At 44.0% G+C, this 125,038-nt stretch overlaps 3 protein-coding genes and 1 pseudogene across 6 annotated transcripts; 3 read left to right on the forward strand and 1 right to left on the reverse strand.

Moving 5' to 3' along the window:
- The first annotated feature begins 7,204 nt into the window (after window positions 1–7,204).
- C1H11orf95 (chromosome 1 C11orf95 homolog) lies at window positions 7,205–16,264 on the forward strand. The gene is made up of 5 exons (XM_036203952.1): window positions 7,205–8,159; window positions 10,274–10,768; window positions 11,459–11,848; window positions 12,116–12,679; window positions 12,825–16,264. The coding sequence occupies exons 1-5, from the start codon at window positions 8,015–8,017 to the stop codon at window positions 13,286–13,288; spliced, it is 2,058 nt and encodes a 685-aa protein (XP_036059845.1). The 5' UTR covers window positions 7,205–8,014; the 3' UTR covers window positions 13,289–16,264.
- Window positions 16,258–74,561, reverse strand: Rtn3 (reticulon 3). 4 transcript variants are annotated; one of them, XM_036203922.1, is made up of 9 exons: window positions 74,273–74,561; window positions 56,636–56,692; window positions 42,678–44,627; window positions 25,715–25,922; window positions 21,859–21,997; window positions 21,497–21,566; window positions 20,498–20,544; window positions 18,868–18,926; window positions 16,258–18,241 (listed from the first exon to the last, which is right to left on the reverse strand). In XM_036203922.1, the coding sequence occupies exons 1-9, from the start codon at window positions 74,412–74,414 to the stop codon at window positions 18,196–18,198; spliced, it is 2,718 nt and encodes a 905-aa protein (XP_036059815.1). In that variant the 5' UTR covers window positions 74,415–74,561; the 3' UTR covers window positions 16,258–18,195. The 4 variants fall into 4 exon arrangements, with proteins under 4 accessions (XP_036059815.1, XP_036059807.1, XP_036059826.1 ...); XM_036203914.1 differs by lacking the exon at window positions 56,636–56,692 and having other exon boundaries at window positions 74,273–74,484; XM_036203933.1 differs by lacking the exon at window positions 42,678–44,627 and having other exon boundaries at window positions 74,273–74,484.
- A 15,959-nt stretch (window positions 74,562–90,520) lies between these two features.
- Window positions 90,521–90,583, forward strand: LOC118576849 (annotated as a pseudogene).
- A 4,247-nt stretch (window positions 90,584–94,830) lies between these two features.
- Atl3 (atlastin GTPase 3) lies at window positions 94,831–110,722 on the forward strand. Its single transcript, XM_036175701.1, has 8 exons — window positions 94,831–94,913; window positions 95,172–95,264; window positions 96,297–96,435; window positions 102,185–102,312; window positions 102,855–102,911; window positions 103,771–103,842; window positions 107,567–107,998; window positions 109,747–110,722. Exons 1-8 carry the CDS (start codon window positions 94,884–94,886, stop codon window positions 109,831–109,833), a joined length of 1,038 nt encoding a protein of 345 aa, XP_036031594.1. The 5' UTR covers window positions 94,831–94,883; the 3' UTR covers window positions 109,834–110,722.
- The last annotated feature ends 14,316 nt before the right edge of the window (window positions 110,723–125,038 follow it).

Here is a 125,038-nt window from a genome sequence, read left to right on the forward strand (position 1 = left end):
CCTGGGCCACAGAGTATGTTCCAGGAAAAGCACCAAAAGCTACACAGAGAAATCCTGTCTCAAGAAAAAAAAAAAATCAAAGAATAAGGAGAAGAAGAAGAAGGAGGAGGAGGAGGAGGAGGAGGAGGAGGAGGAGAAGACAAGAAGAAGAAAATTCAGTAGTTAGTTACTTATTACAATCAAACTTGTAGTAATATTAGGTATATTTTCAAGGTCAAACATATTTTAGATAGGCAGGTAATCTTCAAACCCTTCAGAGATCTACAGAATATGGCATTTAAGGTATTTTAATAACATAGATTCTCTTTTTTAAAATAGCAATGAGACATGACTGTTCCTGGCAGCACCAATCTACTTCAGAGAAGATGATTGGCATTGAAGAAACTCTGCATGGAGTTTACTTTCTTTGTAGCAAATTAGCCACTGGGCAAGAAAATGCCCTTGCAACAGCTGCTGACAATATGCTGTCCAAATGGACAAGCAGGACACAAAGGAAAAGACTGCCGAACCTTGCCAACACAAGGTAGGAAGGCCCTTCAGAAAATCCTGCTTCACAGATGAGTCTGTCAGATATGCTAGGCCTGTAGACCAAAGATGGATGCCCCAACATTGCAGAAGAACCTTGGGTGACTGTCCAGGCAGCCAGATGTTTCTGTCATTTCTCATATTTTTTGGAAGTTGTTTGCTTGCACTTCCTATTTTCTCAGTTAATATTATTTCTTTCTCGGGTCTCTGAGGGAGTTGATGATTAGATAGTTATAGTTTCCTTGTTAACAAATTCAGAAAAGAAATTCACTAAAGAGCTGTAAAGTATATAAGTTTGAAAGACATCAAAAAATAGATTCAGTTGGGATACAAGTTAGGATAGAAAGTGAATTAGGTACAACATTTTGGATTCACCAAAATAGGATTGATAACTAAGTGTTTTTTCTGAATTTGTCAAATGTTTATGAACTGGACATTGTTAATGTAATTCTTGACTGTATATATTGCACATATTTATTGTACTTATTGTATATAGTTTTTCTTATCGTAGTTATAACCTTCTTTTATTATTTTAGACAAAAAGGGGGAAATGTGGTGATATAATATATACCCTAATAAATTTTGCCTGAGGATCAGAGAACAGAATAAGCCACTAGATTAAACATAGAGGCCAGGCAGTAGTGACACACACCTTTCATTCTAGCACTCTTGAAGCAGAGCTCGATCTGGATCTCTGTGAGTTCAAAGCCACCCTGGACTACATGAGATTGACTCAGTCTAGGAGAGAAACAGAGCCAGGCAGTAGTGGCATACACCTTTAATCCCAGGGCTGGGAAGCACACAAACCTTAAATGGCTGGGCGGAGAAAGGTGTATATGGCGTGAGGAGACAGGAACTAAGGGCTTCTTGACAGAAGCATCCCTTTCAGCTAGAGTTGTTTGTTTGGTTTTTTGTTTTTGTTTTTTTTTTTTTTTTGGCTGAAGCTTTTCAGGTGGGGACTCAAAGGATTTCAGTCAGAGGATTCATGGAGTTGGTGACGTGAGATGTGGCAGTGGCTTGTTCCTTTGTCTCTCTGATCTTTCAGCATTTACCCCAATATCTGGGTCCGGGTTTTTATTAAAAGACCATTTTAGCATTTGAACAAGGGGAGACCTCTGGTTCCTGCTCCTAAGTGTCTCTAGCTCAGGCTCCACTATGTAGCACTGACTGGTCACTATGTAGCACTGACTGGTCACTATGTAGCACTGACTGGTCACTATGCAGCACTGACTGGTCACTATGTAGCACTGACTGGTCACTATGTAGCACTGACTGGTCACTATGCAGCACTGACTGGTCACTATGTAGCACTGACTGGTCACTATGCAGACCAAGCTAGCCTCAAATTCATAGAGATCTGCCCACTTTATGCTGAGATTAAAGTTTGTGCTGTGATGCCTAGCTTCCCACCTTGTTTTGAGATAGGTTCTTTTTATTTATTGATGGATGCTTCATACAACAGGCTGTCCCAAGAGCCCTCTGACTTCTTCACCTTCCGCCCTGACACAGGAAAAGCAAGTTTACTTGTTTCTGGGTTTACACGGGCTCTGGGGAATCAAACTTGGGTCCTAGTATTTGTGTAGCAAGCCACACTGAGCCACCTCACCAGCTTCTGACATTGAGCTCCTGAATCTCTTGCCTCTACCTTTGAAGTGCTGGGATTACAAAGATGTACTGCTATACCCAGCTCTACTTTCTTTCTTTCTTTTCTCTCTGAGACAGGGTTTCTCTGTGTAACAGCTCTGGCTGTCCTGGAACTCTCTTTGTAGGCCAGGCTGGCCTTGAACTCACAGAGATCTGCCTCTGCCTCTCAAGTGCACCACCACCGCCGGGCTCCAGCTCTACCTTCTTAATATGGCTCAAGCCAAAGCCACTGCAAACCTCTGGGTGAACTTTGATAGAAACTGGGCAGAAGGATGAACTCTGGGTGTGAGTAGCTTACGTCATGCGGATAACGAATAGTTACCTTCTTCCAGCATCCATTGCAGGAATGAGGGGTGGACACGGGCAGCATCTCACCTTCCAGCCCACGCCCTCCTGTGTGCAGTGCTGATTGTGCTGCCGTGTGCTGTGGTCCACTCAAGCCCCGTCCGCCTGCCTTCCCTGGCACTGCTGCACTGCCGGCTGAGGCCTCTTGCTGTTGCTGCTCTAGGCGCGCCCGCTGTGTTACTCTATAACTTCCCTCTCTGGTACTCTCTCAGGGCTGCCTCCTGGAAGTCCAGTCTTCCCAGTCCTCCAGGAAGGACTGGGCTTTCAAGGTTGCCCCCTAGGCTTAGTCCTTGTTAAGCTTCCTTTCCTTTCCTGTTTCTTCCTTTTGCCTATCCTTCACCCCAACAAGCCTGGCCTTGGCCAGAGGGCTTGCTGTCTCTTTCTCCTCCTGGCCCAGCCTCCTGGTCTGTTCAGGCTTTGTTCAAGCCAGGCTGTCCCCGGATGCCTTCCAAAACTGATGGCTTTTCTTGGACATATGACCTGTATTGCAACCAACTCTGGCATCCCATTGGCGCCAGAGGCTAAGAAGCCACAGTGCTTTCAGGGACTTATGAAATGTTTATTTATTTTTTATGATCAGAAGGAAACAAAAAATAAAATTTAAAGGGTTAAAGAGGGCCAGGTGGTGGTGGTGCACTCCTTTAATCCCAGCATGCGGGAGGCAGAGGCAAGTAGATCTCTGTGAGTTCAAGGCTAGCCTGGTCTATAGAGTGAGTTCCAGGACAGTCAGGACTATACAAAGAAACCCTGTCTGAAAAAACTAAAAACAAAAACAACCACAAACAAACAAACAAAAACAAACTGTTAAAGAAGGGCTGGAGAGACAGCTCAGTGGTTAAAAGCGCTGGCTGCTTTTGCAGAGGACCCAGATCCTATTCCTAATACTCACATGGCGGCTTCCAGGCAAATACCACTTCAGCAGATCCAATGCTATCTTCTGGCCTCTTCAGGCACCAGGCACACACACAGTACTCACACATATATATAGGCAAAACACCCATACACATAAAAATTTTACGGTTTTTAATTTTAAAAAAAGGAGACAGGTAGGGGTGGTCCACGCTTATATTCCATATCTCTGTGAGTTCGAGGCCAGTCTGGTCTATAAAGAGAGTTCCAAGATAGCCAGAACTGTTACACAGAGAAACCCTGTCTTGGGGGGGGGGGCGCTCCAAAAAATGTTTTTCCTCCCTTTATAAAACTGTATTCTTTTAAATTTTCTGCTTCCTTCCTCTCTCCCTCCCTTTCTTTTTCTCTTTCCTCCTCCTACTTTTTCATGCTGGCCTCAAACTTGGGATCCTATGCCTTTGCCTCTAACCTGTTGACATTACCTATGCATCACCACACATGGCTTGGAAGTTATTTCTTCCTTTTGCTTTATTTTATTTTGAAACAGGGTATATATGTAGCTCTGGGTGGCCTGGAACTCACTGTGTAGACCATGCTGCTCACAAACAATTCTGCTCCCACCTCTGTTTGTCTGCCACTGTGTCCACTGGACATTTCTCTTCTTTTTCCTTTTTTTCAATTGTTTTGAGACAGGGTTTCTCTGTGTAGCCCTGTCTGTCCTGGAACTCACTGTATAGACCAGGCTGGCCTTGAACCCCGAGATCCACCTGCCTCTGCCTCCTGATTGCTGGGATTAAAGGCGTGCGTCACTACCTCTGACTGACATTCTTTTTCATTGGAGGAAGAAGTAACTTAGGTCCCCTGAAAGTCATGTCATGGCCCTGACCATCATTCTTGGCTCCTCCTTCCCACAGTTACCTGAGAGTGCCTAGGAAAGAAGTGGACACCTCTATGCTGTCACCTGTTTTTGTAGTACTGAGGACCACACCTGGGCCTCAGTGTCCTAGGCATAAGGTCTGTCTTTGAGCTGCACTGTTGGCACTATATTATGTTTTGAACTTTTCACACACACACACACATATATGTGTGTGTGTGTGTATTTACCTATTTCTGTTCATATGTGTGCATATGCAAGACATCTTTTTTTTTTTTTTTTTTTTTTTTTTTGATACAGGGTCTCTTACTGTCTTGAAACTTACTAAACCATGACGGCTGGCCAGGGAGTCCTAAGAAGCTGCCTATTTCTATTTTACCAGCACTGGGATTACAAGCAGTATATCATGCCCAGAGTTTGTTTGTGTTGGTCTGGAAGGCATCAAATGCAGGTCCTCATCCTTGGAAGGAAAACACTTTACCCGGTGAGCTTTTTTTTTTTTTTTTTTTTTTTTGAGCTGATGATCGAACCCAGGGCCTTGCGCTTGCTAGGTAAGTAAGTGCTCTACCACTGAGCTAAATACCCAACCCTCCCCGCTGCTATTTTTAATCCTTTGCTGCCAGCCCCAGGCTTGGTGCTCAGGAATCTCTCTCCTTATTGGATTTGTGTGTCTGAGGAAGCATCTCATATAGGCCAAGCTGGCTTTGAACTTACTATGTAGCTAAAGCTGGCCTTGAACTCCTGATCTTCCTGTGTACATTTCCTGAATGTTGGGATTATAGGTTTATATTACCATGCCTTGGTCTCTCTGTCTCTCTTCTCTCTCTCCCTCTTTCTTTTCTGAGGCAGGATTTTGTCAGTTTGAGTTCCCCTGCCTCAGCCTCTTGAGTCCACCATCATGCCTGATTTCAGGTAATGCTTTCTGACTAGTTAGTTGAGCAAAAGAATTAACAGATGATCTTGTGTTAGTGTCATTTTTTGTCCCCATTTAAGCTAAAGTCTCGAGTTGGGGATTTAGCTCAGTGGTAGAGCGCTTGCCTAGCAAGCACAAGGCCCTGGGTTTGGTCCTCAACTCTGGAAAAAAAAAAAAAAAAGACAAAAATAAGCTAAAGTCTCATTATGTATATATCCATGGCTGTCCTGAAGCATGGCTGGCCTCAAACTCACAAAATCCATCTGCCTCTGCCTCCTGAGTGCAAGGATTGAAAAGGTATGTGTGATCATGCCTGGCTTGGACCAATGTCTTGCTAAGAGTCTCTGCTTTTGCATCTTAACAGCTAGCTCCAGGTTCATGGTTGGATGCAAGGACTAAGCTATGGATGGAAAATTCACAAATCATGGAACCGAGGTGGCTTTCCTGAGACTGAGCAGTGTATGGATGAGGACAGGTAAGTTTAAACATGGTTCCAGGCAGCTGTGATATCTTTCTTTTGGTAACAAATTGCCTTTTATAAATAACACTGGAAGGACAGATTCCAAAGTATTCTGCAGTGGCTGGCCCTGCCTTAGGGGATCCCTGCACCTAGAAACTAAAGTGTAAAGCCTTAGAAAAACAGACTTCTTTCACTTAGCTCACTAGGTTGCTTTGCAGTATTTTATTCCCCTAGAAAGAGTTCTGGGGATAGAACATAGAGCTAACATCTAATCATCTTGCTGCCTCAGTTTCCAAGAGTGCTATAATCACAGGTGTGTGCTATCATACTCAGCCCTTTCTTTCTTCTTTTATGTATTATTATTATGTATTATTATTATGTATTATTATTATTATTATATTATTATTATTTTAAGACACAGTCTCACTATGTAGCTCTGGCTGGCCTGGAACTTGCTATGTAGACCAGGTTGGCCACAAATTCAGAAATCTGTCTGCTTCCAAGTGCTAGGATTAAAGGCATGCACGTGACCTCTGGCCTCTTTCTTTTGTAAGTTTTACACATGAGCATGTGAAGGCCAATTCCCTGGCATTTTCTTTGTGTTCCTGGGCCTGGCAACCTTTCACCTCATGGTGCATCCTGCATCCCATGAGCATGCGGCCATGCTCAGCCCAAGGGGTGAAATGAAGGGCAGCCAGCCTTGGGAGAGCAGAATTGTAGGACAGGTACTTAAATTTCCCCAAGGTGAAGTCTCTCCCAAGTCATCCTGGAGGCTGAAAATACGGGGACGGGGGCGGGGGTGGGGTGTTCCACCAGTAAAAGCGCCCTTATGGCACTTCAGAAATTTCAGTTCCTGTCTTCTCTGCATACACACTTCGGGAAATGGTTTCCTGTGTGCCTGGTAATTTAATATTTTCCTTTACTCCCCAGGGGCTGTAATTGTTTCTTTTTTATTGGCTGAGGATGTCTAAGTCACCGGCAGTAGCAGCAATCTTGTTCACTGCTGCATGTCCAGAGAGTCAGTGCTTGTAGCACATAGTAGGTGCTGAGTGTGAGAACGACCCCGTGAACTTGACTTCTTTGACCGACTGTTGTGTGCTTCCCAGGCAGGGAGAGAATAAAAGCCACCTCTAGATAACAAGACCCTCATGGTGTCCCGCACCCGGTAATTAGGATCCCCAGGCCTTTGCTTTGTTGTGGGAGACCAACCAAAGTCACCTGCTTCTTCAGCTGTCCTGGCAGGACCCCAGGCTGCCTCAACATCACAACCCCTCGAGGTTCCTTCTCAAGGCTTTCCGGTAGCGGGGGACCTGGAGGTGTCCCGGGGCTGAAACCAGAATTCGCCCCAAGGGTTCCCAGCCTAGGGACGCGCACCTCCAAGTGCCCAACACCACGATCGGAGCCAGCATTTTTCGCCCCTTCGTCCTGTGTAGGAGCCCCGGGGTTCAGAAGACTGTCTTCCCCGGCACCTATAGGCCTGCGGGGGCAGGGGCCTGAATCACCGCCGCACTCGCCCTCTCTTTCCGGCTTCCAGCCCGGGGCCACCTCCGCTTCTCCGCTTCGCAACGCCGGCGGAGCAGCGCAGCGCGCTCGCTCTCCTCCAGTCCTCCGCGCGCCCCTCTCCTAGGCTTGCACTTTCGCGGCCGCCGCCCTCACCCGGGCCGGCTCGCTGGAAGCCTCGCCCCGCTGCCCCTCCCCGGTAGAAGCCAGAGCTGCCTGCGCTAGCCCCAGGCTCCCGCGGGAGGGGGCGCGGCGGCCCCCACGGCTCCACCCTCTCCGCGGGGCCGCGGCCATCTGGGGCCCCTGCCAGGCGCGTCCGCTCGGGGCCCGCGCCCAGCTCGCGCGGGAGGACCAGGAGGCACCCGGGGAGGGGGTCGGGGCCGCCGCACCGGGCGGTCCCCTGCTAGCCGGCTGCGGAGAGCTGCTCGCGGAGATGCCCCGAGGGGGCGGTGGCTGAAGCGCCTCGTAGCGGACTGGACGCGGGCGCCCCTGGTCACCCCGGCGACTCTTTACAAGCCAGAGCTGCAGTTGCGGACGCGGCGGGGCGGGCCCGTGAGGGCGCTGAGGGCCGTGCTCCCCGCGTCCGTAACAGGCGCCCACTGCGGACTCGCCACCTCCCGCCTTCCCCGCGCCAGCCCCCCGCGAGCTGGCAGGAGGAAATTGCACGCGGCCCCTTTAAATTTACCCAGGAGCCCTTAAAGGAGCCCCAGGGGCCCCAGACAGGAATCCCCACCCCGGTCCAGCCCGCGCCGCCGAGCGAGCAGCCAGCCGTCCGTGCGGCCGGCCGCCTGTGAATGCGCCCCGCGCCCGGGGGCCCCGCGCACCGAGCGCCCTGCGCGCGCCGCCGCCGGCTCCGCGGCCCCGCGCCCCGCCGCCCCGGGGCCCCCGCTCCGCAGCACAGCGCATGGAGCCCGGCGGGGACCACCGGAGCCGGAGCGGCGGCGGCGGCGGCAGGGGCGGCCCCGGGCCCGCAGTGTCCTCGGCACGGGGCCGACGGCTGCCGCCCGCTGCAGCGAGCGGCGGCGCGGAGCCAGAGGAGGACGACGGCGGTAAGAGCTGGGCCCGACGGCCCGGGGCGGGGGCCCCGGCGTGGGGGAGGGGAGGGCTGCGGCTCCGGGCCCCTCTCGGCCGCCGAACAAAGCGGGGGACGAGCTCAGGGCGGCCGGGGGCGCCACCTGGCGGGCACAGAGCGCAGCTGCAAGGCCCGCGGGGCGCCCCCCGCCGGTGCTGGGGTCTGCCCGCCGGGCTGGGGCGGATCCCTGCTCCTTAAAGGGCCCCGCGGCGCCCGCTTTTAGGGGACGGGGGACACGGGCGACCAGGCGCTGGGACCTACGGCCCCCGCCCCTTCTCTTTCAGACTCTCAAGTGGTCTTTCTTTTCAAAGGCCGCCCAGCCCCCCTGTCCCCTCCTGGAGCTTCTCCCCAGAGTAGCGTAGCTCCGGATCCCGCTGTTCTCGGGTGCGCCGTCCCTCTCCTGCGTGGCCTTGCAGGAGACGGGAACTCTTCCCTTCACGGTTGCGTTAAGGAAAAAAAAAAAAAAAAAAACACAGCCTACGCCCTGGGGGGCCCCTCTACTATCCCCCCACATCGGGAAGGTCTTAAGTAAGGGGTGGGTTCGCCGGTGCGCTGTCGCGTTTCAGAATTTATTTTGGCCCCAGTTTGTTAGCTGTACCAGGACGGGCCGGTCCTCGTTGGCCCTCAAAGCCGACTGGGTTTTTTTTTTGTTGTTTTGTTTTTTTTTTGGTCTCCCTACTGCGGGGTTTATTGCCTTTATCAGCGAAGGTTCCGGCCTGACTAGGGAGACTGCTCCCTACTTTCTGAGCTCTCCTCCCTAAAAGCCCCCCATCCTCTTTTGTTTTTAAAGAATCTCAGCTCCTCCTTTTTATTCTCCCCCTTCTCTCTCTCTCTCTCTTTCTCTCTCTCTCTCTCTCTCTCTCTCTCCTCCTTTTTGCTCTTAAAGGGCCAGTCTGCCTTAGACTTAGGCTCCCGCACTGGAAGGATGCTTAGTAGTAGGATGCTAGTTATCAGCCCCTGTGTTTGCAGACAAAGGCGCTTAGGCCCAGAGAGCGGACATGACCTACCAAAGGTCACTGAGCAAGTCATCAGTGAAGCCAGACCTTGGACCTAGTGTTTTTTTCTATAGCTGTACTTAAAAAAAAAAAGAAAGAAAGAAAGAAAGAAAACTCCACACGGGGACAGGAGTTCTCTCTGATGCTGTCTTTTGTTTGTCTGACTCTGGGATTCTGTACTGAGAGAATGACCAGAACATGCCTGTATAGTTTTTGTGGCCAGGAGACCATTTTCTAATATAATAAAAATGGTCGGCCAGCTCTGCAGGGAGGGTAAGGTAGGGCTCTGGGTGTCTTTTTGACAAAATGTAAGAACACCAATGGGTTGGTGGGGCCCAGAAGTGCCCATCTTTCCATGGCTGGGCAGTAACCAAGCCCCTGCCAGCCCAGACAAGATAAATCCCTAGAAAGACTTAATGGGTTTGATGGGTGGTGAGGGTTCCCAATCTGCAGAATGTTCAGTAGTCACTCTGGTGGCCTTCCTGCCTTCCCTTTTCGGGGCCATTGGACTCCCAACTCTGGAGAAGTCTGGGTCTGAGACTCCTTTGCCTGGAGCTGTTGACAGCTCTGTCTTAGGTGCCCTCCAGTGGGAACTGACATTTCACACCCCAGCCCTAAACTGGTACTTACAGGAGGGCATAATTGGGGTATTTTTGGAAAAAGGGACCTTTGGGTGGGGCCTTCCTTGTGGGGCCTCAGGTGGGTGGGTCTTGTGCACAGATCTGGGTGCAGACAGCCACCCCTTTGTTCCCGCTCCTTAGTCTCCATTCTGGCTGTAACTGCCCCGCCTGCTAAGCGATCTCCTAGCTTTACCCCTCCCCGTACCTCTGTAGAGTGCCACCATCCCTGGCCTTCTGCATGGAGCTTGCACAGTACCCACATCCTTTTGTTTCTGATTCTCTCACTGGGTCCCTGCTCTTTGTAAGGGGTGTCTCAGCTCCCACATCACCCACTTCCCTTTCCCTGCTCTTGCCAACCCTTCCTTGCCCCAAACTCCCCTCCCCCCCACCCCTTTCTCATGCCTCCAAATCAAAGCCTTGGGTCCTTGCCCTGGAAATTGGAGATTGAGAATGTGTCTCCCTTTTCCCTTCTTCAGGACAAGCTCTTCAGCTGGAAGGGGGTGCCTTGGGGTCCTGGGGAAGTACCCCCCTACCCTCCTCCAGGGCCAGGGGACCAGCATCTTCAGGCAGGAAATACTCAGATCATTGTGAGGCTCGGGCCTCGAGGCCTGGGAAGAGCCGCATCCCTGGCAGGGACCATCGGCGCTACTACCATGACCACTGGCGGCTGGAGTACCTGATGGACTTCATCCCCTCCCGGCACGGCATGGTGTGTATGGTGTGCGGCAGCTCCCTGGCCACCCTCAAGCTCAGCACCATCAAGAGGCACATCCGCCAGAAGCATCCCTACTCCCTCCATTGGAGTGCCCGAGAGAAGGAAGTCATCAGCAGCAGCTGGGATGCCCATCTGGGGCTGGGGGCCTGTGGTGAGGCTGAGAGCCTGGGGGCCCAGGGGGCTGAGGAGGAGGAGGAGGAAGATGAAGAGGAGGAGGAGGGGGCCAACCTTCAGGCTTGCCCACCCAAGGGCCCAGGTAATACAGAATATGGAGAGGCAGGGGACTGTGCAATGGGGCTGGGTAGGTGGGCAGCTTTTCTGCCCTCTAGCTATTTATTTTCACTATTTACTTATTCACTTATTTATTTTAAGCAAGTCTCTACTCCATCTTTGGGTAGATTCTGTTTACTCTCCTTACTGCTGAGTGTGGGGAGGGATAGTGATGTGGGGGTAGTTCCAGCATCCCTGGCTGCCTTGACAGTGTGCAGTAGAAGGAGCGAGGAGTAGTAGGCTTTGGGGTTGGGGTAAGTTGAGGAAAGGGCAGTGGAGTGTGGTGTCAGAACAGTGGAGCCCAGGGAAGGGGTCAAAAGCTAGGCTTAGGGATGCTGGGTGGACTTAGAGTGAGTGACCCTGAGGATTAGGGAGAGTGTTGATAAAGGGAGTGGGTGTGGTGGTTCATGCCTGTCATTTTGTACCAGGAAAGTGGAGGCGGGAGCATCGGTAGTTGGATGAGGCTGGACATAGAGAGTTTGACCCCAGACTATGCTGTATGAAGTTCTCTCTAAAAAACAAAAGAAAAAAAGATAGGAGAGGAAAAGACAGGCAGAGGTCAGCCATGGGACCTGAGTCAGAGATGGAGTGAGAAGAGGCTGTGTGGATCACCTGGCTGCGGTGGGGGATCCCCCAGAGGACCAGAGTCTCAGTTGCTTCCCTCCAACCCTTTCAGGCAAAGCCCCAGCTGGTGGGGGCTGCCGGCGCCAGCGGCGAGGGGTTCGAGGGAGCCCAGTGGCACCTCGGCGCCGGCGGCTCTCGGCCTCCCGAAGGGCTGGGGGCAGCAGGGGGCTGGGGGCCCGGCGCCTGGAGCGGAGGCTGAAGGAGTCACTGCAGAACTGGTTCCGGGCCGAGTGTCTCATGGACTACGACCCACGGGGGAATCGGCTGGTGTGCATGGCCTGTGGCCGGGCACTGCCCAGCCTGCACTTGGACGACATCCGTGCTCACGTGCTGGAGGTGCACCCCAGCTCCCTAGGGCTCAGTGGCCCCCAGCGCAGTGCCCTGCTGCAGGCCTGGGGTGACCAGCCTGAGGCTCTGTCCGAGCTCACCCAGTCCTCACCAGGTGCGAGGCTGTCCCAGGGCTGAGATCCCTTTAATATTAGGGCGGCAGCGTGGGAGCTGAAAACAAAATTGGGAGGCGGGGACATTTGGTTGAGGGCTGCAGGCTGATTTTCCTCGACCCAGACTCGCAACTCCCCACCCCTCTCTCTCTGGCTAGGGCCGGCTAGCTTGGGGCTGGGGTGAGGAGCAAGGATTGGAACCCTCTTGTGTGGGTACGGGCAACCCGGCCAGCAGGCTGAGCCCTTCTCCTTCACCCCTTCCCCAACAGACGATGACCTCGTCCCCCAGGACCTGACCAGAAAGAGCCGGGACTCCGCCCCCGCTGCTGGAGCCCCCTCCTCTCAGGATCTCAGCCCCCCAGACGTAAAGGAAGAGGCTGGCTGGGTGCCTGAGAGGCCCGGGCCGGCAGAGCAGGAGCAGGAGGAGGCCGAGGAGGGCGAGGGCGAGGGCGAGAGGGCGGGCATCCCAGTCCGGCCTCGGAGGGGCCGAGACCATCGCCGCCACTACCAGGAGCGCTGGCGGCTGGAGTACCTCATGGAGCTGGACGGCTGCCGGCGCGGCCTGGTGTGCATGGTGTGCGGGGGCGCGCTGGCCTCGCTCAAGATGAGCACCATCAAGCGACACATCCGCCAGCGCCACCCGGGCTCCACCAGCCTCAGCGGGCCAGTCAAGGCCCTCATCGCCCAGGAATGGAGCGAGAAGGCTGCACACCTGCTGGCTTTGGGGCTGCCCAGCCCGGAGTCCCCCAGCGACCCTGTCGCCCCCAGTGCAGCCTCAGCCTCGGAGGAGGGGGGAGGGGCAGAGGAGGCGGAGCCAGAGGAGGAGTGGTGGGGTGAGCCTGAGAAGGGCCGGAGCCCCTGGCAAGGGAGAGCGGGCAGGGTGGTGAGAGTGGAATGCTGCAGGGAGAGACGGGAGGATGGGACCGGAGGGCCTGATTCCTGCCACCCGCGCTAAGGCCGCCCTTTGTTCCTCCCCAGGCGACGCGCCGCTGTCCCCCGGGGCTCCATCGGAGCGGCCGGCCGAAGAAGAGGAGGACGAAGAGGACGGTCAGGAGCCTGGGGGGCTGGCCTTCCCGCCGCTGCCCTTGCCCCCGCCGCCCCCGCCCCCGCCGCCGCCGCCGCGCAGCCGGGAGCAGCGGCGCAACTACCAGCCGCGCTGGCGGGGCGAGTACCTGATGGACTACGACGGCAGCCGGCGCGGCCTGGTGTGCATGGTGTGCGGGGGCGCGCTGGCCACGCTCAAGGTGAGCACCATCAAGCGACACATCCTGCAGGTGCATCCCTTCTCCATGGACTTCACCCCAGAGGAGCGCCAGACCATTCTGGAGGCCTACGAGGAGGCTGCACTGCGCTGCTACGGCCACGAGGGCTTCGGGCCACCGGCCCCGGCGCCGCGGGACGGCAGTGCGGACCTAAAGCCGGGCGCGGTCTGTCGCGCGTAGCACTCGCCCTGCGCTGGCCTGGCCTTTGGGCTGAGAGACCCTGATGTCAGGCGCTGGGATCCCCCTCCCCGCTGGCCGGGCTGGACCGGGGTTGGGGATGGGGAGGCGCCGCCACTGTCCCCCGGTGGCACCCTGATGTGCCGCTTAGTCCCTGGGCTGCCGGTGCACACTGGCCCGGGCATCCCGCGCTTCTCGAAAAGCCAAAGCGCCTCTCCAGTGTTCACAGCGAATGCTCCCGGCCGCGCCCAAGGGCGCAGTGCTGCCAGGCCGGGGTGGGGGTGCCCGCAGTCAGTATTAGGGTTGAAGGCAGGGCGCAGGGAAGTCAGGATAGACGCGCTGGCCGCTCGCCCTGGCCGAGGGCCCAGATCTGTGCGGCCTCGCACGCCCTCGGTCTTGGCTCTCGGCACCCAGGCTGCTGGCTGTAGGGTCCAAATTGGTATTCTCGGTCTCTCAGGCCCAGGCGGCGGACTGGGGCAGAGCAGGGGGCGGGACGCGGGCGGGCGGAGCGCTGAGACCCAGTCATCTGCGCCACCTTCCCGGCCTGGCCCAGGGGACAGTGCATCATCCATCCTGGGCCGCTGCCATGCCTTCAGGACCGGGGTCATAAAGGGATTAGCACTTTTTTCCTTAACCTCTTGCTCACAGAGCTTGTTACCCACCCAGTGAAAGCGGCAGGCGCGCTCTTGGTCCAGCGCCAGCACCGTGCGAGCCCGGGGCACTGGGGGGTTGGTCTCTTATTACTGCCCGCACTGATTTGTCCTCGGTGGATGCGACACCAGTTCTCAGCTCCCAGGGCTTGGGGCCGGGCTTTGGCCTCTCTTGCTCTTACCCGTGGTGCCAGAAGGGCCCCTCAATCTCCCAGGCAGGTCCGAGAGGGATGTGTAGATTTCATTCTCCCGTGGAGAACAGGTGGTCCCGAGATCAGGCCCTTTTGTGCTCTTTGTATTTTATTTTGAAACTGTATTTAATGCTTTTTATATGAAAGGGAGAGGGGAACTGGCCCAATCACCCTTATGTGCAAATGTCTTATTTATTATTCGTGTATCAGAGATAAGCTGTGAGGTGGTGGAGGAAGGACAGAGATGGGCGTGTGGCAAGGGGATTAGGAGGATACTAAATATCCCATGTTCCCCTGGCCTTGTTTCTAGGTCCAGTGTCTGCTCTTCACAAAGGGAAGCCACTGCAGGCACTGTGCCCTCCTTTTAAAGTCAGGGTGTGGTGGTCAGGAGATGGAACTTGGGAGGGGCCCTAGGTTCTGGGGTCAGTGTAGCCCCTGTGGTGAGAAAACAAAAAGAAATCCCTTCTCTCACCAGCCAGAGCCAGAGCTCAAGGTTCAAGTGCCTCAGGCCCAGTTCCCTAGACTTCCTGGTCGACAGTTGGATTTTATACCACGGATTTTATAGCATTTTTATATAATTTCAAGATTGTCAGTGGGAAAGGACCCTGGAGATCACAAATTGATCCCTTTCAGAGAGAGGAGCAAAATTCCAAAACCCAGAAATTATTACTTAGCCAGCTAGGAACAAGTCAAGAACTAGAATGAAAAACTCCCAGTTTAGTGAGCTTTGCACTGTATTGCACTGCTTTCAAGATTTCTTTATCTGTTAGGCCTGCCAAGATGTAGTGTGTTGGGCACTGCAGGCCCTCAGCACTTGTGACTCCTGAGGGCAACAAAGCATTGCACTTCCGGGAATAAAGATGAAGGCCTTTCAGCACTGCAGGCCTGGGGGATGAGGAGAGGGCCGAACTCCAGGTGGGGCCTACCTCCCCTGGGGTGAGGTTTCTCCAGCAGAAGGTGGCTCAGTATCAGTGCTTGTTTTAAAGTCATCAGGTATTCTGGAACGGCTGCTGGCTCAGTTAAATTCCAGTTTTGACCAGAGTTTTGGAGACAGTATTAAAATCTTTAGAACAGAGATTATGGGTGGTGCCAGGCTGGGCACTGACCTTTTCTTTCTTTTTTTTTTTTTTAAACTTTTCATCATGCATGTTTTTAAACAGTATTCTCTCCTGCCTCTACACCACCTTCTATAAACAGTATACAAAACTGGATCTGCTGATTGTCATCACCAGGGCTCACTGCTGACGTCAAAGTTAGCTGGGGCAGAAGTTAGAAATGGTTCTCCCCTTGAGAGGCAGCCCCAGGCTAGCCTCATTTTAGGCACTTGCTAGAGACAGAAATCTTTGGGCCCACCTGATCAAAAGGTGGGACCCACAGTGTATTCTGATAGGCCCTTCCCATACAGCTGCAGCTCCCAAGGAGGTTGTCTGGCAAGTACCTCTTCAGTGATTCTTTCTACCATGACTGGACCTATGGCCTCAAGGGTCAAGGGGTTGGTGGGTCTCCTCCCTCGGGATTCTGGTTGAACAGGTGAAATTTCTTCATTGTTTTGTTAATGGTATGCTTGCTATTATGGCCCATATGTAAATGTTACTCTGGAGACATATTTATATGCCATGTTACTTAGTGACACTATTCAAACATTTGTATGTGTATTTGTGAAGTTGTTTGCATCAGTCATTTAAAAAGTATTTCAGTCTAAGTTTTCCCAGGAGGTGTTGGATAAAATCTTCTAAGTCCAGCATGAGTCACAGCCAGCCTAGTTTTAGGGCAGTGAATGAGATGAGTTCTGATGTCACATCAGGTGTGCCATGACCAGCGCAGTTTCAGCTTTTGGCTGCATGTGGTTTATGGGTTGCTTCCTGTGGTAAGTGGGGGGGACCCTTCCCATTCCCAGGCTGGTGAGAGGCTGAACCAGGCCCTTTAACCCAAGTCACTTCTAAGGTCACCTTTTACACAGTCTCTTCACTTCATTTTAGAAACCAAATCAGTGCAGCTCTGCTCAGTGCCCGGAGTCCCTGCAATCTTGGGAGTTCTTTTTGAAGGTTCCCGGAATGAGGGTGGGAGCGAGTGAAAGCCTTTCGTTCTCACTTCACCCAAACTGTGTAAAAAGAATAAAGTTACAGACTGATGAGACAGTCACTGTGTTCTTTATTTATAATTAATACATCAATTTGCAGTTTTACAGGGACCACGAGAGCTCCTTGAGGCTACTGTATTTTTATGTTGCACGCACAGACACGTACACAGTTTCATTAGTAACTTTTTTATCTATAGATTTTTCTTGAAAAGAAAAAAATTCCTGTGTGGCACAAAAATCTTTCCAATTATTTTAACACAGCAGCAACAAAGAAAAGCCAGGTGTGGAGGCTTCCAGTGCAGAATGGGGCCCCTTGTGAGGTCCCAAAGACCATCAATGCATTTACTTCCTGGGAGGGCAGTGGATGTCGATGGAGTGTTTTCTACAATGGAAACCAAAAACTCAAAATGAACATGGGCAAAGAAACTAAGAAAATGGAGTAAGGCATTCTACCTACCAAAATCCCTAAATCATTTCCCAAAAGGAGGGGAAGAGGTTCCATTCCTACTTTTATAGTCACAGACCACTGTGACCATTGCAGACCACAGCCCTTGAAGCCCCAGCTCTTCCTCATAAAAGGTCGGACTGAGAACTGAAGGAATTCTTGGAGGCCGCTTTACAAGCTGACTAGATTTCTATGCTGCAGGGTAGATGCAAGGTCTCATAGAAATCAAGATCCCCAGTCAATCATAATGATAGACATTGTCTATCAACATCTCCTAGCCCTGCCTGGCCACCCACAACCTAAAACTTGAAAATACTCTCCAAATGAGCATCGTGGGCCAAGGTAGGAACTATGTCATAAATGTGTCTAAAGATGGAGATTCCCCCTTAGAACAACACTCACTCACAAGCTGCTCTCAAAGCTGCATGTCAGGAGTCTGGAAATGTACCTCCCCCTCTCACCAACGAGGCCTCTGGACTGCAGGCATTCGACTTGTATGCAGCCAGCGGGGTTCAGTCCTCAGGCTAAACTTGCAAAGCACAGGTGGAAGCAGCAGAGGAGAAGAAGCAGGGAAGACACAGAAGGAAGGTTTGTGTTCTACACCTTGTTCCTCACAGACTAAGATAGGGTTACAATAACTCAATGGCTGGAGCCCACATGCAGATTATTTTTCTTAAGTTTATAGCAGTGTACAGCAGTTACAGACATTTATTTCATAATAAGAAAAGTACAACCATATTTATTAAACTTGAGGTAAGGTGGGCAGGGAAAAGAGGGAGAAGCACACTCTGGAATGATTTCTCAAACCAACGCTCACATTGGTATCCCAGACCAAAGGCTCGGACACTGCCCTCCCAGCTGGCAGAGCCCTCTCTTCCCTAGGAAGAGCAACAGCAGCAGCAGGATGACTGCTGCCCTCCAGCTGACTGCTCCACCCCACTGTTCCCTCTGCATTTCTCAGATGGCATTCTGGGAAAAGGGAATGACCTCTATCACCTGTAAGTTATTCAGAGCTGACAGTTGTTTCATTTAAGGAAGAGGAAGCGCAGTAGGAGTAGCTGCTCAGGTGCAAGGCAGGAAGGAGGGACTAGAGGGCCGCACAAACCCAATGGAAGGAATCCCACTCCTGCCCCAGACCATTTATTCATAAGTTAATCATTATTTCCTAACTTAAAAATAAGGGCACAATTATAAACGGGAACTGTGGATGAGTCCTTGAAACAGGAGAGAGGACCCTAAGGCATTTCTCTCTTCTTGTTCTCCTTTTGTGGTACAGGTAAAAGCTCCACCACTGTTATGGTCTGATCAATTCTATTAATTTGATTCATTCTTTAGGGTTCTAAGAGATCAGTTCTTTTTTCAGTCTAACACATCTTGTGCTTGGTACTGAAGGTAAAGGGGGAGGAGGGGAACACCAAATTAAGAGCAAACAACTTGGAAGGAAGCTCAAGCTGACGCTGAGCAAGTTCCTTCACGGTGCGATGACGGTGTTATAACTACTAAGTGGCGTTTTAGTAACTGCTGCACTTCTGGCTTCCACGTGCTTATTCTGCCTTTTTTTTGGCGATTCCGGGAAGCTTTGCTTGGATCCTATTGAAGAAAGAAGAAGACACCTGAAATATTTGTTTTAAATGTGCATTTGTCCTAGGTTTGTATTTCCTCCAGGATATCAGGTAGGGCTCAGCTGTTCTCTGCCTGGAACAAGCCTGAGGGATTCCCCCTTGCTGCCCTTGAACTCACTTTGATCCACCTGCTTCTGCCTCCCAAGTACTGGCATTTACCGGTTGTTGACCACAGTGCCAGGTTACTAAGCTTTATATCTATTAGAAAAGACAGGGAAGAGTTGCCTTAACTTGGATACATAGGAGAATAAAATAGGGTTCAATAACCAAAAAATATTTGACAGCCAAAGTATTTCTGTTGATTACTTCTTTCTTGAGAGCTGGAGGGTAGGATATTAAATTCAAGGTCAGCCTGGGCTATATAGCAAGACTCTGTCTCTAAAGCAAATAACCCAACAAACCAAACTACCACAACAACAAAACCCAAAGATGCTAATTAACAAGAGGCTCAAATAAATAAAACTATCTAAGGTTTTATTCAGGGTGAAAATTAGTTACCTTTGACAGTAACATTTTATATAAGAGACTAGAAATTATAGGGGAGGGGCATGGTATACATGGGAAATGATGGACATGATCCCTAAGTGTACTTACTTTTCAACAATTGACTTGGTCTGGTCCCGGGCAATCCCCACATAGTGATCAATCTGTGTCTTTATAAAGGAAGGAAGGAAGGAAGATTCAGCTGGGTGACACATGAGCCGAGAGTTTTCTTGAAACCCCCCCACCCCCCTTCTTGAGATAGGGTTTGGCTGTCCTGGAACTCATTCTGCAGACCAGGCTGGCCTCTAACTCAGAGATTCATCTGCCTCTCCCTCCCCAGTGCTTGGATTAAAGGTGCGTGCCACCACAGCCTGGCTGCCTTTTTTTTTTTTTTTTTTTTTTCTGAGACAGGGTTTCTCTGTGTAGCTTTGCACCTTTCCTGGAACTCACTCTGTAGCCGAGGCTGGCCTCAAATTCACAGAGATCCACCTGGCTCTGCCTCCCGAAGGCTGGGATTAAAGGTGTGTGAGGCCACCACCCGGCCAATTTTTTTTTTTTTTTTCATACAAAAAGCACTGTTCTTTTTAGTGCAACCATCAAAAACCCCACTAGTCACTATTTTGGAAAATAAAAATGTCTAGTTTTTCAAAGAATTATAAACTTCTGTTTTCAGAATAAAAGTCATCATTTGTAGATGTAGGATGCATGTGGTGTTTCCTTTAGCAACACTGAGGTACATTTTCTGAGTACTAGGAACTGCAGATTTAATCTATATTCTGTAGTTGTTAGGTGTGATGGCTCCTGGGCACAATTAACTTATTTAATATTTAAAAGCCAAAAATCTTTTGTGTGTGAGTGTGCTTGTATCTGTGGAGGAAAAAAACTGACATAAGGTTTCTTTTCAACTGCTCTCTAACTAGTTAATTAATAATAAGATAATTAAAGATAAGGTCTCACGTAGTTTAAGCTGGCCTACAACTTATCATGTAGCTAAGAATGACCTTGAACTTCTGATCATCCTGACTCCACCTTCTTTCTACATGCTAGGCTACATGAGTGTGCCTCTACACACAATTTTATGTAATGTTAGGGCTTAAAACCCAGGGCTTCGTTTATACTAGGCAAGTACTTCACCAACTAAGCTACACTCCCAGCCCTCTACTTTATTTTTTGAGACAGTTCTGTCTCTTACTGAACCTAGAGCTCACTGATTTGGTTAGATGGCTGGCCAGCAATCCTCCCCAGGGCTGGGATTACAGGTGTACATTCTAACAACAGGCAATTAATTTTATGTGGGTGACTGAGATTGGAACTCAGGTCCTCCTGCTTGGGTGACAAGCATTTTACCAACCGAGTCATCTTCTCCCTTCTCTCCCAAAAAGTCTTCTGATGGACAAGCTAATCCACATGGCCCACAATGCAAACATCTGGACATACTAACATTTCCTTGAAAGTGCAGTTTAGTTTTGAGAAGCTCAACTTTTTTTTTTCCCAGAGCTGAGGACCAAACCCAGGGCCTTGCGCTTGCCTAAATCCCCAACCCCAAGAAGCTCAACTTTTACTATATAGTACCTCTTCACCTTCCTTTTTTGGGAAGGATAATTCACCCCTGTAACACAGAACATCTATCCTAGGCCTCCAGTCTTGCTGGAAGACATGACTCTCAGTCTATTCCTTTCCTTAAAATGAACTGAAGCCAGTCACACATTATTAGCATATCTGCTGCCAGACAAATGCCTACCTTATACTTCTCGTAGACGATTGGAACGCTGAAAACAAGCAGCTCGGCTGTAAGATAGAATTAAAACACGGCAAGTGTAAAAGGGAGACTCAAGCAACACAGACATTTCTTCATGATGTTCAAAGAAACAACCAAAGAGAGAAAAACAAGTGCCCCAACTGAGGACAGCAGGAGAGAGAAGATCAGGGTCGCATTAAAAACCCAAACAGGCTGCTTTCTTTGTATGACAGGCATCAGCTTCTAAGCTACAAAAGTGGTTTCTAAAAGGAAGGTCCCCACATTTAAACCAAATCTAAACAACCCTTTACTTACAGTTGCTTTGAAATTTCTTTTTCTTTCTTTCCTTTTCTTTTTTCTTTTCTTTTTTTCTTTCTTTCTTTTTTTTTTTTGAGACAGGGTTTCTCTGTGTGTCCCTGGCTGTCCTGGAACTCATTCTGTAGACCAGGCTGGCCTCAAACTCAGAGATCCCCCAGCCTCTGCTTCCCCAGTGCTGGAATTAAAAGCATGTGCCACCACTGCCCGGCTCACTTTGAAATTTCTTTGTCAGGCCATTTGATCGACATAGGGCCAAAAGCCCAGGTTACTCCAATATCATATCTAAATACACACACTCTAGACACTATAGGCTGGCCATGCAGAATAAGTGGTTATGTTGTGTGCATGCTCTTTAGCCAAGCACTCTGCTCCGGGCTACATTTTTTTTTTTTAAATTGAGGGTCTCATATGTCCTAAGTGGGCCTAGAACTCATTATGAAGCTTATAACATGATAATCCACTTTGATCCTCTTGTTTCCATCTACCAAGTGCTGGGATTATAGATGTGTACCATTATGCCCAGCTTCTCTAGCCCTTTTTGTAATTTTTATTTTGAGACAAGGTCTTATTAAGTTGTTCTTGCAGGTTTGATCCTCCTGCCTCCAGCCATGATTACAGGTCTGTACCATCTTGTAGACTACTTCAGGAAACAGACCCATGGACACTCTTTCCCTGCTGCCTTACCGAGAATCAGAAGGGTGATCCCATTAAAGACAGCACCAACATAGGTCATCAGCCACATGAAGACAGCCAGCTGTGAAGGCCAACGTCAGAGGGTTAGACAAGAATAACGACAGCTCAGAGTTCAGGCTAATGAGGTCTGCACCGACGCAGTGACAGGACGCAGATCCCCTACTTGCACTTCACAGTCAGAAAACTGCCACTGTCTTGGGTGCTAAGGGGTGACTACTGTTGTAATGCTGCTCGTTACAGGGAGGAAACTGCTTTTTCTGTTGACACCTACCTCCCTTTTCACAGGCTTTCTCTTGTCTGATAAAAACCCTATATTCTCTGTCTTATCTCTGAATCACAGACCAGCAACTAACCTTCAAGGAGTCAACCAGGTCTTCTACCAGAAAGAGACGAATGATGAGTTTGAGGGCTCTGTTGACATGCACCATTGCAGCATTCATGTAGTTATGGAAAGCTTCTGAGGACAGGGTAATGTCCACATCCAGGTAGGCCCTTCCAAGGAAGAAGTAACAGTCACTCATACAACACATTAAGGGAAAATTCTTCAACAACATGGTGGTTTTTCAGTGGGAAACTGGCATTCTAGAAATCTATGGGGGACACAGCTGCTATTTAATGGATAAAAGCAAATATGTCAATTATTTATATGAATTGTAGGGCTTTCATGTATAATCTGTCTAGAGTGGATATATCAAAATACACTCTATGGGAATGTAGACCAATAGCAGAAGACTTGCCGAGCATGCATAAGATCCTGGGTTTTATTCCCAGCATGCTGTGGGATGTTCTGTATGTCAAATGTGTTGCTCTGATTAGTTAATAAATAAAACACTGATAGGCCAGTAGCCAGGCTGGAAGTATAGGCGGGACAAGCAGAGAGGAAAATTCTGGGAAGTGGAAGGTTGAGGCAGGAAAACGCTGCCAGCCGCCATGACAAGCGAGATGTAAGGTATCAGTAAGCCACAAGCTACGTGGCAAAGTAGAGATTAATAGAAATGGGTTAATTTAAGATAGAAGTAGATAGCAAGAAGCCTGCCATGGCCATAGTTTGTAAGCAATATAAGTCTCTGTGTGTTTACTTGGTTGGGTCTGAGCGGCTGTGGGACTGACTGGCAGGTAAGAGAGATTTGTCCTGACTGTGGGCCAGGCAGGAAAACTCTTAACTACAAAGAGTTAACTCTAGCTACACCAGCATTATAAAATAAACAAGCAAAAACCTAAAATTCATTTGTATGTGTATGCATATACATGTGGAGATCAGAGAACAACCTTGGGTATCATTTCTTTGGCACTGTCCACCATTTTTTAAACTTTTTTTGAGATAGTTTCCCACTGACCTGGAGTTTACTAAGCAGACTAAGCTAATTGGCTAGTAAGCTCCAGAGACCTGCCTGTCTCCTCCCAGATTGATATAAGTGAGCACCATTCCAGCTTTCCAAAATACATTTATTTTTAACGTGGGGGGGGGGGGGGTTGAATGAAAATGGCCCCCATCATAGGCTCATAGGGAGGGGCACTATTAGGAGTGTGGCTTTGTTGGAAGAAGTGTGTTACTGGGGGTGTGCTGTGAGGTTTTAGAAGCTCAAGTCAGGCCCAGAGGCTCACACTCCCTCTTCCTATTGCCTGCTGATCTAGATGCATAACTCCCAGCTCTTTCTTCAGCACTATGTCTGCCTGCATGCCACCAGGCTTCCTGCCATGATGATAATGGACTAAATCTCAGAACTGTAAGCCAGCTCCAATTGAATGTTTTCCTTTATAAGAGATGCCATGATCATGGTGTCTCTTTACGGCAATAGGACATTGACTAGGACATGTATACTATGGTGCACGTACAGAGGTCAGAGGACAGCCTGTGGCCATTGATTGTTTCTTTTTACCATGTGGGTCCTGGGGACTGAACTCAAGTTGTCAAGTTTGGAGGCAAACACCTTTACCCGATGAACATCTCGCTGGCTAAGACTCTGTCTTAACAAGTTCCAGAACAAGCACCACCAAAACAAAAACTAAAAGAAAAAAGAGGGCAGGGACTATAGCTTAGTAGGAAAGCACTTACCTAGCATGTGTAAGGTCCTGGACTCAATCCCCAATTTATAAAGAAAAAGAGGAGTGGGTAGAAAAGGAAAGTCTTAAAAGGGTAGTGACTGGAGGGCGGGAGGTGGTGGCACACACCTTTAATCCCAGCACTCAGGAGGCAGAGCCAGGCAGAACTCTGAGTTCGAGGCCACCCTGGTCTACAGAGTGAGATCCAGGATAGGCACCAAAACTACACAGAGAAACTCTTGTCTCGAAAAACAAAAACAACAAAACAACAACAAAAAACACCCCCCCCCCAAAAAAAAACAAAACCAACCAAACAAAAAGAAACAACCTGCCCTCCCCAAAAGGTTAGTGATCATGAATATGCTAGGGCTGGAAATTACACAATATATTCTGTTTTGTTCTTAAAGGGTAATGGGGGTGGAGTGTGAGCAGGGAAAGGGACTCACTATATAGCCTTTACTATATAGATAAGGCTTAAAGTGGTCTGTCTGCCTTGGCTGCAATTAAAGGTGTGTGCCACCACAACCAGCCACCTTGTTCTGAGGGTGGCCCTGTACTCATAGCTTGTTCACTCACGCAGAGGCTCTGAGTGCCTAGTGCTTGTCAACTTTGAAGACACCTGAGGAGCTCAGACTGAAGAGTGACAGACACTCTTCTCCTTTCTGTTTAGTAAGAAAGCATCAAAAAGTTGGTCTGTGCTGGGCAATGGTGACTCACGCCTTTAGTTCAGGACTTGGGATGCAGAGCCAGGCAGATCTCTGTGAGTTCAAGGCCAGCCTGGTCTACAGAGCGAGATCCAGGACATGCACTAAAACTACACAGAAAAACCCTGTCTTGAAAAACCAAAAAAGTTGGTCTGTAGTGGCCCATGCCTTTAGTCCCAGGAATTGGGATGCAGAGGCAGGTGGATCGCTGAGTTCGAAGCCAGCCTGGTCTACAGAACAAGTTCCAGGATGGCCCAGGCTACATAGAGAAATCCTGTCTCGAAAAACTACATACATACATACATACACATACACACACATACATACACACACACACACACACACACACACATACACACACACAATTTTACAATAAAAATGTAAGGGCACATATGACATTAAGTTATCCCTTCTATTTCTATTTCTACCAACAGAAAGTACAAGCCCCAGCAAGGAACCAGTGGGCTATTCCAGAGAGGTCACAGCAGGGGCTCTTTCTCTGAGACAAAGGGTTTTCATTTTATTTTTACTTATTTGTTTGTTTATTTTTGTTTTTGTTTTTTTGTTTTTTTTTGAGACAGAGTGTTTCTGTATAGCCCTGGCTGTCCTAGAACTCATTTTGTAGACCAAGCTGGCCTGGAACTTGGAGATCTGCCCCTTGAGTACTGGGATTAAAGGCATGCAGCACCACCACCAGGAGATAAAGGGTTTTAAAAGCTGCTGTTTGTTAAAGCTCAAATACAAATGTTTATGGGCAAAGAATTTCAACAGTACAACCATGAGGAAGCATTTGTTAAAGCTACAACACAGCCAGAAAGGCATTAAAGTTTGTCACCAGATTGGGGCTGGAGAGATTGCTCAGTGGTTAAGAGCACTGGTTACTCTTCCAGAAGACTTAAGTTCAATTCCCAGGTATCACAGGTCAGCTCACAACCTGTAACTCCAGTTCTAGGGGACTGGATGCCCTCTTCTGGCCTGCAAGGGCACAACACACATTATGTTGCCCAGATATACATGCAGGCAAAACACCCACATACATAGACAATAAAATAAAGGTTAAAAAAATTGTCCCCCAACCCAGGGAAACTACGTAAGAGTTAAAGTAAATCAGAAATAAAATTCAAAATAAGCACAGCATAAACTGGTTCCAGAACTAGGAGTCAAAGCTGTTTCTGGGCTTTACCATTAGGGCTGAAACACGGACACAGCGGCTCACTGAGGGCTGTCCTAGGCAAGCTATTTTGTGCCCTGCTCAGGAGCTGCAGCTCTCTTTAGCCTTAAGTATGAGCCTCTAGCTAGTTAAAAGTTCTTAAATACCAACCTGATCACTTCTTAGGGTGACAGCAAGGTATTTAGGGGATGTTTCTGCCATTAGTTGGCTGCAAGAGGCAGGTCAGAACTTCAGATCTGTGCAATCTCAGTAAATCCCTCCATTGAAATGTGGGCTGTAACTTCTACTTACTTGAATGGATGGCCTTCTTCTGACTTCTGCACAGCTTGAATGACAGACTTGTAGACTCTGAAGCTAATGGTGACGGAGAGAAGAGCCAGGATGAGGTAAGAGACCACACTGATAACACTGAATGCTGCCAGGGAGAGCAGCATGATCAGTGTGGTACCAAAGACAAACCCAGTCTTCTTCACATCTCGCCAGAAAATCAGATCACGTACTGCCAAGAGAGAGGAGAAGAAGTCAGAAAAACCAGGACCACCTGCCTGTGATGTACATGCAGCAGAGCAGAGCGCTCACCAGCACATATATGCACCGTGCCTACTTCAGAGATGGGAGAGTAGGCATTTATGATGGCTACTGGGTCCAGTGGGGTAAAGAGTCACCAATCTTCAACTTGTTTTGTCAGGAAAGCTAATAGAGGTGGTCAACATAGTGACTCCAGGGCAGACTGCTTGTTTACCAAGTGAGGTCCTGAGTTCTACAGGGGGCAGGGGTGGTAAGGACAAAGCAGACAGAAACATCATGACAGGTGTTGACTACATGAAGCAAATAAGTCAGACAGTGTGTCAGGATGTTGAGACAGGAGGGTCACTTGAGCCCAGAGTTCACCAGGACAGACAATATAGCAAGACCCCATCTTAATCAGTCCATTAAATGAAGTAGATAATGCTTCTAAAATGGTTAGATCCCAGACCCAAAGCCACATACTAAGTGAAATGTACAAGTTGGGGTAAGAGAGAAAATGGTGATAAAAACAGACCATCTTTACTTGAAATGAAACACCAGTCCTTGTCTTAATCTAAAAACAAAAGGGTTGTAAGTAGGAGACTATGTACTTACCCAAACCACAATGTGTGTACATGCATAGGATTGGGGAATCCAGGGCCTTATGCATGCTGAGTGAAAAGTACTACTTTCCTACCGAGTTACATAACTGTGTCCCTTTAAGGCATTGTTTTTAAAGTAACTTTTAATTGATACATTTGGGTGTGGTGCAGATGTGTGGAGGCCAGAGGAGAGGCTCCAGTGTCATTTTCGACAGGGTTTCTCTGTGTAGACCTAGCTGTCCTGGAACTCAAAGAAACCCACCTGCCTTTACCTCCGGAGTGCTGGGATTAAAGGCAAACAAGCTAGGCAGTGGTGGCACACGCCTTTAATCCCAGCACTCAGGAGTCAGAGACAGGCGACCCTCTCTGAGTTAGAGGCCAGCCTGGTCTACAAAATAAGTTCCGGACAGCCAGGACTGTTACAAAGAGAAACCTTGTCTCAAAAAAACAAAACAAACAAACAAACAACAAAAAGCAAAATGACAACAAAAAACAGGGTCTCTCACTGTTCTGAAGCTTGCTAATCAGGTTATTCTGAGACCCAGGAATCCACTTGTCTCTACTCTTCTCCAGCACTGGGATTATAAAGCTGCGCTACTATACCCTAGCGCCCTCTTCCTCTCCTTCTTACCCTAATGTGGATTCCAGGGATTAAACTCAGGACTGGCACTTTACTGACTGAGCCATCTAGCTCTTTAGTATTCTGGCACCTCTTTATTTTTCGTTTTGCTATTTTGGGTTATTTTTTGTACCCCAATCTTGAGCCCCTGAACTCCTAAGAGCTGGGATTGAAGGCCTGAGACACACACCTGGCCATACCTTTTTTTTCCCCTTGAGACAGGGTCTTGCTAAATTGCCTAGCCTGTCCTTACAAAGATGGATGAGGCCTCCAGAGTTGGACAGATCCGAGTCTTGGTAATTTCTACCTGTGTTATTTTAACCTTTTTTATTTTATTTTATTTTATTTTATTTTATTTTATTTTATTTCTGAGACAGGGTTTCTCTGTGTAGCTTTAGAGCTTGTTCTGGAACTCACTCTGTAGACTAGGCTGGCCTTGAACTCAAAGAGATCTGCCTGCCTCTTCCTCTCAAGTGCTGGGATTAAAGGTGTGTGCCACCACCGCCTGACTTGTCTGCCTTCTAAGCCATCCTTCACTGTAAAGTGAAGAAAATGGAATCTTCTCCCCAAAGCTGTTTCCAGGAGAACGCAAGGCCAGTGCAGGTAGAGTGCATTATGACCTACATGGAATAAATTCACTCGCTTTCCTGGGAAGGGGAGGTTCTGAGATTCCTGATGGGAACAGTTCAGTGGTTTCAAAAATCAGGGAGAAAACAGGGTGCTGCTCAGGTGCACATGACTGAACTAAAACTATACAAGAAAAATGAACAGAACCAGACCTACTTAAGAAACTAGTACCAGCCGGGTGGTGGTGGTGCATGCCTTTAATCCCAGCACTCAAGAGGCAGGTGGGTCTCTGTGAGTTTGAGGCCAGCCTGGTCTACAGAGCTAGTCCAGGACAGGCTCCAAAGCTACAGAGAAACCCTGTCTCAAAAAAAAAAGCAAGCAAGCAAGCTAGTGCTAAGCAGGATAATTCCTACAGTTGGAGTTCAGGCACATACAAATGTTAAACTTCATATGTCTGTTAAGTGTAGCTTCAATACAAAATGCAGAGAGGCTCCATGTCACCACCAGCAGAACACCCAGGTGACACATGCCCCTGGATACGACACATCCAGAGAAGGGCACAATACTGCTTCTATAGAATTCCAGCCTCAGATACACACCTTGTATTTAAAGAGAAAATAACTAGACAAATACAACTGGAGAAATATTCTATAAAATAACTCACCGATGTTCTTAAAAACTAGTGTAAAATATAAACAACAGGGGGCTGGAGGAGAGATAGATGGCTTACAGGTTAAAAGCACTGGCTGCTTGATCTTCCAGAAGACCCAAATTCAGTTTCCAGAATTCACAGGGTAGCTCACAATTGCCTGGAACTGAAGTTCCAGGGGATCTGATGCCCTCTTCTGGCCTCAATGGGCACCAGGTATAGACACGGTGCACATATATACATGCAGGCAAAACACTCATATAAATAAAATTAATATATAAAAGTTTTTACAAACAAAGAAAAAGAAATAGACTTCCATACTGCACAAGTTGGAAAAGGCCACTATGTCCTCGTGGACTTTACTGCCATCTGCTGGAAAGTTGTCACACAAGGTAGTCAGACCTACAATGACTACACGTGACTAGTGCCCACTACAGATATGCAGAATATAAAGTGCATAGCAGTACAGAAAGGCCCTGGGTTCAGCCTTAAAATAATCAGTGGAATTAGGGTCTAGGTCAAAAGAGGATTTAGTGATGGAAAGACAGAACAGTAGATAAAGGGCATTTATAGGTTATTTTATACATCAAACCTCACAGCTTGTTCCTTTGCTTCATTCAGGTCCCAGACTGCAGTTATTTCCTGCCCTATACACTGTATGCCCTTACAGCTTTATTTCTCCTCAGAGCACTCACCACCTTACGTACTTCTAACAGGCTCTTCAAATCTGTGACAGGCCCAGCTCATAACCAAGGGCCAGTGCACAACTTCCATTCACTTCCTGATACTGGCCCTCACAGGGGAATATGCCAAGTGGAGACTAAGCTTTCTCAGCACAGAACCAAAGGCAAGGCCTTTTGAAACTCTTACCTCTCTGAGTCTCTGGTAGTTAGGAGGAAAAAAAATATGAGGAAAATGCTAGAAACAGGGCAGCTGTTAAGGTTTAATATGTGAAGCCGTCAGACTGGGTGCTCAGCTTACAACCAGGAAACCAGCAAGAAGCTGCAGTGGTTTTGTTTCCATAAATGTATTTTTTATTTTTATCCATTTGTTCCCACTGCTTTAAAATAGAAAACTAGCTAGGTAATGGTGGTGTACACCTGCAATCCCAGACCTCGAGGGTGAAAGCAGAAGGGTCAGGAGTTCAAGGTCATTTCCACATCCTGAGCCAGCTGAAGTTAGAGGTACACCCAAATTACCTGGAATATGTGGTGCTAAGGATCAAACTAGGGACTTCCTGTATGCTAGGCAAGCACTCTATCAACTGAGCTACATCTCCCCTTCCCACATTTATCACTTTTAAATTTTGAGGCTGGCCTTGGGGTTCTGACCATCTTGCTTTCCCAGCTTCCTGAATAGCTGTGATTACAAGGCCTGTGCCACCAGGTCTATCTATTTCAAGGGATGTCACAAAGGAATTCATCATTCGCCTTTCTTTACCTGATAATGTACAAACAGATTCCGAAGCCACGGGTTTGCAACCTTTGCCATTGATTAGCTGGGTAATTTAGGACAAGATGCAGAATTCTGTATGTTGGGTTCTCACTGTAAAATACAGTGATGGCCTTACAGGATGCTGCAAGACTGAATGGGTGAACATGGAAGCCCGGGTGAACATGGAAGCCCCGGCGCACTGCTGAGCAAGTAGCTAGTGCCTAATGTTAGCTATGGTTACTCACTGCGCTGCCAGTCTCGGCACACCTACAATGGAAAACAGACGAGCAAAAGTTTGCTACAGAGAAATAAAGATTTGTTTCCTTTTTGTATTGTTGCTAATAGAGTAGAAAATTAATATTGGGGGATTGGAAAGGAATTTTTAACTAAATTTCTTTAAAAAACTTGTACTTAGAGCCAGGTGTGGTGGCGCACACCTTTAATCCCAGCACTGGGGAGGCAGAGGCAGGCGGATCTCTGTGAGTTCTTGGTAAGCCTGGTCTCAGAGTGAGTTCCAGGGCTACACAGAGAAACTTTGTCTTGAAATTCAAAACAAAACAACCAATTTTATTTAAAGATTTTATTATTTGTATTTCACGTGTAATCTGTGCTATGTACTGTCTGTGTGTGCAGTTTCCTTGGAGGCCAGAAGAGGACTCTGGATCTTATGGGAACTGTAGTTACAGATGGTTCTTAGCTGCCGTGAAGGTGCTGGGAATCAAAGCCCTGTCCTCTGGAAGAGCAGCCAGTGCTCTTAACTACTGAGCTGTCTCTATTCTCATGAGTTATTTCTGTTTCTGATGCAGAGCCTCTGTCTTGAGAATACTTACGTTGCTGGTGAATTACAAGCGACTCCTCCCTACTTCCCAGTCTTCTGTAACACGGCTGTGATGGTCATTCTTGTTTGTCAGTCTGACTACATCAGCTTAACTAAAATCCACGTAGCTAGGTACACTTATGAAGGGTTTTTTCATTTCAAGTGGGAAGACTCACTTTTAATATGGATTTTTTGAGATGGGAAGATCTACCTTTAATCTGGGCCCCATGTTCTGTTGGCAGCCTATATAAAGGACATGGAAGAAAAAGCTTTAGATCTTTGCCTGTTCTCCCTCTGGCTGGCAAGTCTATTCCCTCATTGGCATTAAAACTTACTTTTTTGAGATTCTGATGGACTCTGAAGACCAGCTAAGATGTCCAGCCTCATGGACTGAACAACTACTGTATTCTTACGTCTTCTGTTGGCAGATAGCTGATGTTAGACTAGCTGAACCAGAGCAGGCAAGCCATTTTAATAAATCCCCTTCTCTCTCTCTCTCTCTCTCTCTCTCTCTCTCTTGTGTGTGTGTGTGTGTGTGTGTGTGTGTGTGTGTACACTCACACATTTTTTTTCATTCTATAAGTTCTGTTTCTCTAGCAAACCCTGACTAATACAGTGGCCATACTACTTTTAAAAAATGTTTAAAGCACTTGGGAGGCAGAAGCAGGCAGATCTCTGTGAGTCTGAGGCCAGGCCAGGATCCAAAGCTACACAGTCTTGAAAAATAAAAACAATAAACAAACAAACAAACAAAAAACAAACAAGAGAGAAGATGTGCAAACTCTGTAGTCAAGTGCTCACCTCTCGGGCATGCTCTAAAACACTTGGATCCTGTACTGCCGCCCCCTGTCTGCATCAGGCCCCCTTCCTGGCAGAGCAGCCGGAAGCACTGCGTCCAGCAGCAGTTCCCCATCGCATGCGGCCCAGGCACCACCCGCGGCATTGTTCCATCCAGGGGACCTCCGCTAAGGCGGCCGTTATTGCAGTAGCCTCGAGGGGCCACGCGAACGAACAGAAAGAGCACAGTGCCACAAGGGAGCAACTCCAGGAACCCAGGCCAGGCCCAAGGCATTGTTTTTTTGTTATTATTGAAAAAAGAAAAAGAAAAAAAAAAGATTTTCTATCTCTTGCTAGAGATTAAAGGAAGCTAGCTGCAGTAACCATAATACACCAAAAGAGGGAGCTGCCGTGGCTCATGGCAGTCTCATGAGCCGGAAGAAGCCATCCCTCTGCAAATTTCAGTCCGGAGCAGCAGCAGTGACCCTTGCTGATTTCCCGATCCATTTATTTGCTGTATTACCAAATTTAGGCAATGAGTTTGATTTTAACCTATTATCCCCAAGGGTCAACAGAATTTAATCTACTCTCTCAAGCAGAATTCTCTGTGTAGTCCTAGAACTTACTCTGTAGCCCATGCTGTCCTCAAATTCAGAGATCCGCCTGCCTCTGCCTCCCGGATGTTGGGACTTAAGGCGTGCGCCACCCCAGCATCCTTTTTGTTATTGTTGTTGCTGTTTCTCGAGCCAGGGTTTCTCTGTAGCTTTGGACCCTGTCCTGGAACTCACGCTATTGACCAGGCTGCCCTCGAACTCACAGAGATCTGCCAGAGATCTGTCTGCCTCCCTAGTGCTGGCGTAAAGGCGTGCACCACCACCGCCCAGCTCCACCCAATCATTCTTTATTTTTTTAATTTATTTATTTATTGTGTATACAGAAGAGGGCACCAGATCTCATTACAGATGGTTGTGAGCCACCATGTGGTTGCTGGGAATTGAACTCAGAACCTCTGGAAGAGCAGATGGTGCTCTTAACCTCTGAGCCATCTCTCCAGCCCTATCCTATCATTCTTAAAGGTAGAAAATGCTTATTCTGAAAAAGAAGTAAAACTGACAAAACTCCAACTCTTAACTTCATTTTTAAAGAACAGTTCAGAATTTACACGTTTTATTTTCTTTGCAGTCTTTTGTTTGTTTTAACCTGCCAACATTCAATACATCTAAGAAAATTCAGGTGGGGGAATTTCGTCAGGCTGGGTGGCTAGGTTGGTTGACTAGTTTATAGAGTAGGGTCACCAACTAGTGATCTTCCTCAGTTCCCTGAGTGCTGTGATCACAGTCCTTTGCTACCTGCTTGGCTAAAGACAGGCCTTGACTACAAAAGGTAACAATGGTCATTAATAAAGAGGAATGCTAGCCAGGCATGGTGGCAGAGTAGGCGGATGTCTGAGTTTGAGGCCAGACTTGTTTACAGAGTGCATTCCAAGAAAGTCAAAGCAACAGAAAGAAAGCCTGTGGAATGCTCAATGACAGGTACTTGCCTTTAACCATGCTAGGGTCAAAAGTTCATAATATAGTCACCAAGTATATGTACAATATGGACATCCTCTCAACTCCATCAGTGTATAGAAAAGACCACAGTCCTGAAAGTTCCCTAATGTACCTTTCTGATTCTGGAGTTTGGACCCTGACTCCCCCCCCCCCCCAGCCCATTGGTTATAAGGCAGATCCCCAGAGTGGCAGCTTTAACAGGGAGGCAGGGAGGTGAGGCCTAGTGGAGGTCTTAGGTTATGGCGTATTGAGGAGACCGTGGGACAGTTTTCTTCTTTTGTGCCCTGGCCATAAGGTTGGCAGCTTTGCTTCAGCCTACAATGGTGATGCCACAGGCCCAAGAGCAACAAAGTCAACTGTGAGCCAAACAAATCTTTTCTGTTATTTCAGCAGACTAACCCAAAAGTCAACACTTCAAGAGCAACCACTACCGTCTCTCCACGCTCTGCTCCAGTTCTTTTACTCTACAGACCCACACAGATGTAAGTGACATAGTTCACATTATTTTATGCTGCCCTTTTCACTGAGCATAACTTCTGAGATTTGTTTATACTGATGCAAGCACCAAAAAAACAGCCATGTCTGGCTATCGAGATGGCTCAGCAGCTAAGACCACTTGCTGCCAAGTCTGGCAGACTTGGGTTCCATCCCTGGGACCCATATGACAGGAGTAGAGGACTGACTCCACAAGCTGACCCATGACCACACACAGACTATGTCAAGGGCATTTGTCCCCTTACTGATAAATTACTATTTCCAGCTTCACAACATTATTACTAAAATGGCCGGGAAGAAAAATCTTTGTGAAAGAGTTTTTCATTCTTCTACAGTAGAGTTGCTAGTTCACAGGACAAAAGGGTATTGTTTTTTAAGAATCTGCCCAAATTTCCTTACACTGTCAGCCACAGTCCATGAGACTCATTGCTCTACCACGTCACCATCACTGGGGATTGTGTTGAAATTTAGCCATTAGAATGTATGGCTAGTGGTAAAGCTACACAGTGAAACCTCGTCTTGAAAAACCAAAACTAAACTAAAAATAAAATGTATGGATAGTTGTGGAGGCCCAAATTACTCAGAGTCCAAGAATCTGAGCTTGCTTTACCCAGCAGGGCTGCATAAGGGGATGACTGGACTACAGGCATGGTTACCAGGTGTTTGGAAGGGTCTGCACTTGGCTGTGCAGTGTGCTTTGATCTAGCAAGGGGGAGGTCTTTTGTCCCACTCCTTGGCATTGTTAAAAAAGCCCTTTTGAATAAATGGAAAGGGCCTTTGGGTATTGCCCCAGGTCCTCCCAAAGCTACCCTGTGTTTTTCTCTTTCCTCTCGTCATCTACATCTCTTTCTAACATTTATCCCTCTCCTCTCCTCATAGGAACCCTGGAAAAGATGGGAGTAACTGTTTAAATTGTGTGAGATTGAATGTTGGACACATTTACACTGTCTTTTTATGAACTTTAAATGAACTTACCCGTCATTTGTGTAAAGTTCTTTTGGGAAATGTCATTAATCTGTTCAGTCCAGTTTCTGATAGTCTAACAGATATACTATGGCAAGTATTTTCTCAAAGCAGTGCTTACTAGTAATGCCTTTCATTATGCAAAAATTAAAAATTAATTTTGATGAAGTCTAACTTATTTTGACTTTAGTGCACCCAATGACCTAAGAACCCATTGCCTAGTCCCAAACCATGGCAATACTCTTTTTTTCTCTCCCTTTCAAACAGAGCTTTGCTATTCAGCCCGGGCTGAAGTCAGTCCTCTTACCTAACCTTAGGTATATGCCACCACCCTGGCTTTGTAAGATTATTTTTTTAAGTTCTTATTTACTGATTGATTTTCAATTAACTTTGCATACCATGTGATGTTAGGACTGGTGGGCAACATGCTAAGACGCCACTTAAGACTGTCCCTTGGTTTACATGTCCTGTATAGAATGCTCTCCTGTCCTCAGATATGGAAAGATCCTGTGATCAGGCTAGGCTAGTCACTGAAGTAAGCTACCACATGAGAGGACTAGAGACTAGCACCTAAGAGAAGGTCCGAAGCTGAACATGTCCACCACTCCAAAGTGCACAGGCGACAGCAAGTAAGAGTGGAGAGCCAGGGTGAAAGAGATGGTTCAACCACTAGAAGTGCTGCTTCTGCAGAGGACTGGATTTCAGTTCCGAGCACCGACATGCAGTGGCTCACAAGCCCAGAGATTCTGGTCCCCTTTTCTGCCCTTTGCAGGTACCTGCACTCATGTGTACAAAACACACAGACACACATAGGTTTTCTGCTTGTTTTTGAGACAGGATATCACTACGTAGACCAGGCTGTCCCTAAACTCAGAGATCCACCTGTCTCTGACTCCTAAGTGCTGGGATTAAAGGTGTGTGCCACCATGCCTAGCCCTAAATCTTTTTTTCAAAATTACCTAAAATTTTAAAGTGTGTGTGTGTGTGTGTGTGTGTACATGAATCCAAGTGGCTGGTAAAGCCACAGTTACAGGTGGTTGTAAGTCACCCAATGTGGGTGCTGGGACTGAACTTGGGTCTCTGCAAGAACAGTGCATGCTCTTAACCACTAAGCTACCTCTCCAGCCATCTTCCACCATCTCTTACCAAAATAAATAAAAATATAAAGTGGAACAGCAAGCAGTATTTTCATCTCGGAGCCATCTTCCCAGCTCCTATTCTGTTTCTTGAGACAAGATTTCTCTATGTGTAGCCCTGGCTATCCTGGAACTCACTCTGTAGACCAGGATGGTCTTGAACTCAGAGAGCTGCCTGCATCTGCCTCCCCAGTGCTAAGATTAAAAGTATGTGCCACCACTGCCAGGCTTTCTAGCATGTCTTAAAAATATTGGTTAATTAAAAAACATGTGGGTGCTGGGTATCAAACCTTGGTCGTTTGCAACAAGTATTCTAAGCCACCAAGTCATCTCTCCAGCCCTTCTGAGTTAAATATAATTTTAAATGGAATTGTTTTGGTATGGGGTGTTGGCAGAGTCCAGTAGCCCAGGCTACTCTCAAACTCAAGGTCTTCCTCCTTTAGCTTCCCAAGTGCTGGAACTATGCATGCACTACTCTTCCTGATTTGCAACTCCCTATCCCTCTTCATAGTCTTTAAAGAGCATTGGACCTCTTGGAGCTGGAGTCATAGGTGATTGCTGACTCATTTGTCTGTAGTTCTGGTTGTGCACAATATGCCTTATTACTTACATTTTGAACATTAACCAGTGTCTTTCCTGTAATTTTGTTAAATTCATTTATCAGTGCTAGTGGTTGTTTTATAGATTCTGTAGGATGGATTCCTTCCTTCTTTTATGCTCTATTTTTTTTTTTCCTTTTAGAGTTATTTGTAAGTGTACTTTCTATATGTGTGCTCCAAGTGAGTGCAGGTTACCTGTGGAGGCCAGAGTTAGATCCCTCTGGAGTTCTACTTACAGGCTGTTATGATCTGCCTGACATGGGTACTGGGAACTAAACTTGGGTCTTCTACAAGAGCAGCAAGAGCTCTTAGTTGATGAACCACCTTTCTCTAGTCCATTGTTGTTTTTTCTCAAATAGGGTTTCATGATGTAGCACAAGCTGGGATTGAGCTCGCTGTCATGCATAAAAGACAGAGTACAACTTGTGGGAGTTGGTTCTCTCTTCCTATCATGTGGGTTTTGGGGGACTGAACTCAAGTTGTCAGGCTTACCAGTCTGACAGTCTTGGCCTCGAATTCTTGATTCTTTTGCCTTTGCTGCTTGATGAGACTGATGTCATTTTCTTTCTGGAAAACTTCCTTTAGCATTTTTGTAGTCTGGATTGTCCATAACAAATTCCCTTAATCCCACATCTAAAAAACCACTTTTATTATTTATTAAAGACTTGTTTTTATTTCATGTATAAGAGTATTTGTGTGTATGTATGTGTACCACATTATGTGCAGTACCCAGAGAGTCCATAAGAGGCCATCCTCTGCAGGAACAACCAGCCCCTTGATTTTATTTTTATTTTTCCATTACTTAATACAGAAATCTGGGTTAAAGCTGAGCATGGGGCACATCCCAGCACTTGGAAGGTGGGGGCAAGAGAGAAGGATAAAAATATCCCCTGATGAACTTTTTTTTTTTTTTACATTTTACAAATCTCCCTCAGGGCTATGCTCTTTCACGGTGATCAGATTAAGTGTAGTCTAGTAAGATGATTTATGGCAAATGCCTGCTTTGGCTTGGTGAAGATGCTGGAGTCTGAGTAGTTATGTAGCAGTCACATGGGCATTGCTTGTCATCCTGGATACAAGGACTTAACAAGTATTCTTGGATGGCAACTCTGCGCTTTGATAGTTGTGGAAGAGTTCAGTACTTCCTGCATGAGTGTGCTGACAGCTGGAAGCTGACCTATGGCATCTTCCTGTGTGTGTCCTTTTGCAGCAACCAACTGTCAGGAGTAATGTTATCAGTTTCTAAGCCCACAGAGTCCTATCAGTAAGTCTGGGAGTGGTCTCGAGACTCCTGACACCTATTCCATTCCAAGGTTGTCCTTGGACTTACCAAAGTAGGTGACTGCTGAGCTATTTTGGCCAGTCAGTGTGTGTGTGTTTCATAGACTAGGAAACCTGTGATCACTTTATCTTCAAAAAGCTCTTCTCTGGTCTCTGTGGGAATCCTATTGTTTAATATTTTGATTATCCCACAGATCCTTGAATTTCTGGTGGTATTTTTTTCTCCCTTGTTCTTCAGGTTGTGTAATTCCCTGTTTATCATCAAATTCACAGATCCCTTCCTCCACCATCTTCATTTTGCTATTAAGGTCACTTAATGAATTACAAACTTTATTTGTTCTAGGGTTTCCTCTAGGCTATTTCTGTTTCTATTTTTAAGGCTGAAATTTCCTTTATTTTCATTCAATACAAACATTTTCCCTCCACTTTGCTGGGTGGCTGTAATAACCTCTCTTTCCTTCTCCAGGGTTCACTAGCTATCTTGGCCCTCACTATATAGACCAGGTTGATCTTGATGTAATTCTAATATACAAACTTAGTTTATATAAATCCCTTTTCTCCAGACTGGATTATATTTTTCTGGTTTTTAAAAGGTTAGTTTGGGTTCCATTCTAAACACCACAACTAACATGTTTTACAGGTGGTGTATTTATTCTGTTATAGTCCTCTAGAGTATGCATTAAAAAAATTATTTACCTAGGTAATTTTAATCCCAGCACTCAGGAAGCAGTCAGATGGATTTCTATGAGTTCAAGGTCATAGAGAGCGCTAGAACAGCCAGGGCTACACAGAGAGACCCTGCCTCAACATCCCCAACACAAATAAATAGCCTCTGCAATAGGGCTTATAACCACGGAGCCCGGGAGAGTATTATTTTTTGGGGGGGTTGCTTTAAGCATGCCATAATATTTCTTTAAACCCAATTTGCAAACTCTTGTCTCTGGTCAGAAGATAAAGTCATGGCTCAGTTCTTTCATCTTTAGCTGGTTGGCCTAGACCGCTCACGCACACTCGTAGGTCAGAGATTAGAAAGAAGCTTATACAGACATTACTTTACAGAAAGAATTTGACTTTCATCTTCTAGATATCTCTTTTCCAGATCCTTCTATTTCTAGTCTTTGAGAGTGAATTAAGTTATCTTCTCTCAGTTTTCTCCAACTGTCAAGTCCCAACTTCAGCCTATTTTTCTGGTTACAAGCAGTAAAAATGGATTGAATTTAATTGTTCAAATATATTCCATTCCTCCTTGAAAGTGTTAACTCTTTCAGAATCTGCTTGTTTCTGTATGTTCTACATTGCCTTCAGGTCTTTTTCTTTTAATTTAAAATTTTTGTTCAAAGTATAGTCATGTGCAGGAAGTCTGGGTCCAATAAAAGCCTACTTGGCTATAATAAAAAAAACAAATGTGACTTTATTTTAAAATTTTATCTAAAGATTTTTTTCTAGGGCTGGAGAGATAGCTCAGAGGTTAAGAGCACTGGCTGCTCTTCCAGAGGTCCTGAGTTCAATTCTCAGCAACCACATGGTGGCTTGTATATAATGGGATTTTATTTCTATGGCATACAGGAGTACATGCAGGTAGAGCATCATATACACAAAGTACATAAATAAACAATTTTTTTCTTTTTTTGAGACAGAGTTCCTCTGTGTAGCTTTAGAGCCTTTCCTGGAACTCACTCTGTAGCCCAGGTTGGCCCTGAATTCACAGAGATCTGTCTGCCTCTGCCTCCTGAGTGCTGGGATTAAAGGCCTGCGCCACCACTGCCCAAGCTTATAAACAAATCCTAAGATTTTATTTCTAATTATGTGAACATGTTTACGGGTATCATATGTACACACCTTGTGAAAACAAAAAGTTGATGCATTTTACCAAAATGGTTTACATCTTTAAAAATATGGTCATAAAATAACTGACAAGATTTTTAATTTTAAATTTGTAAAGATAGCCAGGCAGTGGTGGCGCATGCCTGTAATCCCAGCACTCGGGAGGCAGAGCCAGGTGGGTCTCTGTGAGTTCGGGGCCAGCCTGGTCTACAAAGCGAGTTCCAGGATAACCTCCAAAGTTACAGAGAAACTCCTGTCTTGGAAAAAACAACAATAACAACAACAACAAAACAAAAACAAAAACAAAAACAACTTGTAAAGATAACCTTTAAGCTTCTAACTATATGTCAATCTGCCTTAACTATCATCTAAAAATATTTGCCAATAGCAAAATTTGGTCAGTGAGAAATATCCTTAACTTTCATCTCTCAGTCTAGCTGAAATAGCTCAGCTGGGGGTTACCAATAATTACTATTTACAAAGTTCTTATAACAACACTATAAAACATAGCAAAAAGCCGGGTGGTGGTGGTGGTGGTGGCAGCAGTGGTGGCGACGCACGCCTTTAATCTCAGCACTCGGGAGGCAGAGGCAGGTGGATCTCTGTGAGTTCGAGGCCAGCCTGGGCTACCAAGTGAGTTCCAGGAAAGGCGCAAAGCTACAGAGAGAAACCCTGTCTCAAAAACCAAAAAAAAAAAAAAAACAAAAAAAAAAAGCCAAGTGATGATTTGAGTTTTATACCTGGCATGGTGGAGTAAGAAAACTAGTTGCTTCAAGCTGTCATGATGCAAGTGTGTCCAAGTGTCTGTCTGTCTGTCTCATACACACACAGAGAAAGAGAGAGAGAGAGAGAGAGAGAGAGAAAGAGAGAGAGAATATGAAGAGATATAAAAAAAAAACCCTAAATCTTTAAAGATATAAATTTTAAGGGGCTAGAGAGATGGCTCAGTGGTTAAGAACACTTGGCTGCTCTTCCTGAGGACCTGAGTTTGATTCCCAGCACCCATTTGGTGACTCACAACCATCTTGCTACTCCAACGCCAGGGGGTCGGGGTCCTCTTCTGCTCTCCTCGAGCACCAAGCATGCATGTGGTGCACAGATGCAAACAAATACCCACACATACAAAATACATGCACACACATAAAAAATTAGGGTTTATTTGGTTGTTTCTTTCTTTCTGAGACAGAGTCTCTATAGCTCTGGCTGTCCTGGAATTCACTATGTAGACCAGGCTGGACTGGAACTCACAAAGGTCTGCCTGCCTCTGCCTCCAGAGGGTTAGTATTGAAGGTGCGCGTCAAATTTTAGGGTTTTTCAACAAATAATTATCCAATATCAACCACATGCCAGGCAGGTCCCATGCCACATCTGACTATTAACTATATACTCAACAATGCACTATCATATTTTTCACATTTAATCTTTAAAATACTATTACAATGTTCAATAATTCTTGATTTTAAGATTAAGTAGTATGCCCAGTAGTCTGCCTTTTTTGTTGTTGTTGTTTTGTTTTCAAGACAGGATTTCTTTGTGTAGTCTTGGCTGTCCTGGAACTCAGAGATGTGCCTGCTTCTGCCTCTGGAGTGCTGGGACTAAAGGCGTGTGTCACCATTGCCTGGCTGCCCATGGTCTTTAATAAAGAAATACATTCATAGGAAAATTTGGCATAAAAGTTTATTTTAAATGCAATTCCCTCCCTGCCCCCCCACCCCCAAGACAGTTTCACATATCCTAGGCTTACCTCAAACTTACTATGTAACCAAGGATAACTGAACGCCTGCTTAACCTGCCATGTGTGAGGATTATAGGTGTGTACCATCGTGCCTGACCAAAATCTTAACTTTTGGTGTAATACTACAACTTTTAAGTATGACTTCATTTGCAAACAAGGATCAAGTATCAAAAAAGTTTAAAAACTATGGAAGTCTACACAGCAACTAATACTGTCTATGGAGTAAGGGTAAAAAGCTTGGGTATCATATGTAAGGTCCAGAGCCATTTTTTATGGACAGCTTTGTTTTGTTATCTTGGCTTTGTTTCTGGAAATAGGGTCATAATGTGTAACCCAGGCTAACCTTGAATTCAAGGCAATATTCCTGCTTCAGCATTCTGAGTGCTAGGATTACAAGTATGAACCACAAGGTGGCTATGTGCAGAGCTTTAAATACCCCTTTTCCCCCTTAAACTTTCTGTGGTAGTTTGAAAGAGAATGGCCCCCATAGGCTCATATATTTGAATGCTTGGTCCCTAGTTGGTGGAACTAGATAGTAAGCACTAATAGGTATGGTCTTGTTGGTGGAGGTGTGCCACTGAGGGTGGGCTTTGAAGTTTCAAAAGCCCATGCCAGGGGTTAGGGATTTAGCTCAGTGGTAGAGGGGGTTCGGTCCTCAGCTCTGGAAAAAAAAGAAAAAACAAAAAAACAACAACAACAAAACATGCCACTCCAGTTTGTTCTGTTTCCTGATTGAGTTTCAAATGTAAGCCTCAGCTATTGCTCCAGAGCAATGCCTGCCCACTTGCCTCTGTGCTCTTCACCATGGTAGTCATGAATTCATACTCTGAAACTGTGAGCCAGCCCTTCTTTTATAAGTTGCCTTGGTCATGGTGTCTCTTCATAGCAATAAAAAGTAACCTATTACACTTTGTGAGACAAACAGCATTCAAAACCATTTTACTGGAAGTTACTAACTGCTAGGAAAGGGATAATTTCAAATAAACAGCTGACAAGAAGATCTTCTGGTACTGTCAAATGTTCTGTTGTTTGAGGACTATTCAGTAGGTCTGAAGTGTGAATGAGTTTCTCTTAAGTATTACTCCAAAAGAGCAATATAATAATGGTCACCTACTTTTGGAGCATTAATCCTCTGTGGAACACAGTAAATTAATTAAAAGTTACATTTATTGAGTGTCCCTGCAGGAATTCTTTTATCTTTGGTAACTAAAACTCACAAATCCCTTATTAAAAAAAAAAAAAATCCAAGTGTCCACCAATGTTAACTATCATGGAAATTTTAAAAAACTAAACTTTGAAAATAAAAAGACACAGACTGGCCTGTAATCCCAGCACTTAAGCAGCTGAAGCAGGGCTATAGTAGTTCAATAGCCTGGGTAATAACCCTGTCTCCAAACAAAACCACAAAATCAAAAATTATTAAATAAATAAGAATGTGCTAATATTTTTAAAGGCAATAGCCATACTCAGGCCACCTATAAGGGAAGGACCTTGAAACAGAACAGAAACATTAAAAACTTAGGAAGTTAGTATTACCAAGTAGTTTGTGGCTTTGGGAAATACAGGTATAGAGAAACCAAGTTACGTGACCACTAAGTATGTGTGTGCAGGGAAATCTCCTTTTATGTATAGGGCATAAAGCAGAATGATAACCACAGAAGAATCAACCACATGCAGAATTTCTGATGTAAATGGTTACCTGAGAAGTCAGTCAGAAGTCTCACTAGGACATGCTTGTTAACCGTTTCAGTCTTGCTAAGGCTGGAAATAGGATCTACTCTAGTATCTTTGATGATAGTGGGCTTTTTGGATATCCCAAGATCAGATCCAGTCTTGACATCTATGTGTTCTAGGATATCAGATGACCTCTGTGACCAAGATTGTGGAGCAAAGGCTGGCTTGAGTTTTCCTCCAGGAGCTGCTCCTTCAGTCTGCACCTGCTCAATCTGCCTTCCCCCTAATTCTTTAATGGCTCTGATGGTGAGCTGCTCTTGCTCTAAGTCAGGAGACACCATGGGGGCATCTGGAGGAGAGCGCACACCCAGCTCACTTCCATTTGTTTCTTTGCTGTGTTCACTGTATTTGTTTTTAATGTCTTTGGTTTCAAAAGCATCTAGCTCACTTTCATGCAAGGGTTCCACAAGCAAAGTGTTTTTAAAGTCTGCTGTCTTCTCTAACACTGCTTCTAAGCTGCTGTGATCTTTATCCATTATTCCTTTCTCCCTGGCTCCTGTGAAGGCAGCCAGCAAGTCCTCTGGGGAGGAACCATCTGTATCTTCAACATATTTTTCAAGCAAAGACTCCAAGTTGACAGATGCTTTCACAGTTAGTGGGAATCCTGTATCACGAAGAACACTTGGAGGTGCCGTTGAAGGAACTGTGGGTTTGTCAGTCATAGCAGGCGCTGTTTCGGGTGCGACTTTATTCAGAGTATTAGGTACTTGTGAACACACCTCCTCACCTTCCAGACTCCTTCTGAGAGAAGCAGTTTTTGGCTGGGTCTGATGCAGCTCAGAGACATTGTTTTCACACCCTTCACTCCTCACGGTTTCACAGCTGGGAGTCTCTTTGACATCCCTTCCACTTGTCTCTGCAGCAGCACCGGGAAGGGAGTCAGGCTTTTGGGGCAGAGCTTTGTTGGTCTCAAATGAGGGATCTGCTGTGATGTCCTCTATAACTGTGTCATCGGACTCCCCAGAACTATCAGCCTCTGTGACTCCCCCCAGCACAGAGTTAGGCCAAGCACCCCTCAGATCAGGTAAACCTCCTTCCACCCATTTCTCAGGCTCAGAGCCAGGCGACTCTGGATGCAGCTGGGAACTGCCTGGCACACCTCTGCTGCTGGCTTCTTTTGTGGAACTGAGGTAGTCTTTGACAGGTTTTCCAGCAATGTTTTCTGGAGAGAAAGATGCTTCTGCCCAGTCATCTGTGGATTTGGTGATGGGAGTGTTCCCATTAAGAGAACATACAGGCATTTTCTGATGAGCGTTTGTTTTAAGATTTATTACTGGAATCTCTGAGCGATGTTCACTTCTGTCTAGTCCTGTACTTTTTGTGGTGCAAGAAGAAGATTTGTCAGACGGATGTTTTGCTTGGGGAACTAAGTCCCAAGTCAGTATTTCATTAGTGAAGTTGTGCATATCGTTCACACATCTAGACACCTCTTCTAGTGCTGCTGTAGTGTGTGAGAACTGTCTACTGAGCAGAGCAGAGGCTGGGTAATGCCCCGCCTCTTTATTTCTCAGGGGAGAAACCTTGTCATCCATTTCCAACAAGTCTGCAGGGCACTCGCTATCACTGGGAGCTGCCCGTCCACCCAAATCATTTGTGCTCTCCTTATACAAATCCTTAAATTCTCTGTCAAAAGTTGCTTTGTCAATAATGACTTCAAATGGTGACTCAGGAGAATCTTTTTCTACACTGGTTCCGGAAAGTTCAGCCGGGGACAGGGAATATGTACAAATGTGTCCTGCCTTAGACTGCCCAAGAGCCAGGGCACTCCTATCCTTTCCACTTGGAACCTTGTTCTGGTTCTTGGGTTCTTGGTCTTCAACTGTCCACTCTTCTGCTGGACCCGTTTCCTCGGAGAGAAAAGGGGGATGCTCTGGGAAACTGTCTGGAATGGAAGGGTGGTCGCAAGACCCGCCAGCTGTAAGAGAAACCGGAGTGTCTACTCTGTCCTTATCGGTCCCCTGAGATGCATCCAGCTTTTCATACCTAGAGGGACCAAGGGCTCTTTTCCTTCTTTGGTTAGAATAAGTTGGCTGCCTAATGTTTCCCTTTTTTCTCCAAGCAGTATTGTAAGGTCAGGGTTATGTATTTCAGAAAATGAAAGAAAGGAGGAAGCCATAATTTCTGAAAGTGGCTCATTAGAGCAAAGAGAGCTCAATCCCATTATGGTCAGAATTTGAAAGAAAAAGATTGTTTACCAGATGCAAGTACACATTAGCTAGTCAGGCCAAGCAGCATGCTTTTTATTTTCAAATCACACACACACACACACACACACACACACACACACACACACACACACACACACAAATACATAACAAAATAAACATCAATGGTTATCCTACAAAACATGCATTAAACCGCCAACAGTAAAATAAAGCCAGTATCATGCTACAAATTGTGAATGACAAAACATTCTCAGGACAAATATTTTTTAATTGCCTACTTTTTCCCCCTGCATAATATGGAGGTACTAGAAGGTTTGGGGAGCTTTTCTTTTTTCTTTTTCTTTTTTTAAAAGATTTATTTATTCATTATGTATACAGTGTTCTGCCTGTATGTGTCCCTGCAGGCCAGAAGAGGGCGCCAGATCTCATCACAGGTGTTGTGAGCCACCATGTGGGTGCTGGGAATTGAACTCAGGACCTCTGGAAGAGTAGTCCGGGCTCTTAACCACTGAGGGTGTGTGTGTGTGGGGGGGTGGGGTGTGTGTGGGGGGGGGTGGGGGGGGGTGTGTGGGGGTGTGTGGGTGTGTGTGTGTGTGGGTGTGTGTGTGGGGGTGTGTGTGGGGGGTGTGGGGTGTGTGTGTGGGGGGGTGTGTGTGTGTGTGGGTGGGGGTGTGGGGGGGGTGTGGGGGTGTGTGTGGGGGGTGTGTGTGTGTGGGGGGGTGTGTGTGGGTGTGTGTGGGGGGGTGTGTGTGGGGGGGGGTGTGTGTGTGTGTGGGTGTGTGGGGGGGGGTGTGGGGGGGGTGGGGTGTGTGTGTGTGGGGGGGTGTGTGGGGGTGTGTGTGGGGGGTGTGTGTGTGTGGGGTGTGGGGTGTGTGTGTGTGTGTGTGTGTGTGTGTGTGTGAAAGGTATTTAACAGGAGCAACATAATCGACACAAAACAGCCTGCTGTTACTGCACGCTGCTGTGCCTTCCTTCTAGGTTGAACAATTCAGAACACACTGGCTCCAAGACCCCTACGGTCCTCACAATCTGAGAAGGAAAAGCGGCTCCAGTTCTTGATCTGGAGAAGCAGCAGATCTTTCCTGAGCCTGAAAATCAGACTAAAAACATTCCATTCCATCTTTTAAGAAAGGGGTCCAAATTGCCTGGTGTTCTTAAGAGTGTTAAAAAGGCCAGCCTGCTTCCAAATCTCCTGTTGAACTGGTCATTTTAACCAAAATCAAACAGGGTATCACAGTGAGAGTGCCTTGAGCCTCTGGGGAGACTCTGGGATGATTTTGAACAATGTTGAAACGGTTAAGGCTATGGGGATTTATGGAGATGGACATAGCCTTACAGTGGGCCAGATGTGCAGTGTTATAGTGACTGTCAAATTGACAAGGGTGCACTAGCGGGGACTCATCTTTACTGTCACTTGGGCAGAATTTAGAATCACCTCAAAGACTCTGTGAGGATGTTTCAGAGAGGTTAACTAAGGAGTGAAGACCTGTCCTGAATGTGGGTGGCACCATCCCATGCCTAGTGTAAAGGGCTCAGACAAGAAAACAGATGGCCTCCTGAGTACCAACCAGCACACTGTTCTTTGTTCTTTGATTCCTAACCTAGAGAATACTCTGAACTCATGAGCCAAAATAAATCTTTCTTACTTGAAAAAGACTGATTGGTATGAGTTTCTTTGGTTAAGACAGTAAACAGAATTCTTTTAAAAAAAAGGAGTGATGTATTAAGACTTACTGATTATTAACTCCACAGCAACCATTCACTTGTTTTCTATGATATTCTCTTTCTTTTTCTTTCTAAATCCCCAACCCCAATATTCTCTTTCTAATTTAAGGAAAGATGCAAATAACCATACCAAAAAAAGGCACTGTCTTTCCCACGCAGGAGAGAAGGCACTGTCTATTTGACACACTGATACATATCTGGAGCTGGAACAAAGCAGACCTTAAAATATTCCTAAATAAATGAATCAAAGGTACAATTTGGTCAGGGGAGACATAACTAGGCTCAGGATAGCAATGCCTTGAGTATGAATGAGTAACTGGGAAGATCTGAAAGAAAAACTCCTGAGATTGTCTCTACATGTAGCCTAGTTCTAATTATGTCAAATAAAGGAAATTTATGACATAGTACAAATTTATTAAAAACTAAAGTAAGAATTAAGCATTGTAGTACAATAAACAAAATCTCACTATTATAGGATGTTTCCAAATGTCATATAACAAGTTGTCTTATTATCTGGAAGCATGCCTTTAACCCTAGTATTGGGTGGGAGTGGGGGTGGGGGGCACCAGAGGCAGGAGGTTCTCTGTGAGTCAGAGGCCAGCCTGGTCTACATAGTGAGTTCCAGGACAGCCAGAGCTATGTAGAAAGACCCTGCCTTAAAATAAAAAAGTTGCCTTATCACTAAAATTTTATGTCCCAAGATCTGAGCTTTAGAAAAGCAAAGCTGTAACCTAGGTAGGTAGTAGGAAACTCTTCATAAATGAAAAAAGAGGTAGGTAGATCTCTGTGAGTTCAAGGCCAGCCTGGGCTACCAAGTGAGTTCCAGGAAAGGCACAAAGCTACACAGAGAAACCCTGTCTCAAAAAACAAAACCCAAACAAACAAACAAACAAATAAACAAAAAGGCGGGGGTGGGTGGGAGAGTCTAGTTATAAAACTAACAGAAAAAAATGAAGCTTTAAATGTAGCAAACATGGCTTACAATCATCACTACATACCTGGGATACTCAGCATGAAAAGGGTGTAAGATAAACGAAGCCCAGCAAAGTGGGTTAAAATTCCGAAGCTTTTCTAACAGGAACAGAACTCTGAGGCAAACAAAACTGACCACACCCCACAAAGAGAGCACAGCCTACTTGTTATATAGACATGGAATTTCAGATGATTCAGAAGACCTATCACAGATGAGAGTGTCAGTAAAGTGAATTATCATTCAGAAAATATGTACTGTCTATCACATGCCAGACACTAGGTTTAATGCAGTAAATGAAACAGAAAAACCCTGTTCTTTATGGAGCTAACAGAATAGAAGAAACACATAATCTATAAACAAATAAAATAATGGTACTGGTTATATTCCATGAAAAGAAAAAGAAAGCATGAAAGAAAGAAATGATGATCACAGAATGTGTATATTACTAGAAAAATAAACACTGTGCTTTTGGCAGGACATGATAATGCCAGTTTCCTATCCCCTGCTTCTCATATTTCCCCTGAATTCTGATCACTCCCATCAGTTCTAAACTGGGTATAGAATAATCTAAGGCAACACTATGAGGTTAGGCTAGAACTCTTGCTGTTAGAATGCTAGTGGGTTTTCTTATGGACATCATAACCACCTGGCAGACTGCAGATATTTTATTAAATCTATACCTTTTTTGGAGACAGTCTTCTGTGGTTCTAGGCTGGCTTCAAACTTATTTTGTTTTCATAACTCAGGATAGCCCTCAATTCCTGATCCTCTGGTCTGTACCTCCCCAAGTGCTAGTACTACAGGAATAAACACTTATGGTTTATGGGGTGCTAGGAATTAAATCCAGGGCTTCACATATGCCAGGCAAGTAATCAATTGGGCTACAGCCCCTGCTCAGAACTATTATATATATATACAAATAACCTTAGAGCTGTGTGCTTTTCAGGGTTTCCAGCACTGGTAAGAATGAAGTAGGATTGAGAGTTCAAGGCCAGTACAGACTATAGCAAGACAGACAGACGCACACAGCTTCCTAATAATGATTTCATTACTCGCTACTATCTGGGTGGACAGTGTTTGGAGGGTAAACAGAACAATGCTTTGTTCACTCTTTGGCAAGCACAAGACACAGATGCTAGCTCTCATTACTGTCAGACCTTCCCATGTGTAGTCAAAGAAGGTAACATCTTCATCTGTGCTTTTAATTTTAATCATCTCCATTAGAATTTTGGCAGATGAAAAGAAATTCCAGCTAATTGTAATCCTAACAAACTTGGGTAGAGCTGATATGTACTAACACAATGAAAAAAAAATTGGGCCAGAAGTAAAAGGTTCATAGAGTGGAAACATTAAGCAGAATATAACAAATCTTTTACTACAGCTCTAAACAAGAACTCTCCAATTAGTAGTCAGCATGGCAACTAGTAGTCATCAATGCTGCTCCAATCAGTATCTTACAACATAGCAGAAAATTCCCGAGAACTTGAAAGTTGTTACCTATTCACACACTACACGCTACATGACTTGCTGGTCAAACAGTTTTGGATTATTTTATGTCTCAGAAAGTGTCTACTAGCTCTCTTCTTCTTCTTCTTCTTTTTCCAAACATCCAGCCCATAGTGTCGCACGCCTTTGACCCCAGCACCCAGGAGGCAGAGGCAGGCAGATTGCTGTGAGTTCCAAGCCAGCCAGGGCTACAGTTACCTTGTCTCAAAAACCAAAATAAATAGATAAATATATACCTTGCAATGTTTCACATATACTTAGATCTCCATGAAGAAATCTCATGAGTAGGGAATGGTGCACACATCTGGGATCCCAAAGTTGGGACCAGTAAGGTTAGGAGTTTGAAGCCAGCTTGTGTTATGACACCTTGTCTCTAAGACAAACAAAACAGAAAACAAACAACAAAAAGGGAGGGGGGCTGGAAAGATGGCTCTGTGGCTAAGAGCAATTCTTTGGCAGAGGGACCTGGGTTCAGTTCCTAGCACTCACATGGTGGCCATTTAAAACTCCAATTTCAGGATCCAATGCCCTTTTCTGGCCTCTATGGGCATCAGGCATACATACAAGCAAAAATACTCACACACATTAAAATAAGAAGAGGACATTCCTTTAATCCCAGCACTAGAGAAGTAAAGGTAGACAGATCTCTGTGAGTTCAAGGCCAGCCTGGTCTACATAGTGAGTACCATGAAAACTAGGATGACATAGTTGAGATTGTCTCAAATAAAATAAAATATATTAAAAGAAATCATTGCAAGTAGTTTCTAAATTAGTTTCTCCACCATTGGGACTCACTATCCACATTCATTTTAAGAGTTCAAAACACTCAAAAGTACAGTGTTACTTTATTAAACAAATAAGCGTAAATATCACATAGATTTATTATGTTGACATTTGAATCACTATAAGTTTCCTACCATTCCCAGGCAAAAAAATTAAAAGATGCTGGGGAGCTGGGTGGTAGTGGCACACACCTTTAATCTCAATACTCAGGAGGCAGAGGTAGGTGGAGCTCTGTTAGTTTGAGGCCAGCCTGGTCTACAAATAGAGTTCCAGGATATTCAGGGCTGTTACACAGAGAAATCCTGTCTCAAAACAAACAAACAAAATGCTGGGGAGACAGCTCAGTGGTAAGAGCACTTATCAGCATGAGAACCTGAGTTCAAATCCCTAGCATCCACCTGCATGCCTGTGACCCCAGCATTGTCAAACAGAGACAGGTCACTGGGGCTAGTTATGTCCTCTTCTGGCCTCTATGAACATTTGCACACAGACACACAGATGTACAGACAGATATATATGCTGGGGTATCAAACTCGAGTTTGCTCCCCAGAAACCCCAATTTAAAAAAAGCCGGGCACAGGGGTGAACATCTGTTATCACAGCACTGAAGATGCAGACAGACAGATCTCTAGGACTCATTGGCCAGTCAACTTAGCATAATCAGCAAGTTCCAGGCCAACTGAAATATAGGAAGCCTCAAAAATCCAAGGTGAGCAGGTCCTGAGAAACATCGAGGTGTCTTCTCCTTTGCAAACATGTGCAACCACCTAACCACACACGGACACAAAGTCCTTATACAACTGTATAAAGGTGGGCAAACTGCTCAATCTCACATAAAAATTTTCCTGACACAGACTCCATTCCATACTATCCTATCCCTTTTATTAGAAGGGCAAGATGCAATGCTGAAGTGATAGGCTTGAATCACCACAGCTGACTTTAAAGAGCTTTCTGTCCAGTTCTAAGTTTTGGGTAGTGAAGAACTTCTACATCATTTGGTCTAAGTCAAACAGCATTTCAACTTGTGTTAGATGCTATGTGAATGAAGATGTTTAAGACCGACACAACAAAAGCTAAGCCAAGGTTGAAAAACAAAAAGATTTTCAAAACAAAATGTTTCTGCAAACCATCTTCACCAAGGATTAAAAGTCTATCTTAACTCAGTGTCTAAGTAGCTGCATGATTTAATAACTTGGCACACACACAAAGGAAGGAAGGAAGGAAGGAAGGAAGGAAGGAAGGAAGGAAGGAAGGAAGGAAGGAAGGAAGAGCCTTAGGAACAACCTTTTATAATTCTTTTCAATTCTTAGGGCACCTACTAGTATTGTATAGGAGCTTTTTTTTTTTTTTTTTAATTTTTTCCAGACAAGGTTTATCTCTGTGTAGTCTTGGCTGTCCTGGAACTTGCTGGGATTAAAGGCATGTGCCATCACTGCCCAGCTATAGGAGATTTATTAAAAAAAAAAAAAAAAAAAAAATTTAAACCTCTTTTGAGACAAGATCTCCCTACATAGCCCTGGCAAACCTGGAACTCATTTTGTAGAAGAAGCTGTTCCCAAATTAACAGAGATCCATCTGTCTCTGCCTCCTGAGTGCTGGGATTAAAGTGTACACCATCATGTATTTCTGAAGTTGTATCTTCTTTTCACTAACTTAGAATCTCTGAGGATAGAGCTCACAATCTGTTTTCTAGGCTTCAGTATATCTGGCAAATTTTAGGGGCAGAATGATCAGAGCTGCATTTCAGAGTTCCAGTTCTGTAAGTCTCAAGTGGTAACCAGTCTTCATTGTCTGTCATTTTGTCCAGGAGCACAATGACACAGCAGAAGAGGAGCAGGGGTGGATCTCAGTGGCAAAGCACTTGCAGAGCATGTGTTTGACTCTGGGTCCCGTTCCCAGAATCACACACTAAACTAACAAAGCCAACGCTAAGCTTATTTTTAAAAATACAGTAACACTACATTTGAATGGAATAAGGCAAAACTCCACTTGACTAGGAAGTCTGGCATGGGAATTAACTGAAGAGGGTTTTCTAGAATTAGAATATTTTATGAGGATTAAAAAATGACACAATTAAAAAATAACTTTAAGTGAACGCAATGTGTACATCAAATGAATATATCTGAACTGTAAAATCCCTTACAGCTTACCCTACTCTTAAAAAATATCTTCTCTACATTTTCCCCACTCATATGGTCCACTTAAACGGCTCTTAGAAAGAGTAAAAGTTTACTACTTCTCTATGTAAATGGTCCTACCTTAATCACTGAAAACATGTGATCTAAATCCAAGAAGCATCATAGATAGACTGTTGAGTTCTTCCTAGAAAGAATGGGCAGCTTAGACTAATGCTATGACTACTACTTAGTTAATTCCCCTCTTACTCAGGATTTCTATTGTTTTAATTAAAGGGGTACTCTCAACATCAAAAATTACACACATCAGCAAAGGGGTGCCAGCCTGCAGTAGCCACTAAGCCACTCTTTCACATCAACAGTATGTATCTCAATACAAGGGAAGCCTGAATATTCAGGTGTAGGTTTTCCTACACTTGAATTTTCTTATGTTCACAAAACAAGGCAAGACACATTACCGTGCACAACAGTACCAGCGACTTGCAGCCACAGCATCCAAATAGGAAATTAGCCAGCAGACAACTTTGCAGCCAAGCAAGGTCCTAAACAAAAAGTCTCCTTTGTACAAAGAAAAATGTTTCATTTAAAAAAAATTGTTTTTTTTTAGAAAAAGGCTGTAACTGGCAAAATGTTTTCCTCAATGCTTGCCCCAAAGTTCAGTGCCATAACTTCCTGTTCCAGACACCCACTACATCAGTCCAACTGAGCACAAATGCCCACAGTGCAGCTCCACTTCCAATCCTCAATGGCAGATGGAGATCCTCTTCAATCTCATTTCCATCTACTTAAAACAAAACAAAATAAAAAACCAAAACACTTTTCTAAAGAAAATCAAAGTATTTTCCAGATCTACTCTCTTCAAAGCCAAAACCCATTTTCAATGTGATTTTGTGTTTAATGGAGGGTCTCTCCCGAAAATGGTAGCACATTAGAGACCACTACTAATGGCATATGGTTAAAGTTCTATCTCTTTTGCTCTCATGGTTTTGTTTTTTCCTCTCTCATGGTTTTAATATCAACTTCAATATAATATCCTTTAAAAAGTTTCTAGGGTTGGGGATTTAGCTCAGTGGTAGAGCACTTGCCTAGCAAGTGCAAGGCCCTGGGTTCGATCCTCAGCTTAAAAAAAAAAAAAGTTTCTAGATCCTAAATGCAGCTATTTTCTGATGGTCTGCGTCACAGGGGCAGCAGTTATATATACACAGGGGCTTTGGAGACCTTGGTCTGTGTGACCCTGAGCTAGGCATCTCTCCATTCTAAAGCCAGGTTGCTCCACTGAGCTGGTGCCTTCCCTCTACCACTGGCTGTGAGGATTAATGATCTGCCTCAAATACTAACATGGTAAAGGCTCACTAAACAGTATCCACATACACTACGTCTGCCAATGCCTTTATGTGTCTTATAACATACGGGAAGTCACCATTAAAATGCATTTTTCATGTCTGAAAGGCTGAGGGAGTGCCTGAAGTTTAGCTCTGCTTGTGGAAAAAGGAGCCCAGACAACTACAAGGGTCGACTCCAGAGCACAAGTTAATTAAGAAGAAACTGATTATTCCACTGGCATATTAACTATATTTATTAAAAAGCTTGAGGGCTAGGTTAGCTCAGTGGAAGAGTGCTTGCCTAGCAAGCACAAGGCCCTGGGTTTGGTCTTCAGTTCTGGGGGAAAAAAGCTTGATTTCCAAGGTATGCAGTATGTCTTTCATAAAAGTAAGTTAATAAATATAATTTTGGAAAGACATTTTTACTCAGTCTATCTAAATTAATGATGTCTTTTTGATAAATGCTCCTCCCTGAAACCTGATAATGGTAAATAGATAATCTGTATTTCCATATTAAAAATATAAAACAATTTTTGTTGTTGTATGCTGAGGATTGAATGTAGGTCCTTAATATATGACAATCACTGAGTTACAATTCCAGCCCACAAATCATTCTTAAATCTAAATATGTTCTACTTAATGATTGCTACAGTTTGGATAGATAAAAGTAGTGTGTTTTCTCCAAAACTAAAGGGCCAAGGGATGCAGAAAAGATTAGTTGGGTTAGTGACTCAAGGTTCCTGCTAGTGGCAGCACTCAGAATAGTCTCTGTGAGACAGGACTGCTTCTAACCCTAGGGTTTTGTTAATCAAACACACCAACTTCCTCTCATTTTTAAAGGCAGACTAGAAGCTTCCAATATTGGCTACCCTAGAGCACAACGAATAATCTACCAAACGCTTCTTTACACAATAAACAGGCTGGCAGAGGTCCCCTGGACTAATTTTTAGATACTTTGTTTTGTTTTGTAAGGGAAATGCTACTAAAGAGGCTGGGCTGAACACTGTTAGGGACAAGGCATCATTAACTACCTTTACAGTAAGAAAGACTATTCTGAATTTGCATGAGACAAATTAAAATTCTTTGATAAGCACAAAGTAAACATGTATTTCAAAGGTAATGATTTGGCTCATAAGATGGCAGAATGATTCTACTTATCTTAGTGTCCTATAATTAAGGCTACTATAAAGGACTTAGGGGCTCTAATGTTATTAGTCTGATTAAAACATTTCATAAGATTTTTATTCTTTCTTTTCAAATTTGAAAAATATTTCTATTTATTTTATGAGCACAAGTGTTTTACGTGCCTATATGAAAGTTCTTCATATCTATCTGGTGCCTGCGGGAACAGAAGCCACTGGATCTCCCAGAACTGGATTTACAGACAGTTTATAAATTGCCATGTGGGTGCTGGGAACTGAACCCTGGTCCTCTGCAAGAGCAGCTAGTACTCTTAACCACTGAGTCATCTCTCTCCAGACTTTAATTTTTGATTTTTGCAGTGCTGGGTATCTGACTTGGGGCCTCACATATATAGTCAAGTGCCCTAAATTGAGCTACACCCCCAGTGCTGTTTTTATTATTATAAGGTCAGTCTTCCTAATAAACCAGCATCCAAGCTGTAGAAAACCCCAGCTAGAATAATGATCACTTCACACAGAACTTTTGAGACGTACTAGTGACTTTAATTATAGATGCCCCCTCTCCCCATCCCCAGCACTCAGTTGATGCTGGGACTGAACCCAGGGACTTGTACATGGAAGGCAAGTGTTCTATCACTGAGCCATAACAGTCTTAACATTTTCTCTTTAAAAACTAAGAGTTTCCCACTGACCTGTATTTGGGTTTAGTGCCACAGTACAAATGGAGTGCACTTTACTAGCAGCATTAATCAACAAAGCATACAGCACACTCTCAATTCTTGGTAGGAGCTGCCAAGATGCCTTCCCATTGGTAGACAATTTTTTTTGTTGTTTTGTGACTGAGTGGATCTTGCTGTGCAATCCTGGCTGGCCTGGAACTCTCAGGTGACCTTCCTGCCTCTGCCTTCAGTGTCCTAGGATTATAGGTGTGAGCTACCATACTTGGATTTTTGTTTGTTTGTTTGGTTGGTTGGTTTTCCCCCAGAGCTGAGGACCGAACCCAGGGCCTAGCAAGCGCTCTACCCCTGAGCCAAATCCCCAACCCTGGGATTTTTTTTTTTAAAGTCACAAACTTAATCTCTAGGATAAGGAGCCTTAACTGCTACAAGTCAACGGACTTGTTCAATATTCCTAAGGATCAGAAAGCAGCCTCAATGAACTTCCGTCAGATTGACATTAAAAATCCTGTAGCTAGGCTGTTATTTTGTAGGTCAGTGGAAGTGTACTGCTTTCTAAAGCCACTGCCCTCTGTATCAATTACATAAATTCAAATTATTAGGTTAAGTGCATGCTGGGATTGAGAAGTCCCAAACCCTACAGGCAAGCTTTAAAACATTTTAAGATTTATTTTAATTGTGTCTCTCTGTGGGGGAGTGAGGTGGTATACTCATGTAGCACGTAGTGCCTGTGGAGGCAGGAAGTGGGCACTGGATCCCCTGAAGCTAGAAATACAATAACTCACCCAACATAATTGCTGGTAATCAAATTTAGGGCCTCTGGAAAAGCAGCAGGAGCTTTTATCTTAACTGCTGAGCTACCATTTCCAATGCAATATACTTTTAACTCTGTGTGTGTGTGTGTGTGTGTGTGTGTGTGTGTGTGTGTGTGTGTGTGACATCAGAGGACAACCTATGGAAATTGATTATCTCCCTCTGCCATGTGGTCCTGAAGACTGACCTCAGATTATTAGGCCAGGCGGAAAGCATCTTAACCTGCTGAGACATCTCACTGGCCCAAGATTTTAATTTTTTTTAGTGATTTTTTAAAAATTTTATATTCATTGGTCTTTTGCCTGACTGTATGTCTATGTGAGGGTGTTGGAGCCCCTGGAACTGGAACTACAGACAGTTATGAGCTGCTATGTGGGTGCTGGGAACTGAATCCAGGTTATCTGGAAGAGCAGCCAGTGCTCTTAACTACTAAGCCATCTCTCCAGCCCTAGTTTTTAATTTTTAAGTAATAGTCAAAACTACATCTAAAGCTTATGCTGTATTAAATGGTTCACTCAGCCTCATTTGAGACCTACCTTAAGTAGCAAAAGGATGGGCTAGTCACTATTTTCCATTTTAAGAGATATGGAGGCAATAAAAGATTTCCGTCTCATCCTCAGTTACAGCCTCTTTCTTAACATTTTTCTTATGTTAATGTGCAAAAAGAAAGTTACGGACTTGCCTTGTGAGGTCGAAAATATAGATACAGGCTGAGAGGAAGAGGAAGAAACAAAGGAATCTGAAAGAAAATATACAGCATAAAAGTTTGACAACCTTACACAGGAATCTTGACTTCAACTTTCTTTTTCTGGAGGTTTATTTAGCCACGGGAAGACTCAGACTTTACTCCAACCACTGTTTTCACTCACCTGCCAGCGACACCTCACTTCACTTCCAGGATGCACTTCTAAAGGTTTACCAGTCAATCTCCTTTAGACAAGCATTATCACCTTCAGGAGAAGAGGAAGTCCTACCATTTCACAACAGCTACAACCTCAAGAGCAGATGTTCCTCTGCTACCTTCTGGCAAAGTGGTTTCTAAGTATTAATTGCCACTTACTTTAAATAGTTTCCAACTACACTTTGAAAGCATTAAGTCACTAAGATGACAGAGGCAGGTGGATCTCTGTGAGTTTGAGACCAGCATAGTCTACAAAGCAAGCTTCAGGACAGCCAGCACTGTTACATAGAGAAACCCTGTCTCTGAAAAACAAACAAACAAACAAACAAACAAAGATGAGCACTTAAAACTGAGCTGGGCGGTGGTGGTGCATGCCTTTAAATCCAGCAATTGGGAGGCAGAAGCAGGCAGATCTCTGAGTTCCAGGCCAGCCTGGTCTACAGATCTAGTTCCAGAATAGCCAGGGCTACACAGAGAAACCCTGTCTCAAAAAGCAAACAACAAGAAAAGAAAAACAACAACAACAACAACAACAAAACCTGGCAAAACCTGAACCTCGATACTTTAAAAACAAAATCAGAATTCATTGGAAAATAGGGCTAACATGAGAACTCTTTCATCTTTGAAAATCACACTCCTCCAATCTGTCAGCATATAAAAAATGTAACATACACATAACATCCCCTTTTTATCTGTTCGATAAACATACCCTTTAACTAAGCAGTTAATGCTTCCAGGAATCCATCCTACAAACAAGGCATGTATGTGTACAAGGACATGTGTGTAAGGACAGATATCCAATGAGGGTGCTGGTTTTAAGTACTAGAAATAATGTAAATGTCCACCAACAACAGATGACTAGTTAGAAAACAACACCTAAGCCCGGTGTTCTCATTTGTTCAGCGCAACAAAAGGAACTAGCAGAAAGGATTAATGGTCTGGGTGAAACCCAAAATGGTAATCAAGGTCTGTAACTCCAGCATTTGGGAATTAAAATGCAAGAGGGTCAGTTGAAGGCAGCCTGGGATACATGAAAGTCTGTCACCTCTGTCTCTGTGTCTCTCTCCTACACACACATAGAGCCATGCAGGGCAGCACACCTTTTAATCCCAGCATTCAACAGGCAGAGGCAAAAGCAAGCAGATCTTTGTGAGCTGAGGCCAGCCTGGTCTGTATAGAGAGCTCTAGGCCAGCAGAGTTAACTAGTGAGACCCTGTTTCAAGAAAAGAAAAGAAAGGGAAAGAGAAATAGGAGAAGTTATTGTCTGGTATAGAAGGAAGATTTTGCTTTTGGGCACTTAAGATAACATGATCTTTTCAATAAAAATAAAACATTTAGAAAAAAAAAGTTTCCTGAGATAGCAGAATGGTTCAGCAGTAAAGGTGCTTGCCATCAAGCTTGATAATTTAAATTCAGTATCAGAGTTCACACATCATAGGAGATAACTGACTTCCACAAGTTGACCTCTGATCTCCATACAAACACTGTAGCATGCATGCACCCATATAAATAGACATATAAAATGAATGTTAAAAAGTCACATGAAAAACAAAACATTCTCCCAAAATGTCCTAAATATACAAAACATTATGCATGAACTCCTTTTCTTCAAATTATAAAAATGTTTTTTCACAAATATTAAAGTTTTACTTAAAACCAGAAAATTGCTCTAAATAACTAAGCCATAGCAGAATTCTGTTAAGTATTAATTTAGGAGAATTATTTTGTAACAAATGTTGTTATTCTTAGCCACTTCTGGAGTCACATGACTGCACATGTGCTGTCAGCAATCAGGCAAAATGCTTAGTCACTCCAGGGCCCTATGTCCTATGGAATCCATGTGCAGCATGATCACATAATCTATGTGCTGCATGGTGTAGCTGCAGAAGCCCATATACGCATGCGTGAGGTTACCTATAAAAGCAAGCTCTACCCACTCCCCACTCTCACTCTCCCCAAGAGGTTGTGCGCACCCCCTACCCAACCCCCCCTTCCTTTTCTGTAGGCCTACCAACCTCCACCCTTTCCATTCCCTAATAAAAACTCTAAGAGTGGGTCCCATTGCACCTTGTGTTTTCTCGAGCCAGTAAATAATACCGACAAATAACAACAAATACAGAGCACATTAAAATCAAGGCAATCGGGAGGCAGAGGCAGGTGAATCTCTTGAGTTCAAGACTAGCCTGGTCTACAGAGTAAGTTCTAGGACAGCCAGGAATGTTACCCAGAGAAACCATGTCTCGAAAAATTTTTAAAAAAATAAATAAAATGAAATAAAATCAAGGCAGAATTTGGTGGGGATCAAATATTCACTCATTAATTCAAGACCAGAATTTGAAATTCACTTTCAAGTTGCTTTAAGATGAATAATCTCATAAATTCTTAAACATAAGAATCATTCTCGCTCTTTTTTTTTAATGATTTATTATCTTAAATTATTGTATATCGGGTTGGGGATTTAGCTCAGTGGTAGAGCACTTGCCTAGCAAGTGCAAGGCCCTGGGTTCGAACCTCAGCTCAAAAAAAAAAAAAAAAAAAAAAAAAAAAAAAAAAATTATTGTATATCTATGTGTGGACATGTACACATGAGTTCAAGTGCATGCAGAGTCTAGAGGGGGCATTAGCTTCTCCAGCACTAGCGTTATAGGCAGCTGTGAGCCACTGAGTGGGAACCAGCTCTGCAGGGCAGAGTATACCCTCAAGCTCGTAGCCACTCCCCTTTTTAAAGGAAAATCCTTACTATCTCTTGTTCAGTGTTTCCAGATGGGTTCATTTCTACATGCAATTACCATCAACATTAAATCTATCAACTGATCAGTTTAAATCTAAACAGTCAGGTTTGGTGGCACACACCTACAACCCTAGAATTCAGAAGGCTAAGGTAGGAGATTGTGGGTTCAAGGACAGACAGCCTGGGCTACATATTAAGACCCTGTCTCAAAGAATACACAAAAACAAAATAAATGTATCTGACAAACCTGGTTGGGGAGGGCCCTCCTTTAAGTAAACCCAATGCCTAAATAAATGAATGAATGAATGAATGAATGAATAAATAAATAAATAAATACATACATACATACATAAATCAGCCAGCCAGCCAGCCAGCCAGCCAGCCCGCCCTATGAACCTGCCAGCTGTCTGCCTGTTCATTTCTACTTATACTCCCCACCCAGTGGAAAATTCTACCCTGCCAATTTGCATGCATAGCATCTGTTCCGATAGAGAAGAGAGATAACCAGCAGTTTCCAACAATATTGTATGAGGTTTCTAACTTACAAAAACCACATGTCATTCCTACTCATATCTACCCTACAGAGAAGTGGACTCTAGAATGGTGATCTTAATCCTCCAAAAGAGTGAAATGTAAGAGCCATCAAACTAGTGTAAGTTGTTGGAATAAGCAGGGACAGACACTGGGGTAAATGAAGATCATTCCAGAAGACTTTGTCATCTTTTTAGGGGATGAGGTGGGAAGATGAGGGTGGGGTGGGGGCAAGTATTCTGGAGAGAAGGAACTAGGCAGATTCCAAATGCCTTTACATATCTAAATGATACACTCTGTATAGTAAGGAATCACTAAAGGGTGTGACACTCTCATATATAAGTGTTTTTGGGGGGAGCTATTTTGTTTGGAGACAGTCTCACTATGCATCCTTTGAGAGTGCTGGGTTCACAACCATGTGCATTACACCCAGCTTTCACACATGTTTTAAAAAGAACTCAGATCTTGGCTGGGCATGGTGGCACATGCCTTTAATCCTAGTACTCAGGAGGCAGAGGCAGGCCAGCCTGTTCTACAAAGCGAGTTTCAGGACAGCCAGAGCTATCCAGAGAAACCCTATCTCAAAAACACAAAACAAACAAACAAAAAGTGAAAAAAAAAGAACTCAGGGGCTGGAGAGATGGCTCAGAGGTTAAGAGCACCGTCTGCTCTTCCAGACGTCCTGAGTCAATTCCCAGCAACCACATCTGGCACCCTCTTCTGGCACACAGGCAGAACACTGTATACATAATAAATAAATACATAAATACATAAATAAATAAATCTTTAAAAAAAAAAAAAAAAGAACTCAGATCCTTACTAAATTTTAAAGCTCCTGCATAAAGTCAGGCATGATGGGCTGGAAAGATGGCTCAGTGGTTAAGAGCACCAGCTACTCTTCCAAAGGTCCCAGGTTCAATTCCTAGCACCCACATGGTGGTTCACAACCATCTGTAATGGGATCTGATTCCTTCTTCTGGCACGCATGAAATCAGAGCACTCATACACATAAATAAAGTCAGGGATGATGGTACATAACTAGAATCCCAGTACAAAACAGAAAAAAAAAAAAATCACCACCTCAGCAAGACTGAACAGAGACAACTTGGAATCTTCTGATTGGATGCTAAAAACTAGAGAAATAATAGTCAAAGATAACCAAGGAAATGGAAGTAGTGGTGATACACGTGTAATGCGGGTACTTGGAAAGCAGAGACAGGAAGATCACTGTAAGTTTGAGGCCAATCAGGATGACACAGTGTGACCTTGTCTAAAAGGAAAAAGGAAAGGAAGGAAAAGAAAAAAGAAAAGTGAAGGACTCAATGTCATGTGTGAACACAAGAGGTAGCTTATAGTGAAAGGCCCCCCGTCTCAGTAACTTAGCCTAAGAAACGGCCTTGAGAAAGATAATTGGGAAAGTAACCTTGAGTCAAGGCAGGAGATATCGAACACCGGTCTTGGGAGGAACAAACCTTGAGTCAGAACAAGATATCTATAATTGGCTACCTGGCCTTGGAGAACAGACAGCTGCACATTCCTGAAAATTAAAGATAGCCCCCAAGTTCACCCTGGCCTTATTTGAATTAACCAATGGGGACCCTGTAACTATGCTTCTCGCTTCTGTAACCATGCTTCTGCCCCCAGGACTCTATAAGAAGTCCCCCTTCCCCTAGGAAGGCGCGCAAGTCCTCCGAGAGACTTGTCGCCCCAGGTACCTGTGTATTCAAATAAACCCTCTTGCTGTTTGCATCTGATCCGTGGTCTCGGTGGTTCATATTCTTCCTTATTTGTTTATATTCTGTCTCTTTCAAGGTTTAAAAGAGGATCTTACTGTGCCTCTCAATTAGTCTGAAACTTGATGTAGTTTGGAAATCAGTATGTAATCAAGGCTAGATTCAAACTGGTGATGCTTCTGCTTCAGACTCTCAAGTGCTGGGATTACAGGCATGTGCTATGACCACTGGCTTATATGGTGCTGGAGACTGAACACAGACAGAGCTCTGTGCATCCTAGCCAAGCATTTTATCAACTGAGCTATGTCCCCAGACCTAATGCCCTCTTCATGAGTCAAGAACACATGCAGGATGTCACATTTTGTCATTATCAGTCCTTTAACTTGCAGAAGATAGCAGCTTCTCAGACTACTGGCTTTACGATCTTGAATGAGTGTGTGTGTGGTGTTGGTTTGTATTAAGTATGCAAGTTCAAGATACACCTCCTATTTGTAAGCATGTGGGGACTAGAAGCAGACATCACTTATCTTCCTCTGCTGTTCGCCACTATCCCCCCGGCCCCACCAGCCTGGAGCTTGCTACTTTGGCTAGACTGGCGGGCCAATGAACCCCAGGATCTGCTTGTCTCTAAAGATCCCTCCTGTAGTGCTGGGGTTACAAACATGTGTACCATACCTAGCTTTTACATGAGTGCTGGGGATCTGAATTCAAGTCCCTGTGCTTGTACCCACCAAGTCACCTTGCCAGCCTCTGATTGACAGTTTTAAGGAATACCAATTAAAGATATTTTACAGGCAGGTGGCGGTGGTGCACACCTTTAATCCCAGCACTAGGGAGGCAGAGCCAGGTAGATCTCTGTGAGTTCGAGGCCAGCCTGGTCTACAGAGCGAGATCCAGGACAGGCACCAAGACAACACAGAGAAACCCTGTCTTGAAAACAAAACAAAACAAACAAACAAAATGTTTACAGAATGTCTTCCAATTTGGGTCTGACATACTTTTCTTTCTGTCAGACTGGAATGATGGATTTAGATTAAGAATGCCACCAAGATAAAGGGTCATCATAACCTCTGAAGGAATAGTACCAGTGTGACTTGCTTTACAAAGTTTCTCCAGGACAGTTCTGCTCCCAATCCAAGTCACTAACAGGTGAGTGTGGAGGTCAGAGAACAACTTGCAGGAATCGGTTCTCTGTTCCCATCACATGGGTTCTGGGGACATAACTAGGACACTGGGCTTGGCAGTAAGTACCTTTACCTGCTAAGCCAGTAGTTCTCAACCTGTGAGTCAAGATCCCTTTGAGAGTTGAAGGACCTTTTCACAAGGGTCCCCTAACTCCATCGGGAAAACACAGAGATTTACATTATGATTCATAACAGTAGCAAAATTACAGTTCTGAAGTAGCAATGAAAACAACTTTATGTTGGGGTCACCACAGCATGAGGAACTGTATTAAAGGGCTGCAGTACAAGGAAGCATGAGAACCACTGTGCTAAGCCATCTCACCAACCCAGGTTTTTCTTAAACACTGTATTACTTTTCAGTTGTAGAGGGGGATTCCTTTAACCCCAGCATTCAGGAGGCAGAGAAAGGTGGAACTCTGAGTTCAAGGCCAGCCTGGTCTTCAAAGAGTTTTAGGATAGCCAGGGCTACAAAGAAAAACCGTCTCAAAAAAAAACAAAAAACAAAAAACAAAAACCTTCCCCCACAAAAATATGTATGCACATGCATACTACTTTTACTTATGTGTTTTATGTATGTGAGTTTGCGTGTGCCAGGCATCTAAGTTAGTTCTCTTCTTCTGCTATGTGGGCCCCAGGTATGGAATTCAGGTCATTAAGCTTTGTGGCAAGCACCTTCACTGATCTATCTTGCCAGCCATAAACTGGAAGGTTGACTTTTTTATTTATTATTTTATTTATTAAGCTAACATTAACTATTGTATTTTTTGTTTGTTTGCATGATTTTTTGAAACAGGGTTTTTTTCTGTGTAGCCCTGACTGTCCTGGAATTTGCTCTGTAGACCAGCCTGGGATCATACTCAAACAGAGATCCATCTGCCTATGCCTCCCTAAAATTGTGTACCACTACACATGACACTTAACTATTGTAAAAAATAGACCAATTGGTAATATGTTTTAGTTCTTTAGACCCAATAAACACAAATATAATACTCGAATAAATCTATTGTTTGTTAGTAGATATAAATGGTAACCTGATAACTTAGGGTTAAGACAGTCTTACAGGACTTGGTAGAGTGCTTGCATAGCATATGCAAGACTACAGGTTTAACTGTTAATACTACAAAAAAACAAAAACAAAACAAAAAGAAAAGAAAGGAAAGAAGGAGAAGGATAGAAAGATATGGGAAAAGAAAATGATGTATTTTCCCAACTCTGAAGGCTGGAGTAAGTATCAAAGACAAAAGCTCAGGCTGGGCAGAGATCAGTCATTGTCTGGTAATTCTCTCTGATTCACAGACAGAAATTCCCCACTATGTTCTCACATGGTGGAAGGTGCACACAAGCTCTCTGGACCTCCATTGTAAAACCACTAATCCCAACCATATGGCTTCAAGATCTCCCAAAGGCCACCTTAGTGGCGATGTTTCAGCAGATGAATTTGGAATGATGAAGTGAGAGAGGTACATGCCATGACCTACTGCATTGAAGGAAGAACATTACTGGCAGAGTTAACCGCAAATATCCCAAGACAGGTGAGTATTTCCTAAGAACAAAAAGGCTAATGGAGCTGATGCAGCTGAACAGAGTATCCAATGGGGTGATGTATACTATATTATAGGATATAATAAGCCATAAAGACTTTGGCTTGATTCTGAATATGACACGAAGCCATTGAAGCACTTTATCCAGGAAAGACATGATCCAACTGAACATTTTCACAAGTTTATACCAGCTGCCACAGGAGAAAAGAACAATCAGGAAGAAACAATAGTTACCCAAGAGTAATGAGTTTGCTTGTAGCTTACAGCAGCCTTGATCATGTTAATAACAAATCAGGTTGAGAGACTTGGTCAGATTCTGGATATATTCTGAAAGTAGACTCAATGCTGATGAAAAAACAAAACAAAAAAGAATGGCTACATTTTTTTAAACTTAGGTAAATGATGGACAGGGCTGAAAAGCCATTATTGAGGTAGAGAAGACAGTGAAAAGAACATCATAAAGGAAGGATCAGGAATTCAGCTTAAGACACAGTAAGTTTGGAATGTCTATCAGACATGAAGACTGAAGAAAAAGACCTGAAAGACATTAATTAACAAGTGGTATATTAAACCATAAGATGGGCTAGCATAAACAGAAAAGTTCTGTGAAGTGGAACTGGAGCATCTGTTTATAAGTGAGGAACATTAAAATAAATGAATGAATGAATGAATGAATAAGGGGACTGGAGAGATGGATCGGTAGTAAGAGCTCCAGGGTAAGTTCCTAGTACCCACATGGCATCTCACAACTGTCTGTAACTACAGTTTCAGGGGATCTGATGCTGTCTTCAGATCTCTGAAGGGAGTAGACATGCATGTAATACACAGATGTACATGCAGGCAAAATATCTATGCAAATAAAAAAAAATTTTTTTTTTTGAGATAGGGTCTATTATGTAGTTCTAACTGGAACTCACTATGTAGACCAGGCTGGCCTCAAACTCACAGAGATCCATCTGCCTCTAACTCCAAGTGCTGGGATTAAAGTTGGGTGCTAGCATAAAATATTTTTTTTTAATTAATAAAAGAACTAAAGTTGGACATGGTGGCACACGCCTTTAATACTAGCACTCAGGAATCAGAGGCAGGTGGATCTCTGTGAGTATGAGGCCAGTGTGGTCTACATAATGAGACCCTGTCTTTATAAAAAAGTGTTTTACCAGAGTATGGTAGTGTATGCGCCTATAATCCTAGCAATTAGGAGGATCAGGAGTTCAAGACCAGCTTTTAGTTGGAAAGCTAGCCTGAGCTAAGAGACCCACCCCGCTGTCTCAACCACCCTAAAACCAAAGTTATATCCCATAAACTATATAAAACAAACTAGAAAAGGAGTCAGAAGAGGAATCGTGAGAGAATCTGTGGTGTCATGGAAAACAAACCTAAAACATGTCAAGAAGAGGGTGATTGATTATGCTCTTGAGAGGGCATGTAAGAATGATGACTAAGAGTGACTGCTGGATTCCACAATGTGGAAAATGGCCAGTTAACTTGACCAGAAGTCAGTGAAACAAAAAAACAAAACAAAACAAAAAACACCTAGCTTAGGAACTATGTAACCCAAACTAAGATTTTTAATTTTAACTGATCCTGAATTTAAGAAGTGACTGAACCATTTTTAGCACAAGTTGTTTCAAATTCTAAACAGAAGCAGTATATATGTGTATGAGAATGAGAACTGAGCCTTAAATTCCTTGACTCTAGACCACCTACCAACTTCACTGTTGCTAACCTTGGGTACATAGTTTAATTTCTCTAGGTCTGTGTCCCAACCTGGGGTGTGTGTGTGTGTGTGTGTGTGTGTGTGTGTGTGTGTGTGTGTGTGTGTTATTGTTACCCGACTCACAAATAAACATAACACAAATCTTTCTTCTATTGAATATAGCCTCCAAACAGATAGCCTATGCTGTATATCTTCCTATCTCCCAGAGTTCCTTTCAAGCTGGGCAGTGGTGGCAACACTTGGGAGGCAGAGTCAGGCAGATCTATGTGAGTTCGCCAGAATACCCTTCCATTTACCCCGAAGGGCATGCTGCCAATGAGGAGTAGGTCAAGTGCCAACATGTACTCTTCCTGGTTATGTTATGAAGATGTGTAAGTCAGTTAATTTAAGAAAAGAGGTAAGGCTATTCATTGAAATCATCATCATCACCATCACCATCTACCACAAGATGATCTACCTGCTAATGATTAACTTTCCGTAATCGAAAATCTTACAGAGCAGTTAAAGAAGCTCTTTCTGAGCCACATGTGGTAGCACATACCTTTATCCCAGCACTTGAGAGACAAGAGACAGGTGGATATCTATGAGTTCGAAGCCAGCCTGGTCTACATAGAGTTTAGGACAGTCAGGGGATACATAGTGAGATCCTGTCTCCAACAACAGAGGTTCTCTCTGGAGCTGCAACAGGAGAGTCACATGTCTTCCATAAGTCACAAATACACAATAAAAAAGATTTCCACGGGCTATGGTGGTGCATGCCTTTAATCCCAGCACTCGAGAAGCATAGCCAGGCAGATCTCTGTGAGTTCGAGGCCAGCCTGGTCTACAAAGAGAGCTCCAGAACAGGCACCAAAACTATACAGAAAAAACTTGCCACAAAAAAACCAAACCAAACCAAACAAACAAACAAACAAAAAACAACTTAAAAAAAAAAAAAAAAGACAGATTTCCACGATGCAATTATGAACAATAGTGTTATAGCTTAAACTGAGTTAGCACGGTCATATCTTTCAAAACATCTACAATAACCCATAATCTAAAACAACTGTAGAATTATACTTAATAATTGTTATAAATGAACTAGAATAAAATCAAGGCAAGCCAGGTGGTGGTGGTGCACGCCTTTAATCCCAGCACTTGGGAAGCAGAGGCAGGCAGATCTCCATGAGTTCCATGCCAGCCTGGTCTACAAAGCGAATTCCAGGACAGCCAGGACTGTTACAGAGAAACCCTGTCTCTAAAAAACAAAACGAAAAAAAAAAAAAAAAAAAAAAAAAAAAAAAGGAAAGCAACACCTTTTCTTTCTTTTCTTGAAGTAAGGTCTCATTATGTAGCCCTGGATGTTCTGGAACTCACAAAAGTCCACCTATCTTTGCCTCCAAGTGCTGGGATTAAAGATGTGTGGCATCACATCACACTTGGCCAAAAAGTTATTTAAAAACAAAAAAGGTTTTTTTTGTTTTTTTTAAATTTTCTTTTTGGAGTACTGGGAATTGAACCTACAGCTTAGCACATCCCAGGCAAACACTCTGTCCTTTATGTTTTAAAAGTTTAGAAGGCTAAACTCATCATTAACCATAAAGCTGAACACAACACTGGGTACACGTGATTACTACACATACTCACTAACATAAAACTTACTTGGAACCAATGTAATTCTGCCAAGAACTAGGAAATGGTCAATAGACTATAACTACTTTAAAAGAGAAGTGTCTTGGCAAACAAAACTGATAAACTTAACTTTCTCTTTTCCTCTAATGATATGTCACTAATTCCTTCATTACCAAACTTCACTTCAAAAGCTCTTGCAACACTCACCTGAGTAGACAGGTGACTGGCATATCATGAGGAACATTTCCTCACAGCTGAATTAACAAAAGCAACACTATTCCTGCTATGGTTTTCAGACCATCTCTAAAATACTAAAAAGCGAAAAAAGGGTTCAATACAAAAGCAGCGCAAAGAATAAATGAACAATAAAAAAATAAAAACACTGAAAGTCTTACCCTAAACTTTGTAAATAACCACCTGGAGATTAAAGTTAGAGTTAAGGTGCATCCATTAAATTTATGTTGGCAAGTACTTTTATATGTTAAATCACTTAGGAACTTGGCTTCAATAGAAAACAGCTTTCAAAGAGACCTTTTCTTTCCCAGGAATAATAAAAAATAATAAAGTCAGTAGGTGTTTGTAGACTATTCTGACATGACCATTCTTGATTTCTCTTACACATGTCTGCTGTAACAAGCATTTTATAATGTATCCTAACTATATTTACTATGGCCAGAATGATACAGAAAATATTTAAGCATACTGATGTAGCATGAATCTTAAACGTACTCGTTAATAAAACTCAAACCCGAGACCAATTATTGGGGTGAATGCTGGAAGATCAGAGACACAGAACAAGCCACAGCTATCTCACCTTGTTAGTTCCTCAGGTGATCCTTTTTCCTCAGGCTGGAAGCTTCTGAGTCCTCCTCCACATGAATCTCAGCTGCACTGTGTTGCTCCAAAGCCTGAACGCTTATCCGGCCAAATGTTTAACAAACTAAATGCTTAACTCCTTTAGTTCCTGGTCGTCATGCCTTATATACCTTTCTCTTTCTGCCCCCACTGCCTGGGATTAAAGGTTGGGTTTCTGGGGTTATAGGCGTGGGTCACCATGCTTAGCTGTTTCTAAAGTGGCCTTGAACTCAAGAGATCCAGCTAGCTCTGCCTCCCAAGTGCTGGGATTAAAGGAGTGCACTACCACCACCCAACTTCTGTTATGGCTTACTCTTCCATTGTCTAGCCACCATTTTTGGCTTTGTTCTAGTGGCTATCTGTTCTCTGACCTCAGATATGTTTATTTCGGGGAACACACAATATTTCAGGGAACATAATACCCACCACATACTGATATTATGCCAAGCCTCCTAAGAAAGAAGTTGCACCCCTCCTTGTTGTTTTGTTTGTTTGTTTTGGTTTTTGAGGTAGGGTCTCTGTATTTAGCTTTGGCAGACTAGGGTTTGATCAGGTTAACCTTGAACGCACAGAGAATTGCTTGTCTCTGCCTTCTAAGTGCTGGGATTAAAGACAAAACCACTATGTCTAGCTGTTAAATTTTTTTTTTTTTTTTTTTTTTTTGGTTGGGCCATGGGGGCGCACACCTTTGATCCCAGCATTTGGGAGGCAGAGCAGGCAGATCTCTGTGAGTTCGAGGCCAGCCTGGTCTACAGAGTGAGATCCAGGCTAGGCACCAAAACTACACAGAGAAACCCTGTCTCGGGAAATAATAATAATAAACTGGTTTTTTTTTTGTTGTTGTTGTTGTTGTTGTTTTTAATGGTTGGGGAGAGGGCTGAAGAAATGGATCAGTGGTTAAGAGCACATAAACACATATTGCTTTTGAGAACTGGAGTTCAGTTCCCAGCACTCACACTGGATGGTTCACAACCACATGTAATTCTAGTTACAGGTGGATCTGACACCTCTGGCCTCTATGGGAACCTGTTCTTGTATATACATACCTACACACATACACATATTAAAATTTTAAAATATGTATTTACAAAAGTAGCTGGGTCACTTGGGAGTAAGAGGTCACTTGTGAGTTGGAGGACAGCCTGATCTACAGAGAGTTCCAGGACAGTCAGGGCTGTTACACAGAGAAACCCCCACTTGAAAAACAACAACAAAACAAAAACAAAAACTAAACGGCTGGGAATACATAGCTCACTGGTGGACTGTGTGTCTAGCCAGCTCCTGCATTCACACCTTGGTAGTATTGGAAAAACAACAATAATAATTTTCTTTTATTGTTTAGGAAGATTGGGATTTTTTTCACTTGTGATTCAACTATTATTCTATGTGTAGATAATTTGTAACTTGCAGATGCATCAAGTACTAGAAATTGTTAATAAAAATCAGGTTTGAAGTAGTTTGCTTTTAAAGACACAAAGCAAATGCATCTAGTTCACACTGCTGATTTGTATTTTATCCCTTCAGACTAATCTCTATTATTTACTAACATTCACTTATGGGCAAAGCCCTTTCTATGTGCTTAATTTTCATACCAACTACTAATTTTAATGGTGTGTAAACTAAGACACAGGACTTGTACAAGAACAACAGTTATTAAGAGGTAAACCCAAGGGTGGGGGTGGCCCACGCCTTTAGCCTCAGCACTCCAGAGGCAGGTGAATCTCTGTGAGCTTGAGGCCAGCCTAGTCTACAGAGCCAAGCTCCAGGACAGCCAAAGATGTTACACAGAAAAATCCTGCCTCAAAAAACAACACACAAACAAACAAAGGTTAAAACAAATTTTTTTCAACTGCCCAAGCTATTATTTGAGCTAATTTCATAAAGAGAAATGTAGCTTTATTTTGACATCATGATTTTCAGAAAAGTAGTTTCTAGCAAATTGTGAAATTTCAATTATTAGCTATTAAAAACATTTTAAATTTAGACATAGGGCTGGAGAGATGATAGGTCATCAGTTAAGAACACTGGATGCCTTTTGAGAGGGCCCGGGTTCTAGTCCCAGAACCCACATGATTTCATAATTGTAACTCCAATTCCAGCCACCCTTTTCTGACTTCTAAGGATGCCAGACATACATATGGTACAGACATATAGGCAAGCAAAACACTCATACACATAAAATAAAATAAATTCAGACAATATAGGTATTGGGCAATTCTCACTGCAAAAAGAACATTACATATTTCTGTCTCTTTTACCTCAACCTCAAATGTCTGCCTCTGAAACTCAGTCTCCTTCAAAGGCAGAAATCTGGGAAGGCATCCAAGCCCCTCACCTTTTCTAAGAGTACTAGCAGGATCAGAGAACATTGTTTCTCATTTCCACCTATAACCAGAAACCACTATTTCTAAACTTCATTACAGTTTTCTCCTTCTACCATGTGGGTCCAAGGGTTCTAACTCAGGGTGTTAGGCTTAACAGCAAATGTCCTATCCACTGGGCCATCTTGATAGCCCCATAAGATAGACATTTATATTCAAGTAGTCACTTGACCAACAATCTGGCACCGGGACCCCTGAAATTATTACTGCTTTCTGGATATCAGTAAACAAGCAATACTGAATATCAGTATTGGCAATGAGCAGGAGTTTATGACAGGACATTCATTTAGTGTGTATTTCAGGTGTTCCTTTCCAGCTTGTAAACCTGATGATTCATTCAACAGAAACTTATTGAGTACTTTTGTAGTTACAGCAGACAGACATTATTTTAAGTGCCAGTAGTGGGCTAGGAGTGTCTCTGTAGTAATGTGTGTGCTAGCAGCAACATGGGCCTAGGTTCCATCTATAGCACCACAAAATAGACCAGGGAAAAGAGAAAAAAACTCACTAAGTGTCAATAGCGACAAAATGTCTACAGTTGATATCACAAATAGCAATTCTATACTAAATTAAGAAAAATGGGTAATATTGGGGGATTTATACTATTAGGAAAGTGCAATGCAAACCCATCTACTCAGAATACCATTTCAAGATATAAATTTCACTGTTTACAAAAATGACTCATTTTAGCATCTTTCCCATTACCATAAAGAGCTTTGTTAAAAGCCGAGTGGTGGCAGCACGTCTTTAATCCCAGCACTTGGGAGGCACAGGCAGGCGGATCTCTTTTGAGTTCCAGGCCAGCCTGGTCTACAGAGTGAGTTCCAGGATAGCCAGGGCTGTTACACAGAGAAACCCTGTCTTGAAAGACCAAAAAGATAAAACAAAAACAACAACAAAAGCAAGATAACTTGGCATAGAGGCTGAGATAGAAAAATGAGCACAAATTCAAGGCCTGCTGGGATATGTAATGAGTTCCAGAAGGAGACTTGTTTAAAAAAAAAAAAAAAAAAAGAGCTGGGCAATGCCTTTAATCCCAGCACTTGGCAGGCTGAGCCAGGCAGATCTCTGTTGAGTTCGAGGCTAGCCTGGGATACACAGTGAGTTCCAGGAAAGGTGCAAAGCTACACAGAGAAACCCTGTCTCAAACAAACAAACAAAAACCAACAACAACAACAAAAAACCACTCAGGTAATAATAAGATTGTGACAATATGACGTGAGCAAATTATATAAAAAACATAAGCTAAACAGAAATACTTGTTTTAACAATATTTGTATTGTTAATATAAAAGTCACTTAGTGGCAGTATATACTTGCATTTTTCTGATGCACCAAGGAAGCCAATCGATGACAATGCACTAAAAGAATAAAAATGTGGATTCTTGCTAGGTGTGGTGACCTGCACATAGTCCCAGTGGAGGCTGAGGCAGAATCATCTTGCATTCAGGGCCAGTCTGAGCCACTTTTGTCTTAAAATTTTTTTTCACCATTTGATCATAATCAGGACTAAAATTTTAATTCCCTGGCTGCTAGCTAGAATGATTCCTCAGTACTTAAGTTCTGATCTTGAGCACAAATGGCCAACTTCTAAAACCTAGATTTTTATCAGAAATTTGGAAATTAAGAATAGGAAGAGGCCAACATAACAATAAGTAGTGATGTAATTAAAGCCAAGGGACCAAGTTGCTAAGTTATAGAAAGCCACTGTTCATTTGGAAGTTAGCCCAGAACACAAAAAATTGGAGGAGAAATGCTGGCGTTTAAACAGAACCAGGGTTCTAAATATGCTGCCTCATTCCTTTATCTGCAGAAGCTTCCTCCCATACCGTTTACCCAAATGGCTATCACCACCCTGGAGAATCCCGCAGGGCAACAAAGGTCTCAGACAGGTGGAAAGCCAGTATTAGGAAACAAGAGAATATATTTGATACTAAGATCAGGAATATTGTGTTCATTTGAAAGACCAACGCAAGAGTACGTTGGAGATAACAAAGCATTTTTTAAACCTCTCAAAATTCTTCCTTTGACAAATCGCATTTTTCCACCAAAGACTCCGTTCCTTTAAGAACCACCACCTGCCAGCGGGCTTATTTTTCAAGAAGGCATCTGCACTGCAGATCTCTGCACAGGGGAGCTTGCTTGTCAGCTCCCACCAGCAGGCAGACGTGGATACAATAGAAACTAAAGGAGGCCGGCAGGTCCCTCCCGGTCTTTTCAGACAAGAGAGAAGGGGGTCCAACCAGCCCAGGCTTTGTCTGGGATTTCTCCTCTTTCCCCTGCAGTAAACGTTCCCTTTTGTTACACTGCTATCGAGAATAGGGCATCGAAAACATGAAATCAAAACATGGTGATGGCTTGGCATAACTATGTATTATCTTCTAGAATATAGCAACTGATTGCATGTCCCCCACCCCCACGGTGCGCTTGTGAAGAGCCGGCTGTATTGCAGATGCAGCCAAGGATCCATCTTGGACTATCGGCAGCTCCCTCCCAAATCTTCCTGTGCTATTCTCTCATCACGCCTCCTCTACCTCAGATAAATCTGGCATTCAGTTTAACCCAAAACAGTAATGGAACTTCCTGATCCCGGCCAAAAAAAAAAAAAAAAATGTATTTTGGAGGACTACCACCCATGTGAGATCGTGTCAACACCTGTCTGCAAACCTGCAACGCCATCCCTCCCACCACCACTCTCAAAATCCCAACATCATTTCTCCTACGACCCACCTGTCACAATGCCCTCTAGCCAGCTAATCCTCCACTAAGCCAGCCGCCCCCCGCCCCCGCCCCGCGCCCCGTTCCACCCCAGGGCTCTCGGGCCTCCCGGCCACGATCCATTCGGTTCACCTAGCCTTCCTCCGTTTTCAGCCCACGACCGTGTCCTCAGCGGCAGGCAGTCGGCACCAACGCCCACTCTCTAGACCACCTCCCCGCCCCCAACCTGTTTCCTCACACCCCGCTATTTCCCCACCGCGGCTCGGCCCTCCGCTCCCCTCCCCCTTGGCCTGTTCCTCAATTGCCCGCCGAGGGGCTGAAGCCGCCCGCCGCCCGGGAGGGGCCCCGACCCGGCCCGGCCCCCAGACCCGGCTGCTCGCGCTGCCCAGGGACCGAGCTCCCCGCGCGCCTCACCTGCACACGAGGAGCCGCAGCTCTTCGCCCCCAGGGCGGGGCAGGCTCCGGGGCTCCCGCCGCTGCCGAGCGCGGACGGCTCGGCCCCGGAGGACGACGAGGAGATTGACGGGGACTGAGTGGCCGCCGACGACTCCGCCATGGCTGTACGAGCAAGGGCGGGAGAGGGGTGAAGAGAGACGTGGGGCAGGAGAGTGGGACGGCGCACAGAACAACCCAGCAAGCAGCGGGCTCTGCGAAGGACCCGGCGCAGGGCGCTCCGAAGACTGACTCCGACAGACTGACTGACTCAGCCCAGCTCCGCGGGGAGAGGTGTACGAGCGCGCAGGCGCACAAAGAACCCGAGGACGCGCGGGCGGCGGCCTCGGCGGCGCGCAGCGACCCAAGGCGCAGGCGCAAGAACTGTCCCTCTGCGCTCCCGCAGGAAAGGACGCAGCGTGCCTGGCCCCGCGGGTGGGGCGGGCGAGCCTCGGGAGGGAGGCTGGGGGGGGGGGAGTGTGTGTGTGTGTGTGTGTGTGTGTGTGTGTGTGTGTGTGTGTGTGTGTGTGTGTGTGTGTGTGTGTGTGTGTGTGTGTGTGTGTGTGTGTGTGTGTGCGCGTGTGCGTGCGTGGGGGGATAGAGGGAGTAGAAACCTGACATAAGGGACCTGGCTAAGCACCAGAACCCACCGATCACTGCAGCCCCGCCTGCGGATTAATAATGCCCGGTTTCCTGCCCACCCCCTGGTTCTTTATGTGAATGTTTTCTAGCTAGCAGATTATGTTTTAACGATCGAGGTTTCTTTGCGCTGCCATAATTCTAGTTGATGTCTTTTGCCAGTGACTCCAAAGAAAAGTGAAAGCCACAATATATAGAGACCCTTCTGTAATGTGCTTTTTGAGTTATCCGGCCATGTCGTAATATCGCCTCACCGAGGCAGACATGGCACAGTCCCACGTTTGATAGGTGGAGAGAAATGCTAAACAGAATGAGAACCTATTACTCATTCCAATCACATTGCAATGCAGTCTCAGAATCAGCTTCATATTTTTATCTTGTTTTTCTTCTCAAAGAGGGCTTCAGGTTGCCTTTTTTCTGAATAGGTTCTGAGCTGGAAAAGACATACTTTGGAAGGGAAAAAAAGCTTCCGAGGAAAGGAAAACCAGGAGATAACATCTTGGTTGTGACTGGGAGGGCATAAAATGAGGTATTAAAAGGAGGTACAGATACACATTACTGAATTTTATTCATGTCCTAAGGTGAGTCCTCAAACGAAAACATTTGAAACTGGACATTAGTTTATATAGGACCCTTTTCTTCGATCTTCTGGGTTGGCTTGCTAAATTCAAAGCCTCCCTATATCTAATCAAAATTTTTGAAAGTACATAGTAATGATGAAAATCAAAACTGGGATTTGATGTTGCTAAGCAGCAATCGATGATCCAAAGTGCAATTGCAAGTTCAGCAAATCCTGTAAAGGTGCAAACTCATGGGGCGCTAGACAAGCAGGCTGCTGCAGACGGGGAAAGCCATCTGACCAGTGGAAATCTTAGAACAAGCTGTGGACCTCATCTGTCCTAGACAGTTTTTTAAGGTCAGCATCCTGGTTGTTGCCAATGCTCCGAAAAACGCCCAGAATATTTTCCAAAATAAGTATGGAAAATATCTTACTCCGGCACACAACATCAATTGATAATGCAGCAAACTGACAGGCGGTAGTGGTACACGCTTTTAATTCTAGTACTCTGGAGGCAAAGGCAGGTGGATCTCAGAGTTCCAGGGCAGTCCCTGGTCTACAGAGAGAATTCCAGGATAGCCAGAGAGAGAGAGAGAGAGAGAGAGAGAGAGAGAGAGAGAGAGAGAGAGAGAGAGAATGCCTTCGAAAGATCATGCTGTATGGCATTTTCTTAATTAGTGATTGATTGGGGAAGGCCCAGCCTATTGCAGCTGTGGCCTGGAGGTCTTGAGTTCTATAAGAAAGCAGCTCTGAGCAAGCTAGAGGGAGCAGCATCAGTGAGGAGCACCTCTTCATAGCCTCGGCATCAGCTCCTGCCTCCAGGTTCCTGCCCTGCTGGAGTTTCTGTCCTGACTTCCTTTGATGGTGAACATTGATATAGAAGTCTAAGCAGAATAAAACCTTTTCTCCCCCAACTTGCTTTTTGGTCATGGTGTTTTGTCGAAGCAATAGAAATCCTAACTATGACAAACTAGTACCGGCATAGTGGGGTATCGCTGTGACAGCCCTGACCATGTTTTTTGGGAGGATTGTCAAAGGACTTTGAAACTTCGGGGCAGAAAAGCCATTGAGTGTTGAGAGTTCAGTGGGATAATCTGTATGAGTTTGGAAGATAAGAATGTTGGGAGTGCCAGGTGGTGGTGGCGCACACCTTTAATCCCGGCACTTGGGAGGCAGAGGCAGGCGGATCTCTGTGAGTTCGAGGCCAGCCTGGGCTACAGAACAAGCTCCAGGACAGCCAGGGCTACACAGAGAAACTCTGTTTAAAAGAAAAGACTATTGAGAGCAGCGCAGATGATGGAGGCCTGGCTCATGAAGTGTCAGAGGGAAGCAAAGACTTGACTGGGCCTTTAGTGTGACAAATTTGTGGTGTCTGGTCCGCTGGAGTTGAAGAACTGTCTGTGATCAACAAGAGACCAGAACCACTAAAGTAAAACCTTGGCTTTGCTGGAACAATAGATCGAAATAATCAGATGTGATTCAGAAAAGACCAGGTAGGGTAGGGGATTTATCTCAGTGGTAGAGCGCTTGCCTAGCAAGTGCAAGGCCCTGGGTTTGATCCTCAGCTCAAAAAAAAAAAGAAAAAAAGAAAGAAAGAAAGAAAGAAAGAAAGAAAGAAAGAAAAGAAAAGACCAGGTCACTGAGGTGAAGTCTTCTGGGAAGTGTTTCCTCAGAGTCAGCGCACAGAATGCTGTGTTTCAGAAATGGTCAGGGTTGTACTTCTCGTGCGGCAGCTGAACTTGGTAGTATGAGTCACCCAGGTGGTACTGGTTTTGAAGGCATGAAGGAAGGGGTCATAGAGAGCAGCTGAGGCTTGGCACTATGTGGCAATGCTGGAGTCCCTGAAGACAGCCCAGGAGAGGTTATTGGTGAAAGTGCAGCCTAGTTTCGGTAGAAGATTCCAGCATTTTGGAGATGCCAGTACCATGGGATAGCCAAGAACGGCAGCAGTTGTGCAATGGAGCCACCTGGAGTCTAGAAGACAAGCTGTGTGTGCTGCAGAGAACAGAGCTGGAAAAGTGACCCAAAGACCTTTGGAGGAGCCCAGGAGATTGTGAGTGGATCCCAGACGCTGATGCTGAGTTATTTACACTGTTGGAGTTTGGTTTTCCTTTGTTCAGATAGTTACTTTGCCCTATTTCTTTCCCTATTGAAGTATGAAAGTACTTATTTTTTGTGTTCCAGGAGCCCACAGTTGAAAGACTTTGCATTTTTAAAAAAGGAAGTTTTGGAGTTTTACAGAGAATTTGGATTTTAAAAGAAACTGGATATATTTTAAAAGACTGAATTTTTAGTGTTTGGATTTGTAAGGCTGTGGGACTTTTTAAGTTAGTAAAATGTTTTATACTGTGATGTTTATATTAATGTGTGATCTTGGGGATGAGCAAGAAAGGTTGTGACTTTACAGTGATTTGTTTATGTGTCAGGTTGACCAGGGGTCAATTGTGCTGGATAGTTTTATGTCCTAAGATCCAGGTGTGGCGACAACGGCTGTCATCCCAGCATTCTGTAGAAATAAAGTAGAAGGAGGGGAGGAGACTTGAGGCCTTATCTTAGGGTTAACAGGAGTTCAGTAAAAAGATTTTAGGTGGGGAATGATTCGGAAGAAATTATTATTATTATTATTATTATTATTATTATTATTATTATTATTTTGGTTTTTCAAGACAGGGTTTCTCTGTGTAGCTTTGCACCTTTCCTGGAACTCACTCTGTAGTCCAGGCTGGCCTCGAACTCACAGATCCACCTGCCTCTACCTCCCGAGTGCTGGGATTAAAGGCATGTGCCACCACTGCCCGGCAAGAAATTATTATTATAATATTATTATTGTTATTATTATTACACACACACAAAAACATACACACACACACTTTTTTCAAGACAAGTTTCTTTATGTAGCCTTGGCTGGCCTGGAACTCTTTCTGTAGAACACTCTCTATAGATCACACTGGCCTCGAACTCTTAGAGATCCCAAGAGCTGGGAATAAAGGTGTATACTACCACTGCCTGGCAGAAGTTATCATTTTGAAGGTGGGTCTCACTGTATGGCCTTGGCTGGCCTGGACCTCACTATATATACAAAATTGGCCTTAAACTCAAGGAGATCCAGTTGCGTCTGCCTTTTGAGTGTTGGAGTTAAAGTTTCGTGCTCTCACAGCTGTCCTTACAATCACTCTTCTGGTTGTTATAGTGGGCATTGAATGCAGGGCAAATGTTCTACCACTGAGCCGTGTCTCGGCTTTGTTATGAGATAGGGCCTTGCTTTGAAACTCAGGCTGACCTTGAATGTTCCCTCCTGCTGCCCCTCTCCGACTCCCAAGTGGTAGAATTACAGGCACACACCATCTTGCCCAGCACAGAGACTTTAAAAAAATATATTTTCATGTGTATGTGTGTACTGTTGTGAGTTCATGCATGCCTGTAGGGGCCAGAGGAGGGCATTGCATCCCCTGAAAATGGAGTAGTGAGTGGTTTTGAGCTGCCATGTGTGTGCTGAGAATTGAATGTGGGTCCCCTGCAAGAGTGAATGTGCTCTTTCTTAACCCCTGACCCTGTAGACCAATAATTTTTTGTTTGTTTGTTTTTTTGTTGGTTTTTTTTTTTTTTTTTTTTTTGGTTTTTCGAGACAGGTTTTCTCTGTAGCTTTGAAGCCTGTCCTAGGCTGGCCTCAAACTCACAGAGATCCACCTGCCTCTGCCTCCCGAGTGCTGGGATTACAGGCCTGCGCCACCACCGCCCGGCAATAAATTTTTTTAAAAAATGAACATGTGTTATTTGTTTTTTCTGTGACTATTTATTTTACTCAACATAATGACTGTCAGTTCCTGAATGTTGCTGCAAATCACAGAATTTCTTTTTTTTATTCCAGAATTATATTTTATTGTGCATATATACCACATTTCCCTTATCCATTCATTCACTGATAGAGATGGTACTTGCCACATCCAGGCATTATTAGTGATATACACTTGGATGTACAAATTCTTCACATGACTGACAGTCCAGTAGGTTTGCCTAGCATTAGCATAATCACATGAGTGAGAGGCTATGCACCACAATGCCCACATCACTAAATGATAGTTTTTTGTTCATTGACCAAAATGTCATTATGTGGTATATGACTATATTGTTTCTTTTATTTCTAACCTCCACCACATTGCTACACACAGATAGGTAACCTTGCTTAAAATCATCTTTTTTTTTTTTTTTTGCTTTCCCCTGAGACAGGGTTTCTCGGTGAAACAGTCCTGGCTGTCCTGGAATTCACTCTGTAGACCATGCTGGCCTCAAACTCACAGAGATTCCCCTGCCTCTGCCTCCCCAGTGCTGGGATGAAAGGCGTGCGCCACCACCACCGCCTGACTAATTAAAATCTTCTATAAGCAACAATAAGTATGGCAAATCTATACCTACATCTATCTTTTTAAAAAAGCATTTTTTTTTAAGAGCTGGGTGGTAGTGGTGCATGCCTTTCATCCCAGCATTAGGGAGGCAGAGGCAGGTGGATCTCTGTGAGTTCAAGGCCAGCCCGGGCTACAGAGTGAATTCTAGGAAAGGCTCCAAAACTATACACACAAAAAAATTTATTTTCCTGGGGTTTTTTTGTTTGTTTGTTTGTTTTGTTTTGTTTTCTCAAGACAGGGTCTCTCTCTATAGCTCTGACTGTCCTGGAATCATTATGGAGGCCAAGCTGGCCTCAAATTCACAGATCAGCCTGCCTCTGCCTCCCAAGTGCTGAGATAAAAGATATTCGCCACCACATCCAGCTTTAAAAGTATTTCTCTTATCTTTGATTATATATGTGTGTGTGTGTGAGGGGAGAGATATGTGCATGTGAGTGCAGGTGTCCTCATAGGCCAGAGGCATTGTATCCTGTGGAGCTGGAGTTACCTGAGTAGTGCTGGAAACCAAACTTGGGGCCTCTAGAAGAGCTGGAAATGCTCTTAACCATTGAGCCTTCTCTTCTGCCTTGCACACCCACTTTTTGTTGTTGAGATAGGGTCTTTCTACATAGCCCAGGCAGTCCTGGAACTTACTTTGTAGACCAGGCTGGCCCCCAAGTCAGAGATCCTCCTTCCTCAATAAAATTATAAGCATGAACTGTAGTGGGTAGCCATCCCAGCATTGGCCTGGAAGTTCCAACCCCCATTGAGGCTTCAGTAATGATCACACCCACAAGGCGGGGCAGAGGAGGGAGCGCAAGACCGAGGAGCAGGAGGAGGTGGCTCTCTTGGTTCCGGGACGCCGGACGCTGGAGGTGGACGGAGCAGAGTTCTCCAGAGAACACCGCCGGACTACCCTATACCTTTGCCAGACCCTGCAACCTACCCCTTCATTTGTAAGTTACCCCACAAAATAAACCTCCCTTTTAACTACGTGGAGTGGCCTTAATAATTTCACCAATAATGAACCACCACACCTGGCCCATATCCTCCTTTCTCTTTTTCTTTTCTTTTCTTTTTTTTTTTTTTTCTGAGACAAGGTTTCTCTGTGTAGCTTTGGGCCTCTCCTGGAATTCACTCTGTAGCCCAGGCTGGCCAAGAAATCACAGATACTGTGTTCCCCGAAATATTGTGCACCCTAATAAACTTATCTGGGGTCAGAGAACAGAGAGCCACTAGATACAGAGGCTAGAAAATGGTGGCACTCACGCCTTTAATCCTAGCATGCCAGAGGCAGAAATCCATCTGCTCAAGGATACAGCCAAGCATGGTGACTCACACCTTTAATCCCAGAAAGTGAGCCTTTAATCCCAGGGAGTGATGGTAGAAAGCAGAAAGGTATATAAGGTGTGAGGACCAGAAACTAGCAGCATTTTGGCTGGTTAAGCTTTTAGGCTTTTACCAGCAGTTCAGCTGAGATCCATTTGGATGAGGACTCAGAGGCTTCCAGTCTGAAGAAACAGGATCAGCTGAAGAATTGGCAAGGTGAGGAAGCTGTGGCTTGTTCTACTTCTCTGACCTTCCAGCGTTCACCACAATACCCGGCTTCAGGTTTGTTTTTATTAATAAGACTCTTTAAGATTCCTGCTACACACAGAGATCCGCCCGCCTCTGCCTCCCGAGTGCTGGGATTAAAGGTGTGTGCCACCATGCCCGGCTGGAGTAGGATCACTCTTAACATCCCTGACACTTTTGCCAGCTACCAGCTACTAGCCAGTAGTTCTGTGAACTTCTCCTATCTCTCCCATCAACCCATAGGAGTGCTGGGATTACCAAATGCAACTTTTTTCTGTGGGTCCCTGGGTTTCATTTGAACTCAGGTCATCAGACTTTCTAAGCAAATGCTTTGCCAGCTGAGCCACACCCCTCCTTTTTAAAGAAATGAAGTCTCTCTGTTGACTGGCCTCAAATCACCTTCTTGCTTTAGCTTCTTCAGTATTTGGGACTTCAGGTTTTTTCTTTTTCTTGCTAGGACTAATTCAGCTTTATAACACACCATGAAGTGGCGTTGACTATTGTAACCAAATCATCATCCTATTTATTTAGTTTTTGAGACAGGGTCTCATTCTGAAGTTCTCATTGTTTCCTGGAATTCAGAGATCCACCTGCCTCTGCCTCCTGAGTTCTGGGATTAAAGGCATATGCCACCATGTGCAGTAATCCTTCTGCACACTGTGTGAATATATGTCACTATGATTGATTTAATAAACAAGCCAATAGCTGAACAGGATAAAGTTAGGCAAGAGAGCCAAACTGAGCATGATGGGATGAGGAAGGATGGAGTCAGAAGAGTCGCTAGCTAGCTGCAGTCAGAGTCAGACACACAAAATGAAATAGAGGTAAAAGTCATCAGCCTCAGGGCAGCACATAGATTAATAGAAATGGGTTTAGTTGTAAGAACTAGTTAGTAACAAGCCTGAACTATCGGCCGATCATTTATAATTAATATAAGCCTCTGTGTTTTTTTGGAAGCTGCTGGCAGGACAGAAACTTCTGCCTACAGTCATGCCCAACAGTCATCACTCTACTTTATAAACAAGAAAATTAAGATGCCAATATCTATCTTATTTTGTGGTGGTTGGGAATCAAACTCAGGACCTTCTACATGTTAAACATGTGCTCTACCACTAAACTATCTCTTGAGCCCAGGTAGGCATTTTATTTTTGTGTTGATGGGATCCAAACTAGGGCTTTGAGCATGCTAGGCAAGTGTTTTACCACCAAGCTCCACCCCAAACCCAGGGGGTATTTAAATAATTTCCAGGCAGGTAGTATTCTATCTTTTTGAAGTTGCTTAGCCATTGGTCCTGGAAGTAGGTGTAGGAGGCCAAGTGGTGTCACCCTACCATTAATAGGGAATGATACTTAGCTGTTTAACCTCACAAGTTCGTGAGTCCGTGGAAGACAGGAATGTATCTTATGCAGCATTATTACCTCTCACTGTGCTTGAAACATAACAAATGTCCTATTTTGGGAGAGCTTTGGAATCTTGAGTCATAGTAGATGTCATTCTGGATAACAATTTTGCTATTTTTATCCTTCATAAGTGCCTTGAGTATTTATGACTTTGTTTGGCTTTTCCAGAATGAATATAATCACCAGTTCCAGACTAACTGTATAGCAGTCATCAGGGACAAACACATCTCATTTACTCTAAAACTTTGTGGGTATTAGAATTAGTTTGTAGCTGATGAAACAGACTCAGAGAGATTAGGTCATCTGAGTTTGCACACCTAGTGAGCATTAGTGCTAAAATTTAATGCCAGTCAGTCTGGCCCCAGATCCAATGGCCTTAACTACTCAAAAATGTCTATATATCCCCTGTCACCTTCTTCTAGAAAACCACAAGGAAAGGTCAACCTTCAGTCATATCAGGTGACTCAGTTCTAAAGGCAGGCTTCAATGGGAATCAGTCTGGTATTTTGAACTTCAGCTGTGTGTTTTCGTTTTGTTTTGTCTATGTAATTCTGGCTGGAACTTCATATGTAGACAAGGCTGGCCTTGAACTCACATAGATTCACCTGTTTCTGCCTCCCAAGTACTGGGAATAAAGGCCTATACCTAGGCCCTCGATGTTTGATTTTTGGTCTTCCTGTTATAATGTAAATTCCAAATGGAAAATTTTGTTTGTTTTGAACAAAATAGCCACTGCATCATTGTGTTTGGTGTTTTCCTGTCCTGGGAGCTGCTTCCAAATTACCACACAGAGACTTATATTAATTGTAAATGCTCAGTCAATAGCTCAGGCTTATTCCCTATTTTACTATGGCTATTCAGCTTTTTTATTTTTTATTTTTATTTTCAAGACAGGGTTTCTCTGTATATTTTCGTGCCTTTCTTGGAACTTACTTTGTAGACCAGGCTGGCCTTAAACGCACAGAGATCCACCTGCCTCTGCCTCCCGAGTGCTGGGATTAAAGGCGTGCACCACCACTGCTTGGCAGAATTTTTTTTTTTTTTTTGAGCTGAGGATCGAACCCAGGGCCTTACACTTGCTAGGCAAAGCGCTCTACCACTGAACTAAATCCCCAACCCCGACAGTCAGCTTCTTTATCAAACCAATCACAGCGATAAATCTTTACAGTGTACAAAAGGATTATTCCACAGCAGCATCAGTGCCTTAAACAGGCAGTAAGTAGAAAATGAAAAGGTTGTATTAATGAGTGTAAAGGGTATTTGTTACACTAACTGCTCATGAACTTTCTGCTTCTTTTAATATTACATACCTAATTCTGCTATGGAACACGATACCCTGTTTGATTTTAACAGCTTCCAATGAATATGTACTTAATTCCAATCTGTTGGGCAGTGAACAGCAGTGCTTGCATTAGATCTGCCCAAATATGACATTGAGGCCAATAAGAGTACATCACTTTTCCTCACACATGGAAGAAGGTTTTGACTTTTGAAACAACATGGTAAATATTATAGATTTCAGGATTCTAAGTCACAGCTTAGTAAATAACTTCTACCAAGGATATTTGATGGTGGTTTTCCAGGACAGCCAGGGCTACACAGAGAAACTCTCTTCCAAAAAACCAAAAAAAAAAAAAAAAATAAATAAAATAAAATAAAATAAAATTAAAAAAAATGCAAAACTCCAATCTGATAGTAAAAAGGCGCTGGGAGAAATGTAGTGCAGGAGCCAGCAAGATGGCTCAGCGGTTAAAGGCACTTACTCTGTCTGCCTGACAACCCAAATTTGATCCCCACACCCACATTAAAAAAAAAAAAAGATAGCCAGTGGTGGCGCACGCCTTTAATCCCAGGACTTGGGAGGCAGAAGCAGAAGAATCTCTGTGAGTTTGAGGCCATCCTGGTCTATAGAGCGAGATCCAGGACAGGCTCCAAAGTTACACAGAGAAATCCTGCCTTGAAAAACCAAAACAAAACAAATATATAGTGGCTTTCTCAACATTCCTATAGCAAGATGAGAGTTAGAGACAGGGCAGTTTTCTGGAAGCTTTCAGAGTCAGTGAGTGCCTCAAAAACAAGGTGGAGAGGCTGGAAAGTAGGCTCAGCAGTTAAGAGAGCTTGATACTCTTATACAGGACCCAAGTTTGGTTCCCAGAACCCATGTTAGGTGGCTTACAAACACCTATAACTCCAGCTCCAAGGGACAATACCTCTGGCCTCCATGGCCACTTACACTCATATGTACATACAAGCATATAATAATAAAAAATAAATCTTAAAAAGGTAGAGAATCAACTTCTGAAAAGTTATCTTCTGACTTCTATGTGTACTGTGGCATATGTGTGCCTACATTCACACACACATACCATAAAATCATTAAAAGAAAAATATAGTTTAGCAAAGGGAATTGGAGAATGATAGGATGTGTGGTGATTTTAAATTCTTTCACAATAATGTTTGCAATAGTGACAAGTCATTGACCTTTGGCTCTTCTAGTTGAGCATGTAACATAATGGATTTGTGTCATGTCCTGGAGGTCCTGTCTTCTGAATTAAACTCTCCTACTGATGTTTGCTTTTAGTCTCTTGCTGGTTCAGGTTGGCCTGTGCTATGTGTTTTCTTGGGAGATAGAAACAAAGGCCTATTCATCCTGTGGGGAGGGGCACTGACAGACCAAGGAAAGAATTCCATCCAAGTCCTGCTTGGTGAACATTGAGTTTATTGGGTCTACTTATAGGTGCATAGGTGACTCAAAGGCGGTTACATCACCACAAAGTTCCTTGGGCAATTTATGGGCAACTATACAAATTAAGAGTCTCTCCTGCAGCATGGATGACTCACAGAGATCTGCACCATTGAGGAGTTCCTTGGGCCACTTATGGGAACTACAGTAATGGAAGAGTCCCTCTTTCTGGTCAATTTCCCACCTTGTCTACAACCTTGGGAGCAGTGGGGTCTCTGAGGAACTCATAATGGCTCCCGAATATGTACCTCCCCTCATGAGGGGACATTAATAGGCCTGTTCAATGAAAGTCTCCTGTGGGTAATCACAGCTGCTGATTCAAGACAGCAATGGTCCTGTCCATCTTAAAATAAACAACTACATGACAGCTTAGAAAATCTAATCTAGGTTTCAATTTAGAAGCTGGAAGAGAGTATCCCAACAGTCTGGAGAGTTTGGGGTACGTGGGGGATCAGAAACGGGCGGGGCTGAAGAAGTGTAAATAGGACTTCTTTAGGTAGGCTAAGGTAGAACTGTCTTTACTTCATCACCTCTGGCTTAGTCACTTAGTCACAAGTCGAACGGCTTGGCAGCGTCTAGAGGTAGTTGGAGGGAAGTTCTAGGCAGAAGGAAGAAAGTCGAAACATTTGCAGAACGAAAGAGAATGGTGAGGACAGGTGGTGGTGACTGGGGAGAAGAGGGCAGCTACCTCCGTCTGTTAGGATTCGTTAGAACTCAGAAAACAGTATTCTTCAGTTTGAAGCAAATTGTATTTTCACAATCATGTGTCAAGTATGAATAAAAGCATTTTCCAACAACTTCGTTCTGCAAAGCAACTTTGATCCCGGCGGTGGTGGCGCGCGGCTTTAATCCCAGCACCCGGGTGGAGGGGGGTGCGGGGAGGGGGGCAGAGCCAGGCGGATCTCTGAGTTCAGGGCCAGCCTGGTCTACAGAGTGAGATCCAGGAAAGGCGCAAAGCTACAAAGAGAAACCCTGTCTCGAAAAACGGAAGAAAAAAAAAAAAAAAAAAAAAAGCGCAACTTTGAAACAAAGGTCCTATAAGCCTAAAGTTAATAAAAGGCGGGCCATGGCTTAGAACAGAGAAACTCTAGCAGAGGTCACGCTGATGGTTTTTGTGTTTTTTGACCTGATCGTCCTCCCCTGGTCTCCTGAGTACTGAGATTACTACTCAGCTATTGGTGATGATTCACTTGAGACTTAGTCGAGGACAGGAATTGGGGATGATGATGATACTGGTAGTAATGAAGTCACGATGGTCTGCCTTTGTGAAGTCAAAATCACTAAAGCGTCTCGTCATCCCAGGCTGTGGCCTTCTTTCAGCCCACCTCCTAGACAGCGAGGAACACCAAAGCCCACCGGACGGGCCGGGTGGGAGCTCCCGGCGGGAACCGGGTAGCCAAAGCCCGGCCCTGGTCTCCGCCTGGGCAGGGGCTCCAGGAGAGTCCTCCTCATTCCTTGCCCCCACGGTTCACAAGGCCTGCTGGGAGTTGTAGTTCAGCGGTAAGACGACTCCCTCGGCCCCGCCCCCTGCCCCGTGTCCTCTTCGCCCTGGGGCCGGGCCCAGAGAGCGCCGGACTACAATTCCCGATGGGCCCGAGATCCCAGTACCGCGTCGTGATCCACGCCCCGGCGCACGCGCACGGAACGGTGGCGGGACTCGGCCGCGTGCGCTTTCCCGCCCTCGCCACGCCCTGCGCCGTCGGTCCGGCTTTCCCACTAGCTGTAGGCTCTCGCTCGGCGCGCTCCTCCTCCTCGGTTTCACCCGGAGTCCGGGCCCCGCCTGTTCCCCTCCCCTAGGGCCTCCTCAGACCTCTCCTGTCTTCTGCGCCTCTGCTACTCCTGCTGAAGGCGGAGGCTCCATGTTGTCCCCTCCGCGAACCGCAGCGGCGGCCTCGAGAGGAGCAGGTGAGGCGTCCAACCTTTCCTGTGCCCGCTCCGTGGTCACCCACGCCGCCTCCCAGTGCTTCGGCTCCGAGGTGACAACCCGTCCCCGCCGCCGCCGCCGCCGCCGCCCTTCCCCGTGCGGCTCCGCGGGGTGCCTGCGCTCCGAGTTCGGAGCCGGGGGCTCCTGGAGCGGGCTGCGTCCTCAGCCCAGAGCCCACGACTTGGTGCCTGCCGCCCGGCGGTCTGGCCCGTCGAGCTCCGCCCTGTGCCTGGCAGGGCGTGCCGGGCGGCGGCGCGCTGCGGAGCCGGGAAGCCCAGCCGAGAGCCTGTCAGTGTTAACGGGCCGGGATCGGCGGGAAGGTAGATGCTTTATGGTTCAGTCTTGAAGTGCTGGGGTGCTGCGGTGCGGCCTTGGAGTTGGAACGAGTTGTTTTAATCGGAACGACCTTGAGTGTTAGTTAAAGCTTGTTTTCCACACGCGCTTGTCTCCATGTTAGGAGATAAAAAGAACGAGCCTAAATTGGTCGTTTTGTTTTGCAAGTTTTCTGAGTAAGTTTGGGTTCTTCGACTCTTCCGAAGTCATAAAGTGAGGTAGTAAAAGTACTGAGTGAAAACCAAATAGTCCCACCGTAAGTTCATGGATGCGGTTTCGCCTGCAGTTTTCCTGCCACTATTCTTGTTTAATGGGTAAGCTCCCGAAATGATTGCAAGTTTCAGTTGCGAAATCTGAAAGTGTGTGTGTGGGGAGGTCAATAGCAGTGTTTGAAGAGTTTTAGCCAATCTCAGTCTTCAGATTTGAATATGAAGTGGAATGTTTTGTGAAAAGTGAAGAAGACACTGACAGACCAAAACGGCTTTGGAGAAGTGTCACGTATTCAGCATCCATACAAAGTGGAAAGTCAATTTCTGTGCGGCTTCAACGTGAGTGAAGGAACGTTTGGTTGAAAAAAATTCCCCATAATTAAGCATTAGGCCAGTATCAAAGTATTTTATTTGCAGTGGTTTACTGTCTCCTGTGATAGTGATAGCAATAAGAAAAACAGGTAGTTATGATTGTGTGCCAGAATAATTTTTTCATGTTTAGTAAATAAGACCTATTTGTTTTGTGATACTAGGGATTGAACTCAGCTCCTTGCATTTTTGTGCTTTTTGTGAGCTTAACCCTAGTTTCTAGGGTTGTTCAAAATGAGGTTTAAAAAAAAATTTTTTTTTTTTGAGTTGGCATGCTGATGCCTGTGATCCTAGCCCTTGAGAGGTGGAGGCAGAACCTGAGGAGTCAGAATTATGCTTGGCTACATAGAGAACTGAATTCGAAAGTCACCTGGCTTACATGAGACCTTCTCTCAACTTCCACCCTCCAAAAATAAAAATTAAAAAAATTGGTTTTCTAAACAAAATTATAATTGCTAATTAAAACAAAATGATGGAGCTGGGCTTGATGGTACATACCTATGATCTAGCACTCTGGAGGTTGAGATAGGAGCATTTTGAGTTTCAGGTTTTTGTCCTAGTCAACCAAACAAAAATCCTAAAATGAATAATAGAGAATCAGATGACAGAAATATGAAGTTCATTCTTGCCTGTTCCTGTGAGTAACTTAGATGGATGTGAACTTGTTTGAAAATTGATTTAGAATTTATTCATGATGGGCCAACCTGATGGCTCATTATGTAAAGGCATTTTTTTTTTTTTTCACCATCCAAGCTTAACAAGCAGAGTTTGATTCCTGGGACCCACACCACTCATGCAAGGAGAGAACTGACTCCTACAAGTTGTTCTTTGACCTCCACATGTGCACTGTACATGTGAACACCCACTAAATAAATAAATAAATAAATGTAATAGAAAAAACAAACTAACATGCCTGTTAATCTGTTGTCTGTTGTTTTGAGGCAGGACCTCATACAGCCTAGGCTGGCCTCCAGTTGAGGCCAGCCTGAAACTTCTGATTTGCCTCTACTTGGTGTGATTGCAGATGTGCACCACTGCACCAGATGCTGTTAGAGGTTCCTTATGTCTCAGGTTGAGAAGTGTTAAGGTAACACAACTGCGTTTTAAAATTTGAATTTTAAAACTTCTTCCCAGCTGTCTTACAGTCTAGACGCATATTTAATGCTTAGGGAAAATAGTGGAGGGACTAATGTAATTTAAAACAAATCCCAGTTGTTTTAGAATTGTGGTTCCATATGATCTAGGGACTTACAGCCTGCATATGCTTGGGTTAAATGAGAAGATTAAAAAACAGACAAACACACACAAAAAAACTGAGTCTTACTGTGTAGCCATAGTTGGCTTGGAATGTGCTTTGTAGATGATGCTGGCCTTGAACTGACAAGAGATCTGCCTCCCCTTCCCAGTTTTTGAATCACCACCACAATAAGCATAACTTATAGATTGTTATTTTATTCGTTCAGGGACCAGGAAACAGTGAAAGAGAAAATCCACACCAGTTTCATTTTGCATGCTTATAAATAATCAAATTTCTCTGTTGGTAGTTGTATACATTTGAATATTTTACTTGATAGAAAATAAGCAGTTGTTAGCAATTAGTGTAAGTTAAGTGAGAGGTTTCACTCATATGTAGCAAGTAAGCAAAGGATTGGAGTAAGGGCAGGGATACCCTGAAATAGTAAGTCTAAGCCAAGTAAATATTGCCAATTAAAGATATTCTTGTTTTTAGCATCTTCTCTCTAAAAAAGCCTTATTTTAAGCTGGATGTGGTGGTTCGCACTTGCAATTCCAGTGTTTGGGAGGTGAGGCAGAATTGCTGAGGACTTGATGCCACACTGGACTACATAGTGAGTTTCAGGACATCCTGAGCTACAGGGTAAACATCCTGAGCTACAGGGCAGTGTTTGCCAATGCCTTTAATCCCAGCACTGGGAGGCAGAGGCAGGCAGCTCTCTGAGTTCAAGGCCAGGCTGGTCTACGGAGTGAGTTCCAGGAAAGCCAGGGCTATTACACAGAGAAACCTTGTCTTGAAAAACAAAACAAAACAAAACAACAACAACAACAACAAAAAAACAAAAAAACAAACAAAAAACCCCCAGAGATTAACATGGCCCCTGCACAAGGATGACACGCAAATTCGTGAAGCGTTCCATATTTAAAAAAAAAAAAAAAAGAAAAAGAAAAACAAAAGGCAAACGAAAACAACAAAAAGACCAAACCAGACTAAAACAAATCAAGAAAAGTTATTTAACTATAATTTGACTAATTAAAACTTTCAGGTTAGATTTCCTGTGTTTAGGAAAGAGGCAAGTACAATCACTTAATTTATGTTAGAAAGTTGTTTTTTCCCCCTGGGGCTGGAGAGATGGTTCCCCATGGTTGAGAGGAATTATTGCTTTTGCAGAGGACACATTTGGCTCCCAGCACCACATCCACTCTGTACCTTTACAACTGTTTGTACTTTTGCTTCAGGGGCTCAGTCACCACCTTCTGGTCTCCCTGGGCTCCTGCATGAATCTTCTGCTCATAAACTTGGGAAAGCACACATATATACACATAAAAATTCTTAGCTGGGGTTTTTTTGAGACAGGATTTCTCTGTGTAATAGTCCTGGCTATCCTGGAACTTACTTTGTAGATCAGGCTGACCTCAACTCACAGAGATCCGCCTGCCTTTGCCTCCCAAGGGCTATGATTAAAGGTGTGAGCCATCATTGCCCGGCCTGAATCTTTTTTTTTTTTTTAGTTAAAAATGATTATCATTATTATTATTGCATGTGCATGCATGATGGTTGTGTGTGGTTGATTATGCCATGGCCTGTGTGTGGAGGTCAGAGGACAACTTTGTACATTCAGAAGTTCTCTGCTTCTGGGTTCCAGTGATGGAACTCAGGTCAGCAGACTTTTGAAGAAGCACCTTTACTTGCTGGACCCTCTTGGCTGCCTAGTTTCTGAATCATAAATGCTGTTTAGTCATACTTGGTTGTCATAAACCCATGAAACATTGGCTTTCGTGTCAACAGACAAAATGGTTTTGTTTAGCATCTTGTACTGAAAAAGATTATCTATAGTAAATGAATTGGGAAAAAAATTTTCTCCTAAACCCTTTAATTAGAATATACATTTCCCAAATATTCTGCTTGGTTGGTGTCTTAGTGTTTCTATTGCTGTGATGACCAAAAAGCAAGTTGGGGAGGAAAGGGTTTATTTGGCTTACACTTCAGCATTGCTGTTCGTTACTGAAGGAAGTCAGGACAGGAACTCAAACAGGAGGCAGGAGCTGATGCAGAGGTGCTGCTTACTGGCTTACTGGCTTGCTTCCCATGGCTTGCTCAGCCTGCCTGCTTTCTTATAGAGCTTAGGACTACCAGCCCAGGGATGGCCCCACCCACCATGGGCTGGGCCTCCCCAGTGATCACCAATTGAGAAAATGCCTTACAGCTGGATCTCGTGGAGAGATCCTCAGCTGAGGCTCCTTCCTCTCTGATGACTCTAGCTTGTGTCAAGTTGACACATAGCAGCCAGTATAGCTGGGTTTGAGTAGTTTCGCACAACCTTTTCTGTGTACCTACTGACAGAGAAGCACTGAACTGCATCCAGTGGTTGTGGAGTTGGGAGAGGGCTTTAAACGTGAAGTTTAGCAGACTTCCCTTTGTGATGTTTTCTCAGGCTGTGTGAGTTGGGAACTTTAAGGTCTGCCAGCAAAGGCAAGGCATGGAGATGGTATGCCTTTTTGTGTGTTGCTCTTGCCCTGCAGAGAATGTTATTTCAGAAGAGGACTGGAAAACTCAGGTCATAACTCCCAGAGGAGTATTGACTTGGCTGCAGGGAACTGAACTGTGAGAGCGCTGTAAGAACAGTTGAGCTGTCTCTCCAGGGTTCCTCTTTCACACTTCTTCCTGTATGAGGGGGCCACATGTTACAGATATAGCAGTGGTTGAGATAGACACAATTATTTTTTCCCCTTCAGGGTCCCTATGTAGTCTTGACTGGCCTCAAGAACTCAGAAATTCTCCTGCCTCTGCCTCTGCCTCTGCTGGGATTAAAGGCATGCACTACCACACCCAGTGAGGTGGACAATTTTTACCTTCACAGGTTGAGACAGGGTTTGTCTGTGTAGCCTTGGCTGTCCTGGAACTTGCTCTGTAGATCAAGCTGGCCTCAGATTCAGAGAGATCTATCTGCCTCTGCCTCCTGAGTGCTGGGATTAATTAAAGGCGTGTGCCATCCAGTCTGTGAGAAAGACATGAATGAACAGGCACAATGGTCAAAGACTGCTATCAAAATACTCTGCAAACGGGATGGTGTATTTTCTGCAGAATTGCTGAAAATAAAGTGTTGGGGATGGGCCAGTGAGATGGTTCACGGGTACAGGCCATTGCATGCAGGCCTGATGACTCAAGTTCAACCCCTGGATCCCACAGGGTGACAGTGGAGAACCAATTCTACAGAGTTGTTCTTTAACCCACATAAAAGGGGTCTCACACACACAAAATGAATAAGTTAAATAAGGGAGGCTGGAGATGTAGCTAAGTGGTAAAGCAACTGCTTATCATGCGTATAACCTTAGTTCAATGTCCAACACGCCATTACAAAGTTTGGTATTAAAGACTAGATTTAAAAAAAAGTATATGTATATGTTTGTGTGTTTGCATGCTATGGTACACATGTGGAGTTTAATTTGGGAGTCAGTATTCACTTTCCACCTTGTTGAGGCAGAACTTGTCTTGTGCTGTTGTGTGTCTTAGGGTAGCTAGCTTGGTAGCTTTGGGTGTTTGTCCTGATGCTAGGTGGCCTTGCTATAGGTGAGCTGGGGTTATAGATGCAAGTTACCACATCGGGCTTTTTGTGTGGATTCTAGGAATTGAATTTGGGTTAGGGTCCTCAGGCTTACATGCCTAAAGCTTTTACCCACTAAGTGATTTTCTTAGCCCCAAGGCTAGATTTTTTGTTTTTAAGACGACATGCATTACTGTTCTATGTCTCTGGTAGCGCGTGGGGATCTAGGGGAGACTTGTAAACATTTCTTGAGCTGACAGCCCCACTTCTTTGCCCTTCTGCAAGGAACTCAGCTTTTCATTTCTTAGCCAGTTAAGGATTCTGCTGAGAGAATGTTTTATTTCTCTGGCCTTTTTGCTTCCTCCCATTTGTTAGCAGGGCATAAAAAAAAATGCCAGAACTAGAGCTGGAGAGATGGCTCAGAGGTTAAGAGCACTGGCTGCTCTTCCAGAGGTCCTGAGTTCAATTCCCAGCAACCACATGGTGGCTCACAACATCTGTAATGAGACCTGGTGCCCTTTTTCTGGTCTGCAGACATACATGCAGACAGAACACTGTAAATAATAAATAAAAAACAAACAAACAAACAAACAAAAAAAGAAAGTATTTGCCGGGCAGTGGTGGTGCACACCTTTAATCCTAGCACTTGGGAGGCAGAGGCAGGTGGATGTCTGAGTTCAAGGCCAGCCTGGACTACAGATCGAGATCCAGGACAGGCTCCAAAGCTACAGAGAAACCCTGTTTCGGAAAAAAAAAAAAAAAAAAATGTCAGTTGCCCTGTGTTTCTTTTCGTTCATAGTGTTTGTGTTACTGTCATATTATTTCACCCCTTTGTCCAGTGAATTTGACATTTTTTTGTATTTTTAAAGATTTATTATGAATACAGTGAGTGTTCTGTCTGCATGTATGCCTGCAGGCCAGAAGAGGGCGCCAGATCTCATTACAGATGTTGTGAGCCACCATGTGGATGCTGGGAATTGAACTCGGGACCTCAGGAAGAACAGCCAGTGCTCTTAACCGCTGAGCCACCTCTCCAGCCCCCGAATTTGACATTTATTTAAGCTTCATTTTATTATAAACTGTGACTTCATAAGAAGCAAGTAAATATGTGTGGGAACCCAATCTCAGTTAATTCATTCAGTCATTTGAATTGTGTAGGTATTTTCTGTATCACCAGAACTTTTGTAAAAGTGCACAAAATGGGAATCTCTACACACTAGTCTGAGTGCTCATGGTGATTAAAGGCTACCAGGCCCAGCCACATGAATATTTTAATTTAATTATTTCTTAGATTCATTTTATGTGTATGAGTGTTTTGCCTGCGTGTATGAATATGCCTGGTGCCCATGGAGGCCAGAAGAGTGTTGTATCCTCTGGAACTGGAGTTACCAATGATAGTGAGCCTTCATGTGAGTGCTAGAATCGAACCCAGGTCCTCTGGCAGAACAAGTTTTTTTTTTTTTGGTGGAGCTGAAGATTGATCCCAGGGCCTTGCGCTTGCTAGGCAAGCACTCTACCACTGAGCTAAATCCCCAACCCCAGAACAAGTATTCTTAACTACTGAACCATCTTACCAGCTCTCAAATATTTTTGCAAAAGAATACCATAAAACTATTTAAAGTAGTTTCAAGCCACTAACTCTTCTTTTTTAAAGCTCTTCACAGAATATGGCCGTCTGGCAATGGATGAAATTTTCCAAAAACCCTTCCAGGTAAAGCACTATGGATGTTATTCATATCTTTGTTTAGTTCACAGTTCAGCAGATCTGCCTGTTTTTAATATGACCTGTAAGCTACAGGTTTTGGTTTTTTTTTGTTGTTGTTGTTGAGACTGACTCTTGTTATATAGCTCAGACTTCAGCAAGCCCTTGCCCCCTTTGAAAAGATTAGGAGAAAGTATTACCATAACTGTAATTAATCTTGCATATGCACTTGTACAGTGTTATAATTCTGTTCTGCTCTGTCAATAGACACTGATGTTTTTGATTCGAGACTGGAGTTTCCCTTATGAGTATAACTATGGACTGCAAGGAGGAATGGCATTTTTGGATAAGCGTTTACAGGTAAGTGGGAAATCTAAATAATTATCTAAAAGTAACTCTTTCATTTGCTTTTGACTGTTGTGTTTAAAGCATATTATTTAAAATGATACTCCGTAAAATGTTTAAATATTAGCATAAACCAGTGTACTTTTTTGTTTAAAATTTTTAAAATTACATGTATATATTTGTATGTGTGGTAGAAGAGAGCACTGCAGTACTCATAAGAAGGTCAGAACAGCTTGTGGGAGTGAGTTCTCTCTTTCCACCACGTGGGTCTCAGGGATCAAACTCAGGTCAGTAGACTTGGTGGCATGTACCTTTACTCGCTGAGCCACCTTTCTGGCCCCAGGATTTTTTTTCATGGTAAAATTGAAGAGCCTGGGTATATAATATATAGACACTGTAGAGGAACTCTGAGCAAAAGGCCATTATAATTATAATTCTGAGTTGTTATTTTTCATCAGGTTCTGTTTGTGCCTTTAGAATGTCATGTTTAGAACTGTAGTTCTGTCCTTAGTCATTTTTATTTGCTTTGGCATATATGTATAAAACAAGCCTAGTCTCTTCCCTGAAATAGAAGCACAAGAGACCTTTGTCAGTCACTGCTAGCTTATTGGATCCTCCTTCTGGCCGGCAAGCCTGCTGTTCTTAAATGTTGTACAGTAACCTTTTTTTTTTTTTAAACTTTATTTTATTTATGTACATTGGTGTTTTGCCTGCATGTATGTCTATGTGAAACTGTCAGATCTTGGAGTTACAGATAGTTGTGAGCTGCCATGTGGGTGTTGGAAATTGAACCCGCGTCCCCTGGAAGAACAACCAGATCTCTTCAGCCTGCAATACCCTTTAACTAAGTCTTCAGTGCCTGCTCTCCGTTAGCTATGACAGCCAAGTGCACATTCATGTACTTACTGCTTCTTGGGGCTCTGGCTCTTCCCATTGGTCACTCTGATCTGTCAGTCAGGAAGTCTTTCCTTTGTCCTTATGCTAGTGGCTGTTAGTGAAGAATAGCAAATCATTTTTGGCTGGTAAAGTGTTGATTTTCCTTGGCAGGTGAAGGAACATCAACATGAAGAAATTCAGAACGTTCGAAATCATATTCACTCATGTTTCTCGGATGTTACCTGTTTTCTCTTACCACATCCAGGGCTCCAGGTGGCCACAAGTCCAGACTTTGATGGGAAATTGAAAGGTGTGTCACAGACATTGTTACTATACATATGATTTGATCTTTGGAATCCCATAATGAGCAGTCAGTGTCAATTGTAAGTCAGATGGATGGTTATGAGAATGAATATGGTCTTATAGGAAGAATAGTGTCAGTCTAGTTCAGATTTTGCTCTTGACCGACTGTAACCGTCCAAAGTATTTTGCCTGTTTTACAAACTGAAAATAAGATGTTGTTCTTTAAGGATCATTCTAAGAGACATATTGTAGTTCCCACTTTATAAGAGGTCAAAGTGCTAAATAAAGGAAGACTGAAAGCCAAGACAGCTAATATTTTTCAAGTAAAATTATCTTCCTCAAGAAAAATACCATGATACATGGCTAAGTTACTGTTTAAGCTTATTTGTGCTTGTAGCAAAACCTGATGCTGGGTCATGGGCTAACGTTCAGGAAGTGCTGAGTAGTTGGTAGGTTAGAGACAGNCACCATGACTCATATAGTCTGCTCAGTAAAATGTGTCTGTAACTTTGGTTCCTGTGCTTTTTCAGAATTCTCTGTACAGTGAGAATGAGTACTGAGGATGGTTCTAGCCCAGCAGTTCTTTTTTTTTTTTTATTTGTTTCTTTTCTTTTCTTTTCTTTCCTTCCTTCCTTCCTTCCTTCCTTCCTTCTTTCTTTCTTTCTTCCTTTCTTTCAGATTTTGCCTGCATGTATGTATGTGTACCATGTGCATGCCTGGTGTCTGCAGAGATCTGAAGAAGGCATCAGATACCCTAGAAATGGAGTTATTGACAGTTGTGAGCTACTGCGTAGGTGCTGGGAGCCAAACCAGTGTCTTCTGCAAGAACAAGTGTCCAAACTACTGAGCCATCTTTCCAGCTCCTCAGTGGTTCTTAACAGAAGATGATTTTTTTTGTTTTGTTTTGTTCATGTGTCTTTTAAAAATATCTATAGGTGTTTTTGAATGTCAGCCTTATTACTGATACCACTAGTATGTGGTGGTTACAGACCAGGAATGCTGCTAAATATCACATAATCCATAGGATCCATTCTCCCCACAAAGGGTTATATGGCCACTAATGTCAATATTGCCAAGGTTGCCAAATTTTGATCTACATTATTTAATTAATTCATTAAATTAAAAAAATTTTTTTATAAACATATTCTTTTTTAAAGATTTATTTATTTATTATGTATGCAGAAGAAGGCGCCAGATCTCATTACAGATGGTTGTGAGCCACCATGTGGTTGCTGGGAATTGAACTCAGGACTTCTGGAAGAGCAGTCAGCACTCTTAACCTCTGAGCCATCTCTCCAGCCCCAAAATTTTTTTGAAGTAGCAATGGTAACTGCTTTCAATTACCAGTTTCATTGAATGCATCATTATTTTGACGGTATTCTTAAATATTTGAACCACTTAAACTTACCCATTATAGGGCTGGGCATGTACCATAGTTGGTAAACTACTTATCTAGCATGAGTGGAGCCCTGATTTGGATGCTTGGGTACCATTATCTTATTTTGTTCCTTATTCCTGGAGGCCTTGAGTCACCTGATGGCTGGCCCACAGTTTATACTTGTTAAGCAGTTTGTTTATAGGCTGATTAGGGCCTTTTAATTTTCCCTAAAACACTGATCATAGTAGGTGACAGCTTTGCAGTCCATTTGGGTTCCCACTGTTGTGCAAAGTGCTTTCAAACTAAATTCACAGTAATTCCATGAAGTTACATCATTTCTTTTATCTCAACATGAGGAAGCTGGTGAAAACAAGGAAAGTTAAGCAACTCACTCAAAGTTCTCAGCTAAAAGCAATGGGGCAGAGGTTCACATCCGGGTTCTGGTGCCTTAAAGCTCACACCATGGGAATAGAAGTTCATTGTTCTTTGGAGGAAGTCTTTAGAGAATGTGTACTTGTTGAGTTACCAGGACAACTTGCCTTTTTTTAAAACTAGTCTCAGTAAATATGAAATACACAGTTTTTACTTTTTTGATTTAGTTAATCTAAGAAGAATAATACATTTGTCTAAGTCAAGGCTAAAAAGATAACTCGGTAGTTTAGAGTGTTCTTGGGTTCTGTTCCTAGTACCCCACATCAAATAGTTCACAACTGTCTGTAACTGCGGTTTCAGGGGATCTGCCTTCTTCTGACCTGGGTACTGGCATGAACATAGTACACATATGTACATGCAGCCCCCCCCCCCCCATAAAAGTAGATACTTAACTTTTTAAAAATTTATTCTGTGTGTATGAATATTTTGCCTACTTGTATGTTTGTGCACCATGTGTACGCCTGGTGCCTGCAGAGCTCGGGAAAGTGTGCTGGATCCCCTGGAACTGGAGTTACTGATTGTTGGGTGCTTCCATGTGGATGCTGAGAACTGAACCTGGGTCCTCTGCAAGGGCAACAAGTATGCCTAACTGCTGAGCCATCTCTCCATCTTTTCTCTTCAAAGATTTATTTTTTCATTTAATGTGTATGGGTGTTTTGCCAGCATATATGTCTGTGCACCACTTACGTACGTATATTGCCTGCAGAGGCCAGAAGAGGGTATCTGATCCTCTGGAACTGGGTTACAGATGTTTTTGAGCCATCATGTGGGTGCTGGGAATCACACTGGAATCCTCTGGAAGAGTAGTGCTCGTCTGCTGAGCCGTCACTCTTATCCTGTCCCCTCCTCCCATTAATAAATCTTTTAAAAGATTTATAGACCAGCTGGTCAAAGTTCTGTGAAACAAATTGAATTTGAGAAGTATAACCTTTATCCTCTGTTTGACATTTGCATGATATGTTAAGCAGTTGGCAGCTTTCCTGAAGGAAATACTCTGGGAGTTTGTCACTTAATGATTTGTGGGAGCCCACAAAGGTTTCCTCATTAGATCTGAGCTTGCTTTACAAAGCAGCTGCATTAGGAGATGGCTTGACCACATGCATGGTCACCAGGTATCTGGGATGGTCTGCACTTGGCTGTGCTGGGGGGAGGTCTTTTGCTCCACCCCTTGGCATTCCTTTAAAAGCCCTTCAGCAGAGACAGTCAGGGCCCAATGGATTAGGCCTTCCTGAGGCTATCCTGTGTTTCTGTCTGTCTTTCTCCAGCTATCTTTCTATCTAATATAGGCTGCTTCTGCTCAAGAGTACCCTGGGGAAAAGAGGTGGGATGGCCCCCTACAATGATTGAGAGATTCAAGAGCAAGGCCTGGGCTTGGTAGAGATACCTGCTTAGGCAAACAGTGGAACTATAACCTGTTACCTAAAGAACTGGGAGAGAATTTTTCAGAGTTAAGTGCATGTGTGTGTGTGTGTGTGTGTGTGTGTGTGTGTGTGTGTGAATGTATGTATGTATGTATGTGTGTGAGTAGTGATAACGTATTTGTTTTTCCTTTTTATTTTTTTGGAGGGGCAGGATCTCATGTAGCCCAGGCTGGCCTCAAATTCACTTGGTAGCCAAGGGTAATTTTGAACTTATCTTCCTGCCTCTACATCTTGACTGCTGGGATTGAGATATACACACCACTGTGCCCAGGGGCTGGTAATGTTTTTTCAGGGTTATGGCACTTCATGATTAGCTGTATTTTTACAAAATCTAAACTGTTGGATTTTTGTTTGTTTTGAGTTGAAGTATTTTGACGTGCCTTACCTGGGAGTTGATATGTAGACCAGGCTAGCTTTGAACTTGGAGCAGTTCTTGTGTTTCCACTTCCCAAGTGCTGGGATTACAGACATACTCTACCACACCTGGGTTAGGAGGATGGATCAGAGTGACTCTTCATGCCATTGTCAAAGGGAGGTCAGGTTACCAGGTATAAGCATAAAAACATGGCATCTTTTCCTATCTTAAGGCATTTTAATATTTCAAAGCCTTCTGTTTTGAAACCAAGTTTCATTTTAACATATTTACTTAGAAAGTGGGCAGTTTTTAAAAGTTGTTTGACTGTGACTTGAAGGTGTATTGTTACTGGGATGCTCGTTGTTTACATTCCAGTGGTTGCCTTTAACAAGTTACTACAAGCTAGACAGCTTAAGACAACCGAGATTCTTTTACAGTTGAGGAGGCTAGAAGTGTCAAGTAGTGGCTGGCTCCCTCCAGAGGCTCTGAGGAGGGCCTACCCCCCTTCTCTCCTGGCCCCGGGAGGTGCTGGCAGTCCATGGCGTTCTTTGGCTGTGGTTGTGCCACTCTTACACTCCTAGCTCTTTTGTTGTCACGACTGTCTTCTTTGTGTGGTCTTCCTCCTGCCAGCCATCTCTAGATGTAAGGCCCCTCAGAGCCATTTTAAGGCCTCATTTCAGTGAATCACATTTGCTGGGACACCTTCCAAATAAGGTCACATTCTGAGGTTTCATATGGGCACATTTGGGGGAGGCAGCACTATTTACTCCATTGTCCACACATAGTCTACAGGTGGTTTAGTCACTAAACAGGAAGTATGTTGTTTTACACTGTATATGTTTATGAGACAGGGAGCAAATTTAGTGTAAGCAGTCTCCAGTCTTATGACTAGGAACCATGTGGTTCCCTCATTCAAGGTAGAACTATATTTTTTAAAATTATTTTTTGAGACAGGGTCTCACTATATAGTCTTAGCTGTCCTTTGAAATTTACTATGTAGACCAGGCTGGCCATGAACACACAGAGATACGCCTATCTCTGTTTCTGGAATGCTGGAATTAAAGGTGTGCACCACCACGACTAGCCTCAAAATAGAACTATAAAATAAAATAGGGTTTAAGTATTTTTTTTTAATATATATAATATATATATGAGAAGGCAAGTCCAAGAAGGACTAGAGGTATGTAGCTCATTTATAGAGGCTTCCTTGGCATGCAAGAAGCCATGAGTGTGATCCTTAGCATTGAGCAGAAACCAAAAAGCAATCAAACAAAACAGCCCAAACCCAGTTGCCCAAATCTCCAAATTCCCAAACCCAAATTATTGAAAATAGTGAACCATTACAACAATCAGAAAAACAAAAATATGTTAGTATGTTACCTTTTTTTTTTTTTTCTTCCCCTGAGACAGGGTTTCTCTGTAGATCAGGTTGGCCTTGAATTTACAGAGGTCTGCCTGCCTCTGCCTCCTGAGTGTTTGGATTGAAGATGTGCACCATTGTCATCTGGCTGTGTTATAGTTTTTATGCATAGTAATTTGGTAATATGAAAATTTTTAAATGCCTTTTCTTGGATCTAAAATTATAAAATACCCATCTATAAATCTAAAAATACAATCACTTAATCTAAAAGTACAGTATCACTTAGCAACAGGGATAAAGTCCAAGATCTACTTAAATTTGTACCCTTCCTTCCTGTCACATTTAAAAAAAAAAAAAGATTTATTTATTTATTTATCATGTACACAGAAGAAGGTGCCAGATCTCATTACAGATGGTTGAGAGCCACCGTTTGGGTGCTGGGAATTGAACTCAGGATCTCTGGAAGAACAGTAGGTGCTCTTAACCTCTGAGCCATCTCTCCAGCTCCTTCCTGTCACATTTAAGTGATTTCCAGTTCAGAACAGGATAAAGAGACTATCCTTATCTAGCCAGGCAGTGGTGATGCATGCCTTTAATTCCAGCACTTGGGAGGCAGAAGCAGGTGGATTTTTGTGAGTTCAAGGCCAGCCGGGTCTACACAGTCGGCCGCCAAGGCTACACAGATAGGGGGAAAAAAACCAACTTAATCCTGGGTTTCAATTCTGGCCAGCAAACATAGTCTTCACCCCCTTTCTGCAAGAGTTTTGTTTTGTGCTCATTTTGGTTTTTTCTTTATGATCCTGTATATAGATATTGCAAGTGAATTCAAAGAGCAGTTGCAGGCACTGATACCGTATGTACTAAACCCATCTAAGTTAATGGAAAAGGAGATCAATGGCTCCAAAGTCACCTGCCGGGGACTGTTGGAATATTTTAAGGTAAATATGAGTTTTAGTTCTAAGCTTTGTTTTTTTTGTAAAATTGATTTTAATGTTAGTAGTTTTCTCGGGGAGATGGTCAGAGACATTTTACAACCATAGTATCCTTCCAGGAGTGGGCCACTGGGGGGCAGTATGGGCATAAGAACCAAATGATGTTCTTTGCACTCTCTTAGAGTAGTCATTACCGTGTCTTCAAGGAAGATGATGTGGACAGGAGGTGGTTAGGAGGTTGCTGTGAGTAGGAGACGCACGTAAATGGGACGCAACTATCTCCAGGTGGATGGTCTCTGCCCACAGGTTGTGCATGGGGGCCTGATTGGAATCTTGGCCTTGGTAGGCTTGTGCTGCTTGAGAGTATTTTTAGATAACTAAAAATGCTAACTAAACATGCACTCAGAAGTGTGTCCTGCTTCTGCTAATTCTTGATTGTTGATCTAGGATTTTAGGAAAATGCAGTTGTGTGGTTCCACTGTTTTAAAATATGAGCAAAATATTTTAGAATTGTATTTTTGTGATTGCTTCTATGTTTACATTTTAAGGCATATATTAAAATTTACCAAGGAGAAGATCTGCCTCACCCAAAATCCATGCTTCAGGTAATAAAGTCTTTGGTATCCTAAATTACATGTTTTAATTGCTGGAATTGGCCCAGATATGACATAACTGAGTCCTGAAGATGAGAGCAAGACCACTCTCCTTTTTATAGCCTCACCTTGACTTTTAAGAGCACATTTTGCAGGAAGTGTGGGTACCTTCTGCTTCATTTGTGTTTTCTAGGACAGTGAGTGCATTTGGGGCTGTTTCCTTTCATGACACACTGGGGAAACACTGCTTTGTTATATGCAACTGTAGTATAGTTGCCTTGTTAGACAAGCCACTTCCAGTCGTTGGTGCTTTACTTTGGTGTAACTTCTGGCTCTTGTCCTTAGGATTCATTGGTCATTTGGTTAAAACAGCTTCTCACTTTCATATGCTGAATATGTGGACATTTATTACTAAATACTGATTTCTTTAGTAGCAAATATTTTCACAAAAATCACTGGACCTCGTGATTAATAGTATAAATGAAATTTTTGCCCTTGTTTTTTGTTTTTCTTATTTTGAGTCACTCGGATTAAACTCAGGTGCCTTACACCTTACAGGTTAGATAAGTGCTGTACCACTGAGCTTCATCCTCAGTCCAAAGTATGCAACTGTTAAGGTGGAAATTGAAGTAAAGGGAATTATATTTTCTTGAGTTTTGGAGGTTTGGTTTATACTAAAGATTTTTAAGTGCTAGGATAGATGTTTTGGCACAAAATTTGGCAAAAGTATATTTTATCAGTTGAATTATATGGAAATATAAATAATGACAGGTTAATAGAAAAGAAAGATGAGAATAAGAGATATTTTTTCTTGGTTTCTGGGAAAATGTTTCAAGAAGTATTTATAGTTCATACTTTTCTTTCTTAAAAGGCCACTGCTGAAGCCAACAATTTGGCAGCTGCAGCCTCTGCCAAAGATATTTATTACAACAACATGGAGGAGGTATGTTGGTAACACCTTTTTTCTGCAGTGTCTATTTCTCTATTTCCTGAGCATGACTGTTGACTTCAGAGGGCCAAACTTTATTCAATGTAACCTTTTTGTTTGAATAGGGTTTTATGTACTAGGCTGCTCTGAAAATCACTGTGTAGTAGAGGCTGGCTTGAAACGTCTGATTGTACTGCCTCTACCTCACTGATGCTGTGGCACAGGAATGTGCTTTAAAGACTTGTTTGCACTTCACTTAGGAATCTTTGTTAATTTATGACACATATGTGGGTGTTCACGGAAGCCAGAAGAGGGCGTTAGATCCTCTGAAGCTAAAGTTTCAGGTGTTTGTGAATGGCTTAGCATGCGTGTTGTTGGAAATGTAACCTGGTCGGTTATTTGGGAAAGCTGAAAGCCCTCTTTAAACTACTAGCTGTCTTTACAGTCCCAGCTTAATGCGTCTTAAGATGATGAGACATAAAGCTGTTTTTCAGGTCATGCTGGTAATGGGGATGTTCTAATTATTTTTTAATTTTTTTTCTTTTCTTTTGAAACAGAATCTGTGTAATTGGGATCTTCTAGTTATTTTTGTTTTTCTGAGACAGGGTCTTGATATGTAGTCCAGGTTGGTCTCAAACTCATGACAAGTCTCCTGAGTCTTAGATTGCAAACGTGTGCTACTATGTGTGTTATTTCTTTTCTTTTAAGATTTACTATTTGCTGGGCGGTGGTGGCGCACACCTTTAATCCCAGCACTCGGGAGGCAGAGGCAGGCAGATCTCTGTGAGTTCGAGGCCAGCCTGGTCTACAGAGTGAGATCCAGGACAGGCGCAAAGCTACACAGAGAAATCCTGTCTTCAAAAACAAAAACAAAAACAAAACAAAACAACAAAAAAAAAGATTTACTGTTTATTTATCTGTACCAGTAGGTACCTGAGTAGGCCAGAGGTGGGCACTAGATCCCCTGGAACTCTAGTTATAGGAGGTTGTGAACTTTCTGATTGTTTGCTGGGAACTGAACTCTAATTGTATGCAAGAGCAGCAAGTGTTCTTAACTGCTGAACCATCTCTCCAGCCCCTCTGTGTCTGGTTATTAGCCATTTCTAACCAAGCTTTCTCAAGAGTATTTTTGTTCTTTTTGATTAGTGTTACCCTGTTTTTTCTTTTCTTTTTTTTAAATTTTAAAAATTAATTAACGTAGCCCTTGTTGGCTTGGAATTTATATAGACCAGCTCCAGCTCTATCTCTTGCCTCTGCCTCCTGATTGCTGGGATTATAGATATTTACTAGTATGTCTGGCTTTGGCCTTGGCTATTTGTCTTCTCTGACTTGTGTGTGTGTGTGTGTGTGTGTGTGTGTGTGTGTGTGTGTGTGTGTGTGTGTGTGTGTGTGTGTGTGTGTGTGAGAGAGAGAGAGATGAGTGCTTTATTTTTTTTTAAATTTTTAAAAATATATTTATTTATTTTTTTTTTATTTTACATACCAACCCCAGTTCCCTCCCCTTCTCTCACCTCCTCACCTGGCATACCAAGTTGAAGGAGAGCCTAGCCACTCCCCATTGTATCAAGGCTGAGCAAGGTATCCCACCACAGGGAATGGGCTCCAATAAGCCAGTTCATGCACCTAGGATAAGTCCTGGTCCTGCTGCCAGGGACCCCACAAACAGGTCAAGCCACACAACTGTCACCCATATTCAGTGGGCCTAGTTCAGTCCCATGCAGGTTCCTGAGCTGTCAGTCCAGAGTCAACTAGCACCCGTCAGCTGTCTCTGTGGGTTTCCCCATCATGATCTTGATCCCCTCTTTTTTTTTTTTTTTGAATGCCCTTTATTGTAGGAGGGAGAAGGTCTTGAATACAGGCTTACAGCACAATGGGAAAACCCCGGAGGGCAGAAGTTTGCTTCTGATGTTGTTTGTTTGTTTGTTTGTTTTTAAATAGCTAAGGATCGAACCCTGGGCATTGCGCTTGCTAGGCAAGCGCTCTACCATTGAGCTAAGTCCCCACCCTCACTTCTGATGTTTTACAAACTTGCATCTAAGCTGTTAATGCCCAATATGCTGGATACACAGACACGGAGCTTCCCTTAAGCATTCAGGAGGGTGGAATCTCACAGGGAATTAGCATAGGGAGGATATCAGGGTCAAGGTCCGCAAGCAAGGCAATAGTTACCCAAAACAGGGGCCAGGGTCCTACAGGTCCTCCCCCCGCTTTACTAAAAAATGAGCTTCTGACTTAGGTTGCCTGGGACATCAGCAGGTCACCTTACCCATCATGGAGACACCTGTCCAGGCCACACAGGCACTCTGTCTTAGGTTGCTGAGCGCCCCCCAGGCATTACCCATCTCTGAATACTCATTATCATACAGGCTCAATTGTGTGAGAGCTGCAGAGTTAACTGTTGCCAAAGATCTCTAAGTGGCACTGGGCTTGCAGTCTGTGTTTGACACAGAAAAGACCAACAGAAGTCCTAACCCACCCATAGCCAGTAGGCTAAAGGCAGCTGAGCCATTCCCTTCCTTAACGAGCCTTACTGCAAATTGGAGTCCTTGTAAGATGGTATCCCGAAGAGCAAGTGGAACTTGAGTTTGTAAATTTATAACTTTCAAAGCCAATCGAAATGTATATAAGTATTGATTTAAATTTGTCTTGCCTAATAGAATGAAAGATTAATTAACTGTGGTAGCTACTTTTGCTGCCAGGGTCTCCACTGTGCTAGCTGTAGTAACCAGTTATGAAATGGCAATCCCAGAAACAGTAGTAGTGGTGGTCGTCACTGTTATAACAGCAACAATGGCAGCAATGATGTCAAATTCTCTGCTGGAGTGTGTGGGCATCCACTGGCATGGACACAACTCCAGGAACACGAACCGCCAAGGCCCATTATTCTTGATCCCAGCATGACTTAAGCTGGCAGCTCTGCAAAAGAACAACTAAGAACCATAAAGGAAAAACAGGCAGCTCACAGGCAGCAGAACTAATGGTCTCATAATGGCTACATTCATACTCACAAATTTTAAGGTATCTTCAAAGTGGGCGAAATGAGTTTCGGGAGGCCAAAAAATGTTGCACAGAGCCACTCCTGAGAAGTAGGTACTAGTCCAGCTTGAATAGGGTTGTGAGAATGAAAATACTTAGCTGGCATGCTACTGTTACTAAATGGAGGTCAGTGATCTTCAGTGTTATCCTTAATCTCCTAGCTTTTCTGAATTAAAAAAAATATATATGCATTGGTATTTTTGCCTGCTTGTATGTCTGTGTGAATGTTGGGTCCCCTGGCACTGGAGTTACAATTGTGAGCTGTCATGTGGGTGCTGGGAATTGAACTGGGTCCTCTGTAAGAGCAGTCAGAGAGACCTCTGAACCTTCTCTCCAGCCCCTTTTCTGACTTATTAAAGTAGGATCTCGTGTAGCCTAGGTGGGCCTTAAGCTCTATGTAGTTGAGGATGACCTTGGACTTTCTGACCCTCTCTGGTGGATCCTTTCTATAACCACTTCTGGAATGTTGGAATTATACATGTGCACCACAATACTGATTTATATGGTATTGAGATTGAACCCACGGCACTGCATAGTAGGCAAGTACTCTACCATGTGTGTCCTCAGTCACCCTTGAATATTTTCTGAAGTTAACTTCTAAGCTTTTTTCCTAAACTCTTAGGAGCATTCTACTCTTTACTGTCTCTTTTTACTTGTTTTATTTGGTATGTACAAGAATTTTCATGTGTTTTGTCATTTATAGGTTTGTGGGGGAGAGAAACCTTATTTGTCTCCAGACATTTTAGAAGAGAAGCACCAAGAATTCAGACAACTCTCTTTGGACCACTTTAAGAAGACCAAAAAGATGGGCGGGAAGGATTTCAGCTTCCGTTACCAGCAGGAGCTGGAGGAGGAAATCAAGGGACTGTATGAGAACTTCTGCAAACACAATGGCAGCAAGAATGTCTTCAGCACCTTCCGGACCCCTGCAGTCCTGTTCACAGTCATAGCAGCGATGTACATAGCCTCGGGCTTCAGTGGCTTCATTGGGCTGGAGGTTGTGGCTCAGCTGTTCAACTGTCTGGTTGGACTGCTGTTAATAGCACTCCTCACCTGGGGCTACGTCAGGTATTCCGGTCAGTATCGTGAGCTGGGTGGAGCTATTGACTCTGGTGCAGCATATGTGTTAGAGCAGGTGAGTGGTGCTGGCTGAGGCTGGGGGCGGGGGTCTGTGGTGATTGTGCTGCTTATGTTGTAAAATTTGGAAGAATTTCATAGTGAAAAAACGGGGTTAAGCCCATATTCTGATAGGCTTTATGTTTTATTCTTTTTTAGTATATTAATATTTAATCCTGATACTTCGTTTTAATGCCTAAATGGCCTTTAATGCAAAAAATGGTCTTTGATCTACTGTGTTTCTCCTGGAGCAGTTTTATTCTTATTTATTTATTTATTTTTTAAAGATTTATTTTTTTATTTTTATTTATTATGTATACAGCATATATGACTGCAAGCCAGAAGAGGGCACCGGATCTCGTTACAGATGGTTGGGAGCCACCATGTGTGTGCTGGGAATTGAACTCATGACCTCTGGAAGAGCAGTCAGTGCTCTTAACCTCTGAGCCATCTCTCCAGCCCCTTATTTTTATTTTTAATTAATTGTTTTGGTTAACATGCAAAATAGTGGGCTTCTTTATGGTATCTTCATATATACGATCATTTATGTCTTCAAAATGCAATTTTTCCCCTTTTTTTTTGCTTTTTCGAGACAGGATTTCTCTGTGTAACAGTCCTAGCTGTTCTAGAACTCACTCTGTAGACCAGGCTGGCCTTAACCTCACAGAGATCTGCCTGCCTCTGCCTTCAGAGTGCTGGGATTAAAGTCATGCGCCACCACTGCTTGGCTGCAAAATGTTTTTTTTGCTTTTTTTTGTTTTTTGTTTTTTTCCGAGACAGGGCTTCTCTGTGTAGCTTTGCGCCTTTCCTGGATCTCACTTTGTAGACCAGGCTGGCCTCGAACTCACAGAGATCCGCCTGCTTCTGCCTCCTGAGTGCTGGGATTACAGGCGTGCGCCACCATCGCCCGGCCAATGGTTTTTGAGATTGACATAATCTGGGATTTTTTATTTTTAAAGTTTAAGCTTGTTATTGTTGTGTGTGTTGTGTTGTATATGATATGTGAGTGTGGGTGTATGAGACCCAGAGCACAAGATGTGGAGGTTGGAGGACAACTTTGTAGAGTCAGTTTTTGTCATTTACCTTTATGTGGGTTCTGAGAATTGAACTCAGGTCGTTAGGGTTGAACAGCAAGTATTTACCTGATGAGCCAATGGATTTTGTTTGTTTGAGATACTCTCATGTTGCCTCGGCTGGTTTCAGAGTTCATAATATAGAAGAAGATGAACTTAAACTCTCGAACTTCTGATTTTGCTGTCTCTAAAGAGCTCCAAGTGCTATAAGTGCTGAGGGTATAGCATATCCCATATGCTCTACCTGGCTGAGTTCCAGTTTTCATAAATTAATTTTTGAGGAAGGGTCTTTCCATAGTTTAGGGTGGCCTGGAACTCAATGTGTAATGCAGAATGGCCTGAAACATCTATAATCCTTCTACCTCAGCTCCTGAGTACTGAGGTTGCATTGCAGGTGTGTTCCACTATAGCTGATCATTTTGTATATTTTTAGTACAAGCTTGTTTCTTTTTCTGTAGCATAAACAGATCTGTTAGGCCAATGGTGTGAAGCCTCCACCTCCTCAGCAGAGGAGCATATGCTCCACTGACCCTTAGGAGTCAGCTGTGGCCATGGTTTCCTCTCACCACTTGGTCTTATTGACTGCTGATGAGGAAAGATATTTAGAAGTTATGGCCTAGGACTTAGGTTTTTTTTTTTTAAATGCTGTGTTGTAGTTTAATAACTAATACATTAACTAAATGGACTTTTGCAGGCTTCTTCTCATTTTGGTAATTCTACTCAGGCTGCAGTGAGGGATGCCATCGCTGGGAGACCACCTACGGATAAAAAGGCTCAATAGCGTCTTAACGGCAAGATTCAACAAAAGCCTAGTCAGTACCTGCATTTCTGCTAATGCCATCGTGGGTTCAGTTCCAGAGGAATGGCAGATCTGAGAGCATCCTGGAAGAGCTGAGACAGGGCACCATAATAAATGAACTGACCTCTCCTATGGTTTCCGATTCCACTTGTCTTGGAAGCATTTCTTTTTCTTGCTGTTACAGATCCAAGGCTATTCTCTTCTCTCTTTGCTTTGTGCACTTTAAAGGGTTGGGGGGGGGGCCAAAAGGAAAACATGGAAATGCAGCTTTTAAAGTCTTTGATGTGCCACATAGTGCCTTTTAGGTCCGTTCCTCTGCCATCCAGGAAGGCTGAGGAATGGAGGACAACCTCATGAAGTACAGTTTTGGATCAAGTTCTCTTGGATTTTGGATTTCAGTTCTTTTGTACCTTTGAGATTTGTTTTTCAAAAGTTTATACAACTTGAAAAAGGCTCCGAACTGAAGGCCAACTGAAATGATACTTATTACACTTAAACAATTTCCCCTAGTTCTGGTGATTGAACCTAGCACCTGACAGGCTATGCAATTGTTCTACCCTGGAGCTGTCCCTGCCGGCTTGACTGTGCAGTCTCGGGTCTTGAGATTACTTTGTTCCCAGGTTGGCTGTGAGCTTCTATCTTCTTCCTTCCTCTCTAGCTTCTTAAGTAGCTTGACTACAGACCTGTGCTACTTTGGTTCAAAACCTTATTTATATGAATTACCTTTGCTATGCAGCATGGAAAAAATTAAATCATTTAATATTCTGTGTTGGAGAATATATTTTTATTCCTATAGCTTCTTTCTAGAAAAGAGGCAAACAGTTCTTTAAAAAAAAAAAACAACAGTGGTTAATAAAAGGAATGAGCTAGATACTTCATGGTAAAATTGTTGTTTGAATGAACCATGTGACCTCTGATAAGTCACTTGAATTTGTGTCTTGGTCAGATTCACTGTAATATTATGTATGTATGTGTCACTCTCAAAAATAGTCATTTTCAACAGAGAAAAGACATTACCAAATATTACTTCTTTTAATTGTTGTTCAATTTCACGTAGCGTGGTGGTAATAGCAAATAATCATAATCTGATCTAAAGTCTTTATTCAAACATTTTAGCGGGGGTGATGTATCACTGTGTTGCCCTGGCTGGCCTGGAACTTTTGATACAGGCCAGGCTAGCCTTGAACTGCTAGAGATCCTTGTGCCTCTGTGTGTCACTGTGCCTGGCCCCAAACTGCTTTTTATTCTGTGTACTGTCCAATGTTCATAATATCAAAGCCAAACTGTTAATTTTATTTAGTTAACTTTCCTTTTTTTCCCTTGAAGAAAGCACTCAGTCTACCATTTAAAATTCCCTCTTGATTCTCCTTTTGGTTAGGCTGGCAGTTTTAAAATAACTGGCTCATGAAGAACAATTGCTCAGACTCAAAAATTTCCTTTTTACATTTACCTTGATTATGTGATGAGGTTTTATCTATTTTTTTTTTCCTTTGACTTTGTAATGGTGAATTATTGTGAACTTAAACCTTAAAACATGCATGCAGGTATAGAAGCCTTAAGTTCTTAGGTAATTTGAAATTCTGTTGTGGGAAGGAGATTGACTGGTTTTGGCAAAACCTAGTAAAATTTTATGTACATGAAGTATGAATGGAAGGTAGAAAAAAAGGAAGTCTTGCATTTAATTTCCTTATCAGAATTTTTTGTTTTGTTTTGTTTTTTCGAGACAGGGTTTCTCTGTGTAGCTTTGGAACCTGTTCTGGAACTCACTCTGTAGACCAGGCTGGCCTCGAACTCACAGAGATCCGCCTTCCTCTGCCTCCCAAGGGCTGGGATTAAAGGTGTGCGCCACCACTGCCTGGCCAGAATTTTCTTCTTACTAAGTTTAACAATCAAGGATTTAAAAATTCAGAATCAATATTAAGCATTTTACATATTTTCATACCATCTTATCCTGAAATTCGTAGTAATTTTTCCTTTTGCTGTGCCATCTGGAGTTTGTTTTAAAACTTCACTGCTCTTGAGTGATGGCTGACCATAAAAGGGGTTAGAAGCTCAGTCCTGTCGCTGTACAGTTTTCAGGTAGTGTCCCCTATCTGAAAGCTTGTGCTGAGTGATGGGCCCTGGGTACTGAGATTCGGTCAGAGAGGGTTTTGGGTATATGGTCTTGTTATGTAGTCCAGGTTGGCCTATAACTTGCTTTGTAGTTCAGACTGACCTTGGACTTAAGGTTCTGCTGCCTCAGCCTCCCTGAGTGCTGACCTTGTAGGTGTGTGCCCCCCTGCCTATCTCTAGCTCTACTCTTTTTGTTTGTTTTGCTTTTCGGTTTTTTGAGATAAGACAGGGTTTCTCTGTGTAACAGTCTGGCTGTTCTGGAACTGCTTTATAGACCAGGCTGGTCTCACAGAGAAACCTCACAGAACTCCACCTGCCTCTGCCTCCTGAGTGCTGGAATTAAAGGTGTGCGCCACCGCCGCTTGGCTCTACTCTTAATGGTAAGAAAAGATGATGTGGGAAAGATCTGCTGTAATACTTCAGTATTACATCTGTGTATGAATTTAAAGTGAATGTTCTTTTAATTAACTTATTCTGCTTCTGGTACATGTTTATAAAGTTATCTTTGAGGGTTCTTGTCCTCTTTTCTAACTTAAATTGTTGATTTTCTGTCATGATTTTTCAATACAAAATGCCTTTAATGAATGGCGAGAAGTAGTCCTGAGGAGATTTATAATTGGTTGAAAGAATCTTTTAGCACCTCGAGCCTTTTCTTTGTGGGTCAGGGACATGGTGTAGGAGTCAGACCAGTGTCCCCACAGGCTTTCTGTGCAGGCGGTGCTAATTTGTACACTCCTGTCAATATGTGGAGCACATTCCTATGAACAGAGATTTCCAAAACATTCCATAACTCACTTCGGGGGCTGGAAAGATGGCTCAGGGGCTCAGGGCACTGACTGCTCTCCCAAAGGATCCAGGTTCAAATCCCAGCACTCACATAGCAGCTAACAACTGTCTGTAACTCAAAGATCTGACCTGCAGGCAAAACACCAATGCATATAAAATGCAAGTAAATAAATTAAAAAAACAAAAACAAAAACACTTCAGGAGAAGCTAAATGTTGCCAAGGTATCTCGGTTTTGTTTGGGGATGCTTGGGAGGAACCCCATGGCTGTGTGTATGGCAGGTATTTGCTTTTGAAGAGTACCAAAAATCTGTTTCATAGATGCTTGTAACTTCTCTTTTATTTCTTTCCTTCTTCCCTCCCTTCACCCCCTTCTCTCTTCCTTTTTCTGTGCAGCTCCAGCCAGAGGTTTATGTTTGATACTTGCTTTATACTGGGTCAAGTTGCTGTAAATATTTGTGTTTGATTTGCTTTCTCTCTCACTCACTTAAGGCAGACATGCACATAGCACATAGGTGCAAGCACTGTGTTTTCTTTGCAGTGGTACCTGGGATATGTAAATGAGACAGAAATTCTGTAGATTAATTTCAGCCCAAGCAAAAACAAACAAACAAACAAAAAAACAATTTTTCCCCCAAAAAGTGACATGGGAGGATTAAAAAAGATCTATTTTGTTGGTGTCGGTGTTTTGGAATGTAATTGAGTATGATTTGATTTTTTTTCCATCAGGTGGCCAACATCTCTGCATCCTTCTACCTAGCATGTGGAGCTAATACATTTCTGTCAGGAATGAGGCTATAAGTAAGCCTCATTTAGCAAGGTATTCCCTGTTTCATGTCGCCTGTTGTGGTGGGTTACAGTTGTTTTCCTCAGGAGCTGTACTGTAGCTCTATCTTGGACATTGGTTCTCATCTACCTTTTCATGCTTTAGACTAACCTGTGGGGTGTGTTGAAGAAAATTCAGATTCTGCTTTCTTTCTGGGGTTGATGCAGTGGCTTTGCGTTGTGGCCCTTCGGTCAGATTCGTGGGGGGGGGATGGGTGAGTGAAAATGAACTGATTCGCTGAGCGGGAGTACTCAGACAGGAAGTGCACTTCAGCAATTCCAGAAGCCTTGCCTGAGGTCTGCCGCCAGGTCTGCTCACCCAGAGTTTACTATGTGTAGAATCATCAGGGTGCCTTAATTTAGAGGCTTGTCCAAGCTTTTTAAAGCTGTCATAGTGCCTTTTCTTACATACCTGCCCTCACACACCAACAGGTAATTAGGATTTTTCTTTTTTTAAGAAATGTTTCATACTCTGAAAAAGCCAAATTGGGCACTGTGACTCAAATCCCTAAATTTTTGTTGTTGTCGTTGTTGTTGTGAAAAAGGATCTCAGTATGTGACCCTGGCTGTTCTGGAACTCACTGTATAAACCAGGCTGGCCTTCAGTTCCCAGAGATCAATCTGTCTCTTGAATCCTGAAATCTTTTACACACAGACAACCCTGAATGACTAATACCAATAATGAACAAAAAGGATGGGATAATAACTATGAAAGTAGTCACCTATGCACCCCAGAGCAGAAGCATCACAAGAAAGCTCCTCAATGAACAAGAAGGTTTCCTATGGGAAAGAATCTTATGTGCCAGACTTCAAGTTTAATGTTATGACCAAGGGAAGGGTCACACTGATGCCCAAACCTCTTTAGTTTAGGTGATCAAAGTTGTTATGGATGTAAGCCTTAAAAGAGTTTAATCTTAAACATATGCAAGTTGTCCTCAATTTTATTTTAAAAATGATTTGTTATAAGTACTTTCTGCTAGATCCTTGCCTTTAAATGGCTTTAAGACAATACAGTTATTTTAAAAAGTGCATTGGGAAGCAATGATGCTGTTCTGTGTTGAAGAGTCATTTTTGTTTCCTTTCTGGGTTGTATATTCATTTAAAGGATTAAAGATTGCAACACCGTGTTACTGGCGTTTGTTGTTACAGTTCTTTCTTTTGGAATACCTATGGGACAGAGTGGGGCTTGGCAAGGGAAATTGACCTGGTCAGAGGTAGGGGCAATGACAATTCAGCTTACTTACCACAGGGATACTTAGCTAGTTAGCAGTGAGCTGGAAAGGCAATTTGCCAGCTGCTTGAAAGTCAGCAGTGTGTAGTCTTGAGATTTGCAGTATCTTGTAGTTTATAACACTTCCAGTGGGCTACTTGGAGCCAGAGCCAACTGTATTTAAATAGACTCTTGCAGTGGGGTGGATAGAGGAAGATCTGTGCTAAAAGCTTTCCTCTCCACTGGTGACCTGGGAGGCAGTGGGGAAGTAGTACTGTGTTTCTTCAGTCCTGAGAACAGTTTGTGGTGGTCACTATACAGCCTTGGCTGATCTGGAGCACACTTTGTAGTTCCCTTCTCCCTCCCTCCCTCCTCCCCCATCCCCTTCTCTTTGAGACAGAGTTTCATATTGCTTGTCAACATAATAATGTTCAGGGGAACTGTGAGAGAGGCTCCTGTAGATGAATTGCTAAACAGTCTTATTAAATAAAAACCCAGATCCAGATGTAGGGGTAAAATCTGAGAGGTCAGAGGAATAGGAAAAGTCACAAGCTAACCTCACCTCACTGACACCTCAGTCTCCAATGAGACCTCCTTCCTGTATACTCAGGCCTATATGCCTTTCTGTTCTGCTATCTCATTTGCTCTCCTGTCCAAATACATCACTTCCTCTTCCTGCCTAGCTCTGTCACTTCCTGTCTGTCCATACAGACCTCCGGACCTCTATGGTTAGTTAGTGCTGGAATTAAAGGCATGTGTTACAATGCTTGGCTCTGTTCCCAGTGTGGCTTTGAACTCACAGAGATCCAGACAGATCCCTGCCTTCTGAATGATAGGATTAAAGGTGTGTGCTACCATTGCCTGACTTCTGTTTACTATAGTGGCTGACTTTTTCCTCTGATTCTCAGATTTTTTTGGAGGACACAGTATATTGGGGGACACAACACCACAGGCTCCAGGGAAAAAGGCAGAGAGCCTTTTTAAAAAAAAAAGATTATTTATTATGCATACAGAAGAGGGCGCCAGATCTCATTTACAGATGGTGTGAGCCACCATGTGTCTGCTGGGAATTGAACTCAGGACCTCTGGAAGAGCAGTCAGTGCTCTTAACCTCTGAGCCATCTCTCCAGCCCCCAACCCTACCTCTTTCATAGAAGAATTCCAATATATTACCCAGTCTTATAATCTCACCTTTCATGATATATGATCCTGACAAACAACCTACTTTGTGAGGAGTGCAGGTGAATTTGGGAGCAAGCTAGAGTACATGCAGACAAAATTCACCAAACTAATGCAACACACACACACACACACACACACACACACACACACCTTGAGCTGGGGGTGGGGGGAAGGTTTGCTGCACTGGGATTATAACTGGCTCTCTAGCTAGAGACCAGTTTACAACCTGCCTCCTGGCAGGTCTCTGTAAGGCTGTCTTTAAACCAGTGAACTATGAGGAACTCCAGAAAATGGTTCAGGACAGGAAAATCCTTCCAGGTTCCTAGAAAACCCTCACAAAGGCCCTCTTACAGTATACTAATCTAGACTCTGAAAGCCCAGAGGGCAGACAGCTCCTTATAACCCACTTCTTTTCCCAGTGCTTCCCTGACATTAGGGCCAAGCTTAAGCATCTGGAGAGAGGGTCCCCAACCCCACAGGCAGAGGTCTTAGTGCTTGCCTTTAAGGTGTGCCATATGAGAGATGAGAAGGCTGGGAAACAAAAGTACCAAATGCTGGCCAAGGCCATTGACCCACCTCAGTGACTGCATGGGCTCCTTTGCCCCCTGGGGCTTGAGAACTACCAGGTCCCTCTTTCAAATGTGGTCAGGAGGGTCCCTGGGCCTGGGCTTGCCCTACTCCTCACCACAGGCCTGGGCAATGTCCAAAGTGCCATCAAGAGGCAGTCAATTGCCCCCACACACCTTGTGCCATGGGGACGTCAAATGCAGACCATCCTCCAGCCAACCTTCTAGGCTTGGCCATGGACGACTGAGGGTGCCCAGGCTCCCTTGACCCAACCACTGTCATCTCTGACAGGGAGCCTTGGGTAGTCATCATGGTATCAGGGTGGTATATCACTTTTCTTTTGGACACCAAAGCCACTTGGTACTGAGGGAAATTTGGGGACCCACCTTCCCTTTGTATCTCCCTATTGCCAGGGTAGGGGGCAGTCTTACCTGCCTCATCAGATCCCACCACTCAGTTGCATTTTCAGGGGGTTCCTCTCACCCATTCATTTTTAGTTGTGCCAATTTGCCCTGTATCCCTAATGGGAAGAGATTTTTTTTTTTTTTTTGCCAAAGTGGGAGCTTCTATTTCATTTGCTCCCCCCATTTGCCAGCCCCAGACTCACCAGAAGCACCTCTCCTCCTCCTCCTAGCCCACCCTATGGTTCCAATATGTCATTTCCTCTGCCAGCCTCTCAGGTGGACCCCCAAGTCTGGGACACCCAAAACCCTTCTGTTGCTAGATACTGTTCCCCTATTGTCATCCAGTTACAGGACCCTACCCAGAACATTACCCAAGCTCAGTATCCACTTTCACTGCAGAGCCTTAGTTGACTAAAACCATCTGTGACCTAAGGAAAAAGCTACTTCACCCAACCTCTTCTCCTTTTTGTTTTTTTAATATTTATTTATTTATTATGTATACAGCATGTATGACTGCAGGCCAGAAGAGGGCACCAGATCTCATTACAGATGGTTGTGAGCCACCATGTGGTTGCTGGGACTTGAACTCAGGACCTCTGGAAGAGCAGTCAGTGCTCTTATCCTCTGAGCCATCTCTCCAGCTCCCTCTTCTCCTTTTAACACCTCTATACTTGCAGTTAAGAAATCTTATAGAACCTACCACCTGGTTCAAGACCTCTGGCTCATTAATTCTGCAGTGGTCCCTCTCCATCCTGTGGTGCCTAGCCCTTACACACTTCTCTCCACTATCCCCTCAGAAGCCTCCCATTTCTCAGTTATGCATCTCAAGGATGACTTCTCCATCCCTCTCGGCACTCAGTCTCAAAGCATCTTTGCTTCTAGCTGGACTGACCCTGACACTCACTTATTCACACAGCTCACCTGGAGCGTCCTACCCCAGGGGTTCAGGGACAGTCCATACCTATTTGGCCAGGCCCTGGCTTCTGACTTACTCTCTTTGTCTCTCCCCAACTCTAAACTCATACAGTATGTAGAGGACATTCTCCTTTGCAGCCCTTCATTACAAATTAGCCAAACTAACACCTATGCTTTCCTAAATTTCTTGTCCTGCTGGGGCTATTGGTCCTCACCTTCCAAGGTCCAGCTGTCCACTCCTCAGGTCACTTACTTGGGTCTAACCATTACCCCAACCCACAAAGCCATTACTTTAGATAGAAAGCACCTAATCCAGTCTCTTGCAGTTCCCTCTACTAAGGAGATTTTATCGTTTCTAGGAATAGCTGGCTTCTTATGTTCTTGGATCCCCCTTTTCCCTCCTTGCTTGCCCCTTATACAAAGCAGCTCTTGGCTCTCCACTCAAACCCCTTCTCAATCCCATTACCAAGCTCTTTCAGAAGCTCCAACAGGCTCTCCTCCAGGCTCCAGCCCTTCATCTCCCAGACCTAACTTGTCCCTTCTCCCTCTAAGTAACAGAAAAAGAGGAATATGCTCTTGGGGTCCTAGGCCACCAGCTGGGGCCTTCCTTTGCACCTGTAGCATATCTGTCAACAACAACAACAACAACAACAATAATAACAACAACAACAACAACAAAAACTTACCCAGGGCTGGGCACCCCGCACACATGCTTTAGCAGCTGCTGAGCTCCTCATTCGTGAATCAAAGAAGCGAACCTTTGGGTCACCCACCACTGTCTTCTCTCACAAGCTGTCCCACCTCTCAACTTATAAAGGCTGACAAACGCTACTTCCTTCCCGAGTTCTTGCTCTCCAAGTGGCACTAGTGGGAGATACCACACTTACTTTCCAATCTTGCCCATTCCTCAATATCTCAAATCTTCTCCCTCGACCCAATACTGACCCTAGAGGAACTACTGCCCCATCCTCCACACATACAGGAGGGCACATTGCCTCAGGCCACCTATACCTGGCACACAGATGGCAGCTCCTTTTTACAAGAGGGGACCCAAAAAGCAGGCTCTGCCATAGTGTCAGATACTGGAGTGGCTGAAGCACAGGGACTTCCTGTCCACGCTACTAACCAGCAGGCTCAACTTATAACCCTCACCTGTGCCTTCCAATTAGCACAGGGACAATCCTTAAATGTTTACACAGACTCCAAATATGCTTTTCATATCCTCCTGTCCCACATTGCTATCTGGAAAGAGTGCAGGCTTCTCACAACAAAAGGAGGATCTGTAACTAATTCAGGCCAAATTATGGCTGTGCTAAAAGCCTCCCATCTCCCTCAAACTATAGGAATTACTCACTCCCAGTCTCATCAGATTGACAGCTCCATCATCTCTAAGGGAAATAACTGAGCTGACCAGGCAGCTTGGACAGCAGCCCTCCAAGGCCCAGACTTACCTCATCCATTACAGGGTATCCACACACTACAACCCACATCCTCACAGTCACCCCCTGACACTCAACAAATTCTGCCCTATCTACATCAGTTCTTTCATCCTAATAGTCAGACTCTGTCTCATTTTATCAAGGCTCACCTCCAGCACACCCCTGAGAACTTAACAGTTCTTAAAAACTGTCACTGCCTCTTGTAAAATTTGTCAAAAGTCAGACCCCAATTCCAAATACTGTAGCCTCCCTTTTCCTATCCACCAGGCCAGGAGATCACTTCCGGGGACTGACTGGCAACTTGATTTCACTCAAATGCCCACAGTCAGATGGGTTAAGTATCTCCTGGTTGTAGTAGATACATTCTCAGGCTGGGTTAAACTTTTCCAATTACCAATAAAAGAGCTCAGACAGTCTCTGACCTCCTCCAGGAGATTATTCCCCAATTTGGGATTTGTAGCATTTCTTAAAAGGTCTTACCAGTTCCTCAGCTGATTCTATTTCTTCAGACTGGAAGCCTATGAGTCCTTATCCAAATGGATCTCAGTTGAACTGCTGCTAAAAGCCTAAAAGCTTAACCTGCTCTAGTTCCTGGTTTTCACACATTATATACCTTTCTGCTTTCCGCCATCACTTCCTGGGATTAAAGGCATGAGTTACCATGCCTGGCTGTTTCCAATGTGGCTTTTAACTCACAGAGATCCAAATGGATCTCTGCCTCCAGAATGCTAGGATTAAAGGCATGTGTGCTACCATTTTCTTGCCTCTATGTCTATCTAGTGGCTGTTCTGTTCTCTGACCCCAGATAAGTTTATTAGGGTGCATGATGTATTGGGGAACACAATATCACCACAGGGATTCCTGTCTCTCTCCAGTCTGACCACAGCCCTGAATTCACCTCCCAGATTTCCCAAACCTTATCTAAAGCTCTCAGTATCCCTTGGCATTTTCATATCCCATATCACCCTCAATCCTCAGGAAAGACAGAACAAACTAACTACTCCTTAAAAAATATTCTTGCCGGGAGGTGGTGACGCACGCCTGTAATCCCAGCACTAGGGAGGCAGAGCCAGGTGGATCTCTGTAAATTCAAGGCCAGCCTGGTCTCTAAAGCGAGTTCCAGGAAAGGCACAAAGCTACACAGAGAAACCCTGTCTTGAAAAACCAAAAAAAAAAAGAAAATAAAAAATAAAAAATATTCTTGTTACTAGGCAGCAGTGGCACACACCTTTAATCCCAGCACTCAGGAGGCAGAGCCAGGTGGATCTCTGTTAGTTCGAGGCCAGCCTGGTCTACAGAGCAAGATCCAGGATAGGAACCAAAGCTATATAATGGAGAAAAAAAAACCTCAAAAAATATTCTTGTTAAAATGTCATAGGAACTTCACCTTGACTGGATAAAACTCTTGCCTCTGACTCTTTTTAGGCTCTGGGCTCTCCCAAAGTGACCCTTTCAATCGCACCATTTGAACTCTTGTATGGGAGGCCAGCTCTAACCCCTGGCCTCACATTTAAACCATCACCCCTCCCTACTAACCCCCCTACTCTATCACCTCCTTTCTCTCCTGTGCAACTTTACTGATCACTCTCTATTTCGGCCATTCACCAACCCTTGCCCATCTCTAATCAACATTGGGGGCCAGGTCCTTCCCTCTTCCCCAGATCAATGCTCCTCATCCCTTTCCCCTAAATGTCAGGGCCCCTTCAAGGTAATTCTTGTAACCCCTACAGCTGCTAAGCTTGAGGGTCTTCATCACTAGATTCACTTGTCTCACCTCAAACCCTTTACTCCCCTACCTCAAGATAATCTTTCCTCATACACAGCAACTCACACAGGGCCCTGCTCTCTTAAGTTCCAGAAGACACTGAGATCAACTGCTTTGTCTCCCTAGAAGAATGAGGTTTCACCCCATAGCTGTACTCAACTCTACTGGATTGGGAACCCCATATACTTTCCTTCCTGACCACATGCCTCCCCACCCCCTGCCGTGTTTTCCTGTCTCTACTAATCATGTCCCACTTCATCAATTTCCTTTCTACCTATCTTCAATGACATATTCACATTTCTAACTAACTAATCAGCTGTTGTTACAGGACCACCATTAGCCACAGAGCCAGAGGTGCAAAGACTATCATTGTGCCTGGGTGGTAAGAAACAGCAACACCCCAGAGATATCCATACCCTCAGACTCAAAAGGGAGACTTGGGGTTGAGGATTTAGCTCAGTGGTAGAGCACTTGCCTAGCAAGCACAAGGCCCTGGGTTCAGTCCTCAGCTCTGAAAAAAAAAAAAAAAGGAGACTCACAGAGCAGATTTTAACAGATTTTATTGTTGGCCATCCCCAGCAGTCAACCACCTGTGTTATCAGACTGTTAAGGGGATACCATGATAATGGGGAAGAGAACAGGTGCCTCAGGGTTTGTTTCAGATGGAGACAGAAAGCTTAATTGGTAAAAGGAAAAATAAAACATGTTCCAGATTCCTCTCTCTTGCTATGTGACTGTTTATAACTTTAACACCAACCAATAAAATTCTGATAAGCTACTAACCCAACTCTAGCAGGGTACTAACCGCTGCATTCTACTGCTGTATTACCATAGCCACATTTAAAAGGATTTAAAATTCCCTTTCCACCCAATCACCATGTCCGAGCGAGGGGCTGTGGATCGAAAAACAGAGACAAGAGACAGCGGGTCATTCGTGTTAGCAGGATGCCGAATGCCTTTTATTGAAAAAAAGAATCTCTGGTGAGCATTCAGGAGGGTGGAGACCTGCAGGGAATCAGCATAGGGAGGACATTTGGTCAAGGTTGGCAAGCAGGGCGGCAGTTACCCAACTTGGGAGTTCCAGGGCCCTACACCTTTGGCTGCTTCTTAATGTGTCTAAAGCTTATCTCTTGTAAACTGAAAAATTCTTTTGTTTTGTTTTGTTTTGTTTTGTTTTGTTTTGTTTTGTTTTGTTTTTTTGAGACAGGGTCTCTGTGTAGTTTTGGTGCCTGTCCTGGATCTCGCTCTGTAGACCAGGCTGGCCTCGAACTCACAGAGATCCTCCTGCCTCCCTAAAAATTCTTGTAAGCTCCAGGGAGTTGACTTGGACCTACCCACACAGGACAGATTCACTCCAGATAAGTATTCAACCTTTCCCAGGTCTCGGAACTCCCTCCCTCATCTTGGGACCCCTCAGAACTCCCCCTAATCTTAGGATCCCCCTCCCTCAATCACCAGGATCTAAGAAAAAATTTTCCTAAACTTTATCTTCTGCCTTACTAGCATCTTTTCAGGTCCAAGTGGCACCGGACAGTTCCCCAGAGCTTGAACAATAGTGAAAACAACCAACTACCTCAGTGCAAGCTCCCCCAAGATGATCAACATCTACCAAATCAGCAGAAAGCAGTTTCAAGAAACCCAGCACCCTCCTTCCCTCCCACCTGCCACCCCTAACCCCTCACTTTCTATAATAAGCGAAAGTATGGAATGTTAGCATTTCTGGTCTCCTCTAGCCACTTCTGAGGTCCCACAGCTGCACATGTACTGTCAGCAGCCAGGCAAAACTCACCCCAGGGTCTCATGGCTGTAGTCTTACATAATCTGTGCACATGTACAAAGTATGCACTTGTTGTAATCTATGTGCATGTGTGGCATGGCTGTGTAAGCCCCTATATGCATGCGCTGAGCTATACCTTTAAAAGCAGAGCCCCTTTAATCCCAGCACCAGGAAGGCAGAGCCAGACAGATCTCTGTGAGTTTGAGGTCAGCCTGGTCTGCAGAGCAAGATCCAGGGCAGGCACCAAAACTACACAGAGAAACCCTGTCTCGAAAAACCCAAACAAACAAACAAACAAATAAAACGAGTGAACAAATAAATAAATAAATAAATAATAAAGCAGACACCACCCATTTCATGCACTCTTCTGTCATTTCTCTTCCAGGCAAGCCTGTGTACCTTTCCCCAACTCTCTACCCATAAAGTGGGTTTCATTGTATTTGTGGTCCCTATTTGTCTCTGGTAAATACAACTAGAAGGGCCTTTTTTTTTTTTTTCCACACCACCACCAACCGATCAATGCTGAGTGCTCTGGAGGCACCTCTGGAGCTAAGTGTGGTCTGTAGGAAGTGCCATCTAGTTAGGATCCAAGAGCGGATGGGAGGTCGGAGGCAACCATAGTTGCTGTGTCCGGGATCCAAGTGAGATGTGAGATGTCACTTAAGAATGTGTGGTGGTCACCTGGCTGTGTTTCCTATGTGTCTCTGTGTCTTTCTGTGCGTTTCTGTCAGCTCTGTTGGTTGGAGAAACATCTAAAATAGAAGGGGAAGTGAGCTGTCCTGAGACCACAGCCATCGCTGCTTCCTGAAGGCTGGAGGTGGTGATGGTGCGTGCATGTGTCCAGGGACAGCTGTAGTCAAGGCTGGCTGTTGCTGTGACTGTGGCAGCATCTGCAGCTTCCAGTAGTGGCAGTAGCCACCAGTTCCTTGTAATAACCAATGGCTTTCTCTGGTACAAAACCCTCTCCCTGGCTTAAGACCTGTGCTATCTTGTTGGGAATCTATCATTTTGGCCTAGCTAGGTTGCCTGGAGAAACCCAAAGCCACGTGGTTCTTTCAGTTCTGCCTGGGGAAACTGATCTTCCTTCTACCTCCATCTTCATTACTCCTCATTCCTCTCCCAGAACTGGTTTTGCCTTGCAAGCAGTAACTCTCCTCCAATACAATGCAAGGCTTCCAAGGTCCCCACAAGAGAAGTGAGTCAGCTTCATTTGCAACCTCAAAGGGAAGTGAATAGAGGAGGTGGGGTCAGATAAGGGCTGGAATAAGTCAGAAAGGGAATTTATGTGCTCAAAATATATTCTTCTAAGTAGTTAGGTAAAATGTTACAAGTCTGTCACAAATATGCTCAAACTACAATCTTACAGGTGGTTAGGTAAAAGAGTCTATATGTCACTAAAATGAAACTGCCTCTCTTTTTTTATGTCTCCATTTACTGGCAGAGCAGGATAACTCTGCTCTGAGCCCAGAATCCTGCCTCATAGCTGCACTGTACCTAGTATGCAAAAAGCCCTTTTGTCCTGATACAATTGCTCCAGAGTGCACTTGGGCTGTGAGAGAAAGGAGGGTCTGAGCTTTATTTGCACAAGAAACAAAGCTATGCACTTAACTCCTAGGCCTAGTTGACAGGTGGTGTCCCCATAAGGGTGTTTACCTTAATTCAGACCAGTAGTTGGTCTGAAAAGCTTATTATGTGTGCTGTTTTGGCCTAGGATGCTTGAGAGGTATTTCAGATAAATACATTGTTAGTATGAGAGCACACATAAAATTTATAGCAGGAAACAGCTGATATATTAAAAGCTAAATAACACCAAATACGCCTTGAGATTTGGGTTCCTCTGGAAGAATTCCTTGATTCTTCCAGGTATAGCTTTACCGTACACAGCTGAATTTCTACTTCATATTTCTGTGGTTTGTAGCAGTTATGTCTTCCTTTTTGCTTCTGATTTTGTAATTTGGATATTCTTTCTCTGCCTTTTGGTTAGTTTGGATAAGGTTTGTCTATCTTGTTGACTTTCTTAAAGAACCAACTCTTTATTTCATTGATTCTTTGTACTATTTGTATTATTTTATTTTATTTCATTGACTCTGTTTCTATTTTATTGATTTCAGCCCTCCATTTGATTATTTCCTGTCATCTACTCATCCTGGGTGAGTTTGCTTCTTTTTGTTTTAGAGCTTTCAGATGTGCTGTTAAGTTGCTAGTGT

This window comes from Onychomys torridus, chromosome 1, assembly GCF_903995425.1.
Source record: "Onychomys torridus chromosome 1, mOncTor1.1, whole genome shotgun sequence".
Taxonomy (NCBI): domain Eukaryota; kingdom Metazoa; phylum Chordata; class Mammalia; order Rodentia; family Cricetidae; genus Onychomys; species Onychomys torridus.

Excerpts from the sequence above, each read along its gene's own strand:
- C1H11orf95 (XM_036203952.1), top strand. The coding sequence starts at position 8,015 with ATGGAGCCCGGCGGGGACCACCGGAGCCGGAGCGGCGGCGGCGGCGGC. Across the intron at positions 8,160-10,273 it reads GCCAGAGGAGGACGACGGCG|GACAAGCTCTTCAGCTGGAA; the intron begins GTAAGAGCTGGG and ends TCCCTTCTTCAG. Across the intron at positions 11,849-12,115 it reads GCTCACCCAGTCCTCACCAG|ACGATGACCTCGTCCCCCAG; the intron begins GTGCGAGGCTGT and ends CTTCCCCAACAG.
- Atl3 (XM_036175701.1), top strand. The coding sequence starts at position 94,884 with ATGGATGAAATTTTCCAAAAACCCTTCCAG. Across the intron at positions 94,914-95,171 it reads TTTTCCAAAAACCCTTCCAG|ACACTGATGTTTTTGATTCG; the intron begins GTAAAGCACTAT and ends CTCTGTCAATAG. Across the intron at positions 103,843-107,566 it reads ATTACAACAACATGGAGGAG|GTTTGTGGGGGAGAGAAACC; the intron begins GTATGTTGGTAA and ends TGTCATTTATAG.
- Rtn3 (XM_036203922.1), bottom strand. The coding sequence starts at position 74,414 with ATGGCGGAGTCGTCGGCGGCCACTCAGTCCCCGTCAATCTCCTCGTCG. Across the intron at positions 21,998-25,714 it reads GAAGAAGGCCATCCATTCAA|GGCCTACCTGGATGTGGACA; the intron begins GTAAGTAGAAGT and ends CTTCCTTGGAAG. Across the intron at positions 20,545-21,496 it reads GATCACCCTTCTGATTCTCG|CCGAGCTGCTTGTTTTCAGC; the intron begins GTAAGGCAGCAG and ends TCTATCTTACAG.